Source organism: Rhinatrema bivittatum, chromosome 10, assembly GCF_901001135.1.
Source record: "Rhinatrema bivittatum chromosome 10, aRhiBiv1.1, whole genome shotgun sequence".
NCBI classification, from domain to species: domain Eukaryota; kingdom Metazoa; phylum Chordata; class Amphibia; order Gymnophiona; family Rhinatrematidae; genus Rhinatrema; species Rhinatrema bivittatum.
This window is the reverse complement of record NC_042624.1, coordinates 117,840,014-117,981,100: the sequence shown is the minus strand read 5'-3', so window position 1 is coordinate 117,981,100 and position 141,087 is coordinate 117,840,014. Positions and strand designations below refer to the sequence as shown.

General features: G+C 48.2%; 5 protein-coding genes across 6 annotated transcripts in view; 4 read left to right on the top strand and 1 right to left on the bottom strand.

Moving 5' to 3' along the window:
* RAD54L (RAD54 like) overlaps positions 1-2,221 on the top strand; it is a 47,546-nt gene extending 45,325 nt beyond the window's left edge. Inside the window, exon 18 of the mRNA XM_029617553.1 lies at positions 98-2,221. Coding sequence (XP_029473413.1) covers positions 98-296 — 199 coding nt within the window. The 3' untranslated portion in view covers positions 297-2,221. The remainder of the gene's footprint in view (positions 1-97) is intronic.
* On the bottom strand, positions 1,844-29,850 carry LRRC41 (leucine rich repeat containing 41). Its single transcript, XM_029617552.1, has 10 exons — positions 29,532-29,850; positions 26,889-26,975; positions 26,734-26,804; positions 20,724-21,813; positions 19,935-20,168; positions 18,928-19,092; positions 18,684-18,782; positions 10,285-10,407; positions 9,052-9,127; positions 1,844-4,953 (listed from the first exon to the last, which is right to left on the bottom strand). Exons 1-10 carry the CDS (start codon positions 29,731-29,733, stop codon positions 4,722-4,724), a joined length of 2,379 nt encoding a protein of 792 aa, XP_029473412.1. The 5' UTR covers positions 29,734-29,850; the 3' UTR covers positions 1,844-4,721.
* Positions 29,851-33,227: 3,377 nt separating this feature from the next.
* Positions 33,228-39,351, top strand: LOC115100043 (cytochrome b-c1 complex subunit 6, mitochondrial). Its single transcript, XM_029618203.1, has 4 exons — positions 33,228-33,358; positions 34,677-34,700; positions 35,618-35,779; positions 38,637-39,351. The coding sequence occupies exons 1-4, from the start codon at positions 33,347-33,349 to the stop codon at positions 38,667-38,669; spliced, it is 231 nt and encodes a 76-aa protein (XP_029474063.1). The 5' UTR covers positions 33,228-33,346; the 3' UTR covers positions 38,670-39,351.
* Positions 39,352-47,941: 8,590 nt separating this feature from the next.
* On the top strand, positions 47,942-68,402 carry NSUN4 (NOP2/Sun RNA methyltransferase 4). The gene is made up of 6 exons (XM_029618227.1): positions 47,942-48,117; positions 51,360-51,799; positions 54,597-54,751; positions 58,704-58,861; positions 59,175-59,299; positions 67,500-68,402. The coding sequence occupies exons 1-6, from the start codon at positions 48,046-48,048 to the stop codon at positions 67,774-67,776; spliced, it is 1,227 nt and encodes a 408-aa protein (XP_029474087.1). The 5' UTR covers positions 47,942-48,045; the 3' UTR covers positions 67,777-68,402.
* Positions 68,403-73,340: 4,938 nt separating this feature from the next.
* LOC115099912 (vitamin D3 hydroxylase-associated protein-like) lies at positions 73,341-135,617 on the top strand. Of its 2 annotated transcripts, XM_029617905.1 has the most exons (15): positions 73,341-73,608; positions 74,173-74,286; positions 79,214-79,357; positions 90,878-91,011; positions 101,690-101,896; positions 103,913-103,953; positions 110,246-110,370; positions 111,253-111,378; positions 113,943-114,040; positions 117,764-117,863; positions 118,904-118,947; positions 125,347-125,386; positions 126,147-126,255; positions 130,594-130,739; positions 135,016-135,617. In XM_029617905.1, the coding sequence occupies exons 1-15, from the start codon at positions 73,423-73,425 to the stop codon at positions 135,157-135,159; spliced, it is 1,758 nt and encodes a 585-aa protein (XP_029473765.1). In that variant the 5' UTR covers positions 73,341-73,422; the 3' UTR covers positions 135,160-135,617. The 2 variants fall into 2 exon arrangements, with proteins under 2 accessions (XP_029473765.1, XP_029473766.1); XM_029617906.1 differs by lacking the exon at positions 79,214-79,357 and having other exon boundaries at positions 73,342-73,608.
* The last annotated feature ends 5,470 nt before the right edge of the window (positions 135,618-141,087 follow it).

Sequence of the window (141,087 nt, the reverse complement as noted above, 5' to 3'; positions counted from 1 at the left end):
GCAGTGAGTAAGGTAGACCAGCACAACCCCCTGTGCTGGAGATTCAGGGCAGGCTGTGTATATCTTCTCATGTGCATCCTAATGTTTTGTGTTTTAGGTTTAAGTGCCGGCGCTGTGTGAATGGACATCAAGTCCGACAGCCTCCTGCGGGCACAGACTGCACTTCGGACCTCTCCCAGTGGAACCACTGTGCAGATAAGCGTGGGCTGCCGGATGCTGTTCTGCAGGCAGCATGGGATGCAGCCATCACGTTTGCATTCCACCACCGATCCCACGAGGAGCAGCGGGGTGTTTGAGGAGACTGTTCTGCATGCATCCTGGAGAAGGAACTGCTGCCTCTATCAACCAGTGGATAACCTCAGCTCCTGCTCGTGTCCTAAGGGGCGTTCAGCAGTGCACACGATCTGTAATGGGAAACGTCCCAGCACCAGCTTGGAATGAACATGGTTACTCCTGTGCGTGCCTAGAAGGTTATTCAGCTGATAGAGAAGACAAACAGGCGCTCAGTGCTCTCCTGGCGCTGTGCTGTTAATGGCGGTTGTCACGGGCAGGAGCACTGGCCTTCTATATTTAAATGATGATGGAGTTGGTAAGCGGAAGCACAAAATGCTATGTGCATTTTCCTAACTTAAAATTAAGAGGATGCTACTTCTGTTGGTGGAGGGGATCAGCAGTGGTCCCTGTCCACCTCGTCCGCACAATCTAGTTGGGGGTTTGTTTTTTTCTCTAAAGGTAATTTCCCCTTTTTATGATTATACAAAGTATTTTTTTCCCTCCAATACAGCTTCCCAGTGCTGCTCAGGAAGAAAAGCTCTGCACCTAATTTGTACAAATGCCTTTATTGGGCTGAGTACCACAGCTCGCAGTCCCCTTGTGCTTTGATGCAGTGACTTTCTCAGGCCGGGCCTGCATCTGACGGAGCATTACCCTCGCGTCCTATGAATGCAAAGGCCCTGCTGCTGCTGTTAGTAAGATGGTACCTCGGCTCTGCCTGCCGCCTTTCCTCCCTCCAGGCCTTGGTTCTGCCAAAGATTGTCTTGTGTTATTTTTAAGTCCCTCCTACGTTTGGAAAGGCCACGAAGAAAATGCTCTGCAGGCAGCTGCCTGTGTGGGGGGAGGAGGAGAGGGAAACAGAAGAGCAATATTTTATAGTTTGTTTAGGTTTGTTTTTTTTTTGGAAAGAAGCACGATTCCTTTGCTTTCCTGTATATATTCTCTTCAACCAACACTTCAGGCTGAGTGTGCAAAGCCTAGAATCCAACATTTTTTTCCTCTTAAACTTGGTCTGCCCTTCTTTCCTTGTTAATTAAACAGTATAATGTGCATGCCTTTTAGGGCTAGGTTAAGTACTAGTGCTGGAGGGCTATAACACTAGTGTTACTATAATGCTTATGTCACTATGCAAAAGCTGTTAAAATCTACCATTTTCCTGCTCTGTGTTTCTGCTCTGGCCTTGTCCCCAGTCAGCCCGAGCAGAGGAACATGGTCTATAGTAATTTACTACAGCATTTTTGTTTGAAAAGCTTCTGGCAGCCAGCGTGACGCTCTGTACCCACAACAACCAATTTTCTAGCATCAAGAACGGGCGGGGGGTGGCAGTGGAGAGAGGGCAGCAGCTCCTGGGACTGCATTCTGCTGAAAATTGCCTCTAAATGCCTTAAGTGCAAGAGGGAGAGGAACTCAAGCCCTGAGCAGGAGGAAGGGCATTGAGGCAGCATGAACAGCTAAATACTGACGCAGGTGCATTAAAAGCTTTTCTGCGTTTTCCAAGGCTGCCTTCTCTAGCACCTGGATGAAGCCACCAGTGACTTATATTCCACAAGCAGGAGGCAGAACTAATGGCTTCTATTACAAATGACTTGTTTTATTCTTTGCTTAATGTATACAATACAGAAATTATCCAAACAAGTGTTAGTCGCTGAGTCTGTGTAGTAAGGACAGTGCGTTTGGTGGTAAACACGCATTACCCCACTTTCTAACAGTCCAAGCCCAAAAGTGACTTCTGTGAACCCACAGCAAGTTTTTGTGTTTTTTAATGATTTGTGCCCTAGACCTCGAGCCATCCTCTTTGGAAAGCAGATTTGTGCATTGTTGGGCTCTAGGGCTATGCCCACTACCATCAACCTGTGAGAGAAAAAGGTTTCTGCCTTTAACAATTCAGCATAAAAGTGAATTAACTTCATTGCTGTTCCAATAAAGGACTTTTATTTTTCCTGTTAATGATATTGGTAGCAAAAAAATTGTTCTTCTAACTAATGTTGGATTAGGGCTTAGTTGGCCTCTGTAACGTGGCTCTCTCCTACGGGTGGATCGGTGGAAGACCATAGACACGGGGTAACAGGCAGGCAGTAGCCTGGACCCGGGGTACTGGGCTCCCACAGTGAGGGTAAATGCACACCAGCAACAGCTCAGGCGGTTGGATTGTCCAATTAATTTTTTTCCCCAGCGTCGTCCTTTCCTAGAGCAGGGTTCCCTGTATCAGTCCAGACTCCTGAGTTTATTCCTACCTTTATGATACATGTCCATGCTGCCAAGTAACAAGATAAGACTGAGCGTAAACCTTGCTCGACGTTTGGTGATCTGTCCACAGGTGCTGGGATAGTGGTGGGAATACATCTCTTAAATCATGCAACTACCATGCACGACCCTGGCTTTGTTCTCATGCTTGGATGTGCGGTGCTACGTGAAGAGAAAAGCAATGGCAGCTGTATTGATTTTTTGCTTTGGCACATGGCTGAGATGCAGGATGAGGACGACTGCATGCAGACTGTGCCGGTACATCTGAATTCCAGGGAGGAGCTCATTGCAGGCCGAGTGCGAGGAACCTCAAGCTTTCAACGTGTCTCACCAAGCAGTGACAATATGGCGCAGGTGAAAAGAGAGGAATGTTTTGCATCGCACTTCTGACTGACTGGGCCAGCTGTTTTTGCCCTGGAGAAAGAGGTGGGTTCAGGTCCGAGCAGGAATGTGGCAGCTGCCGGAGTGAAACCTCAGCTATTGCACAGCTGGAGTAGAGAGGAGGGAAGCTGCTTCCAACAGAGGTGGCAGCTGTGAGGCTTAAAACTACAGGAGGCCAATTTCAAAGCTTTTTACACAGGTAACTGTTTCCTGTGGAAGAAGTAGGGTGGAGTTAGCTGAAACGTGCACAAGCTGCTTCCATTTTGAAATAGTCATGTAAACCTCTCGAGGTGTGTAGTAAGTTGATATCTTGTAGTTGTGGCGCGTAGACCTGGGGAAAGGCCACTGGGAATCTGAAAAGGGTCTTTAAACTGACTGAGTACAGAAAGGAGTGGCTTCAGGTTTCAAGGCAAGCCATTGCAAGAAGAAAATACTGCTGCAGCTGCTCTTCACTTTCCCAAGCCTTCCCTCAGCTGCTTAAAGATTTAGATACCTAGCAATGCAATAAGTGACATACTTAACCTCTCCCAGCAGCCTAAGCGCTTCCTTTCCAGTTGCTTGATAACAAATGGCAGATAGCAAGGGTCTGGCATCAGTGGCATGGGATCTTCTTAGTGTTTGGGTAATTGCCAGGTTCTTGTGGCCTGGTTTGGCCTCTGTTGGAAACAGGATGCTGGGCTTGATGGACCCTTGGTCTGACCCAGCATGGCATTTCTTATGGATGGAGACTGTAGCTTCATTTTTTTGAAGACTGGAGTATTAATTGTTACCCATCATCCCCGGGGGCTGCTGGAAGAGGAGGCGGCTTCGTCTTTGATTCAGAAATCCTGGGACCCTCTGGCGGAAAAAGCCTCTGCTTAAAGAGGGAAGCCCCCATCCCATTATGAAGGGAACGGCCGTCTCCTTTTGCAGAAGAGTTAAACTGTGGGGGCTCCTGCTAGGACTGCAGAAGCAATCTTGCTCTTCTTGAAAGGATAAGAGATTGCTGCTTCAGATTTACAGGGCAAGCTAGAGGAAGCTTGGTGAGAAAAATCCTCACTGGCTGGCGACTTAGCCAAATCAATGGCCCTGGTCCGGGCAGGACAGAGAAATGACGATGTTACAGGCATTGGGCGGGTAGGGCTGGTGCATTATAGCTCTCATATCAGGCACAGGGGCCATTAGTCCACACATGAATTGTTTTTTTTAAATCAGGTTAGGTTCTGCACTAACTAACTTTAGAAAAAGAAATTGGCTCTGGTATAGTTTTTATCCTCAGGTTTATGGCATCAGGCTAGAGGCCTGGAGGAGTTAGTCCTGTAAGCCTGACGTTAGCAGTGTGGAACCCACCCCCATTCAGTTTTAGGCCCAGCCATTATAAACTTTCACTTTCAGCACCCCCGGTGGGGGGGGGGGGGATTATCCCACTACCTCCTCCAGGCACCGTTGCAACAGCCGGTGGTGGAGCCAGGCTCATAGGTATCACTGCGGGGGCAGGACGCCAACACCCCTGTTCAGATGATAGAAGACAGCCACCAGCTTCCCCCCTGGCCCCTGTTTATTTATAAGGTTAGGATTTATAATTAAGCTGCCCGACATCTCTGCCAAGGTACCCGAATAGTGTATATAATACCCGAAATGTGTATATAATATACTACAAGGTGAAGCACGTGAGAAACAGCCCTTCAGAGTTTCAAAAATTGAAAAAAAGTTAGTACTTAAAAAAAAAAACCCCCAATCCCGACGCACGGCCTAAATCAGGGGTTTTGTCCACAACCAAGGAGCAGCAGGCAATGCCAGTTAACAGGACGACATCGAGTGCCGATGCAGCACGCTGCCGCTGCTTACATCACGCTGACGTGGTCTGCAAACACCTGGGAGAAGTCCCAGCTGTGGTCGATCACGGTGCACGCCTGCCGCAGGCCGTGCAGCGCCTCCTGCGTCGTGGCAGGATCTCTGTTCAGCAGGTTCTGCGACAGGTTCAGCTGAGTCAAGGAGAGGTGCCCAGCCCGCTCGGTAACCGTTTCCAGCTTCTTGGCAAACTGAAGTAGTCCAGCCGGTTTGATGCAATTTGAGCTTTGAATAAAAACAAAAATAAAATTACCAGAGACAAAACAACAGGCGATGTGCAATAAGCAGGACCTGCGGCCTTAATGTGCAGCCCGCTCCCAGGGCAAGGAAAGCAGCCACAGTAGCGTATATTGTGCTGGGCGCACAATATACGCGCTCCAGACTGCGTCTATTGTGCAGGAAAATTAGCTGTCACAGGATAACACGGACGCTCGCACCGAGCATTGCTGGGCGCACAATATACGCGCTCCAGGCTGCGTCTATTGTGCAGGAACATTAGCTGTCACAGGATAAAACGGTCGCTCGCACCGAGCATTGCTGGGCGCACAATATACGCGCTCCAGGCTGCGTCTATTGTGCAGGAACATTAGCTGTCACAGGATAAAACGGTCGCTCGCACCGAGCATCCGTTTTCGTAACGCCCATAGAGCTCACATCTTTTGGGCGTCCGATGCCGAGGACGTGCTAGGGGCCCACAGTTTATCCCTAGCGCTTCCTTTTTAGTGTGGCAGCTCGTTTGGTTATTGCATCGGGCGCCCAGGGGAGGGGGATGGGCTCGCATTGAAAAAATGGGTGCCCAGTTTGGACGCAGATATTTCATGGGGCCCCTGAAGGGGAAGGATTAACGAGAAAGTCCCCACCAGGGAGGTGGATAAAATACATTAGCCCCTACCCCTGCATTCACAGCCAGGATGTAAATAAAAAAAAAAAGCCAGTGCCACCTACCATACACCTCAGCTCAGAGGTTCGAACCCCACCATTTTCCTTCTGAGGTAGATAAAATGACTGCCAATTCTCACCAGAGCAGGCGCTATAAGACCACGAACATGTGCAAAATGCTTTCCTACGATTTTAGTGGGGATAGGGAAGCAGAGAGGGTGATTCTCCCAGCTACTAACCATGAAGTTGTCACCTCAGGAAATAATTGTACTTCCTTTCCTGAACATACCCAGACCAGTGGGTTTATGCATCCCTACCAGCAGATGGAGGCAGAGAATAAAAAGCTTTTCAGGCACGGCTACGTAACCGAGAGCGCCACCTGCAGTCCCTCAGTATTTCTCTGTCTCCAGCAGAGCACCTGCAGTCTTGAGAGAATGAAAAAAAAATAAATTACATTGAGAAGGCTGGAAGATTCAGAAGAAGCTCCCTGAGGTGCCAGGCTCCTTGGTGGACCATCCCTCAGGTCGAGCCGGACATCCGGGGGAGGGAGGTTGGGAACCCCTGGCCGTTGCTCACCCGCATCGTGCCGGTGGATCTTGATAGCCAGGGGACTGGCTCCCTCAGGACTCCTGAAGCCCTTGTCTGCCAGGCCCCGGATCCAGAAAAGTATCCCTGTTTGGTTTTTGCCAGCAGGTAAAGTTTTTGAAAAAAAAAAAGGGGGCAAATAGCTTGAGAGATGGGGGCAGACGGCACAGCCTGCAGCAGTGCAGGAGCCTTTAAGAAGCGGGAAGTACTGGCTGGGGCAGACAGCGGGATGCATTGGGGCAGGTTGGACTCACGCCCGGGGATCCTGGGAAGGAGTTGCCCTGGTGGTCAGCTCTGAGGTGTTCGGGCGCGGCAGCTTTGGACACGGCTGCATTTGGCTCCCGCACACCACCGGGCCTCCCTACGGCGATGGCTTTTTTCCCCCCCCCCGTGCTTTGGTTGGCGCGGAGGGAGGGGCATGGCTCGGGGGAGCGCGTAAAGCTGGCCGCCTGGGAGACCACGTGGCGTTCAGCAGTGCGGGTGCATGCGCAATGGAACCAAAACCGCGTATGGCGACCTACCGTGCGTGTGGCGTGCAGGCAGCGAGCTTAAACTCCCATTCCCTCTGCGCGGGCTGCGCTTCAGGAGAGGAGGGTTCCTCAGCGGGCGTTAAGCGTCTGAGTCGTCTCCCCTGACCTCCGGGGTTGGCGTCTGATGGCTGAAGAGTTGGGGGGCCCAGGTCACGGCTGTGCCCGCAGCGGGCCATGGACGAGCGTCCTCTTCAGCGGGGGGAGACTAGAGACTCTCCCCCCTCCTCTGTCTCTGGTGCATCAGGAGAATCCGGGTAGAGAGGAGGACTCTGAGGACAGCCTAGGACTGGGGCCCGATGCTCTGGATGATTTTTCACCGGAATTTGTGCTTCTGATGCACAAAGCCTTCCTGGCAAGGAAAGGGGTCGCGAGACGGGCCTTTCCCCCCCCCCGCGTCGAAGAGGTCTAGGAGGGCCGCACGGGGGCCCGGGGATTTGCTGCAGCGCTTGGGTCTGCGTCGTGCGGAGCCTGCATCATCGGACTCCAGTGACAGGGAGGATTTGGATGATCCACAGGATAACGCTTTGGCCCATCTAGGGGTGGATCTGGATGTTGACGGGGTGGCACCTGGGATGGATCCCAACGTGGTTAAGGACGACCCGGATCAGGATGATTTCCCAGTTCCAGAGGGAGTTAATCCCAGATTTGTTTGTTTATTGAAGAAGGAAGAACTGCACCCTCTTAGGCCCCAGGTTTTGGAGGAATTGGGGGTTAAGGTGACTTAAGAGGAGTTGGATAATAAGGGCATTAATCCAGTCCTGCATGGACTACAGGGTCCTCCAAGTGCTTTTCCATTGCCTAAGAAGATCCCAAAGTTGGTAAACTGGGAGTGGGATTTCCCGGAGGCAGACCTCAAGGTGGGCAGAGCTATGTGAAGCTATATCCCCTGATAGAGGAGACTTTGAAGATCTTTCAGGTGCCGAAAGTGGATACTGCAGTTTCTGTGGTCACCAAGACTACGACCATCCTGATGGCGGATGCGGCCGATTTGAAGGATGTGCAAGACCACAAGTTGGAGATTCAACTCCAGTCTATGTTTGAGATTTCCGTGCTAACTCTTCGGGCTGCGGTGTATGCCAGCCTGGTGCAGAGGACCTACCTGGGTTGGGTGCAGAAAGCCCAAGAGCAGACTTCCATGGGGAACAGCTCTTTTCAGGCAGCCCGCTTAGAGGCCGGAGTCACCTATGTAGCAGATGCTCTGTACGTTTTGGTTCGGATGTCAGCCAGAATTATGGTTTCGGTGGGGGTGGCCCACAGGCTTCGATGGTTGCGCAATTGATCAGTGTACATGTGGTCTAAGGCTCAGCTGTGTAACCTCCCCTTTAGAGGGAAGCTCCTGTTTGGGGAGGATTTGGATAAGTTGATGAAGACATTGGGATAATCAAAGGGTAACAAGTTGCCTGAGAATAGCGAACCAGTAAGAAGGCCCTCCCCCCTCAGTCGAGGTTTAGGGATTTGCGGAGGTTTCGCTTAGGCAGAACCATTTCCAAACGCTCCTTCAAAGTCATCCGGCAGTCGCCAACAGTCCTTTCGTGGAGGCCGCAGAGGTTCCAGAGATGGTGCCGGTCAAGGGGCCGGTGGTAGAAAGTCAATGCAATGAAGGCAGGGCCCCCACTCCTGCGTAGAAGCCGTAGGGGGGCAGATTGTCCAGCCTTTGAGAATTGGGCCAACATTACCTCGGACCATTGGGTACTGAAGGTCATAAGAGATGGCTACGCTCTTGAGCTGATGAGAAAGTGTCTCGTGCCTAAAAATCAAGGGTTGAGTGGGTGGGAAAGACAGACACTGGAATTAACTATCTCTGGCTTGCTTATTACCTCAGACACACACAAACTCTAAAGAATATATCCCTTAATTTCACCTTTCACCAAACTTTTATAAGCCCAAAAATTTCTGAAAGCTATACTTACCAATCCTCTTTAACCACCATTAATCTTCACTCAATTAATGGAAGGGTTTGAGATTCGCGCGCCGTTAGTTTTTTGGGAGTGTTTTGGGCTCTAGTTTTTGGGGGTTTCCAACCTATCAGTTTCCCTATTCGCCCGAGAGAGGGGTTTGGGGGATATATCTTGGCTTGGGTACAGGTCACTACTGAGGGACTGCAGATGGCGCTCTCTCTTATGTAGCAGTGCCCAAAGGTTTTCTTCTCTGCCTCCATCTGCTGGAAAGGATGCAAACCCCACTCGTCTGATCTGTGGTATTACAGGAATGAAAATTAGCAGGTAAGAACAAATTTTTCTTTCCTGCAAGGCAGAACTTGACTGCTGCTGTTCTGACATAACATTGCATTTGACAATCACAGATTAAGGGAACGAGAGATTTTCTGTACCTTACATCCAAGTGTTGAATGGAGGACACAGAGTCTTCAGAAAAGATGTCTGCCAACGAGATGAGTCCCTCATCCCCTATCAACACATGTATAAATGTAATCAGCAGCTTGGAATCCAGTACAAACCTTGTAACATCCCCCACGATAGCAGTACTACAAGTAGAGTTTATACCCACAGGGTGTTGAACTACACGTGCAAGAGAAATGACCATTTCCTCAGGATGCAGACCTTCCGCCCTGCTCAACTTTAAGCAATTTTGTCTTTTTGGAAGAAGAGAAAATCTTTCAGCGTTCTATTGTCATAATCATGATATCTGGAAGACTGACATGAAGCAGAGAGTCTTAAACTGCATGTGCTACCCCTCAAGATGAGGGGGAATTGGAAGCTCTGGAGCAGGCTGTAACGAGGGTGAGAGCTCACTCCAGTCTACACTGGTCCTGTAGAGTTCAGGATTCATCATGGAACAAAGCACAGCAGGCAGCTCTCTGGATAGTCTGATTTATGCCAATAACCCTTTAGGGCTTTGTATATCAAACACCACCTTGATTTACATTTAAAAGACAGGTTTAGCTGGCAGTGGGAGCAGGCTAATGACAGCCCATGTTGCTGCCTTTCCTAGACGGTGCTGCCGCCTTTTTAGGAACAGGCCACGCCAATCCAAGTCAAGTCCTAGTTTTCACCCCAGTGCACATAAAGACTTGCAGTTTCTCTAAGAGAACTGGAACAAGTCCATACAGGCAGAAACAGGACACTGGCCCAGAAGGACCCAGCATGACAACTCGTGTCCTTTTGTCACGTGTCAGTCTTTGTGCGGTCACAGAATGGTCATGCCCTCGTCAGTCCACAACCAACATAAAGGAACAGAAGAAAAACCTAGAGCTCCAAAATACATAACAGAGCGCTTTCATCAGAATGAATTGCATACCGAACAGCTTGGCCGTTTCAGTTCAAACATAACCTGTTTTGGAATGCTTGGCTGTACCTCTAATCGATTCATATTTATAGGGTGGAGTTTGCTACCATGCCTGAGAACATCCATAAGCAATAATGTTAAAGTAGTGAGAAACAGTCTGAAGGATGCAAACTGCAGATCTGTACACAAAGATAAGATGATTATTCCTTCAGTGGTTCATCAAACGAGATCTAAAAGCTCCAGCCCAGGTGTGAGATCCTATTTGTCCAGTGAATGACTTTTGTTAATTACTTGCTATTGAATTATAAAAATGGATTACCGAGTCTGTTTCCTCGCAGGTTCAGGACGGTGAGAGTTGGGTTTTTCTTCACCGTGTCAATAAGTTCGATCAGAAACCCATCCAGGCGTCTTTCAAAGAGCTGGCAAAATGAAAATGTAACTTCTACAGTAACAAAAAGAAAAAAAAAACACACACACACACACAGAGTGAGGTGTTAACATGTCCAACAAAGCCTCTTCTCTAGAGGGTTAATGCTAGATTAAAACTATTTACACTCAAAGGCTTCCCCACAGCAGCACAGTTCTGAGGGTCTGGTCCTAGAGAGGTCACAGCACAGTTCTGAGGGTCTGGTCCTAGAGCGGGCAAGCCAGAAAACTTTTACAAATGGACTAATGAACAACAGAGTCAAAAATGTAAAAATCAAGAGGAAAACTGTTACAGGCTGAAAAGGTTAAACAGACAGTAAAGAGAGACACACACACACACACACATTTTTATAGCTGTCACCACCTTTGATCTCCTTCCCTTGCATCCTATCTGGTCTTTCTTCTCTTCTCTGCCAGCAGACAGCTCTGTACCTGTTTAGAGCTCCACTAAAAAGAGTTTTAATGCTCTCAGTGAGTGACAGCACACTGAATGGTGGTGTAAATAGGAATGCAACTGTGAGGGAGACACAACAATATACAGCTTCCAGGGGCAGGGCAGACACCCATGCCCGAGGGTCCCCATAGCAACTGAAAAGCGAAGGACCCTAGGAATCCTATAACCTGAAAAAAACCTGCTGTCCACTTGTGAAAAGCACATCTAACTGTTAGTCTAAGTGGTTAATAGCATTGAAAGCATGCCATGACAAGCTTTGGACAAGGTGGCCAACGTAACAAAGGCTCCAGTGGTGATCCGGGAAACTATAGACCGGTGAGCTCAAGGGTGAGCCTGACTTTGGTGCCAGAAAAAATCGTGGAAACTATTCAGACAAAAAAAAATCACAGAACATATAGATAGACATGGTTTAAAGGAAAATGAGTTTATCTGATAATTTTCGTTCCTGTAGTACCACGGATCAGTTCAGAAAGCTGAGATTATGCCTCCCTTCCAGCAGATGGAGACAGAGAATCAAACTGAAAAGCACCCCTCTTAACCGATGTGCCACCTGCGATCCCTTCAGTATAACCAATATCAAAGCAGAATGAATAAACTTTATTTGTAATTTATTTTCATCTTTTAAACCAATGGCTAGAACAATAACCGCTGTGAACATGAAACTATGCATACAGAAGGAGTGCCAACTTGAAAAACTTTTATGTCAATATCTTCGTAGTCTTCGATAGAACCTGCAGAAATCATAAGCAAACAACCGAGCGGACTCCCCAGAACCTGCTATCTGGGCCGGCGTCTGGACTGATCCGTGGTACTACAGGAAAGAAAATTATCAGGTAAGAAACTAATTTTCCTTTCCCTGTACGTACCCGGATCAGTCCAGACCACTGGGATGTACCCAAGCTGTCCTAAATGGGGTGGGAACCGGAGAGTCCCGCTCTGAGCACACTACTGCCAAAAGAATCGACCTCCGGAGCTCAGACATCCAAACTATAATGCCTAACAAAAGTGTGCAAAGATTTCCAAGCAGCCGCCCGGCAAATCTCTTGTGGCGAAACACACTGGCTCTCTGCCCAAGATGCCGCTTGGGATCTGATTGAGCCTTGAGACCATCAGGAACCGCCCGACCATGACAAGTGTAAGCCAGAGCTATAGCGTCCTTCAACCAGCAGGCTATGGTAGCTTTGGATGCCAGATGTCCTTTCTTTGGACTGCTCCATAAGACAAAAAGATGGTACGACAACCGAAAATCATTCGTCATCTCTAAATACTGAAGGAGAACCCTTCTGACATCCTATCTCCTCAAGTTGCGAGCCTGAGGGGAGTCCTGATCTAAATCCGGGAAAGCCGGCAACTCTACTGACTGATTCTAATGAAACGTAGACACGACTTTCAGCAGAAAGGAGGGCACCGTTAGAGATAACCTGGACTCTGAAAGACGCAAGAACGGTTCTCTGCATGACAAGGCTTGAATCTCAGATATCCGCCTGGCCAAGTAGATAGCCACAAGGAAAACAGTTTTGAGTGTTAAATCTTTTAAGGTAGCTCACTTTAAAGGTTCAAATGGCAGACTGCACAATCCCCGGAGTACCAAATTCAGACTCCAAGAAGGACAAACTGGACGAACCGGAGGTTTGAGATGCTTCGCACCCTTCAGAAATCGTGCCTCATCAGGATGAGTTGCAAGGGACGTGCCGTCGACCGTACCCCTTAAAGATCCTAGAGCCGCCACCTGTACCCGAAGGGAACTGTACCCCACACCTTTCCTCAAACCCTCTTGTAAGAAGGTGAGAATTTGCACAACAGAGGCCCGCTGTGGGGAACCCTGCAAACCACTACACCACAGATCAAAACCCTTCCAAACCCGAACATATGTGAGTGAGGTCGAGGTCTTGCGTGCCCTTAGGAGACTGGAAGTAACTGAATCCGAATAACCTTTCTTCCTCAACTGCCTCCTTTCATAAGCCAGGCCGATCGAAAAATACGGGACCCTGCCGAAGTAGATTCGGAAGATGTCCGAGACACAAGGGACCGTCCACTGCCAGGTTGAACAGGTCCATGAACCAAGGCCTCCGCAGCCATTCCGGGGCTACAAGGATGACAGACCCTAGGTGGCTCTCTATTCTTCGCAGAACTTTTCCCACCAACGGCCAAGGGGGGAAACGTAGAGCAGAACATCGCTGGGCCATGGGATGACCAGCGCATCCACTCCTTCTGCCCCGTGCTCCCTCCTGCAACTGAAGAAGCGAACCGCCTTTGCATTCTGCAGTGTTGCCATCAAGTCCAGACGGGGAACCCCTCATCACTGAGTCAACAGCCGCATTGCTTCCTCTGACAGCTCCCACTCTCCGGGGTCTAACTGCTGACGACTGAGAAAATCGGCCTGCACATTGTCCACGCCGGCGATGTCACCAACCGAACAAGGTTGCACTCCGCCCAAACTCTGCCTCCACAGCGACTCTTCTTGCCACTTTAACAATTGATGTATGCCACCATCGTCGCATTGTCGGATAGAATCCTCACCGACTGAATCCGAACGAGTGGGAGAAAGGCGCGCAAAGCCAGATGGGCTGCTCGGGTTTCCAAACGATTTATGGACCACTGTGCTTCCTGACATGTCCACTGACCTTGCGCCGACCGCAACTGACACCGCCCCCCCAACCCGAGAGGCTGGCATCCATTGTCACAATGACCGACTGGGGATTCTCCAGGTCCACCCTGCGATGCAAATGTTGTGGAACTAACCACCATGCTAAACTGGCCCTGGCGGGGTCCTGAAGCAGCAAGGGCAAGTGGAATCCCAGTGGGAAAGCAGTGCTCTCTGCAAAGGTCTCATATGCGCAAAAGCCCAGGGGCCCAGTTCCAGAGTAGATGCCATAGAGCCAAGAACTTGCAAGTAGTCCCAAACTTTGGGCACCCACAAGACCAACAGCCGCTGGATTTGAGTCATCAGCTTGTCTATTCTCTCCTGCCGAAGAAAAACTTTGCTGATAGCTGTCTCGAACTTGGCTCCCAGAAAGTGTAACTGTTGCGAAGGAGCCAACTGGCTCTTGGAGAAGTTGAGGACCCATCCTAGAGAATGAAGACGCTTCAAGACCAAATGAACCGCTAGCTTGCAGAGTTCCTCTGTCTTCGCTCGAATGAGCCAGTCATCCAAGTAGGGATGAACTAGGATCCCCTCTCTCCTGAGAGCTGCCACCACCACCATCACCTTGGTGAAGACACGGGGAGCCATCGCTAACCCGAATGGAAGAACTCGGAACTGGTAGTGTTCGCCCCGATCATGAATTGCAGAAACCTCCGATGATCTTCCCGATGCTTATGTGAAGGTAAGCCTCCTTCAGATCCGAGGCCAAATATTTGCCTTTGTGGACAGCCGCAATGACAGACCTCAGTGTCTCCATGTGGAAACAAGGTACCCGCAAAGCTTTGTTTACTTTCTTGAGGTCCAATATTGGGCGGAAGGAACCCTCTTTCTTGGGAACCACGAAATATATGGAGTATCGGCCTGTCCAGCATTCGGCTGGCAGGACCAGAACTATGGCTCCTAGGGCCTTCAAGTGATCCAGAGTTTGGTTCACCACCAGTTGTTTTGCATGAGCGCCGCACGGAGACTCCAGAAAAAGTTCTCTTAATGGCCCAGCAAAATCCAAAGCGTAACCGTGTTTTATAATATTTAGGACCCACAGATCTGAAGTAATCTTGACCCATTCCTCGAAAAACAGAGAGAGATGTCCTCCGGAACAGAGGAGTGGGTCGGCGCACCTTCATTGGGAAGATTTATTGCCGGAGGAACCCTGGGAGACCCTGTCCCAGGTCGGCCTCCGACCGTGAAAGGAATGGGCCCAAGTCTGGGACCTTGTCGACTGCTGACGAGGAGCAAAGGACTGAGGCCTGCTCAAACGGTAGCGGTGCTGCCCCCAAAAATGACCTCTAGAAGAACCAAAGGACCTAGAGGGCCGAGGCTTGTCCTTTGGAAGCTTGTACACCTTATTGTCCCCCAGGGACTTAACCAGCTATTCGAGTTCCTCGCCAAAAAAAAGTTTGCCTTTGAACAGAAAAGAACCCAACTGAGACTTGGAGGAGACATCAGTGGATCAATTGCGGAGCCAGAGGAGCCTCCTGGCCGACATTGCACGATGAACTACAGAGGATATCATACAAAGCATCCGCGGTATAAGCCACAGCAGACTCATCCGATTCGCTCGTTCTGTCTCCGCCGGGGGCAGTGCTTGGGCCGTGAGTAATTGCTGCACCCAGTGGAGAGTCGCCCGCTGCATGAGGCTACTGCAGACTGCCGCTCTGATACCAAGGGCAGAAACTTCGAAAATTCTCTTAAGAAGAACTTCTAGCTTCCTATCCTGGGCATCTTTAAGCGCAGCTCCTCCGGTCACCGGGATCGTGGTGTGCTTGGCAATAGCTGAGATGGCCGAATGTACTTTAGGAATCTTTAGAAGCTCCAAGGATTCCTCTGGCGGTGGGTAAAGCTTCTCCATAGCCCTAGTAATCCGCAGACTAACCTCCGGCGCGTCCCACTCCCGAGTCATAAGTTGAAAGAGCATTGGGTGCAAGGAAAAAGTATTGGGTAGGAGCCGAAGACCCGACAAAACCAGATCTCCCAAAGCAGGCGCCGCTACAGCCTGCGGCGCCTGAATATCCAGCTCCGCTAGTACGTGGGGGATCAAGGGGTCCAGCTCCTCCTTGCTGAACAAACGGAGAACTCTCGGGTCATCGCCTTCTACAGACTTATCCGCGTCCCCAGACGAGTCTGGATCCTGGGATGCAAGACCTAGCTGGTCGGCACGTGGAGCTGCCGCCACGTCCAGAGCGATAACCCCCACGCGGACCCTGGGGACCTCAGCTGGCTTCGGAACCTTCGCTGGTGGAGGAGCTTGTGCATCCAAATCAGCTTCAGCCTCCATGTAAGCTTTGTGCAAAAGAAGCACAAACTGGGAGGAAAAAGGATGCTGCCTCTTTAAAGGCCCCCTGGGGGAGGGCCCGATGGAGGAGGAGGAGGAGAATCATGCCCCGACTCCTGAGGCCTTACAGGGCTCAAACGAGGCGGCGACAGCTGCGGGGGAAAATCTCCTCCCCCCGAGCTCTGCCCCGCCTCAGAGTCCGAGGGAGCCAAAATGGCCGCCGCTCCCGCGCTGATCGGAGGCGAGGCAGGCCTAATTCTAAAATTTTGCAGGGACTTCTCTGCAGCCCGCGATCACGTGCTTAGACGCTCCCTGGCCTGCCCGCGGCTGTTCTGACGGCCCCTCTCCCCCGGGAAAGCAACAGGAGCAGAGGCCGTCGCGGGAGAGCCGCTCTCCCGGCTCCCCACAGGCAGAGCACCGCGATCCACACAGCATGTCGGCCCGGTAAGACCCCTGATCTGAAAATAAATTATCACCTCCGGAGACCCGGGAGAGCAGAAACCTTCCTCACAGGTTTTCTTTTTTTTATATGCTCCTAATCAACCAGGATTAACCGCCCTGGGTCCGAGCCAAGCCTAAAACTGCTCCTTCCAGAGGAATGCCGCATCTCTGGGAACAAGGGGGGAGGGACCGGCCCACCGGTAAATCCCCCCACTCACAGGGTGAAAGACGACTCCGGCCAAATTAGGCTTCGGGAGAAAAACCCCAGCCATGCCTACCACCAAGGAACCGGTTGTCCCCCTTGGGAGGACTTGCACTCCTGTTCAAATTAGTTTGGGGTTTCTTTTTTTTAACCAGCCAAAGGCAAGGAGGGGCTGAAAATCCCTCACTTTCCAATTCCTGAATAGAAATCCTTGGGGTTTTTTTGTTTTTAATAGGATGAGGACCGCAGATTATGACACCTTCATCTGCTGGAGTTAGAGAAAATACTGAGGGATCACAGGTGGCACACACCGGTTAAGAGGGGTGCTTTTCAGTTTGATTCTCTGACTCCATCTGCTGGAAGGGAGACAATCTCAGCAGTCTATGCTGATCCGGGTACGTACAGGGAATGGGACACAGCCAGCATGGATTTATCCAAGGGAAGTCTTGCCTCACAAATTCTGCTACATTTTTTGGAAGGGGTGAATAAGCATGTGGATAAAGGTGAACTGGTAGATATTATATATTTGTCAAATGCCTTCTGAAAATCCAAAGACCCCCTTGAGAGGCTTGTAAGAAAATTAAAAAGTCCTGGGATAGGAGTCTATGTACATTTGTGGATTGCAAGCTGGTTAAAAGACAGGAAACAGAGAGTAGGATTAAATGGTCAATTTTCTCAGTGGAGAGAGGTAAACAGTGGAGTGCCTCAGGGATCTGTACTTGAACTGGTGCTTTTCGATATATTTATAATGACCTGGAAAAGGGAACAACGAATGAATTGAACAAATTTGCCGATGACACAAGATTATTCAGAGTAATTAATCACAGGCAGATAGAGATAAATTGCAGGAAGACCTTGCTAGATTGGAAGATTGGGCTTCCAAATGGCAGATGAAATTTAATGTGGAAAAGTGCAAAGTGAGGCATATAGGGAAAAATAACCCATGCTATGGTTACATGATGTTAGGTTTCATGTTAGGAGTTACCACCCAGGAAAAAGGTCTAGGTGTTATAGTGGATAATACATTGAAATTGTTGGCTCAGTGTTCTGTGGCAGTTAATAAAGCAAACAATGTTAGGAATTATTAGGAAGGGAATGGTTAATAAAATGGAAAATGTCATAATGCCTCTGTATCGCTCCATGGTGAGACTGCACCTTGAATACAGTGTACAATTCTGGTCGCAGCATCTCAAGAGAGATATAGATGCACTGGAGAAGGTACAGAGAAGGGCAACCAAAATGATAAAGGGGATGGAACAGCTCCCCTATGAGGAAAAGAGGATAGGAATGTACAGCCTGGAGAAGAGACGGCTGAGGGGGGATATGATAAGAGGTCTTTAAGATCATGAGAGGACTAGAACAGGTAAATGTGAACTGGTTGTTTAATTTTTCAGATAATACAAAGACTAAGGTGCATGCCATGAAGTTACTAAGTAGCCCATTAAAAACAAATTGAAGAAAATGTGTTCACTCAATACACAATTAAACTCTGGAATTCATTGCCAGAAGTTGTGGTTAAGGCAATTAGCTTATCTGAGTTTTAAAAAGGTTTGAACAATTCCTAGGGGAGAAGTCCATAAAGTGCTATTAATCAAGTTTACTTAGGGAATAGCCACTGCTATTAATTGCATCAGTAGCATGGGATCTTCTTAGTGTTTGGGTAATTGCCAGGTTCTTGTGGCCTGGTTTTTGGCCTCTGTTGGAAACAGGATGCTGGGCTTGATGGACCCTTGGTCTGACCCAGTATGGCATTTTTGTTTGTTCTTAGATGTTCACTGACCTGCCTCCTGGAAGGGGCCTCCACTCCAACATTGTCGACAGTCTGCCAGCGACTGGGTCATCTTTTTTAGATGGGGAAATTGACTGCGCTTAAGCATGATACACTGCTAAAGCTGGAAGGTATTTGGGGAACCTTATCTGTACTCGGTGCGAGCCCGCTCTGATTCTTGAATTAGTTTCTTTGGGCTTAGGGCTCTTATCATCATCTTTATGTATTCTTGGCAATTGGCTTTACGGCCTGTGGACTTTCTCTCCCGGTTATGCCTGTGCTTATTATGCCAGTATGGGGAAGGGCATGGGGTGGGTTCCCCCCGTATGGAGGCCCAATGTTTCAGTTAAAATGGACAAAACCTCCCTGGTGGCCCCCACTGACCAGAATTCCAGATGCTTGGTGTCTTCTGAGCTCAAAAAAGGTTCCTCACCACTGACTGCTTCTCAGTAAACCCCTGATCCCGCTGCCACTGCTGTCAGTTAACAAAAGGGACTGGGGCTTACTGCACCTTCGAAGAAGGAATTGTGAAGCAGGAGCAGGACTTCGCGCTTGCAGCCACTCAGATTCAGTTCGTGCAGGTACAGCTTCTTCAGCGTCGGGTGTAATTCTGCAGGAAAATGATAAATAATCTCCTTAGTGCTGTGAAAGTTACACACACGTACAGAAACAATGAGTGCCTGGGCGCCCGTGGCACTGAGAGGTTATATAACTTGCCAACGCTTAGGGCGAGCGGACATGGCAGAAACGGGTACCTGCTAACGCACGCAGCACGATCCGCAGGTCCCCGGGGGATGGAAACGTAGCACTGTCCAAGATGAGTTTCTCCAGACATGTGGAAGCTCTCAGGAGGGACAGCAGGCACTTGGGCTGCAGAAGCCCTCGTGGGAACTGGATCTCTAACTGCTTCAGCTGGTTTGCTGGGGGGAGGAGGGGAAAATAAAATTATATACACTTTGTGTGGGCTTATATGAGATCATACACAAGTCTAAGGCAGCCGCAGCACTGCCCAGCGGCTGAAATAAAAGAGACGCAAACCAGTGAATCGCATTTCTCTCCTGGAAGACGTCCGACACATCCTGACTGGGGGAGCTGAGCTCAGTCACGGTTTGGTTGCAGCCAGTTGCTCAAAAAAGGTGTTTAAAAGATCACGCTGGCGGCTGCTGATCTCAAAGCAGCCACCTGCCCTTAGCGGCTTCAGCAGAGCGCTTCTGAACTCAGCTTCACTTATCAAACCCTCTGCAGCCGGGAGCCTGGAGCACTGGTGAGTAAAAAGCGCTAGAGGATCGGACAAAGTCCAAGATCTTCCTACTCAGCCTGCAGGGATTTGCACCTCCACCATCTGCTGGAGACAGAGCAATACTGAGTGGCACCTCAACTCAACAGGCAGTGTCAGCCAAAAGCTTCTCTGTCTCCATCTGCTGGAGGGGAGGCAAAACCCAGCTGTCTGGACTGATCCATGGTAGGTACAGGGAATATTTGTTTTCCCTGCAGGAAGGGAATGTCCCTATCAGGGCCCCACTGGGAAAATGGAGAGGGGGGGCGCAGATGGCAAGGTCCCACCTGAACCTCTTCAGCAAGGCCCAGCTTAGAGCCATCCCGGTTCCCTTCCTCTTTGCACTGGAGTCTGTGCGGGAGAATAAACGCCTGCGTATGAAGGTGGCACCCTGACGACGACGACGAGCGGGGAAACGCGCGCACTCCCGGCTGCACAGAGCGCTTTGGCGAGCCGAGACTTGTGAGCGCGCTTAATTACTCTTACCCAGGAATTCTGCCACTGACCCATCTGGCCCTTCCTCCTCTGTGTAGTTTTCCACATTGAACTTGAGAGCGAGGACGTGGAGGGAAGGGAAGGCAGTCAGGATGGTGCGGGCCAGGTCCAGCGGAGGCACCTGCACCACGAAGTCGCTGAGCTGTACCACGCAGAGGCGGCAGTCCTGCTGCTGAGCCAGGGCACAAAGCGCCTCCAGCACGTGGAAGACGTTGGGGCCCAACTCTGGCATCAACAAGGAGGAGAAGAACAAAGTCAGCAAACAGGCCGGAAATGCAATGTGCGCGCGGCGCTCCCCTGTGGAGAAAGGCCCCGGGGGTAGAAGTGAAATAAAAAGTGGCAATTTAGGCTGGACTGCCTTGGCGGCCACGCCGGGTACTGCCACGTGGGAGGATCTGGGGCAGCTCCTGGCTTTTGCGCTTGGGAGCAGCTGAGACTGGGAATGCTCTGCAGGCAATGCCCATGCCCCTGGAGGAGGGGGACCCTGGCATGACTCAAACGACACCACCGCCAACCTCAGGGAGCACCACAACCGTCCCTGCAATGGCTGAACCAGACAGGGAGGGAGTTAAAGGTGGGAACACCCCACTAGTTAGGGATGAAGACCATAGCCCCAAAGGAGGCTCATTCTGGTTGCACTGGAAGGCCAAAAAAAGGGGGGAAAAACGAGTAGATCATACGAAAAAAACAAAACCCCCAAACACTCAATTTAGAAAATAACTAGAAATAATACAAAATCCAAGTTTCCTATTCTTTCATGTCCAGCAGTCTCCTACCCACCATTGTAAGCCATCATGAGAACCTCCAAGGAGACCCAGGAGCGCAGCAGCTGACAGAGGACACGACAGGACTCCAGGGTCAGGACCACGTTGTGCAAATTCAGCGAGGTGACACTGCGGAAGCGGAGCGGCACGGCCCCCGGAAGAACCCCCCTGCCGCCGGTACACGTCTCGGCCCCTCCGCTGCTTCCGTCCTGTGATTCTGTCGTCTTTTCCCGGGCGACGCTGAAGACAAAATCAAACAGCTCGTCCTGCTCCGCTTCTGCGTCTCCCCCCTGGCAGGAAGAGCAGTTCAGAGAGCTTCCAGCTGCAGCGTCGGGGTCCCGGGAGGAAGGAGGAGGAGGCACTTTGCTGGGAGGAGGAGGTCGATGGCACATTCCGCTGCCGGCGGCGTTTCCGACCGACGACGGCAGTCCCGAGACATCACCCGCCCCGGCGTCGGCCTTACCGTTTGCCGACACCTCGGCCGGTTCTCCCTGATCCACGTCAAGTAGATTCAAGTTTAACAAGGCACTCGGGGGCTTCCCATTGATCAGTGCGTTCCTGGTATCAGCCCCTGTGGGCACTTGCACCCGGCTACTTCCCAACAACTCCAGATACTGTGGTTGCCCACTCTCTTTTGCCGGGCAAGCTCTTTCTGCGCGCGGCTCCTGCAGGCACATGAAACAGGGAGCGCTCTGGCACAGCCTGCTACCGGGGTGCCAGAGGCCTGCGCTGAGGTGCAGGATCAGGGCCAAGAGGTCCTTGTCCGGGGTTGGCCAGGAGGACAGGGATATCTTGCAGACCTTCCCGTGGTGGATCAGGCAGTGCAGCAGCAGCTCCAGGGCGTGCTCGGTGGCAGTGTCGGCCGAGCGCAGGTGGAGGAACTTCAGGGTCTGCACCGAGCCGGCCAGGCTGCGCAGCACCGCGCCGAGCCGCGTGACTCCCTGCAGCTTGTTGCCGATGGTCAGCTCCGTGACGTAGCGCGAGCTGTACTGCAGGGGGGAGAACCGCGGGTCGTTCAGGCGGGCGTCCGAGGACACGTCCAGGATCCCACGCATGATGTTGTGGAAGAAGGTCTCCAGGAACTTCTGCCTCCAGCATTTGATGTTCTGTAACGACACAACCGCACTCTGAGTTGGGGGTTTTAAGCAGCGAGCTCACATTCAAGGTTTGGGAAGCGTGGCGGCCCACCAAAATTTAAATTAGTTGGGGGAGAAAATGAGACCTTTGTTCTGCTAATGAATGTTCAGAGCCCCAGCTATTTGGGACCACGCCGGTGTGTCGTTCCCCCCCCCCCCCCCATCAGTGCCTGCTACTGCTGGAAGGAAAGGTCCGCGTGGTCCCAAAAGCCTCATATTTAAACGTTACTTGACCCAAATGAGAAAAACTTCTCTCTGCTCAGCCACAGTGGTGGGCTAACGTGGTTCTCTCCCGCCCTGCTTTCAGACATCTGGAAAAGACAGGAGAATTGGTTCTTACCTGCTAATTTACGTTCCTGAAGTACCGCAGATCCCTCCAGAGATGCGAGTCTAAAAGGGAATAAGCTGACAGAGAATAAGATGACAGTCAGGAAGTCTCTGCCTCGCTCTAGGTTTTGGGAGACTTCGTCCCGGTAAGGGTTCTGCATCCCTTATCAGCAGATGGAGGCAGAGATCTAAAAGCTTCGAGGCCCTGCTACATAACCGAGAGCGCCACCCGCAGGCCCTCAGGATCGACCTGTACCCAGGCCAACTATAGAGTAACAACAACTACCCCCTAAATGTGGGCGAACGCCAAACGCAAAGGTTGGAGCCCCCAAAACAGAAAAACCACAAATCAACCCAAGGGGCTAACCACAAGCTGGCGACCTTCTTTAGGCTCCGTACATACACGTCCTGACCGTCCTTCCCAGTCAGCATGCAGGACGTTAAGGGGCGGGGTCTCTGGACTGATGTGGGGTACTTCAGGAACGAAAATTAGCAGGTAAGAACCAAAAACATTCCTTTCCTGTCTGTACCCCAGATCAGTCCAGACAAGTGGGATGTACAAAAGCACCCCCTACACTGGGTGGGCCCTCAAAAGACCCCCCCTCTCAACACACTTTCGCCAAAGATCTGCTCTCCCGGAGCCTGAACATCTAAACAGTAACGGCAAGATAAAGTGTGAAGAGATGACCACGTCCCCGCTCCTCAAATCTTCTGTGGCGACACTGCCTGCACTCTACCGAGCATCAAACCTCACCCCCATGTATTCCAGCATCTGGGCCCAGGTGACCTCGCCAAGTTCACCTTTTTTTTTTTAAATTCTTTATTTATTAAATTTCCATTTTTACAAGAAAACGAAAACAATTTGTATTTCAATACCCTTAACAGGATTGAAATTTTCATGGAAACGCTAGGCTTATACAATTTTACAATTCAAAATAAAAAGAAAAACATAATAACTTTTCACTTTCCTAGTTTTCTAGTTTCCTTTAAAGACCAAGAAAAATTGTTGGAGCCAGTTGAGCAAACCTTAAATCATAATATCATAATAACCATATTAAGGTCATATCATATATAAACAGAAGTATACAACATTTTAATATATCAAACAAACAACTTTTCAATTGGAGGATTCTGGTACTCCATCCTGGGATCTGCGCTCCTCCAGGAATCTTTCTAATTCTAAGGGATTGTAATAAACATATTTTGTTCCATCTACCTTCATAAGACATTTACAGGGAAATTTTATATTTATTTGTATACCAAATGTTCTAGCCAATCCAGCTAAAGCAATAAATTTTTTTCTTCTTGATTGCGTATCTTTTGTCACGTCAGGATAGACCCATATTTTTTGACCCAGATAGAGTGAGGTTCTTTTTTTCATAAACAAATTTAATATCTTATCCCTATCTGAAGTTAGGGCAAACTTTACAATCAAAGTTCCCCTCATCTCTATCTGGGTACTGTAAGATGATTCTATCAGCTCCGTGACATTTAATGGAGATTCCTGTAATAGTGGGTTCGGATTTTGATTTTGATCTCTCATATTCAAAAAATATGCGGACTTAATCATAGGGAGATTATCTGAGACTAAAGACAATACTTCACTAAAATAATTCCGTAATTGCTCCACAGGGGAGACCATCCTACATCTAGGAAAGTTGACAAACCTTAAGTTAGAATAACGTATCATATTTTCTAAATTTTCAACCTTTCTTGATAAGATGGTCTCTCCCTTTATTATAGTACTTTGAACATCCTTTATTTGAATAATATCTGTCTCCACCTTTTTAAGAGTCAATCCATTATTTGTCACTAATGGACTTAGATTTTGCAATGTGGATTGGACATCTCTAATATTGCTACTCATTTTTTCTACATTATGATGTAATGTCATTATTGCAGTCCATAACATTTCTAAAGAAACTTTTTGATTCTTATCAAACTTAAAACTTGAGGCCAATGATTTCACTGGTGTTTCCGAAAGTTCCTGCACTGGCGCAGGTCCAATGGGTGGTGCAACTCCACTTCCTCCTATTGCCCCAGCTCTTTGATCCAATTCCTGTGCTGCGTCTTCTCCCCCATAGACTTCCTCTATCGGGCTCTCCCCTAAAAACGCCTTCCGTAAAAGAGGTGAGTCCAGACCATGGGTTTCTGCAACACCCATTGGTGGTGGGGGAGTTGTTATAACCCGGGGACTTAGACTTATTTCTCCCGACATAGTGGATATTTGCTCAATATCACCCAATGTAATGGGACACTCCGGGGTCAAGATTGTTGTAGGTGGGTAGAATCCAGTTAAAGTGGTTTGTATAGGGCCCGGTCTAGTAGGGGTAGAGGCATCCTGCCTGACTCTGCCCTTTCTTTTCGTGTGAGGCATAAATATTAGTTACACAGTCACTGTAAACCACTTTTCTTGTTCTACTCACGCTTCTGTAGTCGGCAAAAAGGTTGTTGAGGTCAGAGAGGATTCAATTCTACAATCATATTCTGTGGCAGCCTCCCAGCCTTCTCCGGCCTAAGCCGGCACAAGCCAAGCGCGCCCCTTCGGAGCGCGCGGCTTAGGGTGCGCCGTCGGCGACGGTGCGCCGTCCGCTGTTCAATTTGTAGCAGCGGACGCCCGCTGACGTCACAGCAGCCTCACTCTGGGTCTCGCTGGTCGGGACCTGTTGTTCCGGGGCTGCAACCCCCGATATCCGGATGTCAGGTATGGCGGTAATCTGTAAGCCCCTCTCACCACCAACTCGGGCTCCAGAAATTCCAGCGTCCGCTGTTCAATTTGTAGCAGCGGACGCCCGCTGACGTCACAGCAGCCTCACTCTGGGTCTCGCTGGTCGGGACCTGTTGTTCCGGGGCTGCAACCCCCGATATCCGGATGTCAGGTATGGCGGTAATCTGTAAGCCCCTCTCACCACCAACTCGGGCTCCAGAAATTCCAGCGTCCGCTGTTCAATTTGTAGCAGCGGACGCCCGCTGACGTCACAGCAGCCTCACTCTGGGTCTCGCTGGTCGGGACCTGTTGTTCCGGGGCTGCAACCCCCGATATCCGGATGTCAGGTATGGCGGTAATCTGTAAGCCCCTCTCACCACCAACTCGGGCTCCAGAAATTCCAGCGTCCGCTGTTCAATTTGTAGCAGCGGACGCCCGCTGACGTCACAGCAGCCTCACTCTGGGTCTCGCTGGTCGGGACCTGTTGTTCCGGGGTTGCAACCCCCGATATCCGGATGTCAGGTATGGCGGTAATCTGTAAGCCCCTCTCACCACCAACTCGGGCTCCCGACCTCGCCAAGTTCACCACCCACGACAGATCCATCACCGTGCGCTCAGACCGCCAGCATACCTCCTCCGATTTCCCTCGGATAAGCCAGTCGTCCAGATAAGTATGAACTAGGATCGCCTCCCTGCAGGGAGCCGCTGCCACCACCATCGACTTTGTGAGCGTGCGAGGCGCAGTCGCCAAACCAAACGGGAGGGCCCCGAAAAGGTACCCCAGAGCCACAACACGAAGAAACTTTGCTGTTCTTCCCAACAAATGGGAATGTGCAGATAGGCTTCCGTCAATTCCAACGAGGCCCGAAAAACTCCAGACGACGAACTGCCGCTATCACCACCCGCATCGCTTCTATGCAGAAAAAAAAACAAAACAGAAAAAACTCGCAGTTTCACGTTTTGCAGATCGAGGATGGGACGAAAAGCTCCTTCCTGTTTTGGCACGACGCAGTAAATCAAGTACCTCCCGCGACCGCGCTCCCTGGCCGCCACCGGTACAATCGTGCCAGCAACTGAAGGCGACACGAGGTGTCCCGAATCGCCGCTTGCTTGCCTCAGACACCGCAGCGAGACACCACGAAAGCTTCCGGAATGGGGCAAAGAAATTCTAAAGCACAGCCGTCCCTTATTACCTCTGAGGTAATCCCGAGATCCACTCTTTGTAAAACCGTGATAGACTGCCTTCCACCGCCATCTCGAGACAGTCGACCAGCCTTACTGCCGCCGGCCCCCTGGTCGGAGACCTCTCAGGGAGGTCTATGGGCGCCTCGAAAGGACTGCTGCCTACCGGACCCCTGGTTCTGCCCCGAAGACAGTGCAGAACCCTTACTGGGACAAAAACCGCCGTATCTCCCAAAACGTAGAGCGAGGCGGAGGCTTCCTGACTGCCAGCTTATTCCCTTTAGACTCGCTTCTCTGGACTGAGCTGGGGTAGAAACAGGAATGTAATTTATTTACTTGAACATTTTTTTTCTGAAAAAGTAGCACAACTCAGAATTTTGGGATGGAAGCACTCACTGGACAAATAAGAGGGAGAAAGGGGGAGCTTGGAAATCCACAGGCAGGGAACTTGGAACAGGGATAAGATCCACACCGTGCCATTCAGCTACAACCAACACGCACACCGCCACAAAACCCCACGCAGCCTTTTATGACGACCCTTCCTTCAGAGGAGGAGGGGTATCCCGTTTGGAAGGAAACTACCCCATACGTTCAAAATGATTATTAATGGCATGCACCTCCCCAGCTCTAGACAAACCCCTCCGTGACCTGCTCTACAAGATTTCAAGCCTCACCTCGTACCGCGACGGCTTCCTTTTCATCACCTGTTTCCAAATCTGGCACCACACCGGCTCGGTGGAAAGACCTGGGAATTAGAAAGGAGGCAAATGACTCTCCCAGAAGGCAGGCAGCTAAGGAGGCCGGTGGCCCGCTGCCCCCGGACACTCACCTTTCCTAACAGCGGCTTCTTCGATCCTTTCCAGGTAATAGATGTTAAGCAGCGGCAGCAGATGCTGAAGGATGGTGGAAGGAAGCGCTAAGAGACAAAAAAAAAGGCCCAGAATTTATACCCTGCTTTCAGTTGTGGATGGGCAGAGCTCGTAGGAGGTTAATGAGCGAAACAATCTGCCAAAGTTAGAAAAAGCTTGTCTGGTGCATCGCACGCCCAGGGATCCTGCTTGAAGATGTTAGAAAGCTTTATGAAGAGATTACTGTAGGGTTTGAAGCATAGTTCTCAACACTATCACATATAAAGGCAATCCATAAATGTATTTTTTGAGTGAACGCTACTGTCTTATCAAATCCTTTGAAAATGAAAAAAAAAAATTAATTGAAGCAGGTGCCTGCGGCAGCAAAAAACAGCAACGGAGGGAAAAGAAAGCCGAACTTGGCTCACCCTAGTAATAGCGGTCCAGAGAAAAATACCAACAGAGAGCACAGCCCGGACAGAAGCTCTGCTTTCGAAGAAAATTAAAGCTTTTTTTTTTTTTAACTACCTGTCAGCATCGGGTCCAGTGCTCCCCAGTATCACCCCAAAGTGCTAGGGGAAGGAGTGGCAAACAAGGTCCTTGATCCCCACTCCAATTGCCTCAGATACCAGGGGGGATGGTCCTCTCAGAACCTGCCAACCCCCTGGGAGGCTGCCTTGAGTTCGAAGAAATCCTTCTAAGCTCTGTCTATACTTTTTTTTTTTTTTTTTAACTATGCCCACAGGTCACACTGTGAATAAAAACCTAAACTTCTACAGTTTATTTTTTTAAACTGACTAAGACTGTAGGGGTTTGCACCTCCACCATCTGCTGGAGATAGAGAAATACTGGCAGACTGTAGGTGGCACCTCAGGGGTACAGGGCAGAGTCTGCCAAAACTTCTCTGTCTCCATCTGCTGGTGGGGAGGCAAAACCCAGGAGTCTGGACTGATCCGGTACGTACAGGGAAAGTATTTTTTGAATGAACGCTACTGTCTTAATTATAAAATCCTTTGAAAATGAAAAAAATAAATAAATAAAGGAAAAAACACTGCCATTCAGACCCAGTCCAGACTTTGAAACTACACTGGGCCCCACTGTGTCTTTCATTCTCTTGTTTCAAATCAGACAGCTGAAGACTCCCAAACCTTCCAGGAGACCTCTGACCTGCCTGTCCCCACCTCTCAGATCTGCCTCTGAACTTCCCCAGTTCAAATACTGAGTCCTCGGATAGCAACAGCTCTCCCACGCCTCCTCCTGCCAGGTCCACAAAGTGCTGCAGCTGGCAGAAAATGTCAAGGGGCAAACCCATCGAAGAGGAAGGGGCTGCATGCTAATGGGGATTCCCCCACGCCTTGCCAGTGGGAGGCACAGCTTGGATCACCAAAGGCCAAGGGGCATGGGCTGGTGGGAGTGAGCAGCAGTGGGGGAACAGTGGGGCTCTCGGGCAGCAGGTGCACTTCTCCATCAGCTGAGAAAGGAGCACCAGGACCTGTAGAAGATCAAAAAGTCTCCTGCCAACAGGCCCAAGAGAGGAGACCACATGGACGAAGCTGGAGGGATGCAAGAAACGAGGAGGAGGAGGAAATGAAATAGCAGAAGCCTGGGAAATGAAAAGCGACAGATAAGGTGGAGGAGGGCTGGCCCCATATTTCATTATCACGTTGGGTCCCGCTCCAGCCTAAAGACAGCTCTGCTGAAGAGCAGACAGGCGAGTGAGTCACTTTGTTTAAACCAAGCACCGAGTGGGCCATGCAAGAATTCAGTGAGGATTAGAACAAGGGCCTGAGAATAAAATCCCGATGCTCCTTGTGATCTTCGGCATACAAAACCTTTGTGCAAGATGTTTTCAGGCAGACTGGTACCGGCAGGGATGAAAGCCCAGAGCTGAGTGTTACTCAGGTACAGATAGAGGGTCTCAGTATAGGGCTGCATATTTTCCTGGTACTGTTAGGGGGTGCTGGTACAGGGCTGGATAAATCCTAGTACAAGTATGAGGTGTCAGTACAGGGCTGAGTAGTTCCCTGGTATAGACAGGGGATATGGGTACAGGGCTGGGTGTTTCCCTGGTACAGATGTGGTGTCGTCAGTGCAGGCCTGGGTGTTTCCCTGGTACAGATGTGGTGTCGTCAGTGCAGGCCTGGGTATTTCCCTGGTACAGATATGGTGTCCTTAGTGCAGGCCTGGGTATTTCCCTGGTACAGATGTGGAGGTGTCAGTGCAGGGGTGGGTGTTTTCCTGGTACAGGCGTGAGGTGTCGGTACAGGGCTGGGTAGTTCTCTGGTACAGACAGGAGGTATCGGTGCAGGGCTGGGTGTTTCCCTGGTACAGATGTGGAGGTGTCAGTGCAGGCCTGGGTATTTCCCTGGTACAGATATGGTGTCGTTAGTGCAGGCCTGGGTATTTCCCTGGTACAGATGTGGAGGTGTCAGTGCAGGGGTGGGTGTTTTCCTGGTACAGGCGTGAGGTGTCGGTACAGGGCTGGGTAGTTCTCTGGTACAGACAGGAGGTATCGGTGCAGGGCTGGGTGTTTCCCTGGTACAGGTGGGATGGGGCAGGGGGGAGTTCTGCAGTACAGATGGGAATACAAGTGAGAATCGGCATGGCAGCTTTGAATCTCTTACCCCAGACTTCTTGCTCCAGGGTCTCCATGTTGGCACTTACAGCTCGGCCACACAGCAGGAAGAGAGTGGGGATCCCTCCTGCGGTTTTCTTCGCCTCCTCCATGGTTTCTCGCCTCGCGGAAGCAACAGCACAGCAAGGAAACCCATTAATGGCGAGGCCCCGAGCTCCTGAGGCGGGGGGCGCTTCCCGAACAAGCAGCATAGGGCGCCGCCATCATGGGCAGGTCAGGGAACCAGAAGCCGAGTCACGTGAGAAGAGCGGTGTCACGCGCTGGCGGCCATCTTGAGGAGGTCGGGTCTGGAACGAGGTGGGGCCACCTGAGCGCGCCGCGGCGGCCATCTTTGGGAGGTCATTTGAGAAGCATGCGCACTTGTAGGGAAAGGAGGACTTCCGTTGTGATCTCTATGGATAGATCAGCATTCGCTGGAATTCCGTCTGCTTGCAGCATCTGAGTATCCACTTAATACGTATAGGATTTTCCAGCAAAAAAAATAAAACAAAAGCTGCAGAGGAGAGCATGCTAGTGTAAATCTACAGCTTTAATACAGTGCGGGAGCAAATTAAAAAGTGTCTGCTAAGTACCTGCCCGGGCTGTACAATCATTGTGTGTGCCTCCCAAAACCGATTTAAAACATATATTCATACCCTTATTTTTTGGCATCATGCCTGATTGGTCTTTTTTTAAGGCCCTATTTTTGGAAGAAGATGATTAACGTGTTTCATGCTGCCACCAGCGAATGTGAAAGTGTTTGTGGACCCCCCACCCCAGAGACAGCCTGGGGCTACTTTCTCCCACCTCTTAGCTTTTCTCACAACGGGAGGAGGATTCAGCCTCCGGGGCCCCTGGTTCGCAGGGGTGGGCTCCAACGCGGTCTCTCTTCTCCTCCTCCTCCTCTCCGATGTACTCACACTTGATATGTCCTTGATTTATGTCAGATTTATGTCAGATTTATGTCTTTTTTTTAATGGGGCGATAGATAGCGAGGCATTATGATGATTTTGACAGATCATTCTGAACTTTCTGTTTGCTTTGTTTAACCGCTGCTGCTGGGCACTGGATTTCAAGGTAGTATCCACAACAAGGACTCCTTCCGGTTCCCTCCCTGCCTTTCTTTTACCTTTTCCCTTAGGTTTCGTTTAGAAAAGCAGCATCATAAGCTGGCTGTCGGAGAACACACCAGGCATTTGGATTTATTGGTGGACTGGGCAGGTCTTTTTGTGTGAATGTCCACGGGATGTGGAAGCACAGCCTCTTAGGTGGTTTTTTTTTCTGGCCAGAGTGGGGACGATTACTGATAAAAATCAAGCAAGGTCCTTTTCCTGGGTGCTCACTCTTAATGAAGAAGCCAACATGGGACACCCCTGGCTGGGATTATTTTGCCCCGTGTGCATCCCTTTGGTCCCCACTGTCTTTTCATCATTTTCCTCATTGCCCTTCTCCGCTCCAACCAACCCCCAAAACACTGCGCTTCTCAGTCTCCCCCCAATCCCTGAGTCCTTATTCTCCCCTCCACCATTTTGCCCCCCACCCAACAGCCCCAGTCCTAGCTTCTCCCTGCCCAAGTTCCCCAGTTCTCACCCCAGCCTTCTTTCTCACCCTCTCTTCCTCCTGCTCAGTCCCCCAGCCCCATCCCGCATTCCTCCCCATCATCTAAGGCTCAGCTTGCCCCTCAATCACCATATTTTCACTCTCCCCACTTACCCTCCCCCCAATCCCATCACCCAGGCAGCAATCCTGCTGTTCTTTTCCCCTCCCCTCTCTTTCTCATGCCAGTATCCATTCTTCTCTCCCTACCTGGGGCTGTGCTCTTGCCCTCTTGCAGAACCAGCAATTGCCTGCTTTTTTTCTTGTTTAAGCAGGGCCCTGGGCCTGACAGTTCATCTAACTCCGATTTTAGCGCAAGTTGCACTTGACATGTGTTAAATAGAGGGGTCCCTAGGGGATGCAGTAAACTAATGGAATGCATACAAACTGAACAGGAGCAGAAGTGCGCTAAAATGTGGTTAACCTGAAAAATCCACACTAATGCAGAAAAGTGCTTTAAAATAGGAGTACAGGCGTCAGGGCTTCCCAAACTGGCGGTCACAGTACCTCAAAGGGCAGAACCCTTCAAGCAGCAATAGTAGTGGAAGTCCGCAGCACTCATAGGCCCTGCAGTGGTGCTGCTCTCGGATGAGTTTCTGTGGTTCCAGGAAGCCCTGCATGAGGAGGGTTCAGGACCATTGCAGGGTCTGAGCTTGCACCGGCTCACAGGCCTAATACTAACTTTCATTACTAACGCTGCTGCCAGCGCCACTTGCAGAGATCCCACTCAGGTTTGGGACCAGCCATAAGGGGAAGGGTGGGCCGAATGTGCACAGAGATTGCCATGGCTCCTCTCTCCTTACCAACCATTGAAACTACCCAAGCGAAAAATGTTTCCCCCTTGTCAGCAGCCTGTCCTCTTTTCCCCACATTTGTCAACCACTTCTGGCCCGAGGTCAAAAGGAAACGGTTGCCGCTGACCCTGATTAGAAGTGGGGCTGTTTGAAGGCAGAGATCAGATGCAGGAGGAATTTGAAGGATGAATCAGCTGGGAAGGGATTGGTTGGTGAGGGTGGAATGACAGAAGATCAATTAGGGCATGTAAGAGAGGAGCCAGGGAGGAAAGGAGATTAATTGGGAGGGATGGAAGAGAAGAATTGGAGGAGAAGAGGTGAGGCTGGAAGGTGAGATATAGGGGATGAGCAATGGGGTGAGAGGGAAGGGATGATTAATGATAAATTGGGGGTTATAAAAAAAAATCAGCTGGGATGATATGAAAAGGGGATGTAGGAGGGGCAGAGGCTGAGAGAGGATGGACTGGAGAGGGTGGAGGGTGAGAGTGGAGGGAGAGTCCAAAAATTGTTAAATTAAAGTTGAAACTCCTCTCCATTGGGTCACCATGAGCTCTATCCTCTGAAGGAGATAAAGCACACTGCAGCTTCCCTATCTCGTGATCCAGCCTTGAGCACAGGGTCGCCCCAATCCACTGCGACAGGGGGGACCAGGTTCTTAGGGAATTCTCCAAAAATGGATTTAAAGAGTAAAATTAAGCAGAATAACATTAAGATGGTAGGCTGACCCCACAAGGGTAAAATTCCTTACTCTTTTCCCATAAACAAGGAGAAAAAATAAAAGACAGGAGGCAGAGAGCTCCTGCTTCAACAAATCCAAACCAAAATCCATGAGGATACATAATAAGTGATGCTAGAACATGTCATCTGCAACCCTAGTGTTGCCACCTCATCTTCGGCAATTAAACAGCTTGAGCAAGACTTTGTTTTGTCTCATGCAGTTGTTCTGATTTTCTTAAAGCGAGCAATGGGGAAAAAGGGGGCCTATTTCAGTCCAAAGCGAAATAGACCTGGGGGGTGAAACTGAACTACAACTCCATGAATGCACTGGGGAAAAACCAGGACTGGATCTGTCTGTTCAAATAACTGAGGGAGAGGATCCAACCTTAAATATATGTATCTATAAAATCTATATAAATATTAGATGAAAAATAAATCTTAATTTTGAGCTGCAGCGATGGCATGTAAGATTTTTGTTCATAAGACAATGTTTCCTTACATTTTTGCTTCTGGCTGCGCTGTTCTTGCTGCAATGAGGAATGGCATGGGCAAGCAGGAAAAATGAGCGTCCCTTTTAAGTTCTGGAAACTACAAGTCCCGTCATGCCCCTTGGCGGAGGAGCCTGTTTCCGGGCTGAGCGCGGTTTCCGGCGCGGCGTTTCCGGCCTGTGACCCTGAAGTCCTTTTTGGCGTTTCCCCGCGGCTGAGAGAGTTGGAAGATGAATCCGGAGGTGAGGCTGGGTCTCCTCAGTTCCCTGTATCCCGGAGGCGATGCATTATAAAATGCTTTGGGACAAAAAAAAAGAAAAAAAAAAAAAAGGGACTTTTTGCCTTTACATTTCCTCTCTCAGTTGAAATCGCTTTTAGAGCGCATTGTGATGTCATCACGCGTCATGAAAGGGGCATCGAACGTGGGTTCTCCACGATCATTGCACTAGGCTGCGGGTGGCCCTGTCTGTATCCGTGCAATCCCTGTTTTATGGGCAACAACTGATCCGAGCTCCTCCCGTGGGCCTGTTCTTCCCTTCCTGCTGTCTGTGCTAAGGAAGCCCCCCCCCCCCCCCCCCCCTTCGTACCCTGCCAGCGGACCCAGCTGGGCACTTTGCAGTGTCGGTAGCTGGTAGCTTGGAGCCTGCAGTGACAGTGGGAGATGCGTGGCTTGTAGCACTATGGAGGCGGTTCTGACCTTGGGTATCCGGCTTCTCCGAATGGTGGTTAGGTCTTCTCAGAGGAGCATCACTGCAACTGTCGAGGCATTTTGAAAGGGATCCTGGTGCCAGGAAAGGGAACTCCTGTTTTACCACCGAGTGCCGTACCAAGGAACAGAATAAAATAAAAACATGTTTTCTTTCAAGTTATTTACACTTTTTTAGTGCCTTAAAGGTGCACATAGATTTGGTTGTGATGAACTGTACTGTTGTTGCATAGAACAACTGTACAGTAGTAAAACCAATGTGGGAGATGGGAACAAAAGGTTAGTAGTTGTGAGCTTTATGGCTTCTCTCGTAGCCTTGAGCTGTGGGGGAATTGATCCAAACCATGGACCTCTGCTTAGAAACTAGGACTCCTGACCAAAGTTTTTATGGCGTGGTGGTTGTATGTAAAAAAATATATATTTTAGCTGTTGTACAGGGCCATAAAATAAGTTTATTTCAACTATGTGGTCATCTATGTTGCCTCATGTGGACATACTGCTGTATGTAATAGTTGTTAAAATGCCTCCCTTGCTACCAGGAACAGGCCCAAGTATGGCAAAAAAATAGGGAAAAAATGGGCAGTGTGCTGGCAGCCATATTTAAAATAGGTCCTAGAAAATTATTTTACAACTTGTTTAGCTAGTCTGGAGAACCATGGGAATGACAGAGTCCCTGGGTTCCTTAGCCAGAGAGGGCGGAGAGAACTGCTTAAGCTCATGAGAAAAGCTGAGCACATGCAAGCTGCTTTTCTTTTCATCAGTTATGAACCCTTTGGGTCAGCAAATTTAAGAAGACCACCTCACCCTTTAGTACTGGTTTACATCTAACTTTCATCCTGTTTCTTTTGTCTTAGGAGGAAGAGGAAGAAGAGCTTGTGGTAAGCAATTTTAAATACATGAGTGTTCTTAAGTACCTCCGGTTAAAAGAAAAGAAAAGGCATAAAAGACATACACATTTGTAACAATAGTGAATTACAAGTGCCTAAAAAATAATTCCTCCCTCTGTCTTTTTTTCTTATAAAACCAGTATTGCAAAGAGGATATTGACGAATATTGTTATTAAAATACAAAAGGAGTTCCAATATAGTGTTTATATTCAAAGAAGTGGTAGCTAACGAAAGTAAGTGCCGATAACCTTAATCTATGGTCTCCTGTCCACAATGGGCTACAGCCCTATTCATAAGGAGCACCTGCAGGCACGAGGCTCAAAAGGAATAGATGCCCTAGTCCAGCTGTGGTTGTATGTGTTCCCGTCATGGCCCTTCATAGCAAGGATACTGAGGAAAGCGGCAGAACCCGGCCAGAATGGCAGAGAAGGTCAGTGAGGCTGAGCAGAGACGCCCCACTAAAGCAAGGGAAAGCCGAGAGCCTGCTCAGGCAGGGCCTGGACAAGTGGGGGTAGTCAGATCATTATTATCTTACAGCCCAGCTCTTGAGAGGGACTGGACAGAGAGAAAAGCAATTCAAGGGCAGTGGTGGCCACCTTGTTAAGGTCTGGAAGGCAGTCTACCTTCTGAGAGTATGGTAGGGTCTAAACCAGATTGAGTTCAGTTGGTGGCAGCAAAAGGCAGTGCAGATCGCACTGAATGTGCCATTTCTTCGTTGCGTTGGGCAATTTGGAGATACCAACTGTGTGAAGCACCCTGAATGCTTGGATAATGAGGTTTAATCTGGTGCTGGTGCCCTTAATTCTGCAACTACTTGGAAATGCTGTGTTTTAATAATAATAATAATTTTAGGTGCAGTAAATATGCTGTGGTGGTTTCTAGCTCGTTGCTTTTGATTTGCTCACTAGGATCCCTTAACAACAGTGAGGGAGCACTGTGAGCAGACAGAAAAATGTGTGAAATTCCGCGAGAGGCTGGATACGTGCGAGACGCGTGTGTCTTCACGGTCAAAAACTGAGGAGGAGTGCACAGAAGAGCTTTTTGACTTCCTGCATGCCAGAGACCACTGTGTAAGTTGCAGCATCAGAAACCTTAATCATTTAACTGCATCCAGCAACTTCCTCCTCAGTTAGCTCAAGGGAACTTTACATTCCTGTTCATACCCCGGGTGAGACCAGACGAGTGGGGGTTTGCATCCCCACCAGCAGATGGAGGCAGAGAGCAAAGCTTTGAGGCCCTGCTGTGTAACCGAGAGCGCCACCCGCAGTCCCTCGGTATTTCTCTGTCTCCAGCAGGTGGTGGAGGTGCAAGCCTGCAGTTCTGATAGTTTAGGGGTGGGGGAGAAAAGATTTAGCTTTGAGTTAGTAAGACGACTTGAAGACTGTGCTCCCAGAGCTGTTAGGTTCTTTCGTGGGCCATCACTCTAGTTGGGGGTGGAAAAATATCTAGGTTCCAGCCAAACATTTTTAGGAGCCAGTACAAAAATCTTTATAACTTTTTTTTTTTAACTCAATTTTTTTCTGTGTTTGGTTTGTTTTTTTTAATTTCTCCTTCCCAGTGTCGCTCCTGTGTGGGAAGGGAGTAGGCCTAGGCAGCTTGAGCTGGCAGCAAGCACCAATTTCTCAGTTCTTGATATGGTTCCATGTGTTCCGGTTCCTTCCTTCTACCGCTAAGAGTTTGTATTGAGGACTGGTGGATGTAGCGAGCTCTGCCCAAGCCTCCTGCTGCTGGGTTTTTAAAGCTGCGTTACTCTCCAGACTTCCTAGAGACAGGTGCAGCCGCCGCACGCTGTGTAACATTTCAGGAGGCCTTGTAGCCAGCAGCAGTGCCAGTTCTGAATCAATTAAACACTTTATTTTGGAAGTTATTTGTGAAATGTTGTAAGCAGGCCTCCTGAGCCTCTGGGAGCAGTTAGCATTGATAAGTGGCAGCTGATAGAGGAGGGAAGTTTGTAAGGCTCAACCACAGACCTGCACTGGGTATTGCATGAAACCAGCCCTTAATGTATTTTAAGATAACCAACGAGGTCAGTTTGAAATTAGTTTAAAACTCGTTTGAAGAAAGGGAACCAAGACACACAGGGCCGCGTGTTTTGAATCGCTGGTTTATGGCAGTGTTTGTGCGCCGGTCCACGGAGTAATGGTGACTGCAAGATGGAGATGCTGAACAATAAATAGTCCCTTCTCCTTCGCGGTCAGCCACCACATGACCCCTCACCTTCTCTCCACTCCCTCTCCTCCCCGCGGCCCTTTTTGTCTGGGCCTGTCTCAAGGCCTGATCCCCGAGACGAGCAGGCAGAGACCGTCGCCATGTGACTGTGCCCCCGTCTGGTTTCCATCATGTGGGTAAGTCGGAGAGCGGAGCGCACGATGACGGTCTCTGGCTGCGCTCCTTAAGATTCTGCTGCCGTCTCGGGGGATTGCGCTTTGGGACTGGCCCAGACTTTGAAAAAACAAAAAAAAAAAGTTGTACGTGGAGGAATGAGTGATCGGAAGGCCGGGGGGACGGTTGTCTGGTAGGGGAGGAGAGATTTTACAGAGAACTGGTGGCTGACTTGGGAGTAGGATTGTCAGCTGCCTCCAGATTCATTTAACAGGGTTAATCCAGTCCTGGATTTACCCCACTGCTTGCAGGGACTTGTAGTCTTACTCTTTCTATGAAATGCAATAGGGAGATTAAGAACAAGTCTTGCATGCAGTGGAGTAAATCTGGACAAATCTGCAGTCGGTCGGCATCCCTAACTGGCAGGGGGAGCGAGGGAGGGGGGCTGGCTGTGGGTGGGGTTAGAGAAGGCTTTATTTTTTAAATAAGAGCAATGTTTTAGACTTGTTTCTAATTGGCTAACTGCCTTCTTCAAATGTGGATGAGCTGCTGGAGAGAGAACTTGTGAGATTGAAGGGTTGGATGGGGGGGGGGAGAAGTCTTACACCCTCCCCCCCCCCCACACCTGATTTTTAGTAATTTCTCAGGAGGAGAAATTACTAAAAATCGTAATCTCGGCAGTTGGTCCATGTAATTTAAGGACGGTAGCTAGCCAGTCCCGGCCATACAAAAGATTGACAAAACTACCAGGAATATCAATAATCTAGCGAAAAGTGTCAGGCATTGCTCTGGTAGTATAGTTTATAACAGCCTGTGTGTGTGGGGGGGGGGGGGGGGCCTATGTCTGTGCGGGGTGCCTGTCTTTGCATGTGTGTGAGCTCACGCATACTTGCACGTGCACTTGTGTGAGCTTGTGTGCACTTGTGCAAAATTGTGTGCTTGTAGTATGTGCTTGTGCCTGCCTGGCCCTGTGCATGTAGGAGCATGAGAGACAGGGCTGCGCAGACAGGGCATAACATTACCAGTTGTTGCTCAGGTTGTCTGGTCAAGAACAGTCTGTGTGTTTGTGCGCCTGTGCCTGAAGGATAGGTGTCAGTGCGTGGGTGCGTGCGTGAAGGTGCTTTGCAGACAGAGTATATTATCTTTGCACGTTGCACCTTCTGCTGTTCTGAGCTCCACCTGGTGGCCACAGACAGACATGACTGACCAACACCAAGCCTTTATATTTATAGATAAGTAGTCGAAAGATAACCATGAAGCACTATGTAACAGAGAGCTGTCATTGGTACGGTGACCTGTTTATAAGATCATTATTACAAAAGGAGCAAGGCTTGTTCTGGATAGTCATTTTTTTTCAGCCTGTGGAAGGCAGCCACATGTCCAAGCACATAGAGGCTGGATCTGTACCTGCAGGAGTATCTCTCCCAGATAACAAACTTGTGCTTGCTAGATAAAATAGAATATCCTTTTTCTGACCTGTAAAACACCTTCTCTGCCAGACTTGCTGTAACTAGAAGTGTTAGAATCTGCCCCTGAATATTGTTGTCCATTTTTGTTTTCACCTTCCATGCAATTGACTTTGTTTCTCTATCTTGCATCCTGCAGGTGGCTCACAAAATTTTCAGCAAATTAAAGTAGTGCTTGGAGATGTCTCTTCGTCAGAATATATGTGGTGGTCCTTCACCCGCTGTCCCTTCTCTCCTTAGTGAAGGGAAGGCTGACCCCACCCTCTTCCAGCTGTGCTGTGCTGTGCTGTGCTGTGCTGATCAGGTTTCCAACTAAATACACAGAACAATCCCTGGTTGTCCATATTAATAAATGTATTGAGTGCATGTGCAAATGGATTTTGTGTACTTTCATTTCTAAATATTTAAACAGTTTAGTGGAGGGAAGCAAATCAAAGCCAGTCTGAATAAAGACAACATTGTTCTATGTGATCTGTTAAAGCTTTGTTCATGCAGTGCTCCCATATTCCCATAAAGTAGCAGTATTGGCCAGGCTTTCTTCTTCCTAGGTTCTCTTATTTCTATGCGCTGAAGCCTGTCGCATTTTTTGTTCTTCAGGGTTGCACTTTCAAAATTGCTCTTGTTCCACACAGGCAAAGCTCCAGAGTTGCAGTGCTTGGATGAGATGGCGCAGGAAAAAGGGGTTTAGATTTTTTAGGAATTGGGGAATATTCTGCAGAAGAGGAAGCCTATTCTGACAGTCTGGGCTTCATCTTAACCAGGGTGGAACAAAGATATTGGCACTAACATTTACAAAAAAAAAAAGAGAGAGAGATAAAGCATCTTTTAAACTAAACCATGGCAGAAGGCTATTAGTTGCTCAGAAATGCGTGCTTCAGAAGGATTTATCTGCTATGGATGCTTGCAAAACAGGGAAGTTTAAATATTCCAGTAAAGAGGCTGTGGTTAAGGCTGAACTAGCCCAGATGGATGTAGAAAAAGATGACCCAGATGTAAATGACTGTACACTGCCTCTACTGTTAATAAGCAGGTTGTGAATAAAATAGGAATAAAAACAAAAAACATACTTTAAAATGTCTGTATGTGAATACTGAAGTCTGAATAGTAAGAGTAGAGAGTTAGAATGTGTGCCGATACGGCATTGCAGAGATGTGGAAGGAGGATAAGTAGGGATACCAGGGTATAAATTATAGTGATTAAACAAGTCAGATTAAATTAATGGAGGAGTGGCACTGTATGTAAAGGCTGGCAGAGTCAGGCATGATAACATTTCTGTAGGAAACAATCCTTATGGATAGAAATCCCAAATGTGATGGATAAGAGTATAGCTGCCTGGCCAAAATGAAGAAACAGATTATGAAATGCCAGCTGAAATTAAAAAAGCAATACAATTTGGCAACACAGTAATGATGGAAGATTTAAATTACCTCAATATTGATTGGGTCAGTGTCTCAGCAGGGCATTGTAGGGTGATTACATTTTTAGATGCTATAAAAGCCTGCTTCATGGAGCATCTGGTCCTAGAACTGTAGAGAGGGGCAGCTACTTTAGATCTTATCGTGAGCGGAATGCACAACATGAGGTAAAGGGTTACTATAGAGAGGCCGCTAAGCAATAGCAATTATAATGCAATCAAAATTTGACTTAAAAACCACTGCAGTAGCATATAACTTAAAAAAGGGAGAGTATGATAGAATGAGGAAATTAGAAAAAAAATAAGACCAGGTGCAAAGGTTAAAATTTTTAATGAGGCATGAATATTGTTTAAAAATACCATTTTGGGGAGTGGAGGAGAGAAGGGAAAGGTATTTACTTGCCTGACAGCGGCCTTTCCGGGGGAGAAGTGTTCATCTTGGCCCCGATGGTGGGTACAGCTGATTCTAATTATTTCTGGATTCAACGTCATTAGGGAGGGTCCGGCCGAGAGATCTCAAAACCGGCCCTCTGGCGTGCAGTTGACGCCGGCGCACTGCCTAAGCTGCACGCACCAAAGGGGTGCGTGGCTTTGTTTGGATTTTCCTGAACTTTTTGTTATTTGGATATCTTCATCCCTTCCCCTGCAACCTCCACTAGCTCGGCAGGTATCCGAGCACGAGTTCCAGGATAAACAAGAAGCTTCCGGCTGTATGTGAGTAGTGCCAGAGAGCACAGTTATACTCCTTTTAAATGCCCCACTCTGTAAGGAAACGGAGGGCTAAAGAGAAAGAAGCCCTACCGGGACCTCATGTTTCTATTCTGGGCCCGATGGACGCACACATACATCGAGGTACGATGGAACCAGTTGAAACCTCACTGAGTGAGGGAAGGGAGAAAGTTTTACCCGACCCCTCTCCTGAGTTATGTACCACCTTGTCTCCGGTACAGCGGATGCCCCCAGGAAATCCAGCAGAGATGAGGCCTCAGATCCAACCCTCTGAGATACTAGAGTTGGGCGGTAGACTAACTATAGCTGATCGAGGGAGAGGAGAAACATCACAGGCTATCTCTAATCTCCATATTTCCATCGGATACTGGGGGTGGAATCAGAAACACTGCGTTGGAGAAGGAACTTGGTGACAATTATGTGTTTCCTCAGCTCTTGAAAGCTGATTTGACAAAGCCAACTGTTATTTCCTTAGATTCAATATGGGATGCTGTCAAGGCACTAAATTCCAATATTTATAACCAGATGGCTCCAGTATATACTTAACTGGGGAAAAATGGATTTATGTATTGGGAATATGGAAAAAGAAATAGCTGCTGATAAAGAGAGAATTACTAAAGTTAAACTAGATTTGGAGAGTAATGTATCTTTTCAGAATGCTTTAATGAAGGATAATCACATGTTGACCAGCAGATTAGAAAATATGGAAAATGCATTAAAGGGGAAAAATCTTCGGTTTATTAATTTTCCCAAGAGTCAAATTATATCACCAAAAGAAATGTGGAAAAAATGTTAGATATTTTAAAGATTCCAGATCAAGCTCTACCAGTTACATCAAGAATTTATTATATACCACCTATTAAGGGTAGAACAGTTATAGATGGTAAAGAGAGAGAAAAATATTTCAATAGATCCCTTACAGTTAAATTTAACGGAAATATTAGAAATATCCCAGAAGGATCAGATTATTCCAGCTACTTAGTGGTTTCATTCTTGCTCGAAGCAGATAAAGCATGGACACAAAATGTTTTTTCGACAGATTAGAGAGTTTCCTGGACCTCAAGGTAAATATTTCCCCTGTCTTAGAAGGCCACCCAAACAAGAAGGAAGAATTTTTTTGCTGTTGAGACCCAGAGCTTTGGAAATAGGAGCCATGTTTCTTTTAAAATTCCCCTGCAAATGCCTAATAAAATATCAAGGATTATCATATGTTTTCCTTCAACCTAGTCAGCTTACAACTTTCTTGTTGGTAAAAATCTTCTACCAGGTAGTTCGTCCCCTATTAAGTGAGTGCAAAGTATGATTATATAGTCCGCCTTGCGAAATAATGTTCTTAATATCAATATGTAAGCTTCCTTTTCTAATATAGATATAATTTGTTAGATACAATTTCCTTTCTTTAGGTTTAAGTCTTGTGATTTCTGATTGTGGACTTTGAGTTTGAGATAATAATAGTTTAAGATGTATAAATTCCTGTACAAAATAATGTTAAATGTCCGAATCAATCACTATGATGTGTCTCTGTTTTCAATCAAGATTTGTTTTTCTTGAATATAAGTTGTTAAACATTCAATAAAATATAAATTTAAAAAAAAATACCATTTTGGAAGCCCAGATAAAATGTATTTCACACATTAAGAAAGGTTGAAGGAAGACCAAATGACTACCAGCATGGTTTAATAGTGAGAAAGTTTGTTTTTCTTTTTTTTAATTCCACTTTTTGACACTTCAAAATGGATTACATTCAGGTACTGTAGGTATTAAAGCAAAGGGGCATCATGCCAAAAAAAAAAAAGGCAGACCAAAATAATGAAAATAGGTAAGAGCATAAGCAGTGGCAAATCAGCTGTAAAAGAGTAGTAAGCCCAGAGAAGCTTGATAAGAGAGACAAAAGTTAATGGTAAAATATTTTTTTAAGCACATTTGAAGCAAAAAGCCTGTGAGGGAGTCATTTGAGCTGCCAGATCAGTGTTTTTCAATCTAATTCTTGGGACATCATTAGGTTTTCAGGAAATTCCCAAGGAATATGCATGATATATATTTGTATACAAAAGAGGCAACGCATGCAAATCTACCTCATGCATAATTGTGGATTTCTTGAAAACCCGACTGGCTCAGTGTATCCCAAGGACTGGGTTGAGAACTGTTGCACCAGATGACCAAGGGATAAAAAAGGTAATCTGGGAGAACAAGGAAATAGTAGAAAAAGTGAATGACTTCATTGCCTTGATCTTTACTGAGTGGAGTGTTGGGAACATACCCACACTGGAAACATTCTTTGATGGTGATAATTCTGACTGAAAACTAATTACCGGGACTAAATGACATCCACTCCAGAGTCCTAGAAGAGCTCAAACATGAAATCTGTAACTTATCATGTAAAGCAGTCACGGTACCTGAGGACTGGAGGGTGGCCAATGCAAGGGATCCAGGGGTGATATGGGAAACTATAGCCTGGTGAGTCTGATGTCAGTGCTGGGCAAGAATCCATTCTTAAAAACAAAATCATGGCCATTATTGATAGCTTGATGGAGAAGAGTTAGCATGTTTTTAGCAAAAGGAAGTCTTGTCTTACCAAGCTTTTAGATTTTTTGAAAGTGTAATTGTAGATAAAGATGAGCCAATTGCTATAGTGTATTTGGAATTTCAGAAGGCAATTTAAAAGATCATGGGACAGGAGATGTTCTATTGTGGATTTGGCAATATTTATTTTATTTAAAATTACTTGTTTCCCATGTCCTCCAACGTTCAGGGCAGGGTACATCGCAACACACAATTGACGGAGTCCTATGTAGTCAGTCATTTGAGGCTGGAAAAGCTGCAATGAATAAGAGGGTTTTTATGGCCTTCAGTTCCTTTGGATCTTGCATGCTGCAGAGCTGGAGTGGAAGAGAATTTCAGAGGGTCAGACCAGCAAGGGAGAATGATCTTTCAAAGGGTGGTTGTGAGGCATGCTGGTCTTGGGGAGGGTATTTTAAGAAAATGTTAATTGGGGGGACGGTAAAGTTCTTGTAGGAGCATATAATTTTAGTGTTGCACTGAGCCATGGAGAGGTAATATTATTAAAGGGATTATATATTATCACTGCTTTGTGTTGAATCTGCCAGTATACTGGTAACCAGTGTAGGGAATGGAGAACTGGAGAAATGTGTTTGAGGATCTTTATACTAGATAAGTGGCTGAATTCTGAATGACTGGTAAGGACTTGATTGTGTTTTACGGGAGACCAATGTATAAAGAATTGCAGTAATCTAAAGATGAGAAGACCAATGATTGTAAAACAGTCCTGATCCTCCAGTGCTATAAACGGTCTGGTTTTCAAGATATCCACAATGAATATGCATGAATGAATAAAACTTGCAACTTGGACATATTTTGGCAGTCTTCTGCCTATCTTAAAGGGCTTTATTAAAACAAATTATAAATTTAGGGACTTGTTTTTAACCCACCTTTCCTAATAATGATCTTGGCAGCTTAAAGAATGTTTAGAATTCAGGTTCAATTAGACCTTTCTCCAAAGAAGGGTAAGTGGGTACATTAAGCAGTAGGTATAGAGATTCGCTCAAGATCACAAGGAGTCACTGCTCAACAGTTTCAAACCTTACTACTAATTCAATCTTTTCTTGTGAAAAATCTTCAGAGGTATAGGAGTGTTAGACTGGTGTAGCAAAAATTTCAGAGTCGAGTGACACCTTATAGACTAATTTATTAATGCATAAGCTTTTGAGGACAGAGCCCACTTTGTCAGATGCATGAAATGATGTACAAGAGATGGGTAAAATATATACATAACAGATAGAAGACATTGGATTATGCAGGACACATCCCGTCATAAGGGAAGTAGGATGCAATTCATTACCTACTCCCAGAAAAAGAGAGCTGGCAGCTGCTCAGAAGAGGAAGCCACTACATCCCAGCTTCCAGAGCAGCGGTTCTCAACTGGTGTGTTGCTACACTTCCTGGTCCCCCCCACTGGCCCAGCTGCTCCCCCTGCCCCAGCGAAAATGGAACTCCTCTTCTTCCTGGGCTTAGAATGCTGATAGCCCTGGTGGAATGTGGCAGGAGAGCTGGAGTCAGTGGCACCAGAATGGTCTCTTCTTCCTGCCCCCGCAGCCCAGATGAGGAAGTGGTGTGCAGGAAGAAGAGACCATGTTAGGTAAAGTGTGTGCAATGTTGTCCCAAAGCAGAAGAGCAGCGCCGGCCCAGAGCAAAATGAGGAGCAAGGTCAGCCCCCACGACCAATGGGATTCCTTTCTCGAGGTTGTGAGGGCTGGAAGAGGTGGCTCCATTTTCAGAAACACGCCAAAACACTAAGATTAGTTCTAGCCGCAGAGTAAAAATTTAACTTGAAGCCCGAGCCCCTGATGAGTTCTTCATATGAAACACGTGCTGTGGAGAAAGCAGTTTAAGGTTCAAACTGCGGTACAGATTTGGGCATTTTGGGAAGGGCACATGAAGATGCAATGCGATTCAACATCACGATAAGTGGATTTTCGCTTTTCTTTATCTGTGGATACATTTTGCAATGAACAAATTGTGTGGACTTTAAAAATAAGAAATCATTTGAATTTTGGAAAAAAAAACTTTCAAGGTTCACAGTCATTTTTGAATAATAAGTTACTGCAACAAACCCGATGATTATATAATATATATGGTGAGCTATTCACTTTGTAATGGGTTATAAATCCCATATATATTTAAAGTGCATGAAAACACACTCATTTCCAAGTGTCAAGATTGGGCTCCCGTATGAGGGTTGTTGCAAGAAATATACGGTTATTGGCATTTCAAAACAAATGTGGTTTATCATAAATAAGATTGTTACACTATTACTATAGTTTATATCCAGTTGTTAAGTACTTATTGAAACATAGAAACATAGAAATGACGGCAGAAGAAGACCAAACGGCCCATCCAGTCTGCCCAGCAAGCTTCACACATTTTTTTCTCTCATACTTATCATTTTCTCTTAACTCTTGGTTCTATTTCCCTTCCACCCCCACCATTAATGTAGAGAGCAGTGATGGAGCTGCATCCAAGTGAAATACCTAGCTTGATTAGTTAGGGGTAGTAGGGGTAGTAACTGCTGCAATAAGCAAGCTACACCCATGTTTATTCCCTTTACCCAGACTATGTCATACAGCCCCTATTGGTTGTTTTTCTTCTCTCCTGCCGTTGAAGCGGAGAGCCATGCTGGTTATGCATTGAAAGTGAAGTATCAGGCCCTTTTGGTTTAGGGTAGTAACCGCCGTAACAAGCCAGCTACTCCCTGCTTTGTGAGTGCGAATCCTTTTTTTTTTTTTTTTTCTTCTCCCCTGCAGTTGAAGCTATTCTGGATATGCGTGAAGCCTCAGCTTTTCTTATTCCCCTGCTGTTGAAGCAGAGAGCTATGCTGGAAATGCTTGATGTATCAGCCTCTCCCATGCCATGAAGCAGAGAGCCATGCTGGATATGCATCGAAAGCGAAGTATCAGGCACATTTGGTTTGGGGTAGTAACCGCTGTAATAAGCCAGCTACTCCCCGCTTTGTGAGTGCGAACCCTCTTTTCTTCTCCCCTGCCGTTGAAGCAGAGAACTATGCTGTATATGCTTGGAAAGTGAAGTATTAGGCTTATTTGGTTTGGGGTAGTAACCGCCGTAACAAGCCAGCTACTCCCCTCTTTGTGATAGCAAATCCTTTTTTCCACATTTCCTCTTGCCGTTGAAGCTTAGAGCGATGTTGGAGTCACAGTAAGCATCTGTATGTTTATTTAATAAGGGTATTGTCTCCGGGCAGTAGCCATCTTTCTGGTGAGCCACCCACTCTACATTGGCGGTCTCTTGACTTTATGGATCCACAGTGTTTATCCCACGCCCCTTGGAAGAGGTGGAGGCTATTGCTACTGTTAGTTCGGTGGGGAGAGTGAGCGAGCATATGTGTTTGAGATCATGTGTGTGTGACAGCATGTATGTGTGTGATTAAGAACCTGTTTGTGTTATTGAGAGCTTGTTTAGGTGATTAGGAGAGTCTGTGTGTATAAGAGAGAAAATGTGTGTAATTGTGTGATTGAGAGCCTATGTAAGAGAGAGAGAGAGAGAGCTTGTGTGTGCCTGAGTGAAATAAAGTTGCAAGCACCCCCCGCCCAATTCACAACAATCTCAGGGCACCTGGCAATTGAACATTTCCAGGAATGGAGAGCAGAGCATTTTTTTATCCTTATTTTTAATTATTGGGTCTTTGTGTCTGCATTTTTTAAATATTTTTTTGGTGTCTAGAAATTTTTTTATGAGTTTTTAATTCTTGGATATTCCATCATCAGCTGTTTGAAATAATCTGTACTTTTTATTAGTATGGTTTTACTGCTACTGATTTTATATTTCTTGCTTTATTTTATGAGGACTGGTGATTTCTCTGTTGCACTGCAGACTCTGGCTTGTTGCGATATCCAGTTCAGTTATGTCTGCATGTTTCTAGTTATGCTTTATGGTCTTTTGCGGTTTGTTAGATGAGGTCTGCACATGTGATTGAGGTGAGATATTCTGCTGGTGAGTAGTTTCTTGGTAGGGCTCTGAAGCAGCCTGGCTTCTTCCATTTTCCTAATAGAAGTATTGGAGTTTTAAGGCCTGATGTAATATTTCCAGTGTTGCCTTTTCTTAAGTAAGGTGATTACTGTTTGAGTGCTGGAGGTTGGCGCTGTTCTGGTATGGGAGGGTTACTATTTATATAGTTTATGTTGAGTACTTTTATTTTTTTCTTGTGTCGTTCTTAACAATAAAAGTAATATGGGGGCCTTTTTTTTAAATTTCTGCCATAAATTGTTATAAGTAGTGTGTCAGGGTTGTTACGATGGGATAAAGGTTGAGAACCACTGCTCCAGAGGGCTGGGACCATTTACTTTAGTGTTGCACTGAAAAGTGTCCCACGGCGTCTGCAGTGCTACATTAGAAAGTGTCCTCCCCTTCCCCTGGAACCGGCAGTGCTACATTAGAAAGTGTCCTCCCCTTCCCCCCGGAACCGGCAGTGCTGCATTAGAAAGTGTCCTCCCCTTCCCCCCGGAACCGGCAGTGCTGCATTAGAAAGTGTCCTCCCCTTCCCCCCGGAACCGGCAGTGCTGCATTAGAACGTGTCCTCCCCTTCCCCCCGGAACCGGCAGTGCTGCATTAGAACGTGTCCTCCCCTTCCCCCCGGAACCGGCAGTGCTGCATTAGAAAGTGTCCTCCCCTTCCCCCCGGAACCGGCAGTGCTGCATTAGAAAGTGTCCTCCACTTCCCCCCGGAACCGGCAGTGCTGCATTAGAAAGTGTCCTCCACTTCCCCCCGGAACCGGCAGTGCTGCATTAGAAAGTGTCCTCCCCATCCCCCAGAGCCTGCAGTGCTACGTTAGAAAGTGTCCTCCCCGGCCCACGTCTCGCTACAGTGTGAAAGGATGGCGGGGTTCCTGCGACCTCCTGTTGGGCCTCTCCTGACGTTTTGCCGATACCGGATCAAGAAGAAATGGGTGAGAAAGGAGGGGGTCTCGGCCTGGGGACACACAGGGCTCAGCGGGCTCGGTGCACGTGCGTATCTCCCACCCCCGAGCTGGGACCAAGACTCCGCGTGATACAACGGGAGAATTAAACCTCTTTACGCACCCTTCCCCCCAGCTTTCTCTTTGTGTAGGAGCCTGAGCGCATCCAGCCGACGGGCGGGACTGAGGAGCCCCTCCACTTCCCGTAGGATAGCAGCAACTGCACAGAATCGGTGATGATTGGGCCACTAGAGAGTTCGTTGGCCCTTGTCCCGGTTCTTCTTGGTACCAGTGTGACAACAGCATTTTAACACCCCCCCCCCCTCCCCCAGGCCCCTTTTATTCTGTTTTGTAAGAGAAAGGTTGCTGACTGTATTATAACCCCATATCAGTGGATATAAATTAGCCTCAGCAGGTCACTTCTAAGCTGTCTGCACTGCTTTGATACAGTTATGTATACATATTAGGTTGCTGCTAGTGGGTATTTCTGACCAGACCGCACCTTGAATACTGTGTACAATTCTGGTTGCCGCATCTCAAAAAAGATATAATTGCGATGGAGAAGGTACAGAGAAGGGCGACCAAAATGATAAGGGGAATGGAACAGCTCCCCTATGAGGAAAGACTAAAGAGGTTAGGACTTTTCAGCTTGGAGAAGAGACGGCTGAGGGGGGATATGATAGAGGTCTACAAAATCATGAGAGGTCTAGAACGGGTAGATGTGAATCGGTTATTTACTCTTTCAGATAATAGAAAGACTAGGGGGCACTCCATGAAGTTAGCGTGTGGCACATTTAAAACTAATCGGAGAAAGTTCTTTTTCACTCAACGCACAATTAAACTCTGGAATTTTTGCCAGGGGATGTGGTTAGTGCAGTTAATATAGCTGTGTTTAAAAAAGGATTGGATAAGTTCTTGGAGGAGAAGTCCATTAATTGCTATTAATTGAGTTGACTTAGAAATCAGCCACTGCTATTACTAGCATCAGTAACATGGAATAGACTTAGTTTTTGGGTACTTGCCAGGTTCTTATGGCCTGGATTGGCCACTGTTGGAAACAGGATGCTGGGCTTGATGGACCCTTGGTCTGACCCAGTATGGCAGGTTCTTATGTTTTGATAACTTGCAAACATCTGTTTCCAAGAATGGAAATAGGGAGTGTGTTTATTTTATTTAAAACATTTCTGTTCCGCCTAAAATAACTGTCATGCTAGGCGAAATACGAATAAAACAATATCATAAAACAAAGCAATAAACAATCAAAATATTTTTTTAAAATTACATAAAAGCCTCTCTAAATAAGGCTGCCTTAACAGTCTTACGAAACAATTTAAAATCAGAAAGCTTTCTTATCTCCACTGAAATTATTCCACAGAACAACACCCCCATGACCTTGTATCCTGTAAATAAACATCCTTAACTGAAGGCAAATAAAGTTTATTATCAGCCAAACACAACAATCATTTAGGAACATACTCTTTGAACAATTTTACTAAATATATTAGGCCCATATTGTGAATCAACTTGAACATAAGGGTTAAAATCGTAAATGTAATCGTCTGTTCAGGCAACCAAGGAAGCTGGTACAACAAAGGTGACATATGATCTTGCCTAGGGGCATTCAAAACCAACCTGGCAGCCAAATTCTGGAGGAGCTGAATTGCTCGCAATATATTTTTTAGGAATTCCAAAGTAGAAGAGTTACAATAATCAAGAATTGTCATAACAAACACCTGAACTAAGTATGAAAATCAAACTGATCAATTAAAGACTTAAGATGTCTTAGTTGCTTCAACTTAAAATATCCTGAAGAAAGAACCAAATTGTTTTCTACAAGACAATAAGGGGTCAAAGAAGAACCCTAAATTCCGAACTTGAGTGACATAGTCAATGTTAATACCACCAATAGAAATGTTATGCGGTCCTTCTGTCTGTGGTTTACGCAAGAGCTAAAGAGCCTCAGTTTTCATCAGATAAAGAACCAGAGCATTCTCCAACAGCCAATTACTAATGGCTGATATGCAAGACGAAATCTGGATATAAATTGCCAATTAGTATCCACTCCCCCCCACTAATCTATCAACCAAATCGAATAACTTGAATGGACAATTCAGCGATTGCTGAATTCGCATTGAAAGATAATCTCTCCATGTTTTAATAAAGAGAACGATATTCCAGCTGAACAACTTGATAATCAGACTTATTCTCAGGAAACAACCTACGACACCTTTTCCTTTCAGCTCTCTTTTTACCTATAAGTTCATTTGTGTACCAGGGAACTCCCACTTCCCTTGAAATGGTTTTGGCACACTTTAGAGGGGCAACTACATCCACTACAGAGCGTAATGTATCACATAATGAATCGGGCAAAGAACCAGCTGAAGCCAAACTAACATTAGCTCTTTCTATCTCCCATCTTGAATTAAACTTGGCCAAATCAATAGGTGCCCTTTTAAATCTAAGGGAGGGTTTAGGCTTTTTGCTAGATTTTAGATCACTTCCAACATTAAAATTAAAAGTTATCAAAAAATGATTAGACCAAGTACTGGCACACAGTAAGCAGTCTCCTAACAATTTAAGACCAGGTGCTTTGAAACCATGAGCTTATTCAAAACATGCCCCCCCTCCCCACACACACCTCTTATGATCTAAAAAAAAAAGGGAGAAAAGAATTGACTGATAATCCTCAAAAACACCACCAGTCTGCTCTCTTTAGGACTATTGAAGTCACCCAGCACCATAACCTTATATGCTTTTGTTCCATGACCCTTTCCCAACTGAAGTCTTATCATTTGGGCCCCCTCCAGCCCCTCAACCCTGTCTCACCCAAGTCTCCTCTTCAGCTGGACCAGTGCCTGGAGGCAGAGTCATATGAGACTCCAGGTTCCTGTGGCAAAGCTTCACATCTGGAGGGAGCACTGCAGTATAGGGACAGAGTGGGCCATGGCTGGTGGAGATACTCATACTATGACCCCTAATTAATCATCTAGCAAAAACGTAGCCTCCTTAAACACCTTTCTGCCCCTTCTGATGGATGCCCCCTCCACTCCCCCAACACCTGTTTGAGAAGCACACAGCAGTCAAGCTTCTCATCCTATCCATAAGACACGCTCCTCCTCCCCTTTATAGAGTTCATTCTGCTACAGCCATTTGAAGCTGCTGTATTTGCAAACCATTGAAGACATAAAGCATGATTTTTTTCCCCCTAAATTAATTTCTCTTTCCTTCTTAAGGCTGCCACCCTGCCCAGGGTCCCATGCACCAGGCTGGCTCTGCAGAATTTTGACATGAACTACAGCCTCCAGTTTGGGGATCAGTGGCCCTCCATCCGCATCGGCCTTCTCTCGGAGCAGAAGTACTGCGCTCTGGTCAACAATTTCACCCAGACAGAGAAAGTTATGCAGGAACTGGAACTTCTGAATGCCAAGGATTTTATCTATGAATCCCACAGCACAAGTCTAGCACCAGGGTTGGAGCCTAATACTCGTTCTCCGGGAAAAAGAGAGACAAACAACCGCTTGGATTTCCAAGATGAGCTAATGCAAGAAGTGCCCGAAGCTGGTGATGGTTCTGCACATAGGCAAACGTCTTCCTCACCCTCTCTGCTCAACTGTCCCAGCATTAAATGCTACACGTTCTGCAAAGGAGAGATCAGTCGATTCCCTCCAGCAAGGTGGAGTATGGCGTTACTCTGAAACTTTTTACATGTTCACAGGGGTGGAAAACCAAGGTTTTAGGAACCAGGGTAAAAAAAAAAAGTATAGCTATTTCTTGAAATCGTCTTGTTTGGGTTTTTCTATGTTTGTTTTTCCTTTTTCCAGTTTTTGTGCTACCCCTAGCCTTCTCCTGACCTTTCCTGTCTATCCTCTCTAACCTCTCTTTATTTGTAGCCAGCCTGTGGCAGCTGTCATCCGCTCCCCTGTCCCCTTCCTGCAGCAGCGCTTCCTCTCCCATTCAGCCGATGCTTAGCTCTTCTCCCGGGCACAGACTCCAGGTGCCAAATATTAGGTGCCTGGGTGACCTGGCACCTGGGAGATTTTTCAAGTTCTGGTTGTAGCTGCTAGGAAAGTGTGTGCGTTATACAGAGAGACCTGTACTATGCACTGTGAACAGGCAGAACATTTTGTCCTTAATATAAAGGCGACTCCAACAGAGTTCTGAAGTTAAGTAAATTCCAATTCAGCGGAATGTTTCTGCACCTAGTCCAGGTTTACTAACATAGAAAAGTGTAAGATGCACATTGCGTATAGAAAAAAGTCACAAGCCAGAATGTTTACTGAGCTATTTGTCAGCAAAGTTTATCCTCTCACAACTTGGTGCACAGACATTTCTTCCTTACAGACTTGTTTTCTCCTTGGTAGCTCACTTTCCATGGTTACTTAGTATATAACAGCAGATAAATACAAATTAGCCAAACCAGACTACCCCATTATATATCAGCTGCCAGCCATAGAACATCACACTTTATCCATGTCAGTATTTGCTGCAATCATCATTAGCTCTCTGCCATCCTGAAGAGAGGTGCATATAAGTTCTCATATTTAATCCAACACCCAAGTTTTGCAATGATCTAAATGGCTACCAAACCCAGGGAAGCCATTTCCTGAACATCTGGCTACTCAGTCTCTACCAGCATCGACCTGGTTGAATTCTGGTAGCAGATAAAGACCAATTGGTCCATCTTGTCTGCTCCGTCTCTGCTTCTCTACCATCTGGGTAGATGGGCATATAAATCCCCACACTTAACCTAATGCCAGCTCCCCCCAATGCCTTTTACTAGACTTCTGAGATATGTTCCTACCATGGCCTTCAGTACATGTCTGCATTCTGTCACAAGTGCTGGCCATTCCAGGCCTCCGCATTCTTTTCTTTGCTTCTAACAAAACTATTACTTAATCCAAAATCTAGCCTCTCCCATGCATTCCCATACACTTTGTAGCGTCCTTTTGGCCATCAAAACTAGTGAGGCCACTGTCCAGAGCATCTGGTCTCCCCATATTCATTTATGTTTTAACCATGGTTTTGCCTTGCAGATTGCCCCAGCTTTCTTGGAAACCTGATGCAGCCATGCAGGTTACCACTGTCTCCTTGGGAACTGATCCAGTTGTACTGGTGATGTTGGGTCGAAACCACGACTTTGTGCAGATCACCCCCGTGTGGTTAGGGCTGTAACTGTAATAGCAGTAGTACAGTTTCATTAGGCTGTGTTAGGATTGGCAGCAAGCCTGAGGCAGTCCCGTAATCCCTCTCTGCTTATTGGCTTGTGTTTTCTCCTCCTTCACTCTGTAGAATGAGCAAACACTCGGCTGCTTCCTTCATTTCTTCTGTCACCCTCCACCTGCCCTTACCTCTGTGCTCTGTCTGACCCAAGCATGTTTACATTTTCTCACAGGCTTGGTGGCCACTACTATTTTTATTTATTTATTTATAGCTTTTTTTATACCGGCATTCATGATACAATCATATCATGCCGGTTTACAGATAACAAGGGGTGCAGTAACTTCGTACATATAACAAGTGCATAAGAAAAATAAAGTTACAATATAACAGGGTTGCTAGAACTGGTGGAGCAAGGAGACAATAATTAAAGAAACTATACAGAAGTAAAATATTTACAATGAGCAGTATTTACATTGGCAGCAATGGTCTGTTAATGGATATTAGACTCGGGAAAGGCTTGTTTAAATAGCTACTTGTTTAAATACTACTGCCAGTGCATCTTCTCAGTAAAGGGGTATATTCTTATGTTTCTTTTGTACCTTCCTACTTGCAACTTGAAACTCCCTTTCTATGGAAGATTTCAACTTTGACTTCTAGTCTTGCATTTTGGCCTAATTGCACATTACCCTGGGTGTCTGTGTACTGAACAGGAAGATGACAAAAGCGTTTGTGGATAAGAAGTGATATCCTCCTATGGCTGGCAGCTGTGGACAGGACAGGCTAGGCAGTCTGGATGGACCAGCTGGTCTTTTTATGCCGTCGTCTGCTGTATCACATGCAGAGGAATGATGGGGCTAGTAGAAGAGAGTAATAAAAAGATGAGGATATTGCTGTGCTTTTCTAATATGTACTTTTGACATGCAGTTCACAAATTTATGTATCAAATGCGGGAAGGCGGACTGTGCACACCACTCGCCCACTAGTGGTAATCACTTGCCAACATTATTGTTTATATCCTGATTTTTGGTGCTTTTTGGTATATTTGACTTGAGGGGTATCTGCCTTTCTATATCATTTTAGTATTTCATTTAAGGGAGCCATACTAAAGGTGCAGATTAGTCCTATTTTCTCATACTTGACTGCTTGTGGTTTCAGATGGCACAGGCCATGACCACTTTCTTTGCATATGTTGAGCACAAAATAACAAAGAGGAGCTGCTCTTCGCAAACGGTTCTCACATCGGAGCTATGTAAGCTCTGATATTTCCCAGGCCCCATTCATAAGCTGATCTGTTGTCCATTTCTTTCCAGGCCAGACATCTTGGGCCTGCTCGATTACTACCTCATGGATGCAGCATCCATTCTACCAGTTTTGGCTCTTAACATCCAGCCTGGCGATGTTGTCCTTGATCTCTGTGCTGCACCAGGTGGAAAGACACTCGCGCTGCTGCAGATGGAGCGCTGCCGTAAGTGAACCTGTTTGCTGCTTTGGAGGGAGTGCTCTGCTCATCAGATTGGGTGTTTGGTCTAAGTCTTCTATTAGATGCCATCGATTCCCAAGTCACAAAGGTATCGAGCAGTATAACTTACTACGCTTCTGTGCTGGTAATTCTGTCAGATGTACCCCAGAAACAATATTTGTGCTTCCTTTTTGGGGGACATTTGGTGATTTGATTTGTATTTCCTTATGGCAGAGGTTCCCAACCAATGTGCTGGAACCCCAGGTCTGCTGTAAAAGCTTTTCCAGATAGAAGACTGGGTGGTCACAGCTGCTGCCAGCAAAAGGTTTGATCTTTTACCTTTCCATTCCCAGTGCGATCCTGCTACTGCCGCTGCCTCTCCTCTGCTGAAACTTCACAAGTCTAGCCAGAGCCGTCGCCATGCAATGTGGCACCTATGGCCAAGTAGAAAAGTTCGGCCTCATCCTATAGCCAACAAGAGCTTGGAGGGTCTCAAATTTTTTGTTTTAATTAAAATAGACATCACCCTGACCCCAAAAGTGGGATCCTTAGGTCTGAATGGATATGACCCTTAACCTCTACCCAACTATTTATTCATTCGTCCATTCAAGCTGATATACTGCTGCTTATAAAAAAAAAAAAAAAATCTCTAAGCAGTGCACAATAATTATAAAATCTACAGCCTACCCCCAGCATATCCTAATTTAAAACTGTTCTCTTTCTTGTTAAGCAGTGGGGGTTGAAAAAGGAAGCTGTGCCTTTAAATCATGTCACATCTTTTTCTCTTCTATTGAATTATAAGATTCTTGATTATATTAAACTAATTAGGATCTAGATTTCATGGACAGCAAAATAAACTCTCTCCAGGCACATTGTGATGCAGCACAAAACCCTGCCAAAAACACTCACAGCAGCCTTACCTATGAAAGGACAACACTACAACCACTGGGGCCGATGCAGCGGCGAGCGCACAGCTTAACATGCGTCCATAACCCCCGATGCAATACAGGGATTAGCGCGTCCAAAACACACATCCAAATCACCGCGTAGTTAATAGCGCTCATCACGTGTAAATTCCATGCGGACGAGGCTATTAGCTAATCCCTGCCATGCAAAAAACTTCCCGCGTGGCCAATGTGCCTATTGCAACGTGTACCTGAAGACTGGAGGGTGGCCAATGTAACCCCAATATTTAAAAAGGGCTCCGGGGGAGATCCGGGAAACTACAGACCGGTTAGCCTGACTTCAGTGCCGGGAAAAATAGTGGAAAGAGTTCTAAACATCAAAATCACAGAACATATAGAAAGACATTGTTTAATGGAACAAAGTCAGCATGGCTTTACCCAGGGCAAGTCTTGCCTCACAAATCTGCTTCACTTTTTTGAAGGAGTTAATAAACATGTGGATAAAGGTGAACCGGTAGATATAGTATACTTGGATTTTCAGAAGGCTTTTGACAAAGTTCCTCATGAGAGGCTTCTAGGAAAAGTAAAAAGTCATGGGATAGGTGGCGATGTCCTTTCGTGGATTGCAAACTGGCTAAAAGACAGGAAACAGAGAGTAGGATTAAATGGGCAATTTTCTCAGTGGAAGGGAGTGGACAGTGGAGTGCCTCAGGGATCTGTATTGGGACCCTTACTGTTCAATATATTTATAAATGATCTGGAAAGAAATACGACGAGTGAGATAATCAAATTTGCAGATGACACAAAATTGTGCAGAGTAGTTAAATCACAAGCAGATTGTGATAAATTGCAGGAAGACCTTGTGAGACTGGAAAATTGGGCATCCAAATGGCAGATAAAATTTAATGTGGATAAGTGCAAGGTGATGCATATAGGGAAAAATAACCCATGCTATAATTACACAATGTTGGGTTCCTTATTAGGTGCTACAACCCAAGAAAGAGATCTAGGTGTCATAGTGGATAACACATTGAAATCGTCGGCTCAGTGTGCTGCGGCAGTCAAAAAAGCAAACAGAATGTTAGGAATTATTAGAAAAGGAATGATGAATAAAACGGAAAATGTCATAATGCCTCTGTATCACTCCATGGTGAGACTGTACCTTGAATACTGTGTACAATTCTGGTCGCCGCATCTCAAAAAAGATATAATTGCGATGGAGAAGGTACAGAGAAGGGCTACCAAAATGATAAGGGGAATGGAACAGCTCCCCTATGAGGAAAGACTAAAGAGGTTAGGACTTTTCAGCTTGGAGAAGAGACGGCTGAGGGGGGATATGATAGAGATGTTTAAAATCGAGAGGTCTAGAATGGGTAGATGTGAATCGGTTATTTACTCTTTCGGATAGTAGAAGGACTAGGGGACACTCCATGAAGTTAGCATGGGGCACATTTAAAACTAATCGGAGAAAGTTCTTTTTTACCCAACGCACAATTAAACTCTGGAATTTATTGCCAGAGGATGTGGTTAGTGCAGTTAGTATAGCTGTGTTTAAAAAAGGATTGGATAAGTTTTTGGAGGAGAAGTCCATTACCTGCTATTAATTAAGTTGACTTTAGATAATAACCACCGCTATTACTAGCAACGGTAACATGGAATAGACTTAGTTTTTGGGTACTTGCCAGGTTCTTATGGCCTGGATTGGCCACTGTTGGAAACAGGATGCTGGGCTGATGGACCCTTGGTCTGACCCAGCATGGCATGTTCTTATGTGGCAAATTTATTCCAGCCCGGGGCTGAAAGGCATATTGAAAATAAAGAAAAATCCTGCTTTCTGTGATTTCTCCTAATAGTATTGTTGTGTTACTAAGTAGGAGGAACCAAAGAAAGCAGATTTAGGTTACCCCCCCCCCCCCCCCCCCCCCAAAAAAAAAAAACAACCCAGTTTTTGAAAAACCCCCTCTGGATGCCCAGTATATCCCCACAAGATAAACGGCCTGGACCGTGCTTTGTCTATGCCGGTAGCGGGAGAAAACGGACGCTCGTAGATTGAGCCTCTATTTTCCCAGCCTGCACCGACAGCCACCTCACCCGTGCGCCAGATGCCGAGGAGGCACTGGGAATGCACAATTTTCCCTAGGGCCCCCTTTTTTAGTGCACCCCCTAATTTAAATATTGCATTGCGCGCCCAGCAGAGGTGGCTGGGTCCGCGTTAGGAAAACGGGCACTCAACACTGCGTGCCCGTTCTCTGCACACACACATTGCGTCGGCCCCCTTATTTCTAATCGTCCTTAGCAGACCAGTCCAGATGTGCGGGTTTTTCTACCCTAGAAGCAGATGGATTATACAGCAGAGGAGAGGGAAGGATGTGGGAGGGGAAGGGAAGTGATGATCTCGGAGAAGAGGGAAGGAGGTGATTAAGTGAACCCAGTCCTGGGATGTGCCCTGACATAACTCCACTCCACTCCACAGTGGCAATCACTGTCTTGGGATGTATTTTTGGGATCCTCCCAAAATTTGTGCCTTAATATAATATTGACTGAATGCAAACTATAACACAGTAACAGCAATTTTCTGCACATTTCATGTCAGTAAAAATGTGTTTATGGATTTTAAAAATTACTAACTCAAAAAGTGCAGCAACAAAGATTTCAGAGAAAACACAACTTTACGTTTTTATTACCAGTGTGTTCCAAAAGTAAGCTCTCATTGGGACTTTAGTGTGTGTCCATCTGCGCTCGTTACTGTCTCCCAGTAGCAGCGGGACTCTTTCTGATTTGGAGTTCGTAGGTGAGATTCCTCTTTTCTAGCTCTGCCGTATGAAGGTGCCAGCAGGGGCTGTCGCTCCACTGCTTATCCTTGCCAATGAGGCCAGTTTTTGTCACTGTTGCTCCTTGACTGGCGAGTGGAAAGGAGACCTGGAGGATGACCCTTTTTTGCCTTCACTTCAACATCACCAGGCCCGGATCCCTAAGCGAAGCTTTGACCTGTCTGCTTTCCTCCTGATCTCTGCCAGCTTTTCACTTCTCGTTCATTTCTCCTTCCCTAACAGGGCACCTCACAGCCAATGACTCATCTGTCTCCCGCACCAACAGACTGCGAAGAGTCCTGCACGGCTACGTACCCAGGGAGCTGTGTGCAGCTAATCTGAGCATCACGTGCGGGGACGGCAGGAGGTGGGCTGCGGAGGAGGGAGGCACCTATGACCGGGTTAGTGAGCACACTGCCACCTCTATGGACACCACAGCCAAAAACATTTTGGAATATCTACTCAAAAGCTGAATTCTTCCTTCCACGTCAGAGTTTTTCTGCAAGCCGTGTGAATGGATTTATGGCCCCTCTGGTCAGCTAGTGCAGGCCACTTGACATGACATTCGCTGAGAGTTTACCTAATTGCCATCTTTTTTTCCTCTCTCTTTCCATGCAATATTTGTTTTCAAGGGGGGGGGTGGCATGGTAGGGGGAGGGCTTGATGCTGGGGAGGCTTCGCTTTTGATGAGCTTTGATCTTCTCCCTTGTCCAGGTGCTAGTGGATGTCCCGTGCACAACTGACAGGCATTCCCTCATGGAGGAGGAGAACAGCATCTACCATAAGATGAGGACAAAGGAGAGGCAGAGGCTGCCCCTGCTGCAGATGGAGCTGCTGCTGTAAGTGGTGCTTGTGGGTTACAAGTAAAGCTCCGCTATTTGTTGAGCAGTTCTTCGTTTTATGTAAACCGGAGTGATTTGTAGTCCCTATTAGAACTTCGGTATATAAAAATTAAAAATAAATAAATAAATAAATAACGTGGCGGGAAGGTCGCTCACGAGTTAGTGGCAGAGCTGGGATTAGAATTTTTATGGCCCAGGAGATTTTCCAACCTTTTTTTTCCCCCGCTGTAGGTGCTAAACCTGCACTTCCTGCTTATACCCTGGATCAGACCAGACGAGTGGGGTTTTGCACTCCCACCAGCAGATGGAGGCAGAGAATAAAACTTCGAGGCACTGCTACATAACCGAGAGCGCCACCTGCAGCCTCTTCAGTATTTCTCTGACTCCCGCGGATGGCAGAGGTGCAAACCTGCAGTCTGGAGTTTTCAAGAAATTTAAAGATTGAGAATTGAAAAGATTTTGGCTCCCCCGAGGTGTTAGGATCCTTCGTGGGCCATCCCTCGGGTAGAGCAGGGCGAGCGGGGGGGTTGGTGATCCCTGGGGAGCTCTGCCCTTATCTTCGGGGGGTGGGAACGGGGGGGTGATAGCCATGGTTCCGATTCCCTCATCCCCTCGGGGGCCCTGTCGCCTGCCTGGGCTCAGCCATCTTCACCAGAAGCAGGGAAGTATTTTCAGTTTTCTTCCCTTTCGGTGACTGTGTCCCTTTAAGTTGTGTAAAAAAAAAAAAAGATTAAATTAAAAAAAGTTAAAAGAAGAGGAAGGAACGGTGCAGCCTTTGGCTGTGCTCCAGCGGCTGGCTTCAGGTTTCACTGCCCAGAGGCATTTTGAGGTGAGCGGGGCGGATAGCTGTGTGTTTCAGGGCTGGTGGGGCTGGTTCAGCACCCGGACAGCGCTGCCTGCAGTGCTTGCAGGCAGGGTTTATTTTTAGGCCGCTTTTGTCGGCATGACATCTCCTGTGCCGTGCGGGAAAGTTTGCCGGGGCTGTGTCGCAAGGCGCTCTCTCCTTGATTCGGCCGCCCTTTGCAGAGAAAGGTGCCTGTGGAGGGGCGGGGACCTCCCAGGGGACGGGGGAGGGGGGGGGGGGTGGAGTCTGAGGAACTGGCGGCCATTTTGTGCACACATGCTGGGACTCCCCTCCCATGCTTTTTCCTGCAGAACAAGACCCTGCTGACGGCAGGGCGGGGGAGCAGCCACAGGGGGACACGGATCTGGACCCTTCTCCAGATCCAGAAACATTTTTTCCAGATTTCGTCCTTTTGATGCATAAGGGCCTATTTGGCCAGGAAGGGAGCTGGGACCAAGAGGCCTTTGCCTAGGAAGTCCCGGGAGGTGAAGAAGCCTAAGTAGGCGGAGTCCGGAGGTTTCTTGAGGCTCTAGAGGTCCATGGTGGGGGAAGACACTTCTGGTGAGACAGATGATCTGGATCAGGTACAGGGAGATCCGGTGGATCCGGATAGGGACCCTGTTGGTACGGTGCTGGATCCAGGTCAGGATCCTAGCACTCCTGTAGGGATTCCTATGCAGGATCCGGGCGAGATTCCGGCTGCGGATGGGGACGATCCTCCGGTGGTCCATTTGTTCCACAGGGAGGAGTTGGGCCTGTTGATCCCCCAGGTTCTGGAAGAATTGGGGATTAAGGTCACTCAGGAAGAGTTGGACGATGAGGGGGTGAACCCAGCCCTAGAGCGATTGTGAGGACCACCTAAGGTGGTGAAGAAGTTGGTGGATCGGGAGTGGGAGTTTCCCGTGGCGGGCTTGAAGGTAGCCAGAGCTATGGCCAAATTACATCCCTTGCCGGAACAGACCCTGGAGTCGTGGAAAGTTCTCAAGGTGGACGCGGTGGTATCCGCGGTTACCATTCCGGTGGCAGTTGCAGCGGCGTTGAAGGATATTCAGGAGCAAAAACTGGAAATCCTCCTTAAAAGGTTGTTTGACGTTTTGCGCGCAGCGTTTTGTGGCAGTCTGGTGCAGAGGGCCTGTTTTGTGCTGGGTTCAGAAGGAGCACAATAAGAGGTCGGAAGTGGGGCAAGTGGCCCGCTTGGAAGCGGGAGCAGCCTATGTGGCGGATGCCCTGTTTGACATGATTCGGACTTCCGCCAGAAGCAGGGCCTCGGCGGTGGCTGCGAGGAGGCTCCTTTGGCTATGAAATTGTTCGGCGGATGTGTGGTCCAGCTGTCTAACCTGCCCCTTTAAGGGGAAGCTGCTGTTTGGAGAGGATCTGGAGCAGCTCATGAAGCAATTGGGGGAATCTAAGGGTAACAAGCTGCCTGAGAACAAGAAGGAATCCCAAGACGTTTTTTTCCTCCGTGTTCTCGATTTCAGGAGGCATTGAAGGTTTTACACTGGCAGGAGTTGGGCGCCAGCTGCCCCAAAGCAGGGTTCTGGCCGACAGCTGTCCCTTCGAGCCCAGCACAGGTCCCTCAAGGGACAGTGGGCCCTAAGGTGGGGGCAGTAACAAGATCGGGCAATGAAGGCGTGCGGGTCCACTCCTCTCCAGAGGCCATTGGAAGGAGGTTGGCCCTATTTTATGAGGAGTGGACCAAGGCCACGTTGGACCACTGGGTGCTGCAGGTGGTGAGAGAAGGCTACGCTGCAGAATTTTCTCGGCCGCTCAGGGATGCCTTTGTAATTTCTCACTGCATCTCCTGGAGCAAGCGGGAGGTGGTGCAGGAGATGTTGCAGTGTCTGCAGCTTCTGTGAGCCATTCTTCCAGTGCCTCCCCTGGAGAAGGGACAGGGTCGTTACTTTGTGGTGCCCAAAAAGGAAGGTACTTTTCGGCCCATTCTCGATCTGCCGGAGGTCAGTGCAGCCCTCCGTGTGTCACGATTTCAGATGGAGACGTGCAGGGTGATAGCGGTTCGCGAAGGGGAAGTGTCTGGCGTTGTTGGACTTGTCAGAAGCCTACCTGCACATTCCCATTCGGATCGACCACCAGAAGTTTCTGAGGTTCATGGTACTGGGGGAACACTTCCAGTTTTGAGCTCTTCTTTTTGGGTTGGCGTCAGCGCCACGCGCTTTCACAAAGGTGATGGTAGTAGTTGCAGTGACTCCTAGGAAGGAAGGTATCCTGGTGCACCTGTACCTGGACGATTGACTGATACGAGCAAAGTCGGAGGTGAAGTGTGTTCACTCAGTCCAGCGCATACTGCAGCATCTGGAGTTGCTGGGTGATGAACCTCGCGAAGAGTCATCTGGAGCCGACCCAATCCCTGGAATATCTGGGAGCTCGCTTCAGTACCCGGCTGGGGAAGGTGTTTCTGACTACAGAAAGAGTCTTCAAGTTGCAGGGTCAGGTTCTTTGGTTACTGGACTTGTCGGTGCCCAGGCTCTGGGATTACCTGCAGGTACTGGGTTCCATGGCATCTACGCTGGAGGTAGTGCCATGGGCCTTTGCTCACACGCGTCCTCTGCAAGGGGCTCTGTTATCCCGTTGCAATCTGCTGTCGGAAGAATTTCAGCTTCCTTTACTGTTGCCAGAGGATGCCAGGTCCAGTCTTTTGTGGTGGCTGTCTCGGTACAAGCTGGAGAAAGGGATGGATCTGGCTCGACTGGGTGTTAGTGACCACGGATGCCAGCCTCTTGGGCTGGGGAGGGGCGATTTTTGCCAGGGGAAATTAGCCCAAGGTCAGTGGTCGCTGGAAGAGGCAACTTGGTCTGTTAATTGGCTGAAAATCAGGATCATGCGCAAGGCCTTGTTAGCGTTTCTTCCACTCCTCTGGGATAAGTCAGTGTGAAGGTTCTCCAACAATGTGGTGACAGTGGTGTACATAAGTCGTCTGGTGGCGCTGGAGGCGCATGAATTGTTCAATGGGCGGAGAAACGTCTGCAGCAGATAGCTGCTTCTCATGTGGCCGGAGTGGACCATGTGCAAGCAGACTTCCTCAGCAGGCAGTGTCTGTATCCGGGGGGAGTGGGAGTTGTCAGCGTAGGCCTTCGCTTTGCTGCAGGCAAGGTGGGGCAAACCGGTGGTGAACCTCATGGAGACGCCAGTGAATGCCAAAGTGGATTGGTTTTTCAGTCGCAGAAGGGAGGTCGGATCAGAGGATGCAAGTTAGGCCATTAGCATCGCATCTGGATGTGGTTCGTTTTCTGAAAGGAGGAAAACATCTGCGTCCTCTGGTACGGAAGATCTGTTTGGATCTGAATCTGAATTTGGCTCTTTGCATGCTGTGTGGTCCTCCCTTTGAACCAACGCGGAAGGCATCGTTGAAGGATTTAACTCAGACTGTTTTCCTGGTGGCCATCTGCTCGGCTCAGCGAAGATCGGAGCTACAAAGGTTATCGTGCAGGGATTCCTTCCTCTGCTTTTCGGGGGATGGAGTTTCCTTACGTATGGTTCCGACTTTCTTGCCAAAGGTGGTATTCTTTCACCTGAATCAGGTTGTCGAGCTTCTGCCCTTTCTGAACTTGACAGCTGATGCTCCAATGGCTAGGGAGCTTCACTTTTTGGATGTGTGCCGAATTCTTTTGCGATATCTCAAGGTGACCAATGCCTTTCGGAAATCAGATCATCTGTTTGTTTGTCCTGTTCAGTGGAGCAAAGAAGGGAAATAAGGCTTCCAAGGGCACTTTTGCTCATTGGTTAAAAAAAAGAGATGATAGCGTTGGCTTACATGTGTAAGGGCCGATCGGTGCTGGAAGGGTTGAGAGCACATTCCACCAGGGCGCAGGCAACCTCATGGGCAGAGTGTCAACTGTCGTATGGCAACATGGTCTGGTTTTTTTGGGGGGTTTTTTATGCTTTTCAAATTTAAGACATCAGTTCACTTGTGTCAACAGAAAATCTCAGGTATACATGGCAAGTAATATTTACCATCTAAAAGAAAAACATTCTTTAAATCAACCTATATAAGCCATTTACCCATTTTACAATACAATTATGGGGGAACCCTATAATTGAGCAAATACATCAACTATGAATAAATAAGTAATATGAAAAAGGCGAGGTTACAGATATTAATCATAAACAGATTTACTCAGTTTCTTGGATCTGTTGATGCGAATCTAAATACTTTTCCAATTGAACAGGGTCAAAAAATACATCTAGCCCCATTAACTCTCATGACACGTTTACAGGGAAATCTAATTCTTATCTGTGCCCCCATAGTTCTTGCCCGGCTTGCTAGAACTAAAAATCTTTTCCGTCTTTGCTGTGTCATCTTAGAAACATCTGGAAACATCCAGATTTTTTTTGCCCCAGATAGTGAGCTCCTCTTATGAAGAAATAGCTTCAATATCGTACAATATTTTCAATCGTCCAAAGCCCGATTCACATCCCTACTGCTATTACTAGCAATGGTAACATGGAATAGACTTTGTTTTTGGGTACTTGCCAGGTTCTTGTGGCCTGGATTGACCACTGTTGGAAACAGGATGCTGGGCTTGATGGACCCTTGGTCTGACCCAGCATGGCATATTCTTATGTTCTTATTCTTATGTCCCGGTCAGAGGATAGTGTAAATTTAACCAGTAAGGTGCCCCGTTTTTTCTATCTGGGATTCTGAGGAACTTTCCAGCAACATTCAAAGATCTTGCCTCGGCGGACTGATTATTCATTCCTTCATTATTTATTCCAGGTAAAAAATAGACTTTAGATAATGGTGGCAACTGCAAAATCTCTTGAAGATTGTGATTAAACTGTTCTCTTGGTGAGACCATCTTGCATTTAGGAAAATTCAAAATTCTTAAATTTGAATATCTCACTGAATTTTCCAAGTTCTCTATTTTTTTTTTATTCATTGCCATTTCCCTTTGTATCAGGCTGTTTTGTACCTTGTTGATTTGGACAATTTCTGTCTCTCTTTCCCACTTTTTCTGAATGTTGAAATACCACCGGATTACTATTATTAAATTGCACTCGTGTCTCTCTTATAACAGCAGTCAAATTTACTATGGAATTTTGTAAAGTTGAAATAGCTTGCCATAGTGAGCCCATGGTTACTACTCTTGGTTTTTCTAATGCTATTTCTGGGGTAAGCGTCTGTTCATCCTGGATCCTTGGAAACTGCGCTCTCTCTCTCTGATCTTCTGTGGCTCGATCGCCACTACAAACTCTATCAATTTCGAGATTGGGCCCTTCCGACGGTGGGGCAGACGTCGTTATTCCACCCTCCAAAGCCGGCGTCGCGATGACACCCGCAGCTCCCTCCTCGGCAGCACTCACCCCGAGAGACGCCATCCGTCGATAGGGTGGGTCTGGGCCTGCAGTAGCGGCGCTCGTTGGTGGGGAGGGCGTCGTCGGAGCTCCGGGACTTAGAGTCGCGTCTCCCATGAGCGGAGGTGTTTGCTCCCCAGCTGCCGCTCTCGCGGGAACCTCCGGAGCAACAGAATCTGATGGTGGATAAAAGCCTGCAGTCGTCGTGTGTATCAGCGCGGGTCCTTGAGAGGCCGAGGCACCTGCTCTGACTCGCCCTTTTCTTTTAGTTTGTGGCATTTTCGTTGAAGGAAAATGCAACCGAATTGAGAATTCGGTTGCATTTTCCTACCCCTCTTTCCACAAGTTTGCTAGTTTTGCTCTGTTTCTGAGCTATGTTTTAAACACTGTTCCTTGTAAAGGCTCTGCCTACATATCTTTGTTTGTAAGTTATCTGTAAACCGGCACGATGTGCAAACGGTTGCCGGTATATAAAATTAAATAAATAAAAATAAATAAATAAATAAATAAAATCCTCGCCTTACGGCGCCTTCATGGCAACGTGGTCTTCTCTTCGTACTTTTACCAAACATTACCGCTTGGATGAACAAGTCCCAGAGGAGGTGATGTTTGGGGAAAGTGTTTTGTGTATGGGTCTTTCAGGTTTCTGCCCAGAATAAAGGGGCTTGGGTACATCCCACTCATCCGGACTTAATCCGGGATACTAACAGGAAAGGAAAATTGTTCTTACCTGCTAATTTTTGTTCCTGAAGTACGAAGGATCAGTCCAGAGACCCAGCCCCATCTGTGGAAAGATTTCCTTGCTTCTGGATATGGCTGAGCTGGCAGATGATATACTCAGATTATTAAGCAGTGTACATAGTTTTGGTATAGTTTTTCGGTTACATCAAGGGGGCCTCTGTTTGTGTCGCAATGAAAACACCTCAGACGGTCTTCAGGGTGAAGCGTGCTCTTCCAGGCTTTTGGGAAGGCTGCTCTTTTATTGTAAATGATCTCATAGCATTTGATATGATACATACGTCACATATTTTCCTGCTACAATGTTTTCCACCACAAGTGTTTATGCTGACCTTTTACTACGTGGGTGCAAGTGGGCAGTAGGTGCAAGCGGTCAGTCTTCAGGCAGGGAGGGGGGAGGTCATTAGCTGGTCATGAGGCAATGGTACTGAGCTACCTAGGTGTGAAAACCCACAGAAATGCAAGTAGGTCATGAGCTATTCTGGGGCTGCAGAAAAGCTTGCACTAGATGTTTCCTGCTGACTTCCTGTTAGCTGTAGACAGGAGATCTGTTTGCTTGCTGCGGTCGGCACAAAACGTTTTCTTTATACTAAGAGTAGGTGTTAAGGAAAAACCAGTTAGAGATGGCAATGGAGTTTCCCCTTTCCATGACGTGGTTTTCCAGCGAGCCTGGAAAGCAGAACTCCTATCCCACATGTTTGCCCAAAGTTTAATGGGGTTTGGTATGGTAGTCATCTTGGCTTGGGTACAGGTCAATATTGAGGGACTGCAGGTGGTGCGCTCTGTTAAGTAGCAGGGCCTCAAAAGTTTTTTGGTCTCTGCCTCCATCTGCTGGTAGGGCTGCATAAACCCACTCGTCTGAACTGATCGGTGGCACTTCAGGAACGAAAATTAGCAGGTAAGAGCCAATTTTCCTATTCTCCCTAGGAAGGATAAGAGCATCCCAGAGCAAGCTGTAGGAAACTTGCAGCGTGGCTATGTCAGAGCACACACAGGAAGGACAGAACCTGCTGGGAGTGTGAGCCTTTCAGGGTTAGCCTTGGATTTCCTCTCTCTTTCCCTGCCTATTGTAGCATGTAAAGGGTTTGGGGTTTTTTGTGAACAGAGTGAGTTGCAGAATTCCATCTCAATTAAATTTTGTGCATGACTCTATTCCCACCTTGAGACAGTATATTATTACAAGATGAGCGGGAAGACAGCTGAATGGCACTTGATAGTTAACATATGAAAGCTGTAGAAACAGTTTGAGGCTGTAAGTGCTTTGTAATCTGAAGTGTATTCTCTGGGGGGGGTATTTGCTGGTAGTGCCGGGCTGCTTGCCGCCAAGCCCACAGGAGATGTGGTCTACTCCACGTGCACCCTGTCCCAGCTGCAGAACGAGTACGTGGTAGAAAGAGCGGTGGAAGTGGCAGCCACAGAATACGGTGTGCAGGTCCGCATTGAAGACCTGAGCTTCTACCGGAGTCTCTTCCAGGACACCTTCTGCTTCTTCAGTGGTTGCAGGGTAGGGGAACTCGTCCTTCCCCACCTCACTGCAAACTTTGGGCCAATGTACTTCTGCAAACTACACCGGGTCACATAGCACCGCCCGTGCCCGACGCTGCCATTCTGCTCTGGATTTTGAACTCGTGGACATGAATGCAGGTCCTTCTTGTTTTCAGAAGAGAAAATAGGCTTGTTTTAAAAAGAAAACAGCTAAAAGCACAAATCCTCTCGCCCTTCCAGAAAAAAAAGAGGCTAGTCGTCTTCTGTGACTGCTCCAACTGCATTTAATAAAAACTTGTGCTGGCCGGGAGTGTTAACCGGTCTGTGTGATTTATCTGCAAGACACAGGAGGAGGAGACAGCAGAGGGTGCTCAGCGTAATACTCAGAATATATCTGTATCATGTTGAGCCATAGTTTGCGAGATGTGCAGATCCCGCTGCATAGGAGTAAATGGGGCAGAGCTGCGTAATCCTCCCAAGCTGACCCAGACTGGTTTTGATGCCACAGACTGAACATTTATCCCTTTCCATAGCTCAGGACTTCTGCAGCATTGAGGCAGTTGGAAAAGCAGCAGAGCTAAGCTGTGCGGGATGCAGAGAGCCTAGAAAGGTTTCCCATGGGAAAGGGAGAAGCCTGGAATCTGCACTCAAGAATGTCTAAACCAAACTTACTATCAAGCAATTGTTGAAAAAAAATAAACCCGACGGGGCAAACAAAAGCCAGGAGCTGTGTGAATGTTTCCTTCTTCCGTAGAGAAATTTGCAGCTGCATATGACACAGTGGTAATGGCTTTTATCCTGGTTTGTGGGTTGCCTTTTTGTTTGTTTTTTAAATATATAATTCAGACTTTTTATTGGATATAAAGCTGTAAAGAAAACAAAAACTCTGGCAAACTTCACCAGCATATGACAAGTAAATTATACAAGTATTCTCAAAACACATCCACTGGTAACATAACCCTACAACAATACACTGTCTGCTCCATTTTCCAATATCATATCCCAAACGTACCCCCCAAACCACCCTCTCCAGACTACCCACCCATCCCCCTCCCTACTCCAGGTTTGCTCCTCTATCCAGCAAACCAACTCTTCGTCGCACTGAGACCTCCCCCTCCGAAATGAAAGCAAGCTAACAATACTTTGCACTGAAAACATAACGGTATGTTGTTTTAAAGTGTGTGTGTGTATCTATATATATCCCCAACCTCACCCTTGCCATTTTAGAAAGAAGGGATAATAGCAATGAGATAAGTCACAAGAGTGTTTCATCCCTGACACCCAACTCTTAGCCCTCAGATATATTGCATGTAACGCTTCTTGATGAAGACAAACACTCTCATTCTCGTATTTGTTTCTCTAGAGCAGGGATAATGAACTCCAGTCCTCGAGTGCCACGAACAGGCCAGGTTTTCAGTAAATCCACAATGAGTATGCATGAGATAGATTTGCATACAAAAGAGGCAGTTTCATGCATATTCATTGTACATGTCCTGAAAACCTGGTCTGTTCGTGGCACTTGAGGACTGGAGTTTGCCATCCCTGCTCTAGAAGAAGCTGAGCCACTGGATTGTCTCCTGAGCCTCCGACCTCCACTTGTAACACTCTGCCATTCTGGCCATTTACTCAGCCTCGCACGCTAGAATCGGAGGCAGTAGCTCCCTCCGATAGCGTGATGACAATAGTAGCTACTTCAGCAACTGTTTTTACTCAAGATATAGCTAATAGTAAAAGGCAGGCCGAATATTTTGGTTGTTTCCTTAAACTATTGCATAAACTGTTTTTAAGTTGATAAAAAAAAAAAAATCTCAAATGTAATTGAATCACAATTGGACTCATGCTGATACAAGATTATATTAAGTCCTGTTTCTTCAGTCACTTGAGGCTGTGTGCCTGCTTGAGTGTTAAACTACAAGCATTTAGGACACCAGTATCCTATCCTAACCTATGGTGATGTTATAGTTTATAATGCACTAATTTACAGTCCCCAAATTAGTGTGCCTGGTACTAAAGACACTGCAAGAGATCTGGATAACCAGAACAGGTTAGAATTGTCATGGTTGGGCCGCATTGCTGTGGTAAAGATGAATGTACTGCCTAGATCGTCATCTCGATCCCCGATCAGGTCCTGAAACCTTGGCAGAGAAGGGGATTTAGTTTTATTTGGAAAAGGAGACCGCCTAGAGAGCTAGAGGGGTTCTGTAGCAATCTAAATTGAGAGGGGTTTGGGAGCAGGTCAGAGCCAGATTACTCTGGAACAATACTGGGCAGAGAAGGTGCCTTTGGACTTGAGAGTCTAGAAGTGCGGAGAAGTGGGTTTGGGCCTCTTGTCTCCTTGCTCTCGCGTTACCTTGGAGGTTTGGAGAAAATGGCGATGGGTGTTGGTGGGAGAGCAGGGTTTCTATTACCGATCTTCCTTAGTAAATAAGGCATTTCCCCTTGGAGATTCAGTAGTAACTAGCTCTATATGGAAGGCGTGGGGAGGTCAGGGGTTGGTCTCTCTTTCAGAACTTAAGGAACACTAGCCGATTGAGGAGCGAGACGGATTCGCATTTGCTCTATTTAATTTTGTCAACCAGAAGAAAGTTCTGTCAAATCTTCGAAAGGGCAAGACAATATCTGAAAGTTTTTTGTGAGCAAGCTGACACATTACAAAAATCTATTGAAAAAAGGTGTGCATTGTTGAGTGCAGAATGAGATATCAAACTGCCCACTTCCGTGCACGGGGGAAAGACTTGGGGGAGGAACTGGAGGATGAGATGTGGGAACAGTGCTTTGTAAGTATGAAAAAGTGTTCTATTTCTGTTAGGTTAATGGGAAAACAGCTGCAGATTGCTTTATAGGCGGTACTTAACTCCACTTAAGTTGCATAAGATGTTTCCTGGGGTGGATGAGGCTTGCTGGCGGGGCTGTGGGGGAAGAGGGTCGTTTTTTCATCTGTGGCGTCTCAACAGTTATTCAAATCGATCTCAGGGTCGACGGTGCCACAAGATCCCAAACGTTATTTATTAGGGATTCTGGACCAACGGATTCCTGAGGTTTCCCAAAAGCTGTTTTTGCAGGTAGTATTAGCAGCTAAATGTGAAATGCTGCTTTTTTTTTTTTTTTGCTTTTATCAGCCACCTCCTTTGAGAACCAGATTGGTTTCTTATTTGTTACATATATAGATTTGTTGCTTTTGTAATTGCTCCTTTTAGTTTGTCCCACTGTTGTTCCATCTCTCTCATTTTCTCTGTCTCCTCGTTCTATCTCCAGGTACGTCCGTATTTTTGAAATGCAAAACTCAGGTCTTCATGTCATTTCACCGTGCCCTATTTGCGATATCAAACTGTACTGTTTGATCACTGGCGCCGAGGTGGGCACCCACCCAGAGAGTATAGCTCCCTCCCTCGTGGGTTCCATTACCATTTGTTTGAGCAGATCCCCTTGCAGGGTGTCCACTATCTCTCTACTTCTGGTGGATTGCACAGAAGGGATTCTCCAGTCTACATCCGGCAGATTAGACTCCAACAATCAGCACTTCTCCTCCTTACTTTCCCACCTCTTGGATGTCTTTTGACCAGATCTCTGTCAATTTCTTCCATTTGAGTCGGAGGCCTGTAATCCACACCAGTAAAAATGGATGAAGAATCTTTTTTTTTTTTTTTTTTGTAGGACGGCCCATAATGTTTCTTCTCTACCCCACTTTCCTTGCAGTTCAGTTGCTTGGATATTGTTCTTGACATAAAGAGCTACTCCTCCCCCCTTTTCTGTCCTTCCTTAACAAGTTATAGCCCGGTATGGCCGTATCCCACCCATGTCTCTGTGACAGCAACAATGTCCGAGTCTGCCTCCACCATTAGGGCCTGCAGGTCTGGGAGTTTATTGCCCAAACTGCATTTGTGGTCAGAGCCTTCCAGTTTTTCTCCCTTGATTTGTTGCACTTCGTATGCACCTTTTCTGCTTTTTTTGTGCTGATTGATTTTATTTTCTCCTCCCATGCCTCAGTGCTTGGCGCTGACATGTCCATCTCATTGGCCATCTCCTGCCACCCCCATTTGATAAGAGCTGGGGCTCTTTCTCTCACTGGCTGAGAACCTATAAAGACAAAGGCCTTGGCGATGCTCACACAGTGGGATGATGACCGTATATTTTGATGAGATTGGAAAGGGTATCTCAGTAAATGTTGCTGCTGTACTGGTGTTGCTTATGGGGGTGAATTTAGAAGTAAAGAGCACTTATCTTCTGAGAAGAGACCCTGAATGTTTTATGCTGTTAGTGGGGTGGAGGAGGGGTTGTGGGGGGGGGGGGGGGAGAGATGTAGGAGGGTATATGGTTTCTGAAAATAAGATCAGGGATGTAAGGGGAACATGAATACTCCGAAGAGAATTGTTTGCCTTGTGTTGGTTGTGCCTTTTGCATTTATGATTTGTATTGTATGGATACTTTGTCATTAAAAATTAAAATGTAAAAAAAAAAAAAGATTGCCCGCCCCCGTGTTTCTCTACTATCCTGGGCAGATGAGCATACACGATTCCAGACAATCTCACAGTGGGGTCCCCTGCCATATCTTACCACAAGTATTGTAACTTATTTTAAAAATGTAGGTACCCCATAACCTGACATTAATCCATATAATACAGTAATGATCTAAACAGCTACAGCTCTAATACCAATTTCTGAAGAGGTCTTTAGGGTTGCTGCACAAAACTAGAACAGTAACTCTGACCTCGGTGCTGGGAAAATTGGTAGAAGCTCTTTGGAATTGCTGGCCATAGGAAGAAATGGGGTTTAAGCAGGAAGAGCCAGCATGGTTTTAGGAAAGGAAAGTGAGTTGTGCCTTACTAATTATCTAATCCAATTCTCTGAAGCTGTAAATAAAGATGGATATAGGTGAGCCAATCAATAAGGTATATTGAGCTTTCTTAGGAAATTAGGATAGGAGGCTGGTTAAAAAGCCAGGAATGGTGGGTAGGACTAAATGGTCTGTTTTCCAAATGGATAAAGATGATTAGTGGAGTACCACAGGCATCGGTGTTGGTTGGGGCTTGTGGGGTAGTCTTCATGCATGAGCTGGAAGGGGCAGCAATGAACGAGGTGCTCAAATGGGCAGATAATATACAATTATTCAAAGTAGTGAAAACACAAAAATACTGGGAATTGTGGATAATGGGGCATCTATAGGGCAGATGGAAGTTAATGTAAACAAGTGCAAAATAATCCTAATAATAGGTCCACCATGCTGGATTCTTTATTAGGAGTAAGGATGCAGGAAAAGAAGTTGGAGTCCTTGTGGACAATATAGTGAAATCCTCCGTGGGGTGTGCGGTGGCAGCCAAAAAACACAAACAGAAGTTAGGACTAATCAGAAAAGGAATGGAGAACAAAAAAAAAAAGAGAATATCATAATACATTTCTATCGATGCAGCGTGTGACCCCCGCCTTCAGTATCGGAGACAGTTCTGGTCGCCCCCCTGCTGAAGAAAAACATAGCGGGACTTGGAAAGATGCAGAGGCGGGCGACAAAAAACGATAAAGGGCATGGAACAGCTTCCCTGTGAGGAAAGGCGAGAGGGATAGAATAGAGTTAATAAAGTAATAGCACTGCTCTTATTAGCATGTGAAGCATGTCCCGGCCGAGCGCGCTGGCACGTGCTGGGCAGGCCCGGGAGCCCCTCGGAGCGGCGCAGGGCTGAGTGGGCAGGCAGGGCGAAGGTCAGCCGGAGCTGGCTGGGACCGCAGAGCTCGGTGCCAGCGTCGCAGCATGCAGCTGTCCTGCCGCCTCCAGCCCTACCTCCTCTGGCCCCTCGTCGCCGGCTCGGCCGCCGGCCTCCTGCTCGTGCGATGGCTGGGGCAGAGGCGGATCTGGCGGCGGATGGAGGAGGCCCGGCGGCGGCGGGGGGCCGCGCTGGAGCACGTGGAGGCATCCGTGCAGCACTTCCGACAGCAGGTAGCGCGGAGCCGGGCCCGGGGGCCGTTACCGGGAAAAGTGCTCCCCAGGCTGATAGCCGGTGCGGGAATGAAGGGCTATTTATGACCCCCGGCCTGTGACAGGGGGTTTCCGAGGGATGCTGGGAATACTTATCCTGAATGTTTTCTGCAGGGGCGAGAAGAACCTGGGCTAACCCCGTTCCCACAGGCCAGGCACATAGGACATTATAGGCTTTCAAGATTAAGGAGCTCTGCCGGGAACTTTAACCTCTCCCACTGCAGGCAAAGTTCTGCTATCCTAGCGCCCATTTATGATTGCCCTACCTGAAGACAGAGAAGAGATGCTGTCAGAATTAGTGGGGAAAAAAAAGTTTTTTGGTTGGGTCAGCAGCCAGTTTAGAGCAAGTGCCCTGGCATTTGGAAAGCTAAAAAAAAAAATATATATATTAATTTGTTGCCACTTTGCTAGGCCTACGGGTTGGGCCTTGTTCAGTCTGGGAAGGTTTTGCTGACCTGTAAGCTATTTCTGTGTTCTGTGAAAGCGATTCATTTTGTAAAGCACTGAAACTTTAACCCCCTTCAGAACCTTAAACTCGATGCTGGATCCATCCTGTCCCTGCCCCTCATGGAGCTTACTCGGAAGCTGAAGGAAGGCTCCCTGTCTCCAGAGAGCGTCCTCTATACCTACATGGGAAAGGTGAGGAAACCCCCCCCAACCGTGAACAGGAAAACATTTCTGGCTCCGAGTTTGCATTTCTTGGAACAGGATCTTCCTGAGTACTGAGTAAATAAGATGGTTAATCGGTGTCTAGGTTTAGTATGGGGTTCACCATTTCTTTCGCAACAGCAGGGAATGAGTAGCCAGGCAGGGAACCGGAGCCCCTCTCCTCTGTGCTTCTCCATGCATGGTCTTACCTCACGCGGAGAAAAGCAATCAGAGGGGCCCACCTCTGCTAGAGCTGTTGCATTTCTCACCCCTGCCTCAACCCAACACGTTTGGACCAGGCCAGAGGCTTGGAGGCAGTGCCTTGTACAGCCACCCAGGAGAACAGGGTTCGGTTCCTCAGCCGGACTTCTGTTCACCAGGCCGGCTGGTGCTGGGGATTCTGCAGGAGCAGCACTCTAATCCCGTGGGGGGGGGGGGAGAGTCTCAGCCATCACTGAACAGCGACACCTACTGGCCAGGTTCAGGATACACATGTGCTGGGTGCTGGAGTTCCTGGGAGCGCCCCCTTATTTAATAGTATTTGTTTATCGGTTTAATGATTAAATATCCCTGGAAGATAGATTTGCGTGCACTGCTTCCATTGTATGCACATCTCTCTGATGCATATTCATTGTGGATATCCTGAAAACCTGACTGGCAAGGTGTGCCCCAAGGATTGGGTTGAGAACCCCTGATTTAGGAGAACAATATCTGTTAAACACAAAATCTGTTTTTGAAAATACTTTTTAAACTGCTAAGAAAATCTGAAGTTTTTAAAGTGATCATATCTTATAATGTATTATAGAACACTCTCCCCCTAACATGAATAAAACAAAACACTTGAGACATGGATGCAGTTTTCTTGCCTATAAAACTCTCCTCGTGGTGGAGGCCAGAGAACCAGGAGCCTTGCTGTGACTTCACTACCTCCTCTGCTCCAGGCTGGCAGAGCTGCAGACTGCAGAAATGTGCCCTTTGTCCCCTACTAAAATCCACTTTTGCAGTGCTGCTCTGCAAATAAGGGAGCAGAGAATTTATCTTGGTCCCCTAACTTCCTCCAAGTCCTGGGTTTCCATCTCCGTGGAAGCCTGCTTCAAGCCCTCTTTCTTACATTTATTACTGGGTGGATCCAAAGGGTGAGAGGCACATGGACCTTCATTCCATGCCCACCTCTCATTGCTCTGCCATCCCATCACGGCTGAGAGGAATGGGCGACGGCTTCCTTTGAAACCAGGCAGAAGTACTACCTTGAGTTGGCCAGCAGGTGTCACTGTTACGCGACAACCAGGCTCCCTTTCTCATGAGGGCCTGTGAACACTGCCTTAGCCATATCCCTCGCCCCTGTGAATCCAAAGAGTCAAAGTCAGGTCCAGGAATCAGACTTCAGCTGGCGCTGCCCATGGGCCACTGGGTTGACCCAAGTGACTAATTCTATAGGAATTAAGAGCCTTGCCTCTCTTCGTTTAAATCACCCAGCTTGTTCCCAGGGCCATCCTGAAGAGTTTTCCATGAGGCGTGTCATCGGAGCATGGTTAGACATCTTTCCGGGATGTTCTGCCTGGAGGTCAGAGGTGGACCAGAGGACTTTGGATGTTATTCTATGACAGACCTCATGAAGGTCCTTTCCAGTGATCTCAGTCTTCTAAGAATTTGTTTCTGGAGGCCAAATGTGTCAAAGATTATCAGCAGTGCTTTGCATCACCCTAATCAGGATGCCAATATCATGTTAGCTCGCTCCTTGACTTACTACAAGGTGCGGGCACCGTCCAGGCACATAGCAACTTCATCACCTCGTTGGCCTTAGGTGGGGTGCTAGCTTCATCGTACTTTGCCTCTCCCTGGCAGGGTATTCTGTCTGGTGCAGGAGCACTCATAGTCTAATTCAGAGGTCCCCAAGCTATGACTTACGGGCCATATCCGGCCCGTGGCAGCAAGAGGAGGAGCGGGTTACAGGTGGCCACTGCCGCCAGCGCTCTGATAACAACCGCCCACACCAGCATCTTGAGCGTGGGCAAAAATCCCGAGAGAGAGCCCCTTGCCCCTGATGCCACGACGCGCGGGATCGGCAGCGGGAGGAAGAGCGGCCGGCGAGCTCTGCCCATGCTGTGAAGGTGCTGGGATCGGAGCGGGCGGGATCTCCCGCCGGCGGAAGGGGGGACTGATGTAGCGATGCCACCGCAAATCCGAAAGCACTGAAGGGGGTTTCCAAACCCCACTCCAGCAGAAGAGAAAAACACCTTGGTGAGAGGAGAAAGGGAAGAGCGTGTGGGGGAGGGGCAGAGGAAGGGGAAGCAATATGAGGGAGGGGGAGTGGTGGGCGAAGGGAATGGAGCAAGAGGCAAAGGAGGGAAAAGGGAGGGAACAGAGAGCAAGAGTGTGTGTGTGAGGGGACGCGTGCTGAGGGAAGTGGGAGGCAGGTAGTGGGGTTCTGAGTTCTGCATTTGTGACTGAGGTTAAGTATTCTGCTAACGTATCATTTCTGTGTGGGGATCGATAGACGCTTGGTTTGTTCTCTTTTCCGAGTAGGAGGTGACCCTGCAAACATTACTTTGAGTGCTGGCGGTTAGTGCTGTTTTGTAATGAGAGGTTTATTATATTGTAATGGCAAGTTAGCTTGCTCACGGCTTTCTGAGGAATAAGCCCACACCCAATCTGCGTTACAATAGTCCTAATGCCATATTGGTCCAAGGGTCTTTTGCGGGGTTTCCTGGTTGACACCACAGCAGTGCAAGTAAATATAACACACATGCTGTTGTGATATTTTTATTTCAATAGATTTGTACTTTGAGTGTCCTTTCTCATGTAAAATCTTTTATTATAAATGCATAATTTTGAAATTGTGTCTGGAGCAGGCCGTGGTGGGGGAAGGCTGAGTATAAATCTATAAGATTCACTTAGGGCGCTTAATACCCTTGCACTGACCCTATTTAGAAAAAGAATACAAATAAAATGTAAAAAAAAAACCAAACTAGAATAAGGAAGGGCCAGCACTGTAATTGTTCGCACTGGCCCTGCACGGCGGTGCCCTGTGATGTCGTGTTGGCTGGGTTCTCGCCCTTCCCCAGTGAAAAGAGATCCCACATAGTTGTGCTGTGCGGTGATGCATTGGTGGGGGAGAAAGGGGGGAGGCATATAGGGGGTAATACATGCATTGACTCCAGGGCACTGGAGACCCTCGCTTCACCTCTGCCTTCACTTAAAAAGTTTTGGGATCCCTGATCTAGTCTAGACTAGTCTTGAGCTTATGTACTGCATTCCTTGTCCATTAAAGGACCACCCAGTGTAGTTCACAGCAATTAAAAAAAAACCATAGTCAAATACATCCTAAAGATACATAATCAAACAAATAATATAGAATAAAGACACATAGTCCACAGTGCCCTCAAGAATACGATGCGGCTGGTGTTAGGAAGTATGTGCTGGGCACCTATGCAACAGCTTCCGTTGCCTCCAGACGTTCGTCGTGATTAGCGATGCCTTCGTTTAATGCAACGAACAGCGCAAAAGCCTGATCCCGATGCAGACTCGGGGACCGCGGGCAGAGGGCGAGTCTCCCGATTCCTGAGCTGTGCACTAATGGCCAAGAGAGTGGGGACACCGAGGAATGGAGAGGGTAAGGATTTAGCACAAACTTGCCCTGGCTACGCCTTATCCTCCTCCTGTACAGGCAGGTCTGTGCCCAGGAACGAATGTTGCCCCTTCTTTCACTTCCCCTGGCTATTTCTGGGCACTTGATGATAAAATCAAAGTCCCCTGTGAACTATGAGGCTGGCGACCCCTGGCTATTTCTGGGCCCTTGATGATAAAATCAAAATCCCCTGTGAAATATGAGGCTGGCGACCTGGTGGTAACATAGGAACGATTCTGTGGAAAGTTAATCGAGACAATGTTTAGTAGTTTCTTCCACGCCTGGATTGCCCCTTCCTTCCCCTAGTTTTGTAATTAAAGTTACAGTGTCAGTCCGGGTGGAGTTTTGTGATGCAGGTGATAGGGTTAGCACAGAGCTGGGGTAGACATGAGTTTAGGTTAAGGACTGTCGGCCTAGTTCCCTGCTTTGAGCCAGAATGCAGCGAAGATCTTCTGAGTGACATCACGAACCCAGTTCTACCTTCCCACAGTTTCAAAAGACATTTAGCATGGAATATAGCGATTTAATAACCAGCTGGAAAAAAGATAACTCCTCCAGCATGCTAACTGGCCTCGTGACTAACTCAGCGTATTCCTGAGCAAGAGAGATGGCCTCCCGCGCCTGTCCTGAATGCGATAGCCGGCTGATGAAAGAACTCAGCCAAGCAGGGATCAAAGAATCTCTACCGCTAATTGGAAAGATAAGAAGAAACCTCTAGCCTGGGACACAGCGCAGCCTGTGAAGCAGAGGCCTATAACAATGTGTTGATTGATGAAACAGCAAGGAAGGCTATCTAACAAGGCTGTGGAGGCGACAGTACAAAATTAGAAGCCAAATGTCCGATCTGGATTCTTTATTAGACAGAGACAAAAATCTTTGATCAAAGATGTCCAGATCGGACATTTGGCTTCTAACTATAATAATGTGTGAAAGCAACACGCAGTGCAGCAGCACCAAGGCTTGGGTGAGAGCGAACTCCTGTTCATTTTGGTAGCTAGGAATGGAAAGATATTTCTGCGTGGAGCTGGCTTGCTGTAGGTTCTAATTTTGTGCTTTGTTATATACCAGGGTTATAATAAATGTTATAGTAGCACTGGCTGGCCTCTCCTGTGTCTGTATCTCACACACGCTTCCTGCTAGTCTCATTAGTGGCCGGAACATAAACGGGTGTATGAAAAGCTGCTCTACCTAAAAGCCCCTGAATAAAGCAAGCCCAGTGATTGCCCAGGCCGCAGACCTGCCCCAGCATCCCTCCGGTACTCTCACCCTCCCACTCTCTGCCCTTTCAAGGCCCTGGAGGTGACGCAGGAGCTGAACTGTGTGACGGATGTCCTGCAGGAGTGCCAGGCTCAGCTGCGGCAGGTGGAGGCGCAGGAGAGGAGGGGCCTACTCTACGGGGTGCCCGTCAGCCTGAAGGATAGCATCAACTACAAGGTAAAGCGGCAGCACCATGACCGTTTGGGTTCCCTCACAAAGTCAGCTGCGACAGGGCATTTCTCCGTTACAGAGCCGCAGCCCTCCCCACAAGCATGAAACCCAAGACCCTCAAACAGAAATGATTTCTTTCTTAGCGTACAGGCAGGTGAATCCAAAGCAAGTGGAGAAGGGGCAAAGCTGACGTCACAGTATATGTACACCCCTGCAGTGACATCAGCCCTCCAGTATTCTCCGTCTCCAGCGGATGGTGGGCGTGCATCTCCCTGCTGGGGATTGCTGAAAGATTTTAGAAGGAGAAAAGAAGAAAGAAAATTAATTTGCTCCGCTCTCCTGTGGTGATACCATACGGTCCCTCCCTCAGTTGAGAATTCCTGAGGTGATATATATTGCATTTTTCCCTCAGATGAGTGCCTTGGTCCAGTAGCTGGTTTTCAGCTGGCGTGGACTTAGCTGTAAAAGACAGCTGAAAGGCAAGTGGGTGCAGGAAGACGAGCGCGGCGGTGACGATATATGCCTTCTCCCCCCCGCAGCCGGAGACCGATTCTGTACTCGGCCAGGTCGGGCTGAGCTCAGGTAAAGCAAAAAAAAAAAAAAAAAAAAAAAGAGGTACAGAGAAGGAGTTTTTGGTAGGGATTCCTCCTTCCTCCGGTCTCCATGCTGGCGTGGTGATCTGCAGTTCATTCCCACCTCCGGGGGAGCTCAGGGGACATGGTCATCCTGGCGGATTAAACAGCCTTTCCCTGTACGTACCGGATCAGTCCAGAGTCCTGGGTTTTGCCTCCGCACCAGTAGATGGAGACAGAGCAAGATTTGACTGGCTCTGCCATATATACCAGGGTGCTACCCACAGTCAGCCAGTATCATGCAGGTGATACGAGATGGATATGCGCTGAAATTTTGCAGTATTCCTCGGGACGTGTTCATGGTGTCTCCCTGCCACTCCCCCCAGAAGAGGCAGGCAATGGAGTGTACATTGTCAAGGCTCCTCAGTCTGAGGTCTGTGGTTCCAGTGCACCCGTCTCAAGAAGGTAGGACAATATTCCATTTATTTTGTTGTGCCCAAGAAGGAGCGCTCTTTTTGTCCCATCCTGGATCTCAAAGGTATCAACCGTCATTGCAGGTGACTCATTTTTGCATGGAAACCTTGTGCTCAGTGATACTGGCCGTGAAGTAGGGGGAATTTCTGATGTCCTTGGATCTGTCCAAAGCATATCTACATATCCCCATCCAGCTGGAGCATCAACATGTTCTGAGTTTCGCAGTTTTGGGACGACATTATCAATTTCGAGTGACATCCTTTTTCCAAGGTTATGGTGTTCGTGGCAGCAGAGTTGAGAAAGGATGGGATTCTGGTCCACCCGTACGTAGACGACTGAATGATTCGGGCCAAGACTCTGGAAGAGAGCCTTCTGGATTCGTGCAAGGTGATCTCCTTGTTGCAGGAGCTCGGTTGGGTGGTGAACCTTGCAAATAGCAGTCTTCAGCCATCTCAGTCACTAGAGTGTCTCAGTGTTTGGTTCAACAAGAAGCAGGGCAGTGTGTTCCTGCTGGAAGGTCGTATTCAAAAGTTAATGAACACAATACAGTGTGCTCTTATCTACAGGTGCTTGGATTGATGGCAGCACCCCTGGACCTGGTGCCGTGGGAGAGGGTGCATATGCGTCCTCTTCTGCGCTCCCTGCTGTCTCATTGGAGCCCACAGTCTCAGGACTATTCGATTCGGCTTCACCTGCCAATGGAGATCTGCACTTACCTGCAGTGGTGGTTAAAAGCGGATCATCTGAGAAAGGGGGTTTCCCTAAGCTCACGGGACTGAATAATATGACAGATGCAAGCCTCCAGGATTGGCGGGGCTCACATAAGGACACTGGAGTGCAGAAGAGTCTCTCTAGAGTACCACTCGGCTGGAAACCTGGGTGGTCCGGTTGGCATGCTTACGGTTTGGCAACCGATTGCAGGGTCGAGCAGTCCAAATAATGTTGGACAATGCAACAATGGTGGTTTACATCAATCGGTTGGGAGGAACCAAGAGCTAGCAAGTTCGCAGGAAATAGCCCGGCTTATGGAATGGGTGGAAATGCATCTTCATGTGATCTTAGCCTCGCACATTGCAAGAAAAGAAATGTAAAAGCAGATAGAGTCTGGCTCCAGGAGAATGGGAATTGTCAAACAAGCTTTTCAGCTGATAGTGGATCGCTGGGGCCTTCCATGTCTGGCCTACTAGTGACTTTTTGCACCTCAAAGGTTCCTCGTTTCTTCAGTCGCAGGAGAGATCCAAAGTCCTTGGGCAGGAGTGGCTGGAGGGCGAGCTGCTATATGCCTTCCTCCTGTGGCCCATGTTGGGCAGAGTGATCCGGAAGATCGAGAATCACAGGGGGATGGTTCTTTTGGTGGCACCAGATTGGCCCAGGAGACCATGGTATGCAGATCTGCAAAGGCTCCTGGTGGACTCTCCCCTCCGGCCTCCAGCGCACAGGGATCTGCTGTGGCAGGGGCCTGTTCTTCATGAAGATCCGACTCCATTTTGTTTTACAGTATGGCCCTTGAGAGGACTCGCTTACTGAAGCATGGATATTGTACTGTGGTGATTGCCACATTGCTGTGAGCGAGAAAGTTTTCCGTTTTCATAGCTTACGTACGGGTTTGGCGAGTGTTTGAGGCTTGACTTGAAGATCGAGGAGTTGTTCCTCGTTCGGTTAAGATCCAGCCTATTTTGGAATTTTTGCAGCTGGATTGAATAAAGGATTGGCCCTTAATTCCTTAAAGGTACAGGTAGCAGCTCTTGCCTGTTTCACAGGTCAGGTGAATGGTGGACCCTTATCGGCTTATCCAGATGTCGTCCATTTTTTGAGAGGAGTGAAACATCTTTGACCTCCCTTGCGATTGCTGGTGCCCTTGGTGGAATTTTAATCTAGTTCTGGAATTTCTAGCGGGCCCTACCTTTCGACCGATGCATAACCTCTCTTTGTGGTTATTGACCTTGAAAACAGTTTTTCTTGTGGCAAATTGTTTGGCATGTAGAGTATCCAAATTGCAGGCCTTGTCTTACCGGGAACCATTCCTTCAAGTAACTCTAGGGTTGTTACAGCTGCATACTGTTCCTTCCTTTTTGCCAAAAGTGGTTTTGGAGTTTCACTTGAATCAGTCGATTTCCCAGCCATCTCTGGCAGCCCTTGGATGTCAAAAGGCATATCTTGCGGTATTTAGAGGTTTCTGAACCTTTCATAATGATGGACTGGCTGTTTATTCTCCATGGTGGGAATAAACAGGGTGAGCTGGCGTGGCGGGCTACAATAGCCTGCTGGATTAAGGTGGTAGTCATGGCCACCTATGTGGATGCTGAGCAGCCGTTGCCTAGTCAGGTTAGGGCTCATTCCACTAGGGCTTAGGCAGTGTCATGGGCAGAGGTTAGATTATTGTCTCCCGTCTACATTTGCTGAGCTGCGACGTGGTCCTCTTTACACACCTTTTCCAGGCATTATCACCTGGATGTGCAGACCCGGGAGGACACAGCTTTTGCACGTGCGGATTTGACTGGACCGCGGGCAGCCTCTCGCCCTGTTCGGGAGTAGCTTTCGTACATCCCCACTGGTTTTGGATTCACCTGTCTGTACTCTAAGAAAGGAGAAATTACTACTTACCTGATAATTTCCTTTTCCTTAGAAAAGACAGGTGAATCCAACTTCCCACCCTCCTGCGTGGCAGTCTGTTCCAGGGAGTACTGGTAAGAGTCGATCCAATCCCTAGACTAGTGTTATTACACCCTTTGTCTGAGCTCAGAGTTTTCCCGTTTGCTAGTTTGTCCACAGTTGGCTTTTGCAGAGAATACTGGTGGGCTGATGTCAGTGCAGGGGTAGATATACTGTGATGTCAGCTTTGCTCCATCTCCATCTGCTGGTGGAGGTGCATAACCCATTGGTTTTGGATTCACCTGTCTGTACTAAGGAAAAGGAAATTATCAGGTAAGTTTATCTGTTGTTTCGTGACATGGATGAGGGCAGCACACACCTGAGGAGCCTGCAGCCGTCTCTGACAGACTTATTAAGGATACTGAGCATTGCTGGGGAGGCAGCAGATATCCTCATGATCCTGGAATACCGCAGCTCAGTCCAGACTCCTGAGTTTTGCATCCCTGCCAGCAGATGGAGACAGAGAAAGTTTCACTGACCCTAAACATAACCCAGTGTGCCACCTGCAATCCCTCCATATTTATCTGTCTCCAGCAAATGGTAGAGGGTGCAAAACCTGCAGTCTGAAGTAGGGAAAAAAAAGAATGAGAGAGAAAAGGATGAGAAGATTGCTAGGTCTTGGTGCGGCCATCCTCCCTGGTATGAGGTGGATGAGCAGGGGGTTGGGACCCTTTTCTTAGCTCGGTCCCAAGTTCTGGTGGTCCCTCACCTGTCACGAAGCAGCCTGGAACCCACTGGCAGCTCTGCTGATACAGACTTTGTGCAGGGAAGTTATCCCCTTTCTTCTTTGGCTGGCCTGGGACGTTAAAGTTATTTTTAAAAGAAAAAAAGAAGAAGAGGTTTGCCGTGCTGCAGGAAATTAATTCCTGCCTCACAATTGTCTTCTTTTTTTGGCGGCGTCTCTGGTCGGCAGCATTGGGGAGTGCAGCGCTGTTGAAGACGGTGCAGGGTGAGTCTTTGGTGACGCACGGTCCCGTCCACATGTATAATGGCGCCCAGAACTGCTTAACGCTTCTGCGAGGGATCACAATTGCGTCGAAACAGGTCAGGTTTGTGTGCAGGCTGTATCTCTGGTGGGGAAGACACTTCGGGTGTGCCACCTCTGCAAAGTCGGGTGAAGTGTCTACTGCTGCTCTGAAATCTAAATGAGCTCCGCGGGATGCCAGGTCTATCGATACTGCCTTCCCCGTTGCAAGGGAATGGTGACCATGTTGGAATCTCAGACAGGGCCGTCAGCGTTGGTTGGAGAAGCAGGGGAATCCCTCCTAGGTTATCCCCCGCTGTAACCGGTCCCATGGAGGAGCAGGGAGCCTCTAATTGGGAGGATTTTCCCCCGGACCCAGATTTTGAGTCCTCAGAGTTTGTATTGCTGACACATGAGGCCTTTTTAGCAAAGAAAGCAGCAGGAGATGGGCACTCTCGGACCTGGTCCCAGTCCTCGGCAGATCCGCAGCCAGGCCAGACATCCATGCATTCTTCAGGCGTTAAGCGTGTGTTGGGTCTTTCCTCTCGGATCCAGATGAGGATTCGGAGGATTCAGAGAATTTGGATGCTGAGCTGATGGATTGTTGGGGAGCAGACCCGGTGTCAGCTGATGCAGATCTGGAGGAGGTTCCAGGCTGAAGGGGATGAACTCAAAGTGGTGTATCTGTTCCACAAAGAGGAGCTCTAGCCTTTGATCCCGCATATACTCCAGGAGCTGGGAATCAAGATAATTCAGCAGGAGTCTGACTTGGAGGGAACAGATCCTGTGTCAGATGGTTTGCGGGATCCAGCAAAGACGTTTCCCTTTCATAAGTCAATGAAGACGTTGGTGTTTCGGTAGTGGGATACTCCAGAATCTGGCTTGAGGGTTGGCAGAGCTATGGCAAAGCTTTATCCTTTGCGGAGGAGACGCTGGAGCTTCTGACTCTTCCTAGACTTGATGCTTCATGTTGGCAGTTACCAAAAAGACCTCTATTCCAGTTAGTGGGGTTCACTGCTTTAAGAGAAGTTAGAGCTTCACCTCAAGATGATCTTTGAGGTCTCGGTCCTGGGCATAAGGGCTGCGGTATGTAGCAGTTTTATGCAAAGGGCATGTCTGCGCTGAGTGCAGCAATTACAGAAGACGCAAGCTATTTTGGGGGTAGCAGCACAGAAAGTGTCTGGAAGCAGCAGTGGTATATGAGGTGGATGCCCTGTCATGACTTGATCAGGACATTGTCCAGGATCGTGATGTCTTTAGTGTCAGCCAGGAGATTGCTATGGTTATGAAACTGGTCAGCAGATGTGTGGTCCAAATACCAAGTGGGTGCTCTTCCATTTAGGGACACACTCTTGTTTGGAGAGGACCTGGAGCAGATGATGAAACATCTAAGAGAATCCAAAGTGCATAAGTTACCAGAAGATAGGCCGAAGGGCAGAAGATTCTTTCCACCTCAGGCATGGTTTTGAGATAATAAAAGATTTCTTCAAGCGAAAAGTTCTTTGGGGTCTCAGAGGCAACCTGCAATTAGACCTCAGTCCTGGAGGCAGTCTTTTTGGAGTGGTCAGAAGGTATCCTGACAGCCCTTATACAGGTGCAGGAAGTGTGAAGTCCTCGCAATGAAGCGAGGCCTGTCCACTCTTCAGGCCATCGGATGGCGTTTGACACTCTTTTACAAGGAGTGGGCCAAAATTACCATGGACCAGTGAGTCTTAAGTGTGATAAAAGACTGCTACATGTTAGAATTTTCTCGTCCCATACGAGATGCTTACATCGTTTCTCCTTGCACTTCTCACTCCAAGCAGGTAGCTGGAGTATCACTTGTGGTATCTGGGGGCTATAGTGCTGGTTCCTCGAGTGGAGCAGTGACTAGGAAGGCATTCCATTTATTTCATGGTGCTGAAGAGAGATGGAACATTTTGCCCGATTTTGGAGACTCTGTGATCTATCATAGCAGTGATGCAGAAGGAGAAGTTTTTGGCATCTCTAGATTTGACAGAGGCTTATCTGCACATAGCTGTCAGACTGGAGCACCAGCGGTTTCTGAGATTCATGATCCTAGGGGAACACTTTCAGTTTTGGGCCTTTTCCATTCGGTATGGCGAGTGCTTTGCATATGTTTATCAAGGTGATCGTGGAAGTTGTGGCAGCCTTAAGATGGGAGGGCGTGCTAGTGCATCTGAAACCTGAATGACTGGCTCACCTAGGTGAATTCAGAGGACCTCTGTCAGGAGTCAGTATAGAAGGTGCTGATGCGGTTAAAGTCTGTGGGCTGGGTGGAGAATCTAGCAATGAGCCTTCTTATTCCTTTTCAGACCCTGGAGTATCTGGGGGCTTGGTTCGACACACAAGGGGCGGAGGAAGGAGAGTGTTTCTGACAGAAGAGGGAATGCTGAAATTATAGAGTCAGATCTGACACCTGTTGGGAGATTCCAATGCCCAAGGTCTGGGACTATTTGTAAGTCCTGGACTCTATGGCATCGACATTGGAATTGGTGCCTTGGTTTCAGGCGGCCTCTTCAGAGGGCTCTTCTCTCCCGGTGTAATCCAATGTGGGAGGAGTTTCATCTGCCCCTTCCCCTTGTGGAGGAAGGCAAGGAAATTTTCATGGTGGCTTGTTCAGGCCAATCTGGAATGTGGTGTGGCTTTGGAAGTTACAGATTGCATGATTCTCACCACTGATGCCAGCCTTTTGGGCTGGGGAGCAGTGTGTCAGGATCAATCAGTGCAGGGCCAGAGGTCGAAGAAAGAGGCCTTATGGTCTATCAATCGATTAGAGATTAGAGTGGTGCGTTACGCTTTGCTTTCCTTTCTGCCATGTTTTAGAACCATCCAGTGAGGGTCCTATCGGACAATGCAACGATGGTGACCTACATCAACTGACATGGAGGAACCAGGAATCGGGCAGCGGTTCAGGAGTTGATTCTGTGGGTGGAGCAGCACCTGGAGCGGATAGCGACATCTCACATTGCCGGGGTGGACAATGTTCAGGCAGATTTTCTCAGTCGAAGGAAGATAAACCCCTGAGAGAGGGAGTCATCAGCAGAGCAATGCATCTCATTCACCGGAGATGGGGAATATCCTCATATGGACTTGATAGTGACCAGATAAAACACCAAGGCATCTCGTTTTTATAGCTGCCAAATAGAACACGGGACAGAAGACATCGACGCTCTGGTCCTGCCATGGCCTTTAGACATTCTTCTTTATGGCTTTCCTCCTTGGCCTCTGGCGGTCAAGATGATAAGGTGGATAGAGAAGCATCTAGGCAACGTGATTCTGGTGGCTTCGGAGTGGGCACATCGTCCATGGTTCATAGATCTCGTCAGTATGGCTGTAGACGGGCCACTGAGGTTCAGTTATCTGTTGAATCTTCTTCGTCAGGGCCCAATATTTTCAGATCAGGTGGCCCACTTCGGTCTCGCAGACTGGCTTTTGAAAGGAGTCAGCTGAGGTGGAGATGATATTGTAGGGCAGGCGACATTTCACATCCTTGGCGTATGTGAGGATTTGTAGGGTGTTCGAGTCCTGGTGTATTGCTGATGGAGTTCAGCCTATTCAAGCTACTGTATCGCAAATTTTGACTTTTCATCAGGAGAGTTTGGTCAAGGGTTTGGCCTTTAATGCTCTGCGAGTGCAGGTAGTAGATTTGGGCTGTCTTTGGGGTAAGGTACAGGGATATCTTCTGTCAGTGCATGCAGATGTCATACGTTTTCTTCGGGGAGCAAAGAATTTGCATCTGCTGGTGAGAGAGATATGTCTGTCTTGGAATCTTAATCTAGTGCTTAGAGGTATGTGTGAAGCTCCACTTGAACCATTGAAGAGGAAAACCCTGAAGGATTTGACTCTTAAGGTGGTTTGTTTGGTGGCTACTTGCTCAGCTAGGAGAATTTCGAAGCTACAGGCTTTGTCATGTTGATATCCTTTTCTACAGATTTCAGAGTTGGGGGTATCATTATGCATGGTGCCTTCTTTTCTGCCAAAGGAGATTTCAGCATTTCATCTTATACAAATCCTTTATTGAAGTGGAGACACAAGGTAGCCCGACTCTGGCCGAGTTTCGCCGTTTCAAAACGGCTGCCTCAGGGACTTACATATATCGTCTTGAGTTCCCACTTGAGAGGTCAAATATGTTTGACCTCTCAAGTGGAGATCCGGTTTTGAATGCGCCTAAAGATTCAATACTGTTGTGGATCATATATTCAATTATATGATCATCTTACACATTTTTTGTGTGAATAAAAAACTGGGAACTCAAGACGATATATGTAAGCCCCTGAGGCAGCCGTTTTGAAACGGCGAAACTCGGCCAGAGTCGGGCTACCTTGTGTCTCCACTTCAATAAAGGATTTGTATAAGACTACAGGCATCTATCTCTTTTTGTTCATCCTGACGGCTTTTATAGATCGCCTTCCTTTCTGCTTTTTGAGCGTTTCATCTTAGTCAGACTGTAGAACTTCTGGCCTTTCAGATTTGGATTCCTCCATGCCTCACGCGAGAGAGCTAAGGCTTTTGGATGTAAGATGTGCATTGTGGTGGTATCTGAAGGTTACAAATAATTTCCGTAGGTCGGATCGCCTCGTATTGTGGAGTGGTCCAAAGAAGGGGTGTAAGGCTTCTAAGGCTACAATTGCACATTGGCTAAAGGAGGTAATTGGCTCAGTTTACAGATCAAAGGGTTGGCCTGTCCTTGAGGGATTAAGGGCTCATTCGACACGTTCTGAGGCGACTTCTTGGACTGAGTTGCAACAGGTGTCTCCACAGGAGATTTGCAGGGCGGCTATTTGGAAGTCCTTGCACACTTTTGCTAGGCATTAACGCTTGAATGTCTGGGCTCTGGCTTCCATGTGCTTTGGTGAGAGTGTTCTACGAGCGGGACTCTCCCGGTCCCACCCTGTTTAAGGGAGCTTTAGGTATATCCCAGGAGCCTGGACTGATCTGGGGTAATTGGTTCTTACCGGCTAATTTTCGTTCCTAGAATATCACAGATCAGTCCAGAGACCCTGCCCATGGAGGGGAGGGTAGAGTTGACCGATTGTACTGATGGTTTGTAAATAATGCAGAATTGCTGGTGGTTTTGCACAACTGTTTCTTGGCTTCGTTTACTGGGAATAAGTTTCCATTTGGTTGCAACTTCACCGTCTTCCTGCTCATTGTGGGAGTTTGATTTCAAGGTTCTTGGTGTTAATGCATTTCATATCATCTTGACTTATGTACAGATCAATACTGAGGGACTGCAGGTGGCACACTAGGCTGTACAGTAGCATTAGTAAAGCTTTCTCTGTCTCCATCTGCTGGCAGGGAGGCAAAATCCAGGAGTCTGGACTGATCTGAGGGATTCCAGGAACAACAATTAGCAGGTAAGAACCAATTTTCCTGTGCTCACTGAGAAAATAACTTTTAATTTTAGTAGTGTTTTTCTCTTTTGAAGCCATTTAGCACTAGAGAAGCTTTGGGGCATTTTGACTTCATCAGCTTTCAGAGTCAGCAAAGCTGAAATACATTTCGGCAGGGTTTGTTCATAGATCAGATATTCCCACCCTCCCTCCTCGTATACATAGATATATCTAGAAAGAGAGAGAGAGTCCATGGTGTCCCTTAATATTGATACTACTGATCCTTTGTAAATACTCCACTGGTGCTGCTTCCCATTCAGTACATCTCTAATTTATAACCTGTTGAATTGTATTACCTAGCTTCTGTTAACCAGTTGCTCAGACCTATATCTTCTTGCCTTCTCTGTTGTTGTTATATTCCCCACCCACCGCCCTGTTATAATGTATTTTCCATTCTTTTGTTGTCATGTGAACCGGCATGATGTCTCCTACTAATGCCGGTATAGAAAAGTTATTAAATAAATAAATAAATAAATACTGTAAATTTGTACTGGATTCACAAAGCGGCCGGCATCCCTCCTGCTTTAGAAGGTTGGGTTACCTGCATGGTAAGCGACCTGCTTCGACTGTGCCCCTCCCTCACTGGTTAGGAAATGCCTGGGGGAATTATTCATTTATACTCCGCAAATCTAAATACACTCAAAGTGGAACATACAATATACACACATAAATAAAACACAATAAAATCAGTAATGGGTATAGTAAAGCATTGACAGATAGTTAAACACTAACAATCAATTTGTATCGTGTACCTTGTAAATCATCAACTGCCTGAGCAAAAGAGAATAGCTTCCACTTTTTTATGAAATGTAAGATAATCTTGCTCTCTAGGAACCTCATCAGGCAAAGTGTTCCATTATAGAAAAGGCCCTACGCCTCATCCGACTCAATCTATTAAGGAGTTACAGGAGGTACAAAAAGCAGCTGTTCCCTGTACGTACCCAGATCAGTCCAGACTGCTGGGTTTTGCCTCCCTTCCAGCAGATGGAGACAGAGACAAACTTGAAGGGGACCCCCTGTAAGTACAGTGCACCACTTGCGGCCCCCTTCAGTATTTCTCTGTCTCCAGCAGATGAAGGTGGCAGAACCTGCGGTCCTGGTACTTCGGTGTTTTAAAAAAAAAAAAAAGAAAGCAAAAGATACAGCAGAATCTATTCCAGTTTGGCTAAATCGGAGATATTTCTTTAAAAAAAAAAAAAAGAGAGCGAGCAGTTTCCCTCCCGAGGGGAAGTTTCAGTTGAGCTTCCTTCCTTGGTTGCAGGCTTGCGGGGGACTTTTAGCAGCCCTCCTTCTCGGGGGGGGGGGGGGATTTACCGGTGGACTGGTCCCCTCCCCCGGCCCAGAGGACAAAAGCAAAGTTCTCCTGATAGTACATCTTAACCTTTATCTGCCAAACAATGTGCATCAGAATAGATGGCTTTCTGTAATACAATCAGACTCTTAAATTGCTTTGTCTCTGTTTTCCCAGGGCCACGACTCGACCATGGGTCTCGTGCATTACCTGTTCCGTCCTATGGCTGAGGATGGTGTGATAGTCCAGGTCTTAAAGGCACAGGGAGCCATTCCCTTTGTGAAGACAAATGTTCCACAGTCCATGCTTAAGTAACCAGACTCGTCTCTTTCCGATGATATACTGTGCATGTGGGAGTGATATAAGGGACCTGTGCATCTGCCTGTGCTTGTGTGTGTCCGTCTGTGTCAGTGATGTGGTTGTTTTGCTGTGCACATTAATCGGACAGAGAGACAAAGAATATTACAGTCTAAGATACAGACAGAAAGGTGCACCTGCCGCAGCTAAGCCATTCAATGTTTCACTCCAAAGTCACCGTAACCTCAACTCTCGGCAGGACCAGTGGTTTCCCCTGTGCAGAGGTGTCACAGTGACCCAATGCTAGGATGACCGGTGGCTTCCCCTTTGTGGGAGTGTAACAGTAACTCTGTCAGCTGCCCCTCTGCGGGGGGTCTCAGTAATTGTCAGCTGCCCCTCTGTAAGGGGGTCTCAGTAATTGTCAGCTGCCCCTCTGTGGGGGTGTCTCAGTAATTGTCAGCTGCCCCTCTGCGGGGGGGTCTCAGTAATTGTCAGCTGCCCCTCTCTGGGGGTGTCACAGAGACCCCAGGGGCTGCCCCTCTGTGGGGGGTCTCAGTAACTGTCAGCTGCCCCTCTGTGGGGGTGTCACAGTGACCCCAGGGGCTGCCCCTCTGTGGGGGGTCTCAGTAATTGTCAGCTGCCCCTCTGCGGGGGGTCTTAGTAATTGTCAGCTGCCCCTCTCTGGGGGTGTCACAGAGACCCCAGGGGCTGCCCCTCTGTGGGGGGTCTCAGTAATTGTCAGCTGCCTCTCTGGGGGGTCTCAGTAATTGTCAGCTGCCCCTCTGCGGGGGGTCTCAGTAATTGTCAGCTGCCCCTCTCTGGGGGTGTCACAGAGACCCCAGGGGCTGCCCCTCTGTGGGGGGTCTCAGTAATTGTCAGCTGCCTCTCTGGGGGGTCTCAGTAATTGTCAGCTGCCCCTCTGCGGGGGTGTCTCAGTAATTGTCAGCTGCCCCTCTCTGGGGGTGTCTCAGTAATTGTCAGCTGCCTCTCTGCGGGGGGTCTCAGTAATTGTCAGCTGCCTCTCTGGGGTGTCTCAGTAATTGTCAGCTGCCTCTCTGGGGGGTCTCAGTAATTGTCAGCTGCCCCTCTGTGGGGGGTCTCAGTAATTGTCAGCTGCCCCTCTCTGGGGGGTCTCAGTAATTGTCAGCTGCCCCTCTGTGGGGGGTCTCAGTAATTGTCAGCTGCCCCTCTCTGGGGGTGTCTCAGTAATTGTCAGCTGCCCCTCTCTGGGGGGGTCTCAGTAATTGTCAGCTGCCCCTCTGTGGGGGGGTCTCAGTAATTGTCAGCTGCCCCTCTGTGGGGGGTCTCAGTAATTGTCAGCTGCCCCTCTGTGGGGGTGTCTCAGTAATTGTCAGCTGCCCCTCTGTGGGGGTGTCTCAGTAATTGTCAGCTGCCCCTCTGCGGGGGTGTCTCAGTAATTGTCAGCTGCCCCTCTGTGGGGGTGTCACAGTGACACAGTATAGGATCGATGTGTTTCAATGAATAAATGCTTAGGGCCAACAGCTGTGGAGAAAAACTTCTCTCATTAAATGCTACAAATAATAATAATACAATAACCAACCTCGTTGCCTTGTATAATAATCCTATAACTCACTACATAACAAGGAAACCTCCTGTTATGTGGGTATTTGTGCGGTTGCCAGCCTCGAGGCAGCCTTTTATTTTGACTGCCCCCTCCGGATAGCTCCCGTGTTTTATTCTTTATTTCTTTTCACAGCCAATATTTTGTTTTTGTTTTTTTATGTTTTTTGTTATTTTTTCATTATTCTTCCCAAGTCCATTGCTCGATTCCCCCGTTATGCGGACCGACCCTTTCCTGCCGCTGTTAATGTTTTAATCAAGTTCACTTATCTCTTTGATGTTCTTAAAAATTGCCGCTGGGTGTTGGGCAGGCGGAGATAGACCCAACACCCAGCGGCAATTTTTAAGAACATCAAAGAGATAAGTGAACTTGATTAAAACAAACACCCAGCGGCAATTTTTAAGAACATCAAAGAGATAAGTGAACTTGATTAAAACATTAACAGCGGCAGGAAAGGGTCGGTCCACATAACGGGGGAATCGAGCAATGGACTTGGGAAGAATAATGAAAAAATAACAAAAAACATAAAAAAACAAAAACAAAATATTGGTTGTGAAAAGAAATAAAGAATAAAACACGGGAGCTATCCGGAGGGGGCAGTCAAAATAAAAGGCTGCCTCGAGGCTGGCAACCGCACAAATACCCACATAACAGGAGGTTTCCTTGTTATGTAGTGAGTTATAGGACAAATAATGGGCAAAGTTATGAAGAGAGAGATGGGCAGAGTGCTAGGCAAAGCACTATTATTTAACTCTCAAATGATTTTACTGATAATAAGACATTATATAGGATTTACACTTGTACATTTCCATCCTCTGAACTAGGTTACGCAATTGTTAAAATTTCTGTGATTGGCTTTTTATTATAAAAAATGAATCTGAATGCTCGTGCTCTGCATGTAAATGAATGCTCGCTTTGTAATCAGATGCTCTGTGTGGGCCTGCAGCTAGCCTTGGTGTGCTTCTAAGCAGAGTTTTCGGTTTATACAGCACTTTCTGTCTAGCCTGCAGCATCTGCCTGTCTAGGAAAAGCAAAAGCACATGACTGAAGCAAAGAGGCTGTAATACTCGTTCCCTGTACGTACCCGGATCAGTCCAGACTCCTGGGTTTTGCCTCCCCTCCAGCAGATGGAGACAGAGAAGTTTTAACGGACTCCGTCCTATACCCCTGAGGTGCCACCTAGAGTCTGCCAGTATTTCTCTGTCTCCAGCAGATGGTGGAGTTGCAAATCCCTTCAGAATGGTTTATTTAGCTTGGTCTTTACATTTTAGGATTAGCTATTAGTTTATCAGGTGTTTTATTCTTAGACTTTTATTCTAAGGCTGAGAAGATTTGAAGAAGGCAGCAGATAGTGTGCAAGCCTCCCAGTGGGTTGTCAAGTCCCGGTGGGACCATCCCCCCTGGTATTAGAGGCAAAAGAGCAGGGGGTTGGAGACCCAGTGACTGCCAGCTGCTGAGGGTGATACCGGGGAGCCCGGTTCACTCACCCTCAGCAAGAAGGAGCACAGAGCTTTGGAAAAAAAAAAAAAAGGTAAAAGCTTATTTCTCCCTTTGAGACCGGCCCAGTGTTCTCTCCAGCACCTCCTCTCCTGTTTTCGCCACCGATCGTCATCCGGCCACAGACCTCCCACTCTAAATTTTAGCGAGCCGCCTATCTCCTCGTTTCGGGGCTAAATTTACCTCGCTGATATTGCCACGTGGTGTGGCCTGCTCTGTATGTGGGAGCGCGCGGGCGGGGCTCTCTAGGGCTGGAATGTATTTATTTATTTATTTATTTAAAAGTTTTATATGCCACACAATGGGGTAGAGATTTATCCGTCTAGGCGGTTTACATAATCACGCATGCATAATTTAAAATCCATACATAGATTACAATCAATTTAAAAGACTTCTCAGATTGACATTGTATTAACAGATATAATGTAATGTGATAAATCTTAATATAAGTTATATGCGCAGGTAAGAAGGTGAGTCTTTTTAATAGTTTCTTAAATTCTGTACGGTTAGACGTTAATCGAATATGGTCTGGGAGTGAGTTCCACAATGTTGGACCAGCCACACAAAAAGCTCGTTTACGCGTTAAGGATAAGCTAACGGATCTTATTGACTGAACTTCTAAGATACATTTATCAAGAGAGCGGAGTTGTCTGGTTGGTCTGTAGAATCTCAATAATGAGGATAACCAGATGGAATTAGTATTGTAAAGCAAATTGTGTATTGTAGACAAAATTTTATATGTTATGCAATATGAAATTGGAAGCCAATGTAAATATTGTAGTGTAGGGGTGATATGATCTCTCCGGGATACATTACATAACATTCGGGCGGTTGCATTTTGTATTAGTTGTAAAGGTTGTATCGTAGATTAAGGTAGACCAAGGTATAATGAATTACAGTAGTCTTCCCCTCCCGATTGCGTTTCGGGAGGGGAAGGAACATCTGGGAGATCTGCAGGGGAAAATCCCCACGGCAGCGGCTCTAAATGGCGCCAGGAGCTTGGGAGGCTCAAATCGCAGAGCCAGCCAGCTGATCCGTTCCTGCTGAGCGCGAGAACGGTGGCCATTTTAAACACTTTCAGAGATCAGGAATTGGCTGCTATGGGGGAAGGGAATTCCCCACCACCTGTTTCTCCGTGACCTGGGGCCTCCGGGGGGCAAGTCACAGGAAGATCAGGCACAATCCTTAGGAGATGACCCCAGGGGGGTCTCGAGGGGTTGTCTTCATCAGTTTCCTCTGACTTCATTTTGTTACTTCACAAGGCCTTTAAGGCTCGGAGATCAGCTGGACGCCAGGGTAACAAAGTCCCTCGTCCAGTTCCGGCGTCTGGACGGGAGGTCTCCTCCTCCCATAAGCGTCCTAAGTCCCCACCGGTGGGGGGTCCACAAAATCCAAGCGCCCTCTCAGGTCCATTCTTGGTCCAGTGGATACTTCTTCTTCAGACCTTTCGGATGGCGGGTAGACACCTCCGCAGGACCCTCAGGGGCCTGATGCAGGCCAGGATTCTCAGCCTCATGTTTCCAAACAGGGGGGGTACCACTGTGGTGGATGGTGACGATCCGAAGGTGGTGCGTTTGTTCCGGAAGGATGAATTGGGACCACTCATACCAGCCATTTTGGACAAGTTGGGGATTGAGGTCCCTCAAAAGGATTCGCGCATGGGCGCTGTTGATCCCGTAATGCTTGGCCTCAGGGGTCCGGCTCACTCCTTTCCCTTCCATATGTCAGTAACTGACCTCTTGTTTCGTGAGTGGGACACTCCAGACCTGGGATTGAAAGTCAGCTGGGCTATGGACAAATTGTACCCTCTACCAGAAGAGGCTCTGGATCTTCTCAAGGTGCCCAAGGTTGATGCGGCAGTGACAAAAAAGACCACCATCCCGGTCACAGGGATGACGGCCCTTAAGGACTTGGAGGATCGAAAATTAGAGGTGCAGCCAATTTTTGAGATCTCAGCTCTAGGTGTACGTGCAGCCATGTGCAGTAGTTTTGCACTATGGGCAAGCCTACATTGGTTGCAGCACTTACAATCTGCAGCGTCCTTGTCGGATACAGAAGCGGCTCAGGCCGGTTGCTTGGAATTGGCGGTTGCTTACAGTGCTGATGCCTGTATGATCTCCTGCGTACATCGGGAAGAACTATGGTTCAGCTGTTTCAGCCCACGGGCTCCTTTGGCTTAGGAAATGGTCTGTGGATGTTTCTTCTAAAGCTCAGTTCCTTACCTTTCAAGGGAAAGCTACTTTTCGGCCAACAGTTAAAGTCTCTGGGAGAGAATAAGGTCCCTAAGTTGCCGGAAGATAAGCGCAGGTCGAGGGGCTCTTTTCCTCAGCGGCTGAGATTCCAGGGGAATCGTTTTCACTCCTCACGATCCTCCGACTCCTCATCTTGTCAAGGTCCAAACCGTCAACATTCCTGGAACCAGTCCTTTCGTGGCCGGCATCCTGCCAGGGACGGAGCCCCGCAGACCCATGGGGGCCTCAAGTCACCACAATGAAGCGAGGCCGGTTCATTCCTCTGTACCAAAGATAGGGGGAAGGTTGTCTCTGTTTCTGGAGGACTGGACCAACTTGACCTCAGATCAATGGGTCCTAAATATAATAGAACATGGCTATGCTTTAGATTTTGCTCGAACCCTCAAGGAGCGATTCCTGGTTTCACCGTGTTCTTACTACCAAAAGCAGTTAGCAGTGCAAGACACCCTACCCCGCCTACAAGACTTGGGGGCCATAGTGCCAGTTCCTTCAGGAGAGCTCAGGTGAGGTCGCTACTCCATCTACTTCGTGGTACCCAAAAAGAAAGGTACCTTTCATCCCATCCTCGACTTAAAGAGAGTCAAACGGACTCTAAAGGTGCCTTGGTTTTGCATGAAAACTCTTCGCTCGGTGATAGCCTCTGTTCACCGGGGGGAATTTTTGGTGACTCTAGACCTGACAGAAGCATACCCGCACATACTCGCACATACTCATCCGCCAGGATCATCAGAAGTATCTGCGTTTCGCAATTCTCTGCAATCATTTTCAATTTTGTGCTCTGCCTTTTGGTCTGGCGACGGTGCCCAGAGTGTTCACCAAAGTCATGGTGGTTGTAGCAGCGGCCCTTCAGAAAGAAGGTATACTGGTACATCCCTACCTGGCTGATTCGAGCAAAATCGGAGGAACTGTGCCGGAAAGTGGTTCAATTGTTAAGCTCATTAGATTGGGTGGTTAATCCAGACGAGTCATTTAACTCCTCCCAGTCCTTGGAATTTCTGGGAGCTCAGTTCGATATGCTGTTAGGCAAGGTTTTCCTTACCAAGGAGAGACTGAACAAGGTCCAAACTCAAGTGGACTGCTTGCGGTCCATGCCTCGTCCCAAGGTCTGGCATTATTTGCAAGTCCTAGGTTCGATGGCTTCCTCTCTCAATCTGGTTCCATGGGCCTTTGCGCATATGTGTCCTCTTCAGTCAGCCTTGCTTTCCCAGTGGAATCCGATGTCCAAGCACGCCAGGTCCAGTCTTGGGTGGTGGCTTTACCCACGCAACTTGTCTCGAGGGTGGATCTGGAAGTTCTGAATTGGATAGTGGTGACCATGGATGCCAGTCTCTCTGGCTGGGGAGCTGTCTGCCAGTATCATTCAGTACAGGGCAGCTGGTCCAGGGAGGAATCCGGATGGTTGATCAATCGTCTGGAAACCAAAGCGGTTCGTCTGGCTTTGCAACACTTTCTCCCATGCCTACGCAATCAGGCGGTTTGCGTCCTGTCCGACAATGCGACGATGGTGGCCTACATCAACCGTCAAGGAGGCACCCGAAGCCAAGCCATAGCTGACGAGGTGGAGCTGCTCATGGCTTGGACAGAACAAAATCTTGCACTGCTAGTGGCATCTCACATCGCAGGGAAGGACAACATACAAGCGGACTTCCTAAGTCGGAAGCGCATAGATCCAGGAGAATGGGAACTTTCGGGCCAAGCAATGGATCTAATTTCCCGCAGGTAGGGGACTCCCCACATGGACTTGATGGCGACGTGAGACAATGCCAAGGCTCTGCGCTTCTTCAGTTGCAGAAGGGATCATGGCGGAGAGGGAGTCGATGCGCTGGTACTTCCCTGGCCGGCCTCAGTTCTTCTGTACGTGTTCCCTCCTTGGCCGCAGGTGGGTAAAGTTCTTCACAGGATAGAAATTCACCCGGGGAGCGTGATCCTAGTGGCTCTAGAATGGCCCCAACTTCTATGGTTCACGGATCTAATCAATCTGGCGGTGGACGGGCCCCTACGACTTTGACATCTTCTTCATCAGGATCCTATATTTTTCGACCAGGCAGATCGCTTTTGTCTAGCAGCCTGGCTTTTGAAAGGAGGAGACTGAGGAAGAAAGGGTACTCGGAGGAAGTTATCACTACGCTGCTGCAAGCCAGAAAATCGTCTACCTCTCTCTCATATGTCAGTGTGTGGAGAGTCTTTGAGACGTGGTGTGAGCGAGAGATTCTTCCCAGACACGCTACTATTGCTCAGATGTTTTTTGCAAAATGGATTAGCGAAGAGCTTGTCTTTTAATTCCGTCCGGGTACAGGTAGCGGAGCTGGTTGGCAGCTCGGTAGCGTCACATCCGGATGTGGTGCGTTTCCTCAGAAGAGTAAGGCACTTGAAGCCCCCTATATGTCCGTCGTGGAGTCTTAATTTGGTACTTCACATCTTGTGCGATCGGCCATTTGAACCTATTAAAAAGGCAATGTTAAAGGACCTCACGTTGAAAACGGTGTTTTTGGTGGCTATCTGCTCAGCTTGCAGAGTTTCTGAGTTGCAGGCTCTCTCTTGTAGGGAACCCTTTTTGAGAATTTCTGACTCGGGGGTTTCTCTTCGAACAGTTCTGTCTTTTTTTGCCAAAAGTGGTCTCATCTTTTCATTTAAGTCAGTCAGTTGAGCTTCCTGTCATGCTTATAGAATGAATCATGCTCAATTATGTGCACATAAATCAACAACATAAAAAAACTATAAATGAATCAAATGAAACACAGACATTTATAGAAATGTAAATACATGAATACTGTGCTGAACATGAATAATTAGTGTCAGTAAATGAATTGATTACAAATGTGTTAATGTGTGTGTGCTTCTATACTTTCATCATAATGGCACAAGAAACGTGGATACAATAAATGTCTGTGTTTCATTTGATTCATTTATAGTTTTTTTTTATGTTGTTGATTTATGTGCTCATAATTGAGCATGTTTCATTCTATAAGCACGACATAACAGCTCAGTTCTATGTATGTACATACATTTATGTTGAATATGTCTTGTGTATGTGTATTTTGATTTTAATTTTATTCTCAGTAGCCCCTGAGGCAGCTCCTGTGTGAGCGAAACTCGGCCAGAGTCGGGCAAGTTCTAATAAAAGTCCCTTGATACACCGATCTTCTTTGTTTCCTCGCTACTCAGCAGTGTTGGATTGGTTTCCGCTTTGTTTTTTGGGTCCAATTTGTGGGAAGACGTTCCGCACGCAAGAGAGCTTCGTCGTTTAGATGTTCGATCTTTGTTACGCTATTTGGAAGCCACGAATTCTTTCAGACTATCAGATCATTTATTTATCTTTTGGAGCCGTCCCAGGAGAGGTCAGAAAGCTTCTAAGACAATGATTGCATGCTGGTTGAGAGAAGCCATTTCGTCCGCCTACATTTGTAAAGGTCGACTGGTTCCTGAGGGCCTGAAAGCCCCATTCTATTCTCTCTCAAGTGGCTTCTTGGGCCAAGTGCCAGTTGGTCTCGCCCCAGGAGATTTGTAGAGCTGCTACTTGGAAGACGCTCCACACAATTGCTCGCCCCTACCGCTTGGATGTTCAGGCTCCAGAAAGCTGCAATTTTGGCAGTGGCGTAGTGCGTGCGGGACTCGCAATGTCCCACCCGGTTTAGGGAAGCTTTGGTGCATCCCACGGTCTGGACTGATCCGGGTATGTACAGGGAAAAGAAAATTGGTTCTTACCTGATAATTTTCGTTCCTGTAGTACCACGGATCAGTCCAGACACCCGCCCCAGGATTAGGAGTGAGTGGCATTGGGTGTCGGCATTTCAAGAGTCCGCGCGCATATCCAGTTAATTTTATTGCAGCATACTAAGAAAGAACGCTCAGTGTTATACATTTATTATTGCAGTTCTGTTATTGCTTGATTCATTGCTAGTAAGGTTATTTATTATTCTGCTTGGTTAATCTTTATTCTGAAGGGATGCAGGAGGCACACCAGGTTAAGTGAGGGAGCCCTTCAAGTTTTTCTCTGTCTCCATCTGCCGAAAGGGAGGCATAACCCACGGTCTGGACTGATCCGTGGCACTACAGGGATGAAAATTATCAGGTAAGAACCAATTTTCTTATATCTTCCTCCCTCCCTCCCCCCTTCCCTCCGAATAGAACCATCACTCAACAAAGTCAAAAAAGGAGTCAAAACATGGCTCTTCAAGCAGGCATACCCCGACTCAACCAATACGTAGGCTTCTCCTAAATGGACCTTTCTAAATGGACCTTTCTAAGAATCTCCTCTACCTGCCCTCCCCCCCTCTCTCCCCCTCCCGTGCCCCTCCCCCCCTTGCTCTTCTCCTTTTCCATCTGTGCCCCTCCCCTCCCCCCCTGGAACTTTGCTGCACTTCATAACCCCTGTACCACTTTCTCATTGTTAAAGATAAAGTTTTCTTAGTTTGTACAAAGTTTCTCTACCTTTTTCCTCCATAGCTATTTAGTTCTTTTATGTTATATATAATCTCAGAATGTTTTTACGATGCTTATATCTTACACCATTTGTGTTTAACTATGACATGTTATTCTGTTCATTGTATTTTCCTCCTTTCAGTTCAGTGTAAGCCGGTGTGATGTGCCTCACGAATGTCGGCAAAGAAAAGTCTATAAATAAATAAATCTTTTAATATGTTCACACACCATTTCTAATATATTTCCTTCAATGAGGCCCCTCTTCAAGCTTTTTGAGTATCCGTGTGATGCCTGCTTGGGGCTCTGATGAGGATTTGCTCTTCAGCTTGTTCGTGCTGTATTCATGCTTGATATCAGTGTTTCTCAACCCAGCGCTCTGTGCACACCTAACCAATCAGGTTTTCAGGATATTCACCATGGATATGCATGAGAGAGATTTGCATGCACACTGCCTACGTTGTATGCAAATCTATCTCATGCATATTCATGGTGGATGTCCTGAAAACCTGACTGGTTTGGTGTGCCCCAAGGACTGGGTTGAAAAGCACTGCTTTACATGTTAATAGTGTGATGCCTGCATGGGGCTCTGACGAGGACAGCTGTCCATGCTGTGTTCATGCTTTGTGTCATTGTGTCACCTGCATGGGATCTTGATGATAATCAGCAGGGCAGCACCTTTGTTAGCTTAGTTTCATAATGGTGGGAGCAGCTAAGGAGGAAGAGGGCTCTCACTGATATCTCCTCAGGAGGCGATCCTGACGAGTGAGTTCGTTTTGATTATTGGCTGCAGGCCCGCTGCTTTAATCCATTTTGCTCCAGTACAAATTAGACTCCCACAGGATTGTAGTTTTTCGGAGACGTCTCAGAATGTTGCTCTGATCTTCTCTGCACACATTAACTCCACATCTTGGGGCTTAATTTGCTTCTCTACTGTTCCAGCTATGATTGCAGCAACTTAATCTTTGGGCAGACGCTGAACCCTCACAACCACAAGAAGACCCCTGGAGGCTCCTCTGGGGGAGAGGCTGCTCTGATTGCACGCGGGGGCTCCATTCTGGGGCTGGGCACTGACCTGGGGGGCAGCCTCCGCTTTCCGAGCGCCTTCTGCGGGATCTGCTGCCTGAAAACCACCGGAAACCGACTCAGGTATTAACAGGGGGGCTGGGCTGAGATCCTTCTCTGTCACGTTCCATTGCCCCATCTCTAGGGGGAGAAATCTGCCTCGAGCAATAAGAAGAAATCTCTAAGGTACCTCCAGGTTCAGAACTTCCTGATGCATTCTGGTAACTGTAGTGCTGAAGCAGGAACTACTCAATGCGCTGGGATAGATATCCAAAAAAAAGCAGGCATGGCCTTTGGCAGCTCCTCCCCTTTCCTACTGTTGGGTTACCACCTCCTCCCGATCAAACCGAATAAACCCATGCAGGTCTTGTTCTGTCCCATTGCATGCAGGGAGATGCGGTCCTCCCTTTGTTAGGATAAACAATTCCATGCATGCAATGTGGCGAAACCAGGACTGTCTCAGCCTCTTTGAGCTGATCTGGGTGTGGTGGCAACTTTACTTCTGAGGCTGGTAAAATGCAGATTGGCTTTGAGTGGGTACTGATGGCAATTTGAAACTGGAATGAATGCGAGTGCCTGCTGATGTGATATGCAGGTTTGGCAGGTACTGCTGTGACAACAAACACGATCACTACACAAGCATGGCGGGGAGGGCAGAAGTCTGTGCATCCATCCAGCGCCAGACAAAAAGATGTGCACGCACTGTGCATGGACGCACAAGGCTGCACATACCACGCTGTCAGTGTAAACCCTGCACTATTGAAAACCGTGAATTAAGGTTTCCTCTTTAAAAAAAAAAAAAGTGCAGCATTGTAGGTACTTGTTTACGTCTTCCATGGTGCATTCCTTCAGAAAATATTTTATTGTTATAAGTTTGCATGATTCTGAATATACAATGCAAACAAACGTAAGACCTTCAACTGACACACGATTCCTGTTCGAGCTAGGGATCGATCATCACACTGTCATTATACAAAAACCCCCACTGCTCTCATTTCACCACCTTTTGGCGACCAAAAGGTGGTGAAATGAGAGCAGTGGGGGTTTTTGTATAATTACAGTCTGAATATACAATGTCAGGGAACCTTTTAAATCCTGGCTGACTGTTCCCCTCCAGAAACAGCCAGATCATACGGGGCTCCAGGGTGAGATTTACATTCAGGTAAAAGCTGGGCGCAAAGCCAACAAAAACCCTTCAGTTCACTTCCTGCAAACAGTTTGGAAATGGCGCATCTTTTGCTGAAGGATTTGATTTTCTGCGGCTTTTGGATGGAAAAAAAAAATCTCCAGAGAACAAATTGGGGCAAGGAAAACTTTGTGCGGGAAGCAGAAAGTGCCAGGGGACCCTGTAAGGAGGGGTCAAAAGGCCGCGGCCTGGGGAGAAGGCCTGTGTGCCCAGTACATAAGAGGTCCCACAGTTTGAGCTTTTTGGAGTAGAGGAAAGGTTAGAGTTGCCTTGCTGGGCTCAGCTGGGGGTTCTCGCTGCGCAACTTGCAACCAGTTATATCCTCTGATCCAGTAAGAGGGCCCCTCAGGAACAGAAAGGCCTCCTGTGATGTGACCTGAACTACTTGCAATACTTTGCATGGCCAGTTGAGGGCAGTCTGGTACGTGATGATCTGTTTCCCGTGTTCTTGTAAGGACTGGTTCTATTCTTGACATCCTGATTGGCCACTGTCGGAGACCTTTGGTCTGACCTAGCATGGCAGTTCTTTATGTTCTTAACTGTGGCAGGGCTTCCCGAACCTGTCCTGTTGACCCCCACAGCCGGTCGGGTTTTCAGGATATCCTGAGTACATCTGCTTTCGATAAAAGTCTGTAATTTATTGGAGTGCCAGTACCAGCACATTCACCTCAGGCCTGGTCATGGCGGTGGGGGACACCTGGACAGTTTCAGGAAGCCCTGCAGTGATGCGCACAGCCTTGCAGATGAAGGTGGCTGTACCAAGCTGCAGAAGTGCACTCCTTTTATTTGCAGTAATGAAGTGGATTTTGGTACTGGGAGTCGCTAGCTAAAGGCACCGCTGCCGCATTCACTGCATTTTCTCGTACTGCTTGTGACATTGCTGCAACTGGGATCCTCTTACCTTTGCCTTGCAGCCGGCAAGGAATGCAGACCAGTTCCGCTGGCCAGAAGACAGGTCAGAAGCGACCTTTTGCCATTCCTTTATATAATCCCTGCTTGGCCACCAACCAGTGAAACTGCACAGCTAGGAATCTGCCTCCCGATTGGCTGCCCTGAATTACGTAAGGTGCACGAGTGACATGACGGCGGGGAACTTTCCTGGGGTCCCGAGGTGTCAGATCTGCTCCCTTTCACCCGGGGGAGCTGGCAACAGCACGCTACACAGCCACCTTTCCCTCCGTGCATGTGAAACTACTCCCAAACCTCGCCATGATGATGATGGTTAAAAACGGCTCATTTTGTAGTTTAAACTGGATAATTTTCTACAACACCTTTTTTTTTCAATTGAATTTTCCTAGATTATATAAATGTTCAGCTAGGAAGCTGCAGCAGTAGCTTGGCGCCAGGTAGAGCATGTTCGCATCGCAGCCAGAGGAAGGGAAACCACGCTTGCTTTAAGGTTCCTACGGGGGGGGAGACAGAGCACAGGAAGAGATGCACAATTATTTCATTGCTTTGCAGATAGTCACATAACACCAAATCAAAGCAGTCCATATACAGCAGGTTCCTCTTCATACCCCAGATCAGTCCAGACTCCTGGGTTTGGCCTCCCTGCCAGCAGATGGAGACAGAGAAAGTTTTACGGAGCCTGCCATATAACCTGGTGTGCCACCTGCAGTCCCTCAGTATTTATCGGTCTCCAGGAGATGGTAGTGGTTTAAAACCTGCAGTCTGGAGAATATTAAAAAGAAGAAGAATTAGATTTTTTTTCCCCAGATCCTCCCAGGAGGGGTGTTAGGTCCTGTGGGGCCATTCCCTCTGATTTGGGGTGGACAAGCAGTAGTTTGGTGGCTCTTCTTGGTAGCTTGGTCCTGGATTCCATGGGCGTGTAAATCTGGTGGTCCAGATCCCTCATCCTCCAGGAGGCAGCGTTGAGTCCCACTGACAGCTCTGCATTTGATCAGCCCGGCTGAGCAGGGAAGGATCTCCTTTTATTTTCTGTACCAGTGCTGGGGCAGCATTAAAGTTTTGTTTAAAAAAAAAAATAAATTTAAAAAGAGAGGTGTGAGTGTGGCCTCCTCGCTGTTGCCTGCATTTGCGGCGTCCGATCACCGAAGGAGAAGCTGCTAAGCCGGCTACCTTTCTGAGGCTGGGCAAGGTGATGTCTGTGGTGGGGGCGTGGTTCCTGGCCACGTGGTAACTGCGCACAGCAATTCTTGCCGTTCTTGCAAGGAGTCGCGCTTGTGTCTCTCTCGGGCCGGCCTGTGCTCTGATTGTGTTTCTGGCGGAGAAGGCACCTCCGGTGTGACCAGCCCTCCTTCCACGTGTAAATGAGCCCCGCGGGTGTCGGGAGTGTCGGCACGGGAACGGCGCCCATATTAAATTCTTTGGCAGGGAGGTGGAGGAATCCTCACCTCAGTTGTTACCTGCAGTGCCAGACTCCCAGGATTTCCCTTTAGACCAGGATTTTGTGCTGCTGATGTATAAGGCATATTTAGCTAGGAATGCAGCTGGGGATATGAATCCTGCGTCCTGGTCTTGGTCCTCGGCCGGTAAGGAGACCCATGCAGGCTAAAAGAAAGCGGTCATCGAGCGTTCGACGTGTTGTGGGTCTTTCTTCTCATACAGGCGTTCCCGTGAGGGATACTGAAGACTTGGAAGATTCTGATGCTGTGGCAGAGGATTCCCCACAAGCAGACTCGGCACCAGATGGGGCCGACCTGGCTGAGGAAGCAGAACAGGGTTCCGGTGACCGAGGGGGATAACCCTAAGATGGTTTGCAGAGGAGCTCTGGCCCTTGATTCCGCAGGTACGTAAGGAACTTGGAATCAGGTTTGCGCAAGAGGAGTCTGACCTGGAGGGAGTGGATCCCCCGTTGGATGGATTGTGGGGTCCAGTGAAGGCTTTTCCTTTTCATAAGTCGGTGAGGAAGTTGGTGGTTTGGGAGTCAAACATTCCTGAGTCTGGCTTAATGGCTGACAGAGCTATGGCAAAGATGTATCAGTTACTAGAAGAAACTTTAGAGCTTTTTGGCACTTCCAAAGGTTGACGCCTTGGTGTCAGCAGTAACCAAGAAGACCACCATTGTGGTAGCGGGCTCTGCCGCATTAAGAGAAGTACAGGATTGAAAATTGAAAGTTCACTTCAAGAAGATCTTTCAGGTCTCGGCCCTGAGCATAAGAGCTGCGATTTGCAGAGGTTTTATGCAGAGGGCATGCCTGCGCTGGGTCCAACCATTGCAAGAACAGCAGGCTAACTCAGTGGCTGCAGCAAGACAGGCTGAGCATTTAGAAGTGACTGTGGCATATGGAGCAGATGTCTTATATGACCTGATCAGCACATCTTCCAGGATTATAATGTCTTCGATGATGGCCAGGAGGTTACCGTGGCTACGAAACTGGTTGGTGGACATTTGGTCCAAGTTGGGTGCCCTTCCATGTAAAGGCAAGTTCTTGTTTGAAGAGGACATGAAGCAGAAAATGAAGCATCTGGGAGAGTCCAAAGTGCCTAGGCTACTGGAGGATAGACCAAAGGGCAGAAGGTTTTTTCCCACTGGTGCATGCTTTCGAGACAATAAGAGATTTTGCCAGAATAAAGGTTCTTTGGGGTCTCAGAGGCAGAACTCAGGCACGGAACAGTCCTGCAACCAGTCCTTTCGGGGCGGACAGAAGACCTCCAGAGACAGTCTTGGTTCATGAATTGGGGGTATAAAGTCCTCATAGTGAGGATAGTCCATTCTTCGGTTCTGGCTGTCAGAGGGCATTTAGCGCTCTTCTATGAGGAGTGGGCCAAAATTAATACAGATTGTGATAAAGATTAATACAGAGTGTGACAAAAGACGGCTATGTGTTAGAATTTGCTTGACCAATAAGAGAAGCTTACATTGTTTTGTCTTGCGCACCCCACGCCAAGTGGGTAGCTGTTTGGGGAACATAGAACGATTGCGACGTCTTGGGGCTATAGTGGTGGTTCCTTCAGAGGAGCAAAGAATGGGAAGATATTCCATTTATTTCATAGTACCAAAAAAGGAAGGAATGTTTCAGCCAATTTTGGATTTAAAGAAGATAAATGCAGCCCTCAAAGTTCCTCGTTTCATGTGGAGACTCTGAGGTCAGTCATAGTGGTGTATGCAAGGGAGAGTTTTTGGCATCTCTGGACTTGACAAAGGCATATCTACATTAGCCATTTGGCCAGAGCACCAGCAGTTTTTGAATTTCATATTCCTAGGGGAACATTTTCAGTTTTGGGCCCATCCTTTCGGATTGACATTGGCTCCACATACGTTCACCAAAGTGATGGTGGTGGTATCAGTGGCCTTAAGGCATATTGGTGCATCCATATCTGGATGACTGGCTCATTCAAGAGAAGTCAGAGGATACCTGAAAACTGAAGGGTGGCTAATATTTAAAAAGGACTCCAGGGGCACTCCAGGAAACTACAGACCAGTTAGCCTGACTTCAGTGCCAGGAAAAATAGTGGAAAGTGTTCTAAAGATCAAAATCGTAGAGCATATAGAAAGACATGGTTTAATGGAACAAAGTTAGCATGGCTTTACCCAGGGCAAGTCTTGCCTCACAAATCTGCTTCACTTTTTTGAAGGGGTTAATAAACATGTGGATAAAGATGAACAGGTAGATGTAGTGTATTTGGATTTTCAGAAGGCGTTTGACAAAGTCCCTCATGAGAGGCTTCTAAGAAAACTAAAAAGTCATGGGATAGGAGACGATGTCCTTTCGTGGAGTACAAATTGGTTAAAAGACAGGAAACAGAGAGTAGGATTAAATGGTCAATGTTCTCAGTGGAAAAGGGTAAACCGTGAAGTGCCTCAGGGATCTGTACTGGGACCAGTGCTTTTCAATATATTTATAAATGATCTGGAAAGGAATAAGACGAGTGAAGAAATCAAATCTGCAGATGATACAAAATTATTCAGAGTAGTTAAATCACAAGCAGATTGTGATAAATTGCAGAAGAACTTGTGAGACTGGAAAATTGAGCATCCAAATGGCAGATGAAATTTAATGTGGATAAGTGCAAGGTGATGGACCCAAAAAATAAAGCGGAAGCCGATCCAATATGCTGGTAAGCGAATAGACAAAGGATGATCGGTGTAAAAGAAGCCTTTATTGAAACACCGATCATCCTTTGTCTATTCGCTTAAGTGCAAGGTGATGCATTTAGGGAAAAATAACCCATGCTATAGTTAGATGTTAGGTTCCATATTAGGTGCTACCACCCAGGAAAAAGATCTAGGTATCATAGTGGATAATACTTTAAAATCGTCGGCTCAGTGTGCTGCGGCAGTCAAAAAAGCAAACAGAATGTTGGGAATTATTAGAAAGGGAATGGTTAATAAAACGGAAAATGTCATAATGCCTCTGTATCGCTCCATGGTGAGACTGCACCTTGAATACTGTGTACAATTCTGGTCGCCGCATCTCAAAAAAGATATAGTTGCAATGGAGAAGGTACAGAGAAGGGCAACCAAAATGATAAAGGGGATGGAACAGCTTCCCTATGAGGAAAGGCTGAAGAGGTTAGAGCTGTTCAGCTTGGAGAAGAGACGGCTGAGCAGGGTCCACTATTTTTGGATCAGGCGGCTCACTTCTGTCTCGCAGCCTGGCTTTTGAGAACAGAAAGCTAAGACGGAGGGGATATTCCGAAGATGTTATTACTACCTTATTGCAGGCCAAGCTGCTTTCCACATCCGTAGCGTATGTGAAATTTGGAGGGTCTTCGGGCCCTGGTGTACTGTTAATGTAGTGCAGCCGATTTAGGCTATGGTGTTGCAGATTTTGGCTTTTCTGCAGGTCTGGCCTTTAACTCTTTGAGAGAGCAGGTAGCAGCCTTGGGCTGTCTTTAGGGTAAGGCGCAGGGAGGGATATCCTCTGTCCATGTGATGCATTTTCTTCGGGGAGCAAAGAATTTGCCTCTTCCAGTGAGACAGGTCTGTTCCTCTTGGAACCTTAATTTGGTGCTTAGAGAATGTGTGAGGCTACGTTTGAGCCACTGACGAGGGCTACCATAAAGGATTTAACTTTGAAGCTAGTTTTTTTTGGTGGCTTATTTGTTCAGCCAGGAGAATCTCGGAGCTTTAGGCTTTGTCAGGACGAGATCCCTTTCTGCAGATTTCTGCCAAAGGTTGTTTCACTGTTCCATCTTAGTCAAACTGTGGAGCTCCCAGGTTTTCTGGATTTGGTCTTGCACACTCCTGACGTGAAAGAGCTTTCAGTCAAGGCCGGCATTACTGAGATATCTGAAGGTTACTAATGATTTCCGGGGAGAACGGATTACCTCCTTGTGCTGTGGAGTCGACCAAAGATAGGATGTAAGGCCTCAAAGGCAACAATTGTGCGTTGGCTATTGGCCCGGCTTATATTTGTAAGGGTGCTTGAGGGATTAAGGGCCCGTTCGACTCGTTCTCAGGAGACCTCTTGGCCAAATTCCAACTGGTGTCTCCACAGGAAATTTGCAGGGCGACTACTTGGAAGTCGTTGCACACTTTTGCCAGGCATTATCGTTTGAACGTCTGGGCTCTGGTTTCCATGTGCTTTGGTGAGAGTGTTCTACGAGCGGGACTCTCCCGGTCCCACCCTGGTTAGGGAAGCTTAGGTACATCCCAGGAGTCTGGACTGATCTGGGGTATGAACAGCAAAGGAAAATTGGTTCATAACCTCCGAGTTTTCATTCCTGGAATACCACAGATCAGTCCAGAGACCCTGCCCATGGGTGGGGGAGTCCACTGCTCGTACTGACGGTTTGTGCATACTGCAGAATTGTTGATGGATTCAGTGCTGTTGTAATTTGCTTTCTGGGAATGAGTTTCCATTATCTTCACCTTCCATTTGCTGTTGTGGGAGTTTGATTTCAAGGTTCTTGGTGTTAGTGCATTTCAGATCATCTTGACTTGGGCACAGGTCAATTCTGAGTGACTGCAGGTGGCACATTAGGCTATATGGCAGCGTTAGTAAAACTTTGTCTCCATCTGCTGGCAGGGAGGCAGAACCCAGGAGTCTGGACTGATCTGTGATATTCAGGATCGAACATTAGCAGGTAAAAACCAGTTTTCCTTACCAGAATGCAGTGAAATACTCCTGGTTTCAGCCAGGAATTATAATTTGCATCTTCCGATTAAAACTGGTTTGTAAACTAATTTAGCAAACAAAAAAAAAAAGGACTTTATTGTGTGTCTGTACCCTGAGGTTGTGTTTGACCTTTGCCTGTGCCCTGAGACCAGCGGAGGGGCAGGATGACCAGAGCAGTGCTGGGAGGAGTCACAGTCCTGTACTTTTTTTTTTTTTTTCTAGTGACAGCGGCAGCAGGACCGATGGCGCGGGACGTGGACAGCCTGGCGCTGTGCATGAAGGCGCTCCTGTGTGACCACATGTTCCGCCTGGACCCCTCCGTGCCTCCCATCCCCTTCAGAGACGAGGTGAAGGATGAACTTGGGCTCAGGACCAGTGCTGCGCAGTAACTTCTCGGCGATCACTGCCGCTCGGTTTCTGGGCCCCTAATGCAAGCTGCACCATGGGGGGGGTGTTGTTGACATTCAGCCCTCAACTGGAGTTGCCAGAAGGCTCCAGATTCGCCTGACAGGGTTGATCCAGTCCAGGGTTTACCCCATTGCATGCAGGGACTTGTAATTCTGATCTTCCTATTGCAGTCACTAATAAAAGTAAGACTACAGGCAATGGGCTAACCCTGGGCTGCATCAACCCTGTCAGGCGAATTTAGAGCCAAATGGCAACTCGCGCACTAATGCAGTGCGCCTGACTAGATCTGACCCAGCCTGTCCAAGAGCCAGGCAAGCCAGCTTCTGGACTGAATCTTACTCTGTTTGCCAGTCTGAAAGATCTCCGTTTGTCTGTCTGCCTGCCTTAATCGTTATCAGCAAGGATCAGCCTGTGGTCAAGCCTGATTGCATCGGGATGAGAACTGCAGGGATTTCATGCTTCACGTCGGGCTTTGAGGAGGTCCAGCTTGAATCTGACCTTGCCTCCATCCCTGCTACCTTGACAACACACGGAGTGGCAGACACGCCTCTGAAGGCCTAGAGGTCATGTGGCCACCTGCCGATCAGAACTGGTGGTCATATCACTTCTTATGGTTGCCCTTAGCCACCTGATTTCTGTCGCACTGTTTCTGAAGTTCAGTGGATCTGTGCTGGAGGTTAGTTCGGCCAGTACCAGCACCAGGCCACCAGCTTTGTACCTGGGTTATTGTTTATTGACTTCAGATCATCAGAAGGGAGCGGATCAGGGAGGTGTCGTGCCCCCAGCCACAGCACCCTCACTGCTGCTTGTTTGCCTTCCAGGTGTACACCAGCTCCTACCCGCTGCGAATAGGGTATTACGAGACAGACGGCTTCATGATGCCGACTCCTTCCATGAGCCGTGCCGTCCTGGAGACGAAGGAGCTCCTGGAGGCTGCAGGGCACCAGGTACCTACCAGCCCCTGCCTGTTCCTGCTCGCTTTCTGCAGACCGGGGCGGGACTGGTTTTCCTCTCCATACCCAGATCAGTCCAGACCAGTGGGTTGTGCATCCCCTACCAGCAGGTGGAGTCAGAGAACAAATGCTGTGGGCACTGCTGCATAAGAGAGAGAGTCCCCCAGTATCTCTCTGACTCCAGCAGATGGTAGAGGTGCAAACCTGCAGTCTAGGGTTTAGTTAAAAAAAAAAGTATAATTTAGAGTAGCTGAGCCAATGAGCTGCGCCCTCTCCTGAGCGTCTCTCACTCTCATTTGACTTGTATTTTGATGTATTAGGGGACTTAAAACAGGAAAAATCCCCGGGTGGCTGTGAACGATCACAGCTCTGCTTCTGTACGTAGAAAGGAGCAAGAGGGAACTCTACCAGCTGAAAAGATAGAAACGGTCAGGGCTGCCCCTAGTGGGGGGGGGGGGGCAAATTGGGGGCGATAGCCCCCGGCCCTGCACTTCTGTGGACTTTGCGCAGCTGCGGCAGCCCAGCCTCGACGTCACTGGGGAGGGCAGTTGGGCCAGGAGCGGCAGTGGCACTCGGTCAGGGAGGTCATCTCCCCACCCACCCCCACTCCTCAGTCCAGGGGCAAAGGCCAGCTGTAGGGGGCGGGGGGTGGCAGAACGGAGCTCCGGTACCCCGGCTCGCTCCCATTTCACCCACCCCCTTCCGAGAGCCTTGATTGGGGCGTAGGGGGCAGACCGGGGCCCTGTAGGGCGTCTGTGTTCGCAGTGCAATTCTTAGGTCACCCTCGGTGGCCGTACAAGCGCAGAGACTGATGCAGAGTCCCCCTCTAAGCTGGGAAGAACCCCTGCTCCTCTGATTCCAGGAGCCCTTTGTGAATCCCGATAAAGCTGAAAACACGTCTCCTGTGTCCATCCTGTCCTACCCTCACAAGGGGGGGGGGGGGGAGGTAGGGCCTCCCTCTGCCAGAGGCAGCTGTAAGTGAATGAATCCAAAGCCAGATAACGTTCGGAGGAGGGTCCAACGGTGGATTTGAAGGGCAGTGGGAGCTCAGCTCCTGCTGAAGGTTATTGGTGCAGCGTGTGCTCTCCCCCCTCCCCCGTCCCCTGGACTGAAGAGTGGGGGCGGTGAATCTTAGCAGCCCTGCACGCGGTGTCCTGGTGGGCCTCGGTGTTTCTGCAATCCCAGCAGCCCCTGTTATTTCCTTCCTAGTCTGGGCATGCTGTCCGCTTTCATCTCTCCTACCCACCGAGCGCTGGCCCAGGCAGGAGGGGAGGAATCCGAGATTTTACTGGTGTGGTTGACGCTGTGGCTTTCCTCCTCCTCGCTCTTGTTTCTCTCCTTCCTCCTGCCCCCAGAATTAAATGGTAAGAGTTTTTTCAGGTGGGCCGTGTGCCACGCAGGGTGCTTGCTTGGCATCTGTCGTCATCAGTTACCTCTTAGCTTCTGGCAGCTGGCCCCAGAAATGTAATCATTTACCACACGAGACCTGAGGTAGACAGGTGGGCAGCTTCTGGCCAGCAGAGGCATCTCCCCACTTCTCGCACCCCACCCTGCGGTCCCATGTACTTTGGCTGTGACAGTACTGCAAGGGGCCTGTCGCCAAGTGCAAGGCCTGCCTTTTATTTTTGATGATTTTGACTCAAAGTGCACCGCGACGGAAATGTGACACACGTTCCTATTCAGATCAGTCACGACTCCTGGGGTTTGCCTCCCTGCCGGCAGACGGAGATAGAGAGAAAAAAATAGTTTCACTGACGCTGCCGTATAACCTAGTGTGTCACCCGAAGTCCCCCAGGAATCTGGACTGATCTGTGATATTCCAGAAACAAAAATTAGCAGGTAAGAACCAGTTTTCCTATTGTAGACCTGCCTTCCTTTTAACATAGTCTCGTGCAAGAAAAGAGAGGAGCTTTGCGTAGGAATCGTGAGGACTGTGCCTTTGCTGCGGGTGGGAAGTTGCACTGTTCCTTGCACCTCTGTAAAGTGGGCCTGAGACCCATGTATGTGGGCTTAATTACCGCCATACGAAATTATCTTCCAGCTTCTACTGATAAAGCATGTTACAAACAACGTCCCATGTGCATGGTATCCGATTGTGCAAGTGACAGTGCTGGCAAGATGGACAGCAATAGGATCCGGTGCACATGCGTGATGCCACTCGTGACTCTTGCTCCTCCAAACCAATTGCATGGCAGCCGCTTAAAGGGCTTTCAGGAGCAACAATAGCCCGAGTATATAATTTGTGGATTTCCAATGAAGCGGGATGGTGGTGTTCCCCCAGTGCATTGTGGGCACTGATGCATATTTATTTATTTATTTGGAGATTTTTATATACCGCGGTACGTATAGGTCTACATCACCTCGGTTTACAGTAAACAATAACTTAGCAAAAGGCTTTACAAATAACATATGTACAGGTTTACCGCGTCAGGGGAAGGGGTTAACATCACCAGGCAGTCCCTGATAACCTACAGTCCCGGAACATAATCCGCTTTGAAGCATCACCAAAGGGGGAATACATGAATAAATACTGTCCTTTTCTGATTGGATCCCTGCAGCTTGTGGCTTTCGTGCCCCCTCGCGTAGATTACGCAGTCCTGGATCTTGTGCTTCAGGGATTGATGGCAGACGGTGGCTCCACTTTCGTGAAGAAATTGTGAGTAAGGTTTGATGTGCGATCTCTTTTTTTTTTTTTTTAATGTTTTCCCCTCTGGGTTCGTGGCACTAAATTGTACCAGTGAAAAATACAGGACAACTGAGAAAAAGAAAGGAAAGAAGACAGGTAACTGGGTAAATGGGAGCAGGCACCTGCAGCAGCTCCAAATACGATCTCCGACGCTTGGTAGGGTTGTCACCTCCCCCCAGGTCAGTCGGGAGAGGCTGATCCAGTCCTGGGTTTGCCCCGGTGCACGCATGTGGAAATCGGACGTACAACTCCAGGCCTGCACCAAGGGGAGGCAGCTCCGGTCCTGATTTCCCGGACATCCCCCCCATGAACATGCATGAGACAGATCTGCACCCGGTGGTGGCAGTGCCTGCAAGTCTACCTCATACATATTCACTGTGGATATCCTGAAAAGCCGACCCGTTTCAGGCACCCCAGGACACGCGCTGCCTCCCCCTGCCTTGGCAGTCAGCACACTTACCCTTTACTTTCAATACGAGGCAGAAGCCTGGAAGCTCTGGGTGGGGAAATGTCGAAAACTAAGACCTAAAAGTCTAGACTTGAAGTCAGGTTCCAAGCATTTATCGTCTGACCTTCAGACTGAAAACGAGAAAGTACAGAATGGAGACAAAATGATTTTGTTTTCTGCTGATGCAGAAGAAGCGCAGCTGGGAGCCGGGGGAAGGACGTCTGAGTGAGCACAAAGAGACCCCACTGTGGGAGTGCACTCACCGATGAGGGTGACGGAGGCGGGAATGTAAGAGAGTGCGTTTGATCAGTGCGCTGCCGCGGCCAGCAAAGCAAGCAGGATGTTAGGAATTATTAGGGAGGGAAAGGCGAATAAAGCGGAAAATGTCATAATGCCTCTATATCACTCCATGGTGAGACCGCACCTTGAATACTGTGTACAATTCTGGTCGCTGCATCTCAAAAAAGATATAATTGCGATGGAGAAGGTACAGAGAAGGGCAACCAAAATGATAAAGGGGATGGATCAGCTCCCCTACGAGGAAAGGCTAAAGAGGTTAGGGCTGCTCAGCTTGGCTGAGGGGGGATATGATAGAAGTCTATAAAGTCAATAAGAGGAGTGGAGTGAGTAAACAGGAAAGAGTTGTTTATCCTCTCCAGTAATACTAGAACTAGGATAACCATGAAGCCAACTGATAGTGGAGTTAAACAAATTTAAGAAGGTATTTTCTCAGTCAGTGCACGATTAATCTGTGGAATTTGTTCCTGGAGGGAGGCCAGAACTATGAAAGCTTGGAGAAGTTCCTGGAGGACACGTAGATGAGCAATCATTAGCCAGGCGGGTGTGGGGAGCACCAGGGACTGCATCTGCTTCCTAATGGTGCAGACTGGCCGCTGTCTGAGGACGCTTGCTGGGCTCCATGGAGCACGGGTCTCACCCAGCACGGCCCGGTGCCCGGGTGCAGGTGAGGCACGTCTGCATGCGTGAGAAGTCAGAGCCATGACTGGCGCAAAACAGAAAGGCGGAACAGAGTAAGAAATGAGATAAAACTTTAGGTCGACGATTACTTTTACATAGAGAAAGTCTGATCTGCTCACTGGGCTCACAAAATAAAATCTCCAGTGTCCCCTAAGGCTTGCCTCTGGTGTAGCTCCCTGGCTATGAGGTGACTGCCAGGAGAGGTGTGCTCTGCTTTTACTTTATCAGGCCTGACCAGACGCAGGCACAAGTTACACTGCCGAGAGAGCTGGCAGCTCGTACCGATGTCCAGAGCTTCCGGGGGAGCACAGGGTATGGCCTTAGAAGCGTCCAGCCCCGGCTGCATTACTCCCGTGAGCAGGCACTGAAATCTCCACTGCAGTCTACAGAGAAGGCGAGCGGGCAGCTCCGTGTCCGGTGGGACATGCTTATCTGGTCCTGGTTTTACCCCAGTGCTTCCCTGGACTTGTAAGGTTCGGTTCCTCTGAGAACATCAGCACTGCAAGTCCAGAAGTCTAAAACTGTGAACGACTTCAAAGCGGCGTGGGATAAACACTGTGGATCCATCAAGTCTAGAGGGCGTGAATAAAGTGGAGGCAGCAAAACACTGCACGGAGCGGCAGTAGCCACAGAGGCATTCACGGAGCGGGATGCCAGTGGCCAGTGGTTGGTGTTCCACCTTCACAGAGCGGAAGGATGGAGGGCTGCTATCTCCCAAAAAAAATAAAAAAACAAACAAAAAAAAACAAAGCAGGGGTGGGTAAGAGTATGGGGCAGGGGTGTGACCTGCTTGTTGCAGCGGTTGCTACCCCTAATTGAGCTGGATGTTCACTTGGATGCAGATACGGAGCTGCTCTCTAAATTGGTGGTGGGGTGGAGGGGAATTAGGGCTGGAGGGTACTGGAAGCCAATAGTAACAGGTGGGAGAGAGAAAAAGGAAAAAAAAAAAGGATAAAGTGCGTAGCTTGCTGGGCAGACTGGATGGGCCGTTTGGTCTTCTTCTGCCGTCATTTCTATGTTTCTATATTTCTATGTTTCAGAGATGTACCGGGAGTAAAACTAGGGTCAGTAGAGCCTTTCATCTCTGTCTCCATCTGCTGGTAGGGATGAAAAACCCATGCGTCTGGACTGATCTGTGGTATTCCAGGAATGAAAATTAGCAGGTGAGAACCAATTTTCCTTTCCCTTCAACAACACCTTCTTTTACGTTCCCTTAACCCTCTATTGGTCCTGCTTTAAGTATGAAGGGAAGCTTGCCAGATGGATAATGCAGACAACACTGACCTCTCTTACACCTTCTCTGTAAAGAACCTGCAGGTCCTCACTCTTAGTTCTTAGTTGGTGGGTTTGCATGGACTGATCCCACCGATAAGTAGGAGCAGGGAACTGAGAGCCACGATTCCATGCATGGAATGGGGGAGGGGGCGAACCAGAAGCGCATCTGCCTGTCCCGCTAAACCAAAGCCAGCTGGTCACTCAGACTTAAGGCCGCGGTGTGACCTAGCCGTGAACCATGGTCTGTAGGGACAGAGCTAAGCCAGGGCCACACAGCTCCATTCAAAGCTTAGGCCTCTGACATCAGAGCAAACGGTCGCACGTCGATAACATCACACGGAGGAGTTTGGATCCGAACGTGGGGAGGTCACTGGGGGAAGCCATCGCTGGCACCACAGTTTGGTCCCACATGGTGCCCACAGCGGGCATGTGAGGTGGACCCATTCTCCGAAAGGATGCTGCTGGGCCGGCCCCCTCCTGAGGCATTCTCGTAACTGTGGTGCTGACGGCAAATGGGATGGATGTTCAGAAACCAGGGACTGGCCCAAAGCGGGTAACGTGACAGTCCTGGAATGGTTGGGCTGTAAAGATTTTAGAACGAGCTTGTTCGTTCTGCGTTGCCTGAGCTATGTTGGGACGGGAAGGTGCTGTACTGAGGCATCCTGCAGAGTGGACTGTAGAAGACTTGCCTGAGTATCCCACGTCTGTCCAGATGTGGCTAAATTAAGCTTCTAGTAGAAAGCCGGAATTGCTAATACTGCTGCACCATGGGGGTCTTAAAATGGTCCCTCCTCGGGGATCATGTGCGCATGCACCATCTAACCCAGGAGCTTACAATAATTTCAGCTAACGGAAAAGGGGCCCTTTGTATGCTGACTGGCTCTGAGAGCAGCCGCAGTACATTAAGAGTGCCAACGACCGGAGAAGGAGGGGATCCTGAGGGCCTTCCACCTCTGATGCTTCTTATTGCCCCAAACTCTTTTCTCTTTCAGCAAAGGGGACTTGGTGGACCCCAATTTACAAGCCCAGGTCTCGATGTTCGGTTTGCCGCGCTGGGTGAAAGGCTTCCTGTCTATTGTTCTCTGGCCACTGGTGAGGTTCCCTTCCTGCTTACGTTTACTTTTAGATTTTTTTTGGTTGTTTGAGGTGGGAGGGTGGAATTGGTGTTTCACTGTACGTACCAGGATCAGTCCAGACTCCGGGGCTTTGCCTCCCCACCAGCAGATGGAGACAGAGAAATACTGACAGACTATGGGTGGCACCTTAGGGTATAGGGCAGAGTCCGTCAAAACTTCTCTGACCTCTCTGTCTCCATCTGCTGGTGGGGAGGCAAAACCCAGGAGCCTGGACTGATCTGGGTACATACAGTGATTGAGCAGTAAGGAAATGATCATTTCTGTCACTGGGCCAGAATCCACCTCAGCTAGAGCGGCCTAGGGGGGCCGGCATCTCCCACAACCTCCCATCACACAGCACAGCTCAAGGCATGGGTCAAAAGATTTCTGAAGGACTTTCGGCTACTCCTTGTTTTATTCCTTTATGGGCCTGGCCATAGGGAAATGGAGCTCAGACGCCTGGAGATCTGAATTCTGATCCAAACCCCTAACCCTCAGGAGGTGGCAATGCCAGAACTCAAGCATGGGACACCAAGGGACCCAACAAATCACCGGGGGAGAGAAGTGAAATATGGGGCAGCTGTCCGCAGTATCCTCTTTTAATTATCCAGTTTTCCTGTTTCATGTTGAAAGAGGTGCCCGGGCTCCTTTCTTTGGTACAAATAGAGTGAGGTGGGTTTTTATTTCATGCACATCATGTTCCTCCACCCACCCCAGACAGCAGGGCTATGAAAGTGTATTCATTGCTGGGGGCAGAAGCAGTGTGATGAATGAAGGAAGCCTGAGACGGGCACACAGGATCTCCTTCGTCCGTAACGCGGGAGAGGAAGCAGGGTCTGCAGGCCCTGGGTCCTGAGGGCTTTAACTGATGCCAAGCTCTCCGTAGGTTTCTGCGATTCATGCACAGGAATTGATTATTGATCTGCTTGTGCTTTAGAATCCGCTAACTGGCCCTGGTTCTGGAATACGCATTTATCAAACAAATAAGGTGCATAACTGTATCCTATTCTCCTTTAGTATCCTAGAATGGCAAAAGGATTACAGAAACTAAGAGGAGTGAGGTAAGATGCTGTATCCTGTACCCAGGGGGTCGACTGTGGGATGATAGAGCAGGGAAGGCCTCCAGTGGGTTACAGTAATGGGGATTAACTGGCTGTTCTGGAATGGAGGGGCCAGATTCCTTCCTGTTAGGTAAAATGATGAATATTTGTGATCTATTATGGAAAGCTGGGGGCAGGGAGTCCTTATTCTGTATTCTCAACGCTACCCCTGACTGGATGACTCTTATTTTCCTATTGCTTAGCTATAATTCTTTGTATTGTTAATAAGACCACCGCTCCTTCACCCTCTGACAATAGTTGCAGCAGGACTTTGCACTAGGTGAAAGCTGGAGTTTGTCTAACTTGCAAAAATTATATTTCCTCAGCGTTCGGGCAGGTGAATCCCAAAGAGTGGTTTATGCACCTCTGCCAGCAGATGGAGACGGAGCAAAAGCTGACATCATGGCAATATAGTCCCACCCAGAGATCAGCCTGCCAGTATTCTCCGTCTCCAGCAGATGGTGGACGTCCATTTTCCTTCAGGGGATTGCCAGTTAAATTAAAAAAAAGGAGAAAGAAGTGGGAAAGGAGATATCGGATAGAAGAGATGTCTATGCAGAGAGCTTTCAGTCCGGTAGCCTTGATTGGTGTGGACCTAAATTCGAATTAGCAGTTGCAGGCCGAGAGAGGCTTGGTGGCGAAGGCTTTAGCCCTCTCCCCCCATAGCCGGGACCCGTTCCTGCTTTCAGCCAGGGAGGGCTGAGCGCAGGTAAACGTTTTTTACTTAAAAAAAAAAAAAATGGCAAAAAGGAGGAAGAAAGCAGGAGAAAAGGGTCTGTTTCCTCGGCGTTCGGCTGCCCCGCTCATGTCTCGGGAGATCTGTGAGGTGAGGAGGTAGTCCAGGCACGGTGGGTTGAGCAGCCTAGGCCCCATTTCTAGGCTTCTCCCATTTTGGCGCGTGGCAGCCCACAGAGTGGTTTCACACGTTTTTTGCTGCAGGCCATCGGAGTGCGTCTGCATGTCCGTATGTGCATCCGTTCTCGTCTTTTCGTCCAGTTTGAGCATTGTCCTTTCTGGATGCACATTTTGTGCGTTCAGCTTAGACGTTGGTAATGGGTGTCCAGTTTGGACGTCCAGTTGGATCAGCAGCCTAGGCACTTATGTGTCCATTTTGGGCGCAGCTTATACACACGGATAATCTAGGCGCAAGCTTTTATCAGTCTGCACACTTACAGCATGGTGCCCGCAGCGAAGAAGCCTATCTATTTATGCTGCATGCCACATCAGGTCCATTCAGCCATAGCTTTCTTCAAGCCTGTGTCAGCGCTGCCTGGCTGCTCGAGGAGATGTACCTCCTTAAGATTTTGCCGGAGATGGGCCATCTCCTCGGTCTGAAGGAGTGGGACCGAGGGAGACACAGCAGGGGTGTCCCCTCCCTTGATTTATCCATGGGTCGAGTCCTCAGGGAACACTAGCTTTCAGGATGTCAGGTTCAGGCCTATGGGGGCTGGAATGGGCCCGCCTCCCTTTCCTGGGTAGAATTCTTCCAGGGATTGCAGACATTCGTACAGGGTTGGTCTTCTGAATCGGCAGTACCTACTAAGGTGTGTGCTCCGAATGCTCCTCCGCTTGTTTCCACGATCAAGCACCGTGGCATATTGTGGTCTGACAGAGCTTGAATGCAGGTGGATCTTGATAATACCAATGATGATGGGGGTGGCTTTCCAGGTGAGGAAGGGGACATTCCCCCAGATTTGAAGCCAATAGAACTGTTCTCCATTTCTTTCAGAGAGATGAGTTGCCAGGTTCGATCTCTCAGACCTTGAAGACCCTCAGAGTGGCTGAGCCTAACTCCTTGAGGATGCAGAAAAAGGATCCTGTTTTGGTCACTCTGCACAAGGCTTCTTATTTCTTTCCCCTCCTGGATGCAATCCAGGAGTTGATTGATCTAGAATGGAGTGCGCCAGAGGTGTCTTTCAAAGGGAACACATCTTGGTGGGTTTATACTCCTTGGATCTGCAGGGCAGAGAGCAGTTGCATTTCCCTAGGGTGGATGCCTTGGTGTGTTCTGTCACAAAATGTACCACCATCCCGGTAGAGGGAGGTGCGGCACCGAAGGATGCTCAGGTTAGGAGGATTGAGGCTATCCTGAATCAAGTCTTTGAGGCAGTGACAATGAATTTGCAAATTTCTTCTTGTTGCACCTTGGTAGTTTGGTCTATCTTATGTCTTTGTCAATAATCTGGTGGCGCTCGGTCCAATTTTGGACCTATTATAGAACCAGGGGCCACCTTCTTGGCTGATGAGGGCTGTGACTTAGAACCACAGCCGCCAGAGGAGCTGCTTCAGTTATTGTGGCCAGGCAGCAGCTGAGGCTGCAACTGGTTGCAAATACTGTTTCAAAGTCCAATCTTACCTAGCTGCCCTTCAAAGGCTCACTTTTGTTTGGCAGTGAATTGGAAAAAATGGCAAGTGAATGGAGAGAGACCCAGGTCCCTCGATTGCCAGAGATCAAGAAACCCATTGCCCGGTCTTTTCGGGCAACTGGCTGCTCTTGAGATTACCGGCGTTTTTGGTTATAGGGGAAGTTCTTCCCAGAGATCCCATCCCTTTCACAGGTTTCAGTTTTTTCACCCCCGAGGATCTCAAAAGGATGCAAGTTCTAGAAGTGGAGCCCTTCAGTCTTCCCAATGAAGGTTTGCGGGCTCACTTGGTGGTGCAAGAGATAGATGGTTGCCTATCTCATTTTTATCACAGGTGAGTCCAGATTTCTTCAGATTAATGGGTTCTCGAAGTGATTCGGGATGGGTATGCTCTAGAATTTCTTTGCATTCCTCCGGATGCCTTCATGGTCTTGCCGTGCAGTTCCTCTCAGAAGAGGGTAGACGTGGAAGCAACATTACAATGGCTGTTGAATCTGAAAGCGGTGATTCCCGTTCCCAAATCGCAGCGAAATACACTCCATTATTCCATTAATTTTGTCGTGCCCAAAAAGGAAGGGTCATTTTTGCCCATACTGGATCTCAAGGGAGTCAATGACATGATGAGTCACGCATTTCAGGATGGAAATGGTGCACTCTGTCATAATGGATGTTCAAGTAGGGGAGTGCCTGATGTCTCTGCATCTGATGGAGGCGTATCTGCGTATTCCCATCCAGCAGTTCCTCCAATTTGCTATTCTGGATCATCATTACCAATTTCAGGCCTTGCCTTTCGGACTGGTGTTGGCACCCAGGACCTTTTCCAAGGTCATGGTGGTGGTAGCGTCGGCCCTTCGCAAGGAGGGCATTCTAGTTCACCCCTATCTGGACGACTGGTTGATTCAAGCCAAGACAGTGAAAGAGAGTCTTTGCACTTCCCGCAGGATGGTTTCCTTGCTACAGAAATTAGGCTGGGTGGTGAATCTGGCCAAGAGCAATTTGCAGCCATCTCAGACCCTGGAGTATCTCGGGGTTCGATTCAATAAAAGGCAGGGCAGAGTATTTCTGCCCAAGTCTTGGATCCACACGTAGATGCTGTGAGTTCGATCCCTGAAGAACTCTGTTCATCCAATCATGTGGTCTTATCTACAGATCCTGGGGTTGAAGGCTGCTGCTTTAGAAGTGGTTCCTTGGGTGAGGGCACATATGCGCCCTCTTCAGTGCATGTTGCTCTCCTGATGGAGTCTGCAGTCACAGAATTATGCAGTGAGGCTGCTCCTTCCATTAGAGGTGAGATCCCAGTTGGATTGGTGGTTATACATGGATCACTTTGGGAAGGGAATTTCCTTGACAATACCGGATTGGTTGGTACTCACGACAGATGTGAGCCTCCGGGGCTGGGGGGGGGCTCACTGTCAGGACTTGGTGGTGCAAGGGAACTGGAATGCAGTAGAGTGGCAGTGGAACATCAATAGACTGGAGGTGCCAGTAGTTCGGTTGGCGTGCTTGCAGTTTGCCAAGCAGCTAGAGGTTTGGGCTGTCCAGATAATGTCTGACAGTGCGATGACGGTGGCTTACATCAATCATCAGGGTGGAACCAAGAGTCAACAGATGTCAGAGGAGATAGATGCGCTCATGGTGTGGGCAGAGCAGCATCTTCTAAGCATAACCGCCTCTCACATTGCTGGAAAGGACAATATCAGAGCCATTTTCCTCAGCAGGAGAAACTTGGACCCAGGAGAATGGGAGCTGGCGAATGAGGCCTTTCAGCTCCTGGTGAACCACTGGGGCCTACCAGATCTAGACATTTTGGCAACCTTCAGCAACGCAAAGGTTCCATGCTTCTTCAGTCACAGGTGGGACCCAAAAGTGATGGGCATTGACACTCTTGTTCAGGAGTGGCCACACGGCGCCCTTTTGTATGTGTTTCCACCCTGGCCTTAGATAGGCAGGCTAGTCCAGAAGATTGCAAATCAAACCAACACCATCCTTTTAGTGACTCCGGATTGGGCTCAAAGGCCGTGGTATGCCGATCTCTAGAGACTTTTGGTGGGCAGTTTCCTCAGGCTACCATATCGGACTGATCTGTTACATCAGGGGTCCATTCTGCACGAAGATCCGGGTCGATTCTGTATTATGGTTTGGCCATTGAAAGGGCTCAGTTGTTGAAGCGGGGTTTTTCACCTGCAGTAATTTCTACTCTTCTTTGGGCTCGGCAATTTTCTACTTCTCTAGCCGATGTTAGATTTGGAGGTCTTTGAGTCATGGTGTTCTAAGCGAGGTACTCAACCGCTTAAGGAAGATATTCCTTTGATTTTGGAATTTTTACAAGACGGCTTGCTTAAGGGTTTGACCCTTAACACTTTGAAGGTTCAAGTTGCAACCCTGGCTTGTTATGGAGAGAGTCAATGGAGGGCCTTTGTCTTCCCATCCAGACATGTCCTGTTTCTTGCAGGAAGTTAAGCATCTTTGCCCCTTGTTGCAGCTTCCGGTGCATCTCTGGGACCTTAACCTAGTCCTCAAGTTTTTGGCAGATACGACTTTTCGACTGCTGCATACTCTTTCCTTGTGGCTGCTTACCTTGAAGACAGTTTTTCTGGTAGCAATCTGTTTGGCACGTTGGATCTCTGAGCTGCAAGCTCTTTCCTGCCATGAGCCTTTTCTCTGAATGACTCCAGGTGCAGTTCAACTTCGGACTGTGCCCTCTTTTTTTGCCCAAAGTGGTTGCAGAGTTTTCATTTGAATCAGTTCATTTCTCTGCCTGCCTTGGGCAGGGATAGAGATGAAACTGAGTACCGCCTTTTATGTTCTTTGGACGTCAAACTTCATTTTCTGTGGTACTTGGAGATGACTAAGGCTGTTCGGAAATCTGAGTGCCTGTTTGTGCTCCATGGTGGAGGTAAGCTGGGAGCACCGGCGATGCGGGCAACGATTGCCCACAGGGTTAAGGAATTCATTACGGCAGTCTGTGTGGCTGCTGGGGTTGCTTTACTGAAACAGATTAGACCGCATTCCATGAGAGCTCAGGCGGTATCGTGGGCGGAACCTCATTTGTTGTTGCCTGCTGAAATTTGCCGAGTGACAACATAGTTATCTTTGCGCACCTTTTCCAAGCATTACCGTTTGGATGTTAGGGTTAAGGAGGACGCCGCATTTGCATGGGTGGTATTGACTGGACCACTGGCAGCCTACCTCCCTTTTCGAGTTTAGCTTTGGTACATCCCACTCATTGGGATTGACCTGCCCAAACACTGAGGAAGGATACATTTCTGATAATTTCCTTTCCTCTGCTGCCAATGTTAAATTTGTGGTTAGCCTTTCTTTGGGCGAGCTATGCAGAGTATGATTCCTGCTCTTTGTTGAAAACTGGTAAGTGGCTTCTCTAGCCCTTAGTTTACTTGATATGTTCCTTCATGTTGGTTTCGAAACATGAATGGTTGGCTGTTGATGATAATGTTCAAGTATAATCAATTTTGTTCACAGTTTGACTTTTCCAGAGAATACTGTCGGGCTGATGTCGGGGTGGGACTATATAGCCATGACGTCAGATTTTGCTCCGACTCCATCTGCTGGCAGAGGTGCATAACCCACTCATTGGGATTGATTTGCCCTTATTAGAGGGAAGAACATTATCATGAAAGTAGTAATTTCTCCTTGTGTTTGCTGAGGTGAGTGTGAAAAAGCCATTGCTTTGAGTGTTAGCAGTTCAGTGATGTTTCTTTGATTGAAAGGGCACTAACTAAACATTCTTAGACTTCAGGGGGTGTGACAGAAAAGTGCAGCTTGCTCGTAAGGGAGGAACCCTAGCATCTGTGGATTAATTCAGCATGCGCGCCATAGTTGGAAATAAAGTACCGAAAAGTACAGCACAGTACAGAAATTTGAAAGAAATTGGCCAAGTGAAATATTCTTTTGTTTTCTATTTAAATGTCTGGAAATGTGATTTCTGCAGTAACTGGTTTTGGTTTGGGTTGTTGTTTTTTTTTCTATGAAATTTCAGCTCGGTGCAGGATCTCTGGCAGCACCACACAGCAGCCGCGGTAAGGGACATCCTTCCTGCAGGGAGAGGCAGAACACTTTGGGGGAGTGTCAAAGTCTGTTCATTTCTCAAGAACTGGCCAAGCTTGTCTTTACGTTTGGGAGAGGGGGCAGGGAGGGAATTGCAAAGTTTTGATATTTCGTGTAAATGTTTAGCAGCAAACGTTTTCTGGCTGAGAATTCTGGGTGAAAGAAAATTGACTTTTCCGCATTCTGGGCCGGATTTTAAATGCCCTGCACGCTGGCGTGCCTATTTTGCATAGGCCGCCGGCGAGCGCACAGCCCCGGGACGCGCGTAAGTCCCGGGGCTTCGTAAAAGGGGCGGGGCAGGGGCATGTCAGGGGCGGGACCGGGAGCGTGGCGCCGGCCCGGGGGCGTGGTCGAGGCCTCCAGACCAGCCCCCGGGTCGGGTGATGGCGTGCGATTTACGTCTGCTTTCAGCAGGTGTAAATCTGCCAACAAAAGGTAGGGGGGGTTTAGATAGGGCCGGGGGGGTGGGTTAGGTAGGGGAAGGGAGGGGAAGGTGCGGGGGGGTGGAAAGAAAGTTCCCTCCGAGGCCGCTCCGATTTTGGAGCGGCCTCGGAGGGAACAGGCAGCGCGCGCCGAGCTCGCCGCACGCAGGTTGCACAAATGTGCACCCCCTTGCGCGCGCCGACCCCGGATTTTATAAGATACGCGCGGCTACGCGCGTATCTTATAAAATCCAGCGTACTTTTGTTCGCGCTTGCGCAAATTTATAAAATCTGCCTCTCTGTGTTTCAGGAATACTGCCAGGAGTTCCTGGCTGCCTGGAAAAAAATGGAGCTGGATGTGGTGTTGTGCCCTGCCCTGAGCCCTGCCCTTACCATCGGATACCCTGGAAAACTGTTTGGTATTGCCCGTGGCGTTATTGTCTACCTGGGGTGTCGGTGGGGTATCTACCCAGAGCAATAGCTTGTTACAAAATTGCCTGCCTGATGTGTGGTTACTTAAACACAAAACAGCCTGTAGGCGCCTACGTTTACCCTGAGTGAGCGGAGGCGTTCCCGGAGAGTTATATTTATTTATTTTATTTAGAGCTTTTCTATACCGGCATTCATGAAACAATCATATCATGGGGGGGGTGCAGTAACTTTGTACATTTAACAAGTGCATAAGAAACAAGAAGTTACAATATAACAGGGTTGCTGGAACTGGTGGAGGAAAGAAACAATAATTAAAGAATTTATACAGAAGTAAAATATTTACATTGTGCAGCAATGGAGAGCTGTGGAGAGCTTTGAACTTACACAGATACTTTCGCATTTTCGAAAGCATGCACAGAAATTTCCCCCCCCAAAAACCCCGTGTGCACATATTAGTGGGTAGCATTAATACCTAAGAAGATAAGCCGTGGCCATACTGGGTCAGGCCACGGGTCCATCAAGCCCTGCATATACCCAAACAGTAAATAAGTCCCATGCTACTAAAGCCATGGCTGTTCCCTAAGGCGGTAACTTTTAAACAGCCGCGCGGCCTTATACGTAAGCGCGAATGCCGGCTCGCACCAACGGACGCGGCCATTTTATAACATACGTTCGTATATGCGCGCATGTTATAAAATAGGCTCCACGTACATGTGCGCACAATTTTACAATGGACGCGCACGTGAGTGCAAATCCCGCATCTACCGCGTAAATTGGGGAAATTTTGCAAGAGACTCATGCCGACTCCATAGGTAGTTTTCCCAGTTCGTTCCCAGTTTAGGGATAGGACTTGCAGACCCCCCCCCCTTAATTTTATAGCCACCCTCCCCCCCTGTTAGCCCTGACCCTTAAAACCCCACTGTCTGTTCTAAATTTTTTTATTTTACTACTTATATGTCCTCCATAGCAGAACTAAATTTACGCGGCGTAATTATTTATGAGCACTTTTTTGGCCAGGCCCTGACATGCCCAAACTTTTTTTTAAACCCACTGCACTAACTGCGTTAACCACGTCCTCCGGCAACGAATTCCAGAACATAATTGTGCATTCAGTGAAAAATAATTTTCTCCAGTTTCTTTTCCTCTGCACTCAGGCAGAGCAGTCTACACCAGTGTGTTATGCACCTTTACAAGCAGATGAAGACGGAGCAAAACTGACTGACTTCATGGACATATAGCCCTATCCCCATATCAGCCCGCCAGTATTCTCCGTCTCCAGCAGATGGTGGACATGCATCTCCCTTGTGGGGATTGCTTGTAATAAACAAAGGAAAGAAGAAAGGAGGTTTATTTATCAAGGTTTATATACCGATGTTTGATGTTGACCTTCACACCGGTTTACAGTTTCTTTGTAAAAAAAAAAAAAAAAATTACAATCATAAAAATATAAAATACTCTTATTCTACTAATAAATTAAAACAATCAATAAAAATATAAACGAATAACTCAATGATAAGAAACAATATAATTACCTATTGATTAATAATAAAATTAATTACTGATCAGAAACATAAAAATAAAAAGCAAATCATAACACATAAGGCAATAATTAAGAAACAAGAACATAACATAATTCAAAGAATAATCACTGGTTAGCAACTGTTCCGAATGCCTGTTCAAAAAGCCACGTTTCAGTACTTTTTTGAACAGGTTCCCATCCTATCGAAATTCCTCAGATACTGGAATTTTTCAGGAAGGCTTTCTTAGAGGATTGGTGCAGGTAGCAGCTCTCGCTTGTTATAGGGGATGGCGAGTCAATGGGGGAGCATTGTCTTCCCATCCAGATGTGTCCAGGTTTTTGAAGGGAGTTAAGCACCTGTGTCCTCTGTTACAGCTAATGGTATCTCTTTGGTACCTTACTCTACTCTTTAGTTTTTTGGCAGGTTCCACTTTTCAGCCACTGCGTGGTCTTTCTTTATGGCTGCTCAACTTGAAAACAGTTTTTCTGGTAGCAATTTGTTCAGCACGACGGGTCTCCGAGCTGCAAGCTCTTTCTTGCCGTGAGCAGTTTCTGTGAATGACTCCGGGGGGCGGTACAGCTTAGGATTATACCTCCTTTTTACCAAAAGTGGTTTTGGAGTTCCATTTGAATCAGATTGTTTCCCTGCCCACGCCGGGCAGGGCTAGAGATGAGCGGGATTATTGTCTGTTGCATGCCTTGGATGACAGGCGGCATCTGAAGGTTACTAAATCTTTCAGGAAGTCTGATCGTCTGTGTGTGCTTCATTGTGGAGGTAATCGGGGTGAACTGGCGACACGGGTGACTATTGCCCACCGGGTAAAAGACGTCATCACAGCCCCCTCCGTGCATACCGATGTCACGTTACCCAGACGGGTCAGGCGCATTGCACTAGGAGGGCGCAAGCGGTGTCGTGGGCAGAGCTTCGGTTGTTGTCTCCAGTCGAGATTTGACGAGCAGTGACGTGGTCCTCCTAACACACTTTCTCCAAGCATTATCGCTCGAACGTGCAGGCCCAGGAGGATGCGGCCTTCGCACATGCGGTGTTGATGGGACCGCAGGCAGCCTCCCGCCCTTTTCAGGAGTAACTTTGGTACACCCAGCTGGTGTGGGTTGGCCTGCCTGAGTGCAGGAGAAGGAGAAATTGCTACTTACCTGATAATTTTACTTTCCTCTAAGGAAGGCAGGCCAATCCACAACCCGCCCTGGGCTGCCTACTTGCTTTTAGTTTGTCCCTTAGGTTGGACGATGAAGAATGATATTCTGTAACTTGGTTTGCTGGACTGGTAAGCGCCATAATCAGCCCCTACGGTTAGTAAATGTTAATTCTTTTAACTAAGCTCAGTGTTTCCAATTAGTTGGAAGCATGAGTGGTTGAATGTTAATAGTCATGCTCAAGTATAATCAGTTTGTCCATAGTTTGGCTTTTTCCAGAGACTACTGGCAGGCTGATTTTGGGGCAGGACTGTATGTCAGTGACGGAAGTGAGTCAGTTTTTACTCTGTCTCCATCTGCTGGCAGGAATGCATAACCCATTGGTTTGGATTGGCCTGGCTTCCTCTTAGAGGAAAGGAAATTATCAAGTAAGTAGTAATTTCTCCTTTTACGTGGGTAAATGTGTTTATCTGCACAAAAGCCTTTGATTATTGGCCTCATTATGTGTACTTGGCATTGAAATAGCTTTGATTATATTATTCCCTGCCTGGTCAGGAGAGACTAGAAGACATAACCCATGCAGCCTGCCACCCAGTCAGGGAGAAGCCATGCAGTTTAAACTGCTCGACCCAGAACTGAGATTGGGAGCACTTGTAGAGGATGGCACCCACTCGGGAAGTGGCATGGAGTGTTCCCCCAGACCACCCAATCCAGGAGAGGCAGCTAGGATACTTACACCCACTCGGGAAGTGGCATGGAGTGTTCCCCCAGACCACCCAATCCAGGAGAGGCAGCTAGGGAACTTACACTCATTCAGGAAGTGGCATGGAGTGTTCACTCAGTCCACCCAATCCAGGAGAGGCAGCTAGGGAACTTACACCCACTCAGGAAGTGGCATGGAGTGTTCACTCAGTCCACCCAATCCAGGAGAGGCAGCTAGGGTACTTACACCCACTCGGGAAGTGGCATGGAGTGTTCCCCCAGACCACCCAATCCAGGAGAGGCAGCTAGGATACTTACACCCACTCGGGAAGTGGCATGGAGTGTTCATTCAGTCCATCCAATCCAGGAGAGGCAGCTAGGGTACTTACACCCACTCGGGAAGTGGCATGGAGTGTTCCCCCAGACCACCCAATCCAGGAGAGGCAGCTAGGGTACTTACACCCACTCGGGAAGTGGCATGGAGTGTTCCCCCAGACCACCCAATCCAGGAGAGGCAGCTAGGGTACTTACACCCACTCAGGAAGTGGCATGGAGTGTTCACTCAGTCCATCCAATCCAGGAGAGGCAGCTAGGGTACTTACACTCATTCAGGAAGTGGCACGCAGTGCGCCATGCTGTCCGGAATCGAAATTACACCGAGCACACTGTGATCTGCCTGGATAGGCTCGGGCGTGGCCGTCCTTATTTAATGCCAGGGAGAGTGGAACCTTGCTGTAATATTCGGCGGAGTATTCTGCCATGGCCCCCTGTGCAACATTTGGCAATTATCTTATGGCATGCTGCACCCCACCCTTCAGGTGGCCACGAATGTCCCATAACAGGTGGTTTATTAACCCTTTAGCATCCTCACTCTCTGGGATTTCTGTCAAAATAGAAACTTGAATTTGCCTTGAATCTGTAGATTTAAAAGTTGCCATTTCTTGTGCAGTTGGTACGAGCTACACCATCCTGTATAACTTGCTGGACTTCCCTGCTGGAGTGGTGCCTGTAACCAAGGTGACAGAGGAGGACGAGAGAAAACTGAAACTGCGCGAAGGGTACTATATGGACCTCTGGGATAAGAACTTTACAAAGGTTCGCATTTGCTTGATTGTCTTTTCTTTCTTTGTATTCCAGCTGAAATTTGTCCTATTTGCGAGTAGAAATAAAATAAGACAGCAGCAGTCTTGTGGTAAGGACACCCAACGGCTTTGCGACTGTGTTTGGCAATGATTGATTGTGTGGCCATGGTATACAATAACATAGTCAACGTGAGCAGAAAAAAGATTACATTGGCTCATACAGTTTGCCAGGTTCCTGTTCATACCCGGATCCGTCCAGACTCCTGGGTTTTGCCTCCCTTCCAGCAGATGGAGACAGAGAAAGTTTTACTGACCACTGCCGTATATCCTAGTGAGCATCCTGCAGTCCCTCAATATTTCTCTGTCTCCAGCAGCTGGTAGAGGTGCAGATCCTGCAGTCAGTTAAATATATATATAGAATTAGAGGATTCCTCCCAGGAGGTTGCTAGGCCCTTGTGGGGCTATCCCTCCTGGTTCAGAGGTGGACGAGCAGGGGATTGGGGATCCTTGTGTGGCTCGATCCTTTCGCTGCCAGAAGTGGACAACTGGTGGTGCCAGTTCCCTCTCCCCCAGGAGAGCTCTTAACGTCCTGTAGCAGTTGCCTTAGCTCACAGGGAAGTGGCCTTTTGTTCAGCTCCTTTTTGTTAATTAATCTGTTAAAGTTTTAAAAAAAAATATATAATATATAAAAAATAAAAAAATAGGGAGTTCAGTGTTCCATGCTGTCAGCGAGGCAGAGTGGTAGAGTCGAAGTAGCTGCCGAGGCTGCAGGAAGCATCCCAGCCAGTTTGGGAGTTCTCGGGCGGCCGTGACCGTACGCCATGCAGTCAGGCTTGCACGACTAAGGCTGCGCGGCTGGAGCTCGGGGAATGGTGCGCAGCAATGTCTGCTACTTGTGCAGCGATGCGCACACATAACTCTCATGCACTAGCCTCTGCTCCCGATGCGTCTCTGGGGGAGAGAGTGGTTCAGGTCAGGCTGCAGAAGCACTTGAGACGCAATGCAGGCACAGGAGTGCCTCAAAAGGGCACCTTTCATTCAGCAGAGGAAGCGTCAGAGCCTGTAATGGGGTTGGAGGATTTCCCCACTCCTTTGTCCCTGGCCGTATAGCGCCCCGTTCACAGGCGGTAGGCTAATTCAGATGAGGAGGAGGACCTCCTGCGGGAGGATCCTGGTGATTCCTCAGTGTTTTCAGCTAAGTTTGCGCTGCTTGTGCATAAAGTGTACTTGAACATAAGAACATAAGAAAATGCCATACTGGGTCAGACCAAGGGTCCATCAAGCCCAGCATCCTGTTTCCAACAGTGGCCAATCCAGGCCATAAGAACCTGGCAAGTACCCAAACACCAAGAAGATCCCATGTAACCATTGCTAATGGCAGTGGCTATTCTCTAAGTGAACTTAATAGCAGGTAATGGACTTCTCCTCCAAGAACTTATCCAATCCTTTTTTTAAACACAGCTATACTAACTGCACTAACCACATCCTCTGGCAACAAATTCCAGAGTTTAATTGTGCGTTGAGTAAAAAAGAACTTTCTCCGATTAGTTTTAAATGTGCCCCATGCTAACTTCATGGAGTGTCCCCTAGTCTTTCTACTATCCGAAAGAGTAAATAACCGATTCACATCTACCCATTCTAGACCTCTCATAATTTTAAACATCTCTATCATATCCCCCCTCAGTCGTCTCTTCTCCAAGCTGAAAAGTCCTAACCTCTTTAGTCTTTCCTCATAGGGGAGTTGTTCCATTCCCCTTATCATTTTGGTAGCCCTTCTCTGTACCTTCTCCATCACAATTATATCTTGGCTAGGAAAGCTGCAGTGCAGCAGTCAGCTCGGTCTGAGGGGCCCTTTGAACTGCGGCCAGGGTTTCAAGTGAGAAAGCTTCTAGGCAAACTCAGGGTTCTAGGCATGGCGGCACATCTGATTAGTCCGGAGGCAGACTCGGAGGAAGACGTTCCACTGGTAACTGTCTCTCCCAGTGCGGCTACTGCAGATACTAGTCCAGACGTTGAGGAGCCGGATGAAGGGCTGGACCAAGTCCCTGTTGCGGATGGGTACATCTCTTTCGCAAAGAAGAGCTGTGGCCCCTGAGTGCACATGTTCTAGAGGAGTTGGGAATCAAGGTTCCGCAAGAAGAATCTGATCAAGAAGGGGTGGACCTTAAGCAAAAGCCTTTCCCTTTCAAAAGTCAGTGAAGAGATTAGTGATCAGGGAGTGGGACACTCCAGAGACTGGCCTGAACGTTGGAAGGACGATGGCTAAGTTGGACCCGTTGCCGGAGGACACGCTTAAGCTTTTGACGATTAAAGGTGGATGCGTCAGTGTCAGTGGTCAGCAACCACTAACCATGTGCTGAAGAATATGCAGGAACGAAAATTGGAAGTTCATCTCAAAAAGATGTTTTGAGGTGTCTGCGTTAGGCATGCAGCAGTTTTATGCAGAGGGCTAGCCTTCACTGGATGCAGCAATCGCAGGCTACAAGGCTACTGTCTGCGTCTGAAGTTAAACAAGCGGAGCGTCTGGAGGCGGCAGTGGCTTATGTGGCTGATGCCTTGTATGACCTCATCAGAATTTCTTCAAGAATTGATGTCAGCAGTCTCGGCCAGGTGTCTCCTTTGGTTAAGGAACTGGATGGCGGATGTGTGGTCTAAGTCGGCTTTTGGAACATTGCATTTTAAGGGAAAGCTCCTATTTGGAGAGGACTTGGAAGAGCTAGTGAAGCGTCTTGGGAGAACAAGGGGCATAGATTGCCAGAGGATAAGCTGAAAGGAGGAAAGGGGTCCTTCTCTGTGCATTCCTGATTCCGGCCTAATAGGAGGTTTCGACAAAATAGGCCTCTGGTGGGGGCCCAGAGACAAGGGCCAGAAGACAATTCTGGAGCCAGTCCTTTCGATCTGGAGGAAAAACAAACTGGGATGACCTTAGCAAAGACTCTGATGGAGCTAAACCCTTGCAATGAAGTGAGGTCGGTCCACTCCTCTATCCCTCCTATTGGAGGATGTCTGACTCTGTTTACAAGGAGCGGGGCAAAATCACGACGGACCAGTTGGTCCTAAGCGTGATAAGAGACGGTTACACTTTAGAATTTGCTCGACCGCTAAGAGACTTGTTCATGGTCTCTCCTTGCGCCCTGTTCACCAAGAGGAAAGTGATCCAAGAGACCATATATCATTTGCAGAGACAGGGGGCCATTGTTCCCGTACCTACGGGGGAGCGGAGAACAGGAAAGTATTCCATATATTTCGTGGTGCCCAAAAAGGAAGGGTCCTTCCATCTGATTTTGCATTTGAAAAAGGTAAATGTGGCTCTCAAGGTCCCTCATTTTCAAATGGAGACTGCGCTCGGATATTGCAGCAATGTGCAAAGGAGAGTTTCTGGCTTCACTAGATTTGAATGGTTGGGGGGGGGGGGGGGGTGATGGTTTTACATACACAGTCAGAGGAATTAACTGCAAATTTGATATGACTTGTGAATTTCTATCATTTGAATCAATGAAAGGTACCAACAAGAGGAGTTGATTTGTACAGTGCAGTCTCTTTCGCTGTCACTAGGGCTTGACAAGAAAGCTGCATTTGGCCCTGGACTGCTATTTGGTTGAAATTTTGATATTTCGTTTCAGCCCCGGGCGGAAGGGCAGTCACTTTGAAGTACACATTCGCGCTGTGCTTTGACCTGTGCCATACTCGGCCTTCAGTTCGCGTGCTGTATGGGCTCCCCTGCCTCCATTTGCTAACTCTTGCTTCCACGCTCACCTGAAGCTCACGCACCGATCTGTTTGTCTGCAGTAAGTGCAACCGTGCACACACACAGATACTCACTGCAGGATGTGTGCTGACCTTTGCAAGTGCCACCGTGCATTGAAGTATCAAATATTCAGTTTTGGGCTTGTGACTTAAAATTGGGCCCGCTCTGCGCTGTGCTCTATTTTGATGATACACATGGCAGGCTTTCCCTGTCACTTTTACGCCCTGTATTGCTGGAATTCTATCGGCCGATTCCCACATCTCTCCAGCATTCATGGGAGCAGCCACGGTGGATCCAGTTGTGTAGCGATGATGTCATAGCCTACTGTGGATCATTCAGATCCAGGGTGCGCGATGATGTCAGTGACCGTCTTCCAGATGTGGCTGCTCCAAGGGGAATCGGGAAATTGCAGGCAAACAGTTTAAGGAGCTGCACAAAAGTTAAGAAGCCAAATTATTAGTCGAACCAAACCTTGATATTTGGATAGCTGGGGAGTTTCCCTAGGATGCGTTGAGTGTTATCTCTGCCTCTTTCTCTGCAGGCCATGGAAGGAGGCGTGGGGCTGCCCGTGGCGGTGCAGTGTGTGGCATTACCGTGGCAGGAGGAGCTGTGCCTTCGGTTCATGAAGGAGGTGGAGAGACTGACCCAGGCGACACGGTGGAGTGGGAGACCGACTCAACAGTGATGTACAGAGCTGTAGAGTGGTGGATGACTGCCAGCAGAGGAAGACGAAGGGGTTTTGGAAGGGCTGATTCAGTAAGAGAGCGACACTAAACCCAGGCTGTGTCTTGACCACCAGCCAGCCTGAAATTGTGCTTTAAATAGAATTTTACTGCTTACTTGATTTGTGACACATGGGCGCGTTAAGGGTATGCACTAAGGGATGTGTCTGTGTGTGAGGAGCATGGACCTCCCACTGGTTCCAGAAGTGGTGGGGGAGGTGGGCAGCGTTTCACCTGATGTGCAAGCTACTGCTGTCTTCCACACCCCTAATGTACCGAGAGAGCTAAGGGAAGGGGAGGGACTGCGCGGTGTGCAGCACTGGGAGAATTGATCTCACAAGGCAAAAATCAACAACCAATATTTTCTTTGTCTGTACTCAAATAGCAAAACACCATTTATTAAATCAATCTGTTGATTAAATTCTCTCTCAGACTCTCCTGTTTCTTGGGGAATTGCAGGGTTTTTTTCCCCTGCAGAAGGTAACTGAGAAGTTGGCTGTGAAATACAGACAGACTGACAGTGGCTCAGGGGGGTCACGGAGGTCTCTGTTTTATTTCTTAAGGTGGGGACTCGTAGGAGCTCTCCCCACCACCCACCCTGCTTTGTCCTGGGATTTGCAGTCAGATCCCAGGAAGGGAGCTGCATGGTCTCGAAAGCTCCTGTACTACAGCCAGGAAAATGGAATGGCTGGTGGCTCTGCCGTCCATCAGGGAAGCCTCCGGCTCATTTCAGATTATTTTGTCTCTTATGCTTTGGGTTGCTATAGTCCATGCCTGTTAGTTATATTGTGCCCACTTTTATGCGCTGTGCTTTGAATGTGGGATAAGGTGGAATATCAATTTTTAAAAAATGAATTAAAAAAATCACAACAAACACAGCATTGTCAAGGCCGGCACAAGGGGAATGTGAACATTGCTGCCATCTGTTTACAGCTGTGGTGCAGCAGCAGTGCATATATGCAAATTAAAGCAAGGCGATTGGCCCGTCTTGCCGACTGCTCCTCCTGCGAACTTCACCTACTGTGGAACTGCAGTCCTTACCCCCTGCCATCCTCACAACCTGAAGGCTCCACTATCTCAAGCGACTAATCACAGTTACATGTGGAATTAGAAAGCAAAATTCAGCCAATAACAGCTCAAAGGAAAAAAGGGGACATAATGAGCAACAAAAACACAAATCCTACCAAAACTAATAAATCTCTACAGCATTCTACAAACACCAAAACATCAGAACAAGCCTTTTGATCAACCTTCTACTACTGAATGCTATGCTCCCGCTGATCAATATTATTAATGACCAACAGCCAACTATATTCTTTATAACTGAAACCTGGCTAAAAGACAAGGACAATGTACTATTAAACCAACTATCACTTCCCAAGCACAATCTATTTCACATACCTAGGCAAAAAAGAAAAGGTGGAGGCCTACTAATAATCTGCAAAAAAAGAACTCAGTTTAACACTAAAGAAAACTGATTATGAAGTAGCCATATTAAAATCAAAACAAATCAATATCGGACTAGTATACTGCTCTCCTGGCCTTCTTGTTAAAGACTGCTCACCATTAATCAAACTTTTCATTAAAGAATTCCCTAACCCAGAGATGACAATAATTTTAGGAGATTTTAATCTTCATGTAAACGAGTCACCAAGATCCATCTCATGCGACATGTTCCTAGAAGCAGTGGAAGCCTTAGGATGGACCTAACACGTCTCTGAAGCCACCCACAAAGCTGGCAATGTGCTCGATCTCATTTTCGCAAACCCCAATAATTATTGTATAAAGACTAAAAAACAACAATCCCATGGTCTGACCACCATTTAAACAAGGCAGATCTTATATACAAAAAACAAATAGCGAAAATCTCTGAAAATATCATTCAGAAGGAAAATAAAATCCGAAATGCTAACTAATGCTGTAGAGACCAAAATCTGCTCCTAACTCTAAAAAATTGCAATGAAGCATTTGATGCGTGGGAAAAAATGCTTAATGAAATAGCAGACAAATATTGCCCATGTTAAGTTCGTGGACCCTTGGGCCGATCGGAGCCTGAAGAGGAGCTGCTGTAGGTGTTTGCAGCAGCGACCCCGACCGGGCGGCGGAGAGGAGAGACTAGTGGCTGGCCGAAGGTGGAACTCTGGGAGCCCTATGCGACCAAGAGCTCTGGCGAGGGCAGAGGTGATGAAAGCGCTGGCACTGTGTCGAGGAAACCTTCGCCCTGGAAGCCGATCCTCCCCCGAGAGGAGCTCGTAGGAGTTCGGCCGCTGGGACTTAGGAGATTCACCCTGGAAGCCGGAGTCCCCCCAGGAGGAGCCCGTAGGGACCCGGCAGCTGGGACTTAGGAGGGCCCGCGGGGGCCTGGTCAGCTGTGGTCCAAGGTTGAGTGCCGAAGGGTCGTTGCTCGCCAGTCCAGAGTCAGGAACCAAAGGATCGCTGTCAGCCAGTCCGAGGTCAGGAGCCAGAGAATCAACGCAAGCCAGTCCGGGGTCAGAAGCCAGGGGGTCAACGAAAGCCGGTCCGGGGTCAGAAGCCAGAAGATACCAAATACCAGTCCGGGGTCAGGAGCCAAGAAGATACGTCAGCCAATCCGAGTCGAAGCCCAAAGGAGACAAGACAGTCCAAACGCAGCAACAGAAGGCAGGAACAAGCCTGGGAACCTTGTTGCAAGGCCAAGACTAGGCCCAGCTGCAGGGTTTAAGTACCCTGCAGCGTCTGACATCACCAGGAGGCGTCCCCGAATATTCCCGCGCTGGTCCCTTTAAATATAGACCCGGGACGCGCGCGCGCGCGTCTAAGGGGCGGGGCTTATCGCCGCGAGACGCCGGCTGCTCCGGCGCGGCAAGGAGGCAGCAGGGGAAGCGTCTGCAGGCCCGGGCGAGGTGGGGAGACGCCGGGCCCGCGGCGGCCGAGGTCCCCGGAGGCCCGGGGCGCGCGGGGCCCGAGCGGAGCGCCGACGAGGTAGGGGAAGATTCCGGGGGCAGCCCGGAATCGCAACAGTACCCCCCCTCCTACGCCCCCTCCCGGGGGGCCGCGGCCTGTCAGGATGCGCCAAGTGAAATTGACGAAGGAGATCCTTATCCAGGATGTGGGCGGAGGGCTCCCACGAGTTCTCCTCAGGGCCATAACCCTCCCACGACAGGAGGTATTCCCACCGACGCCGGCGGAAGCGGACATCCAGCACCTCCTTAACCGTGTACGTGGCCCCAGGATCGGCAGTGACCGCCGCAGGCCTCGGCGGCAGAGGATGAAAGCGGGAGAGGACCACTGGCTTCAGGAGGGAGACATGGAAGACGTCATGTATGCGAAGGGTAGAGGGGAGGCGTAGACGGTAGGAAACCGCGCCAATACGTTCAGCCACCTGGAAGGGACCTATATAGCGAGGGGCTAGCCGCATGGACGGGAGCCGGAGCTGAATGTTCCTAGTACTGAGCCATACTCTGGAACCGGGCAGAAACACAGGAGCAGGTCGCCGGGACTTGTCTGCATAGGCCTTGAAGCGTGCGGCAGTGCGGCGGAGCCTCTCTTGCGTGGAGAGCCAAAGCTGCTGAATCTGACTGGCCGTCAGCTGCGCCGCTGGTGATGGCGTAGAACAGGGTAGTGGTAGTGGTGGCTTGGGAACCCTTCCATACACGATCTTGAAGGGAGACTGTTGCGTGGCGGAGTGTCGATGACGGTTGTACGAGAACTCCGCCCAGGGAAGGAGAGCAGCCCAGTTGTCCTGCTGGTCTTTTACAAAGGCTCGAAGGAACGCTTTCAGGGTTCGGTTTGTGCGTTCCACCTGACCGTTGCCCTGGGGATGGAACGCCGTGGTCAAATCTAGTTGAACCCCAAATTTCTGACAGAGCGCCCGCCAGTACTTCGCCGTAAATTGGGGTCCACGGTCCGAGGCGATGTGTAACGGTAAACCATGCAGGCGGAAGATGTGTCGGACAAATAGCTCTGTTAACTCCGGGGCTGTGGGTAACTTGGTTAGAGGCACAAAATGGGCCATCTTCGAAAAGCGGTCAATGGTGACCCAAACTACCGTCTTCCCCTGGGACGGCGGCAGCTCAACCACAAAGTCCGTGGAGATATGGGTCCAGGGTTCCGTAGGAATCGGGAGGGGTTGAAGGAGACCCCAGGGACGGCCTGGTAACGGTTTTTGCTGAGCGCACGTGGGGCACGACTGGACGTACAGGCGGACGTCCTCCTTTACTCTTGGCCACCAATAGAACTCGGTCAGGAGTTCCAGGGTCCGAGCGATTCCAGGATGGCCTGCTGTCAAGGAGTCGTGTGCCCAAGCTAGTACCTTTTTCCTCGAGCGGAGAGGAACCACCGTGCTGCCCACGGGTGCCAGACCGGTGGCAGCCAACTGGACCTTTGCAGGATCTAGGATATACTGAGGGGGCTCAGTTGAGTCTTCTATTTCTGTAGTTCGTGAGAGGGCATCCGCCCTAATATTCTTGGCCGCCGGTCGGTACTGAAGAGAGAAATCGAACCGGCTAAAAAAGAGTGACCAGCGTGCCTGTCTGGGGTTGAGCCTTTGTGCTTGGGATAAGTACGCCAGGTTCTTGTGGTCGGTATACACCACGATTGGGTGTTGAGCCCCCTCCAACCACTGGCGCCACTCCTCGAAGGCCAGCTTAATGGCCAGTAGTTCTTTGTCCCCAATACCATAGTTCCTTTCTGCAGGCGAGAATTTCCGGGAGAAAAAAGAACATGGCCGGGCTTTTCCCTCTCTGGAAATCTGGGAGAGGACAGCCCCCACGGCTACACTGGAGGCATCCACTTCTACCACGAACGGGCGTGTGGGGTCTGGATGTCGGAGACAAGTGTCCTGAAGAAAGGCTTCCTTTAGGGCTTGAAAGGCCTGTATGGCGGTTGGATTCCAGTTTCGGGCATCCGCGCCCTTGCGTGTGAGGGCCGTAAGGGGGGCCACCAAGGAGGAATACTGCGGGATGAAGTGGCGGTAAAAGTTAGCGAAACCTAAGAAGCGCTGGAGCGCCTTTACTCCTACGGGCTGGGACCAGTTCCGGATCGCTGCTACTTTATCAGGGTCCATGCGGAAGCCAGACGAGGAGATGATGTACCCTAGGAAGGGCAAGGATTCCTTCTCAAACTGGCATTTCTCCAGCTTAGCGTACAGCCGGTTCTCCCGTAATCTTAGCAGCACCTGGCGTACGTGTTGGCGATGTTCTTCCAGGTTTTGGGAGAAAATCAGGACATCGTCCAGGTAGACAATTACGGAGGTGTATAACAGATCGCGCAACACCTCATTCATTAGATTCTGAAACACGGCCGGGGCGTTGCAGAGGCCAAATGGCATGACGAGATACTCGTATTGGCCGTCCCTGGTGTTAAAGGCGGTCTTCCACTCGTCTCCCGGTCGAATCCGTACGAGATTGTACGCCCCTCTAAGGTCCAATTTGGTAAAGATGCGGGCCCCCTGCAAGCGATCCAGGAGCTCTGGAATGAGGGGCAACGGGTAGCGGTCTCGTCGGGTGATCTGATTTAAGCCCCGGTAGTCTATACAGGGCCGGAGAGACCCATCCTTTTTTGCTACAAAGAAGAAGCCGGCCCCGGCCGGGGACTTCGATGGTCGTATGAATCCTCGGTCTAGGTTCTCCTTGATGTACGCTGACATGGCCTTGGTTTCAGGCAAGGACAGGGGATAAACTCTCCCACGAGGAGGTGTGGTACCTGGCAGCAGATCAATTGCGCAGTCAAAAGGACGATGTTCCGGTAACAATTCCGCCTTTTCCTTAGAGAAGACGTCTTTGAAGACCTGGTACGGCGATGGTACCGTCAGCGGAGCGGTAAGAAGTGGAAGCGTCTGAAGCGGACAAGCAGGGAGGCAACTGTGGAAGCAGGCGGGTCCCCAGGACGAGATCTGAAGCGTGTGCCAGTCG

What these genes read in the sequence shown, in the direction of transcription:
- LRRC41 (XM_029617552.1), bottom strand. Translation starts at nt 29,733, where the DNA reads ATGCTGCTTGTTCGGGAAGCGCCCCCCGCCTCAGGAGCTCGGGGCCTC. An exon ending in CCTGGAGCAAGAAGTCTGGG is followed by an intron (nt 26,976 to 29,531) that starts GTAAGAGATTCA and finishes TTTGTCTCTTAG; the next exon opens with CGCTTCCTTCCACCATCCTT. An exon ending in CCTGCGAGGAAACAGACTCG is followed by an intron (nt 9,128 to 10,284) that starts GTAATCCATTTT and finishes ATGTGTTGATAG; the next exon opens with GGGATGAGGGACTCATCTCG.
- LOC115099912 (XM_029617905.1), top strand. Translation starts at nt 73,423, where the DNA reads ATGCAGCTGTCCTGCCGCCTCCAGCCCTACCTCCTCTGGCCCCTCGTC. An exon ending in ACCACCGGAAACCGACTCAG is followed by an intron (nt 101,897 to 103,912) that starts GTATTAACAGGG and finishes TTTGCCTTGCAG; the next exon opens with CCGGCAAGGAATGCAGACCA. An exon ending in ATACCCTGGAAAACTGTTTG is followed by an intron (nt 126,256 to 130,593) that starts GTATTGCCCGTG and finishes TTTCTTGTGCAG; the next exon opens with TTGGTACGAGCTACACCATC.
- NSUN4 (XM_029618227.1), top strand. Translation starts at nt 48,046, where the DNA reads ATGGCGGGGTTCCTGCGACCTCCTGTTGGGCCTCTCCTGACGTTTTGC. An exon ending in ACCGGATCAAGAAGAAATGG is followed by an intron (nt 48,118 to 51,359) that starts GTGAGAAAGGAG and finishes TTCCTTCTTAAG; the next exon opens with GCTGCCACCCTGCCCAGGGT. An exon ending in AGGGAGGCACCTATGACCGG is followed by an intron (nt 58,862 to 59,174) that starts GTTAGTGAGCAC and finishes TCCCTTGTCCAG; the next exon opens with GTGCTAGTGGATGTCCCGTG.
- LOC115100043 (XM_029618203.1), top strand. An exon ending in AAGAGGAAGAAGAGCTTGTG is followed by an intron (nt 34,701 to 35,617) that starts GTAAGCAATTTT and finishes TTTGCTCACTAG; the next exon opens with GATCCCTTAACAACAGTGAG. An exon ending in TGCATGCCAGAGACCACTGT is followed by an intron (nt 35,780 to 38,636) that starts GTAAGTTGCAGC and finishes TGCATCCTGCAG; the next exon opens with GTGGCTCACAAAATTTTCAG.